Raw genomic sequence first — 110,910 nt, 5'->3', positions numbered from 1 at the left:
TATTAAGTAAGTAACTTCTTATATAATAATTTAACTATATTACTCTCTTTATTATAAAAACCTCTTTTATATACGCTTATTTCCCCTATATTTATATATTCTTGCTTTTATATGAATATTTACTTTTTATATTCTTTATAAGAATATCCCGCATTACCTCGTTAAAGCTATACGTACTAGAAATCCCTTAACGTAAGTAACGTTCTAAAGCTTTAGATTATAAGTTCTTTTTCCCTTAGGTCCGTTTAGAATACTTTTTATAATATAAGTACTACGTACGGTAATAAGTAGTATAGTAGTTCTTAATTTAATATAGTTTTTATTACTTAATAATACGTAACTCTTAAGTTTAAGTAGGCTCTTATTATTAATTAGATATATTATTTTATAATTATTTATTACCGTGCTTTAGAAAAGGGGGTAAGTACTATTTATAAAGGTACTAAAATTATATTTATTTTTAAGTCCTAACTCTTTATAAATATAGCGATTACGTAGCCTTTATCCTAGTTTATTAATAAGCTCGCTATAGGTTAATTAGAGGATCTTTTTAAAAACTTAGGTTTTTTAGGGGTTTTATTATTTTTTAGCTAATTAGCTTTTTTAAGCTTATTATAAAGTAATTTTTATTTATTTAATTTAATAGCGGCGAGGACTTCTTTTATATAGCTCTTTAGTATTTATATTAGTAACTTATTAGCGTTTAGCCTATAAGTACTTATTTTAATTTTTAGTATATTATAAAGTATTATAAGTATATACGATTATAAAAATATATAATATTATTTTTATTATTTACGTTATTAACTAAGTTAGAGTATTTAATAAAAGTAAAATAAGCCCCTTTTTAATTTAAAAGTCGTTTAGTATATACGTCCTAAGTTATTAAGCTAAATATATACGTAATTTCCTTAAGGGTCCTCGTATACGTTTTAAAAACTATTAATTTAATAAAGGTCTTATATATACGTTAGCCCTATATAAGGTTAAGTTTAGATTTAATTATAATTAAGAAGTTAAGTATAATAATCTTTTTATTAATTTTTAAAATATTATATATTTTAGCTTAGAAATAAGTAAATTATTATTTTTTATATTAGTATTAAGGGTTAATTCCGGTCCTTATTTTATTAAGGGCTTATTAATATTCCTCTTAAACTATATTCTTTATTACTAGTTCGGGGGGTATAAATTCCTATTTTAAATATTTAACGATTTATTATATACTAAACTTAGTACCGTTCTTAGTAGCTTTTTAAAATACGTATTTATATAATATAGCGTTAACTAATTTTATTAATTATTAAATAAGGATTTTAATATACATATTAATAATATTACGTTTATAAACTATAAGTTATTTATATTTAGTATTAAGCTCTTATTATTTCTAAATACTCTTAAGTATATAGATCTTTTTTATAAATACGGTATAAAAATAGATTTATTTACGTAAAGTAAGTAGTATAGCTAGCTTTATATAAAAAAACCTAGCTTAGTTCTATAAGTTATTTATATTTAAAAAAGTTAAAAAGTTTATATTAAGAGTTATATTTAGAAATTATTAATAAAGGATTTCTTAGTTTCTTTAGTCGTTTTCAAATACTTCATAATAGGCTTAGTAAGTTCGTAGTTCTTTTTTATTATAAGTTATAACTAATTATTTAAAGTCTAAGGGCGAAATAAGTATTATAAAGGGGTTAAGGAATATATTAAAATTTAAAGTATTTAAATTAACGTATTTCTAAACCCCGACGCTTTTATTTATAACATAAAGTATATTAAACTATTTAATTTAATTATTATAATTAGTTAGTTTAGCTTAGGTTAAAATAAGTATAAGTAAGTTAGTTATTTTAAAAAAACTCTAAAAATCGTATTAATAAGTACGTTATTATAATATAAAGTCTTAATTAAGAACTAAGTTTATAATTATTATAAGTTATAATACGTAGTAATAGGTATACGGAGTATAATAAAAGTAGCTTAACTATTAAAGTAGAAATAAATAAAAAGAAAAGGTCTATATATATAATATTTAAGATAGACACGTGATTTAGCACGTGACGGGTACTTCGTGAGATGCGATTACTATCCCTGTTACGTGACATACGTTGTCGCCGTCGCCATCACCATAACCGAGAATCACGATCATTTTCCTGATCGAGCAGCTACTAAGAATTAGACAGTGGAAACGACGCTCAGCGAAGGGCCTCGATAGCCACCGATTAACACAGACATCGTACATGGAACGAGGACAAGCCGTCAAGAGGGACGCTACGTGAGAACAACTTTTCCGTGATGAGCAGGAGTAACACGCCTCGGAAGTCTCGATCATACTCCGTCAATAACCCCTTTACTCCATACGTCCGGCGGCTCCTAAACTATGATTTGAGGGCCAAGAGGGGGATGGAGGATGAGAGTGGCGCGGTTATCAGAGAGCTCTGCCAAGTAAACCAACATCGTGCATCTTAATTGCTTTTCCGGTCTTATTCTAATCCTTTTGGAAGAGAATACGCATATTAAAGTTGAATTTATTCGTTTAGCTTTTTGGTTTAACGAAATGTTATCTTGGAATATTATTTTATCACTCAATAGCGAAGAGCTCTTCTGGAACACGAAAATGCCAACCTACCTAAATGGCGTCAGTGCGTGCAAACAAGGGCGGTCAATGGGTTTGGATTGGCTTCGGTCTAACTTCCATTGTACTTTTGCATCATAATTATATGGTTGAAATGATGCTGGAGAAGAATAAACGCTGCGATCGAGAGTCAGCTTCATCCCATTCGGACTCGCGGCTGAAAGGAACAGCCGACTGCTCTGCTTGATTCTCAATATCCACTTTGTGCCGTCCGGTGCCGTCCCTTGCCGACCAATGCCGACGAACGCGGCGACCCCCGCTATCCGGGCCGTCGCCAATAACACTTCCAAACAACGTTGAACTATCCGTATGTCTCAGTAAAATACCAGAGGAGCTTTAGATCAAGCCATCTGTCTTTCCTGCACTGTACTTATCATGACTCTTGGCACGGGGAAGAGGTCGTATCGCGCGTGTACGAGATGCCGAAGTCGAAAGACCAAGTGCAACTTGTAAGTATGCCCGCGATTCGCCCAACGACTCTGCTCTAATCAACGCATTTCAGTGAAGGGGTTGGAGAGCCTATGAAACCTCCCTGTGTTTCCTGTTACTATTCTGGAAGTGAATGCGTTGTGTCTTCATCGCGCAAGTCTCGTAAAGCAAGGCGGGATCACAACACCCAAGCGTCTCCTTCCTCAGTCGAACCATCACCCGGGCCAGCATCTCCTCGGTCTTCAGTCTTCGTCCCCTCAACGAACGAAGATAGTTGCAACGAAGATGAAGTTACGGGACCCGATGATCACAATGACATGGAGCTCAGAAATCCCTCTGATGCTTTGCAGATTCTTGCTCGTTCAAGGAATAAGGTATCTACTAGGGATTTAGTTACACATCGTCTAACATTCCACCATACAAATACCGTGCCCTCAGCCAAGCCCAGAGAGACTCTTGTAAGACTGGAGGAATTCAACGGCTCTGGCTTTCGGATAGAAACCTCAGGCCCTAAGTGCATGACAGATACGACGTCGGGACTAAACAACTTTGAGCTGATTCGACGAGGTGTTCTTCGCCTTGACAAGGCATCCGAGCTTCTGGATATGTAAGGCAAACCCCCCGACATGGCTGTAATATAAGACTCAACGGAATAGGTTTGCAAGCAACTATCATCCGTACTGCCCTGTCACTCCGACATACTTCTTCACACAGCCAGGCCAGCTACAGAAACGTGACTACTTTCTACTAGCAGTCTTGTTGACTATTGCATCAAGGGACTCTCCAGGGGACGCACATCTTCACAGCCAGTGTTGGAATTACGTGCAAAGTCTACTTCTTCAAGTGCTCCTAGCTCATTCATGGACTCAAACCCCGCGAACAGTCGAGGGTTTGCTACTCTTATCTGAGTGGTTGCCTCATATCGAATCAAAACGTTCCGCCTTGGCGGTCCACAAGGACCACTTCAGTGAAGGACAAACAGCTTGGTCAATTGTCGGTCTCGCCGTACGCTTGGGCTACTCGTTGAGACTAGACCGTGCCGCATTCCGGAGTCCTACATCGGGAGAGCCAGTAGACGATAAACAGGAGCAGAATCGTCTCATTTGGACGTGTGAGTTTAAGACTTTCAATTGGTAGAAGAAGTTTGCGCTGACCATGCTCTCAATTGCAGTCACCTACTTGGCAGACAGGCAGATCTCAGTTCGATTAGGGCAGTCTTTCTGGTCCCGTGGGCCGGCTCTATCTTCCAACTTCACGGCCAAAGACTTTCCGAGTCTAAAGCCTGTGGCTGGATGTAGTACCGACGACTACGCATCAGTTCTGCATGCGCACTTGGATTTGATGCAGATACTTCACAACGCTCACTCGATACTCTACTCGTCCAATGAGAGAACGCAGTCGATGATTAACGAGGGCGATTATCCGCGCTACTTGGATGACCTGATGGAAGCAGCAACGGCATGGAGTACCAACTGGGGAGGTCTCCAAGTTTCTCCGAAGCTGAAGTCTACGCTCCGTATTTCGCACGAATATCTCTGTTTGTATATTAACGCATTCTCTTTTCATGCCGTGGTGACGCGTGAGTCTCAACATCAAGGTCCTCGGGGGGACGACCGACGGCAATTACGCGGCAACAAGAGATCGGGGTTGGATCTTTTCTCCAATGGTCTTATGGCCTCACCTGACGCGAGATACATTGCAAGTGCTATTGCGGCAGCAAGAGAACTTCTTAGTCTTACAACGGAGTTGGATCCCCGAAGGGTTTTGTGTTACCTCCCTTCACGTTATCATCTGTAAGTTCTCTCCCTTGAAGGTTCTGACAGCCCAATACGGTTCGAGACTGACTGAAGCTGGAAGCTACGGACTCTATGCCGCAGTGTTTCTATACAAGGCTCTCAATGTAGGGGCTATACGGGGCCATGCACAACAGAAACAAGTGAGAGGCCTATCGCAAGCCTTCATCTTGACCTTGGACGAAGTGGCCTCAACTGAACCGCACATCTGCCATGGATACAGTGTCCTACTGAGAGATCTTTGGCAGCAAGACAAAGACCCGCAGACTGAATCAGGCCCAGAAGTCCAACGTGACCAAGGAACTCATAAAGATCATTCGAGTGCAGTGGAAGATACCATCCTCGGTGATCCATCGACGTGGGGCTCCGAGGGGGGTTCTCAGCCTATTGTGCAAGGTTTAGACCGAGTGAACCAGCCTCTCGCCGGATCGAGTTCCAGCTCGGCGGAGGCTGTTGTGGGCACTCAGGACCTCCTATCCTTTGAAAACTACTTATTCAAGTCTATGTGGCCCGAACTGGCTAGCCCAGAGCATCAAGGGGACTTCTATGACATGGAAGGAGAGCTCCTAGGTTTCGATATGGATCCTTTGAGCGAGTTCGAACCACTCTAGTCAGGTTCACTCAAAGAAATGACTTTGCGTCGATCGGTAAGTTGTCCCTTGAGCTCACTGAAGGCAGCTACGAAAGCCAACCGACTCTTCTAGACTCCTAGTGATCAAAACTTGAATCGTTGCAGTCAAATTCGTTCTATCATCAACCTAAAAATCTCCCTTTAATGGGCATAAAATAGCGTGGCTTCAGAATTGCTTGCCCGAATCCTCCTGTTCTCTCTCACAAGCATCCACTTCATCAACCATGCACCAGCGGCGCAGGCCACACAAAACGCCGCACTGCTGGCCATAGGGATCACATATCTTGGGGCATCTGACGTGGGCCACAAGTACTGGCGACGTAGTTAGAAAACAGTTTCTCTGAACATTTCAAGGGAAACAGGGGCAGCCGACTTACAGGTGTCCAGATAAAGCTGATACTAGCGCTGGTATTCACAATCGCCAGCGCCGAGGCCTTCTTCTCTCTCGTCTGTCCGCACGTACTTCCAACCCAGCCGAGCAAGCTGACCCCAAACAATGTCAGCTTTACTAGAATCACAACCATATCTCTGCGAACCTGGTTTGGGCGATTTTACTCACATCGAGTTTACACCATACGTGCCAATAGTAAACACCGTCATGGCGAAGTACCGAGCACCAGTGTTCATCGTCACGCAAGCCAAGATGAACCCGAAAGCAGCAACGGCTTTAGAAATGGTGATGTGCCACGTCCGCTCGTTGAAACGTCCGGAGCTCCACGCCCAGACGATGGATAGGATGCCAGCGATGAGGTATGGCGGACACGTCAGGACCAACGTAATCGTCGTGTTGAAATTTAGCGTTTGCACAATCGCTACATACAAGTTAGCTGGTGATAATCAAGAAGAACGATCTTCGGGATGAAAACTTACTGGGAAAGAAGTTCTTGAACCCATTCGTCGCAAGATGGCAATGCTGCATCCAGATAAACACCCACACCTTCGGATCGACAATCGCCTCGCGCAGACCACCCCAAGTACTACTCTGCATCTTCGCACCTACAGTATCCCTCTCAATCCTATCATGCGCAAGCTGTCGCTCCTCAGGCGTAAGCCACCTCGTCGTAAGAGGCTCATCGGGAAGCGTATAACAAGCCATCATAGCGATCACGAACGTCACCGCGCCCTGCAAAATGAATAACCACCGCCACCCCTTCAGACCATGCAACCCTTCCATCCCGTGGAACACACCCGCAGCAATCAACCCCGCAAACGCAGTCGCCAGAATATTCCCGGAATACAACACACTGATCCTCGTCGCGAGCTCCTTCCTGGTATAGAAGATGGACAGGATGTACAGAGCGCCGGGGTAATACGGCGCCTCGACGACACCTAGAAAGAAGCGCGTGAGCACTAGCCCTTTGTAATCCTTCACCACGGCCGTGAGGGCGGAGACCACGGCCCAGGCCATCATGAAGCCGCCCATGTACCAGGAAGGCCGTACGCGGGTGAGGATCATGTTGCTGGGGATCTGGCCGAGGATGTAGCCGACGAAGAGGATGGAGACGCTGGTGGAGTATTCGACGCTGCTGAGGCCAAGTTGCTTTTCGAGGCCGTTGAGTCGGGCTAGGGCAATTGCGTTGCGGTCGAGGTAGCTAGGTGGTATTGTTAGTCGATTGGTCCTCGGAGTCGACTTGGGGGTTCGGTGGAGGGAAGACTTACTTGAGCCAGTACATCAACCAAAGAGTTGGCTTCGTAGTTTAGAGTCAGATCATATTCGGACAAGTAGCTTGAGTCTTGAAGGTCATACCATCACCCAGAGATCCAACTTCCTCACGAGCTTGATCTCCGTAGGGTCAGTCTTGGCCGCAGCTCCAGAGTAATCGACCGCCACAGCAGGCCTCTTCTCGTCGTCCAGCACATGAGAATGCTCCTGATGAAGAACCTGCTGCTTCTCAATGTCGGTTGGCGATTGCGCCGGAAGGCCCTTGGCCACAGTTTCCGTCTGCGTCGCCATCTTCACAATAGCTTTGTCGTTGCTGCTAATCCTCAGCAAGAATAATAGAGGAGTTACAACAGACGATGGCAAGCAAGTTGAAGTGTTGAAGCAATGGATTAGGGGTCACATCCAGAAACCTGGCCAAGGGTAATTAAGACTGTATATGTACAGCGATCTGGTGCAACGAGACCTCAATCCCCCCTCGGTTCCTCTTCCCCGCAACAACCCCAGATTTGGCATCCTTGGCTCCGCGATATCTGGTGGGGGGCGCCGTAACGTGGTGGCAGGGTGATAGGTGATCCAAAGCTTTGGACCCAGAGTGACGCCGTTCCACAATGGTGCAGCCTGCAGGTAGCGGAAGCGTAAAGCGGCAAAAGCACATCTCGGCCAGCGGCGCCGAATGCCGACAAGACACCAGGAGGAGTAAGGAGAGCGGCCATATCCCCGCCCCGCCACAAAGGATTCACGGTCTCTCATTGCCCAGCCGCCGTCTCTCTCCAACTCCAGGTTTCCCCCTTGTCATTTTACTTCAGTTCCCCGCTGGATGGTGCTATTGGGGAATGGTTTAGGTGGGCCAGATATGACTCTGCTCAGTGTACTCACTTTTGCCTGTAGACACTAGACCAATCAGACAACACGTTCCTGAGACGTTGACATGTGCCGTGTTGGTTCTCGGTAAAGTGTTGAGAGGCTGGGAGAGAAGAGTTGCGGGGAGTTTTCGGCCTCGGCGGCCGCGCCGATGCTTCGGTCTGTGGTACCGCTCTCCTATGGTCGTACATCACCGTGATCAGCTACGAGACTCAAGTGAGTGCCGTGGCTTTCTTGCTGAGGAGTTGGTTTCACATCACTTTGATTGGATCCGTTGCACTCCCGATGGATCGGTAGGATGATGTAGACAGATGATATCCGTTTGAGGTCTTGGCTCGGTGCTGGGTCCGCTGGTGCTGAGTCCGCAATCGGCGGTTACTGATGTCTTTGGATCTAGAAGATGGATCATGGTTATGTCTGTTATTCCGAAGATATCCGTCGGCACATTCGAATCAGACAGCTTGAGAAATCTAGTTTGATAATACCGCGGACCGCGTTGAAGTCTAATATTACCATACTCTGATGCCTCGCACCTCTACTCCTCGCTTTGCTCCTCTTATTTCCTGTCTCTACCCTTCCCCCTTCCTTCAACAGCGGCAATTTCAACATGATCGATAAACCCTCCATCAGAATCGGAAACGTATCCGGCGCAACAGGCGACCACCCCCACGCCATGGCGCGCATGCTGCGCTCCGGCAACGTCCAAGTCATCACGGGCGACTGGCTCTCCGAGATGAACATCGCCTGGAACGCAATCACCAAGCGCGACGTCGACCCGAACCTCGGCTACGAGAACGGCTTCTACGAGCAGCTCGAAGAATGCATCGACGACATCATGGCCAAGGACGTGCGCGTCGTGACGAACGCGGGGGCGCTCAATACCGTTGCGTTGTTTGACAAAGTTAAAGAGTTGTGCAGGAGGAAGGGGTATCCTGAAAGTGTAGTTGCTGCGGTTTTGGGGGATGATGTCTCTGGATTACTCCAGGACCCTTCAAGGAGGGGGAGTTTGAAGTTCCCGCACTTGGATCATCCAGAGACCACCCTCGACGATTGGGGTTTCGAGCCCTGTTGTGGCAACGCGTACATTGGGTGCTGGGGCATCGTGGAGGCTCTCAAAGCAGGCGCGCGCATAGTAGTCTGCGGGCGATGCACCGACGCTTCGCCAGTGATGGGCGCCGCGGCGTGGTACTACGGCTGGAGAGAAGACCAGCACCAGGAGCTGGCCGGCGCCCTACTCGCGGCGCACCTGATTGAATGCGGGCCGTACGTCGTGGGTGCCAACTTCTCCGGCTTCAAAGACTTCCTCCCGGAGCTGGTCGATCTCGCGTTCCCTGTGGCGGAGATTTCTCGCGGCGGAGAGTGCGTTATCGGTAAGACTACCGAGGGCGGCGGCCATGTTACGCGGCACACCGTCAGGGCGCAGCTGTTGTACGAGCTGCAGGGCCATCTCTACCTCAACCCGGACGTAGTGGCCGACTTGTCAAGTGTCCGCGTCGAAGAGCAGAAAGATCCCGGGGAAGATCGTGTCAGAGTATGGGGTGCCAAAGGGCTTCCGCCACCGCCGACAACGAAGGTCATGTTCGCCGCCGAAGGCGGGTATCAGGCGGAGGCGACATTCTACATCAACGGACTTGACGTGGACGAGAAGGTGACGATGATGAAAAACCAGCTAGGATACCTCTTCAAGGACAGCAACTTCAGCAGGCTGAGCATCGAGCAGTACGGAACACAAGCCCGGAACCCTAGCTCTCAGCAGGCGGGCACCGTGCAGCTTCGTGTCTTTGCGCAGGCGCGAAAGAAGGAGGATATTGCGGCCGTCAACTTCAAGATTCCGATCTATGCTGTGAGAATGCAGAGTTACCCCGGCTACCACATGTCGCTAGATTTCCGAACGATGGACCCGAAGCCGTTCATGGAGATGTTCCCGGCATTGGTACCACAGTCAGCTATTGATCATCAAGTGCTTCTGGCCTCAGGCAAGCTGATCTCCGTTGCTCCGCCTCAGAACACTGCGATATATAAGATTGAGAGGCCATCCGCAGACACGGCAGATCCAATCGACATCATCTCCTTGGGCACGACAGATTTTGCGCCTTTGGGAACCATTGTCCACGCTCGTTCTGGAGACAAGGCCGACAACTCGAACGTGGGCTTCTTCGTTCGCAATGAGGATGAGTATCCCTGGCTGCGGACTATCTTGACCGTGAGTCGGCTCAAGCAGTTGTTGGGTGAAGACTGGTACAAGAATAATCCAAACCGGAGGGTCGAACGGGTTGAATTCCCCGGGATCAGTGCTGTGCATTTGTGAGTTGAGCTGCTTCTTTCAGTATGAACATTGACTAATGAATGTATTAGCCGAATCCTGGACAACTTGAATGGAGGAATTGCATCCTCGGATAGAATAGATGGCTTGGGCAAGGGGATCGCGGAGTACCTACGGAGTCGATACGTCGAGGTGCCGCGAAGATTCTTACAGCGGGGCAGGATTTGAGGTATAATGATAGCTTGTACGAATACTGGAAGAACGTATTTGCTTTCAATATCTTGTGACGCTAGAAGTAGCGACTCGGAGTTTCTCCCATTCCAAACAGCCAATCTTGGGAAAGTTGAGCAATAGCATCGCTGTGATACTGGTCATAGCAGATATTCTGCAGGTCCCCAAAACAGTCTCGTAAAGTCTCGTCGACTGTCATGTTAACAAAGTTCTGGCCAGGGCCTTGACCATACATGGCATCATTCAGGCTCATCTCCATAGCTTGAGATAGGTGCTCAGTCTCGCCTGTGGGTTGGTTGTTATAAGCCGGCTCATTCGATGATGAACCGTTTCCAGTTTGGGCTTCGACAATGTCTGCGACGACGGCGTCACTAAGACGGTCGAATACTTCGGAGCAGTTGCGCGCCATGGCCCATCTCTCGGACACAGCCACCAGCACCTTTGAGCAGGCTCGGGTATCGTTGACCACCTGGCTGATTGTGGGAGTTGTTCGCAGTGTGGCTCTGGGCGTGTTGGCATTCGCGGGGTTCCGGCTTTGCATATGCTGGAGATGATTTCTCAGTGCATAGATGTAGGAGAGTCCTGCGATGAAGATGGAGTGAAGTGTCACCCAAGAATAGTTAATCTTTCTGGAGCGGTGCAGGTTAGCGTACAGCTTGATGGCCTCTTGCGAAGAGTCAAACATGTGCTGTAGCACGATGCTATTTCCAGTGGCATCGCATAGGGTGGGAGATGGGCGGAACAGCATCAAGATTCCGTTGTGGTACAGGAGATTGTACCATTCTGCCGAGCGGAAACTGGACCTGCTGGCGGGCGAGGTGAGCGGCGCCTCTGGGGCAATCAGTGGAAGGTTATTTGTCCCCTCGCGCCATGACTGGAGCTCTTCGGCGAGGGCGTTTCGACTATCTTCGTAGGTGACTGGGTCTCGGGCTATGTTCGCGCTGCGATGGAGGACGTTGAGAATCTTGCCGCAAATCATTCGGTACCTGACAATTTGAACGAAGATTGCGGTTCCAAGATGCCACTCTGGGGTCCTGAAAGAGGCCGTCGATAGTGAATTGGAAAGTGGGACGGGGCTTCCAGGCACATCGAAGGGCGGAAGGTCGACGTCGATATCCTCAAGCTGGATAGCCAGCGGCCGTCCCAGGATGAGACTGGCAATCCGATCCATCGATACCACACTCCAGAAACACCTTCTCTTGATTTCAACGTCTTCATGTCTTCCCTCCACATCCGCCTCGTTACCGGGTCGTGATAAAGGGACGGTATACGTCGACCCCTTGTGCAAACCCAGCTCGAAGCATGTCCTCGCCGCAACCCCAATCAGGTGCCAGACGCTGGTGCTCGTGTCGTGTGAGGTTGTTCCCATCCTGTACTGACAGATCAGAAGCAAGGCCTGAAGAGCAGTGATACCTCCGCGAGAGAGAACATCGCCCAAGCGCGTCATGGCGCGTGTATAGTGAACCTCGGAATCCCAGAACCCGTTCCAGTTCAACTTGTAGACTTGTGCGGTCCCGATGGCAAGAGTCATGTCGACAAGAAAGCTGTCGATCGGATTCCCCTTCTCTGGGTTTCCTACGTCGTAGACAACGTCTAGGGCCCGGTCCAGTGCTTTCGGTGAGAGAAACGGATAGCAAAGCCGGTCGTGACTGGAGTATGCATCTAGTATCTCTACCGTCATGCTCCTTGGCGGCAGACTGGTAGCTCCACTGGTGGGCACAAGGCTTCCCGTACGTCCATGATGGCGGGATGTTGAGCTTGGGTATTGGCCGACGGTATGGCTAGGTGCCTCGGAAGACTGGCTATGAGACTGTAGCAGATTGGCGAGGAACAAACCGCTCGTCGAGCCGACAAAGTCTCGACCACCACCAGCGCTGAGTGATAGATGAATGACCTGGCTAGCAATCTCGCCGCCCCCAGCAGCTGGTGCTTCAGCCTCGTCAGTCTGCAGCCCCAGGCTCGACGTCGTAGTCGGAGTCGCAAGCCTCTCATCCGCGGTGTCTGCTTGGCGTTGATGCTCGGCTAGTCTCCCGGTCAGATTATCGTTCTCTGCCTGCAGGTCTCGTATATGCTGCTCAAGCCTCTCGACGTCCTGCCGGCGAAGTTGTATCTGGTGCTCCCTCGCAGCATAGGTACACTGGACGTTGATCCGGGAACAAGGGGCGCATGAAGGCCGGGTGCGGTCGCATTTGACCTTTCGGCGGTGACAGCGCTGGCATGCGCCGGTCCGGCTGACTGAACCAGAGGGCATTGGGTTCGATGTCAGGTCAGTGGTTCAAGGAACGGCCGACATTTCAAGTGTCGGCTTCAAACGGATTACCCATGGTATCGAAGTTGGATGTGAATGAGGGATGCCAAGAGCGTGGGATCCAGCGAGGTGGGAAATCTGGGGTAACTAGAACGTCTCCGCTCTCCGGGGGCTCCTCAACCAACCACCCCGCGCCTCCGCTTTCTACGCCGGTGGATCCCTGAGTTCTCCCTCGGTTTCTTCATAGTTACAGTCACGGTCGGATACACGTATAAAGAAATCACTGTGCACTTACACGAAGGCGGGCATCGTCGTTCAATGCGAAATCGTTGTCTATGAAGCATGTAATACTATGAATGAGCGCCAAGAAACCCCATCCTCCGCACCAACACCGAACACAAAACCTTGATACACTCCGGTCCTTGTATGCTAGATAGTGTACACTAATCCTTCATACCGTTGACAAAACTTGACTTCTTACACCTAAATGAAGAGCTTGCTGCCATGGTACTTGGCCTTCTTTGAGTAAGTGGAGGCGGCAGCCGCCTTGGTACGCTCAGGGAATCCCTTGAAGGAAACGGCGTAGGTGGCGACAGAGTGAGAAACCAACTAAATCACCTGTCAGAAACATACATAAAGGTCAGAATTTTGCGATACTCACCTTGGTATTGATCTCCCAAGCAGTCAAGTTAACGTTGCCGACATCGTCGCACAACTGGTGGTAGCACGGGTCGTACCAGTCGCCGGCCTTGCCGCCGAACAGCTTGGCCTCCTCCTTAGTCTTGATGCCCTCAGCACCGGTAGCAATACCACCGCCGGGGATGCCATTGCGGATGAAAGCGTCGTAATCACTGCGACCGTCGAACGGAATAAAAGTGTAAGCAAGGTCGTGAGCCTTGTACCAGTCCACGTAGAGGTCACGCAGCTCCTCGGAGCCAGTGGGGTTGACGGCGTTCGTGGCGTTGTAGACCTGGTACGCGTAGTTGGGGCTGCCAAGCATGTCGTAGTCCATGAAGAGACGAATCTTCTGGTTCTCCTCCTCAGGCAAGACGTCAACGTAGTAGTCAGAGCCGAGAAGACCCTCCTCCTCACCTGCCCACCAGGCGAAGCGAACGCAGTTGTTGACGCTAAACTTGGTCAGCTGAGTGGCGATCTCCAAGAGACTCAAGCTGCCAGAGCCGTCATCGTTGATGCCAGGTCCCTCGGCAACACTGTCACTGTGTCCACCGAGCATCACGCAGTTGTCCGGGTCGCCCTCGATAGTTTGGGCAAGGATGTTGGTGGTCTCAATGGTGTTGACAACCGCATCAATGTAGGCAATAGCGTCGACGGATTTGCCCTTGCCCAGCTTCTCGAGAATGGGCTTAGCATCGTCACCACCCAGACCAAACGTGGCAATGTGGTCGGGAGAAGGGGTTCCAAGGGTGCCGTGCACAGTCTCGGTCTCGTAGTTGTACACGACGGCCGCGATAGCACCAGCCTTGCCGGCCTGCTCGCTCTTGGCTCCAAACGCACAGGTGCCGCGGCGGATGAAGGCGATATTTCCCTTCACCTTGGAGGGGTAGTCGGAAGCGTCGCATCCATTGTTCTCGACAAAAATGAGGTCGCCGTATACGGGCTCCTTATCCTTCGTGGGTGGGGTCAGAGCCATGGGAGAGGCCGACTTTGGCACATCGTTCCCGATGACGAGGCGCGACTCGAAGACGTTGCCCGACACGGCAGGGAAGGTCTGGTTCCAGATCTTGTAGTAATCGCCCAGCTTCGCGAGCTCGAAGTAGATGTACTCCAGAGTTCCGAGGTGACCTATACGACTGGTAAGCACGAAAGATCGCGAGTTGCTGGGGAGACGGTCGTACCATCGCTGCCAATGACACGCGTGGGGTGGTTGTACTCCTCCTCTCCCAACTTGGCGATATCGTAGAGGTCCTTTGCGCGCGCGAGCAGATTGTCGGCCTTGATGGTATCCTGAAGAGCCTCAGTCTCGACCAAGGGCTTCTTGGAAGACGACGAGGACGCGGTGGACGGGGAGGTTGCGACGACAGGCGCATCGTCGGCAATCATCGGCGCTTGTTGCTCAGGTACCTGCATCTGCATCTGCAGGGCGGACACACCACCAAGCAGGGCCAAACCGGCCAATTGTAGTCGACGAGCTCCAGCCATGATGTTCGATACCTCAGTTCGGAACTTGAGTTGCAAAGGTGAGGTTGAGACGGGGTTGGGAAGCTGTGTGTCACAGACCTGGGGGGGTCAGAGCTGGGTCTCAGTCGGGGGACCTGGGGAGCTGTTGCGATAGACGACCGATATCGCGAATCGGTTAGTCATGTTGCCGAGGCCCACCATTCGTCATAGCTCTTATCTTATCGGACACAGCTGACATAATTTGTCTGACCGATAAGACATGAGCGCCCAGCCTTCACAGGGGGTGTCTTTTGATTCTGAAAACGGCCCCTCGCTTCACTGGGCGATTACGTTGTTAGCGCAGATTGCAGCTGTCAAGGTGGCCCCGAGACTCCGTCACCCCTGCTGAACAGCAAATCCAAGGGGTCAAACGGCCCCCGTGTGCGCATGTTTTCATAGGGGGGGACACGGGGTTGAAGATCAGGACACAGTGGACCGGGGGGGAAGCTCCATGCAGTTCAGGAGCTCCGCCCCCCTCCAAGCACCCCCAAAGGGCAAAGGGCCCGCCTTCCTGTTTCTCGGTGCTGCTCACCACCGGGCACTTTTACACTTCTTTCGGGTCCCGCGTTTCCCAGGGCGCACCTCAGACTTGGGACGAAGACGAGGCACGATCCGTCTCCCTTCTCTGTCCCTGTTTTTAGGTTCTGTCTCCTCGAACCATCTCGTCTGCATCTTTTCCCCGGTGCAGAGCCGCCATGGTATTGTGCCAGACATCATCAACGTCCGCTGTCCAGAATGGGTGATATAGGAGCCACGGGAGTTTGGCCGAGAGGTAGATACTATCCCGAGATATCCAGCGACGAGGGGGACAATTCCCCATGCGAACCTAGATATGTCGATGTGGCCTTTTTGCTAACACATGCCACGTCCCGAAGATGCCGCTTCCTGGGCCTCGATACCGACTGAATTCCTCCTCGCCGAGCTATCCAAGCGACATGGACCTCCAGTCACGAATGCCGAAGCTGCTGCGGCAGAAGCAACGAAGCCACAATGCGGTTCATCTAGAAAGGAGTCCTACGATACCGCGCTGCATATTGGCGCGCTGATCTTGATATTGGCGCTGAGTACAATCTGTAAGCGACACTTTTTTGGTTTCTACAGCTCGACGATACCTGGCGAGACCATGATGGCCTGCGACGGAACACTCGGGAGGAGTTCCCGCCCAAGCTCTTGGTTCAATGTCATTTGATGGAGCGCTTGCTAATGATTGATAGCATGCGGAATTCCACTACTCCCCAGAAGAACCTCCAAAGGCCGACCGCAGAGCATAATTCTCTTCTACTGCCAGCACTTCGGCACCGGCGTTCTCCTCGCAACGTCCTTCGTCCACCTCCTCCCGACCGCCTTCACCTCACTCACCGACCCGTGTCTCCCGTTCGTCTTCAACAAAGGCTACCCCCAGATGGCAGGCTTGATCGCTATGGTGGCAGCACTCTCCGTCGTCGCGCTCGAGTCCTACCTAGCCACCCGCGGGGCCGGTCACTCCCACTCCCATTCACACGAGTACGAGTACTGGGACGACGAAGAGGGCACCGGGCATTCTGCAGCAAACACGCATGCCGCAGGAAGCTTGGCGTCGCACAGACACGGCTCTCACCGGCCGGAAGACATCAGCCTCGATAACATGGATTCTACTCAGGGGCTCATGGCCGGCGCATCGCCTTTGCCGAGCTCGACGCCGACGCGTGCGAAAGCGAACGATAGCCTTGCCAACGGTCGAGATAGCTTTGACGACGACGAATCGGACATTGACCTCGACGTCGATGAGTTGGACCCAACCCCGGCCGACGAGCCCAGACGGCGGAGCTCACCCGGCATCCGTCCAAAGATTACAGTTACCCCCGGCGCACCCCAGATCGTCACGGAAGAGGAGCAGAGCAAGCTTCTCCGCCAATGTCTGCTACTAGAAGGAGGCATTCTCTTCCACAGCGTCTTCATCGGCATGGCCATTTCGGTCGCGACGGGCCCGACCTTCATCGTCTTCCTCATCGCCATCAGCTTCCACCAGACATTCGAGGGACTCGCACTCGGCAGCCGAATCGCCGCCATCCAACTACCCCGGTCCTCGGCGCGGCCATGGCTCATGGTTCTCGCGTTCGGAGGCACGACGCCGCTCGGTCAGCTCATTGGTCTCATTGTGCATAATCTGTACGACCCCATGAGCCAGACCGGGTTGCTGATGGTTGGATTCATGAACGCCATCTCGGCTGGGTTGCTCCTCTTTGCTGGACTGGTCCAGCTGCTAGCCGAAGATTTCCTCTCAGAGAAGAGCTACAAGATTCTACAGGGGCGGAAACGGCTGAATGCCTACATGGCTGTGGTTGGCGGAGCATCACTCATGGCCATTGTCGGAGCGTTTGCCTAGAAAAGATGGGCGTACCAGGGCGAGATATCATCACAGCAATACTGCTAATACACTGTTTTTGACCAACTTAACATGCCAAGGAAGGTTACGAGACTCGTTGTTGACTTACGTTTAGGTGGGCCACCACTATACAACATAACACATACCCAAAAGCAAGAAAGAGCAGACAATACCATCCTTCCACGACGAACAAAAAGCAAAAGATTAACCCGATGAGTGGCTTTGCCAATCGCGGTGAGGATTTGAGCCTCACGCGGGGGTCGAACCCGCAACCTTGAGATTAAGAGTCTCACGCTCTACCGATTGAGCTAGCAAGGCGGGTTATTGGAAGCTGATCCGATGGACCTGCTGGTTTGTTGGAAGCAGTCGGCAATTGAGTCATTAAGTAGGGTTGAAAGTTGCAATGTGAAGAGATTTTTACCAAATTTTCTTGCGATAAAGTGGGGCGGGCCCGGTGCTCCGGTTTTATGTGTGGTTTTTGTGGTCCGTGGGCCGGGACTGGCTCCGTACGTGACTCCCCCCCAGGGTTGTGCATGTGTACATGAGATGTGTTGATTGTCGGGGATATGTGCTGTGAAAATGACTTGAATCTTTCTCTCATCTTGGGTTTTGTCTTTCCTCAAAATTGAATCCCAGGTGTGACGCGTTGAAGCGATGAGTTGGGATGATTGAAGCTTACAAGGCCTTTCCAATGCTGTCCCCCATGACAGTGGCAATCGCGAGCCTTTTCAGAACACCCACAGGATTGCCCAATGTCTCAATACAAGAAGAAGAAGCAGGAGAGAGAGATCAAACTTCGACTGATCACCCCATGTACCCAGGCCAGCCATTGCAAGTTGAGTCAGACCAAAGATTTCAATATTTGTGTTGGCAGGTAAGTGTATATGAGAAGTATATCGACGTACCATGGACAAAGGCCGGTCCTTGATACTACTATTCAAGTTGAGTCTATCTTTTAGGAGCAATGTGTGATGTACTAGAACCATTACCATCCGGACTATGTAAAGCGAAACTTTACTCTCCATTAAAACGAGCCACAACTAAACCAACCAACTTCCTATGAAAGGCCTGGCCGATCCTTACAGCTGTCAAGGTCCTCGATAATAACAATGTGCCCAAGTTTTTGATTTCAGTTATGTTTCGAAATCTCAAATGAGTCATGAGAAGGTCACCCAAGGGATAAAAAGTATATTCAAACATTCTCACAATTATTGTTGAATAAGCCCAATCATAAACCGCCATGAAAATCAAAACCTCTTGCAACACAACACCAATAGTAGTGATGAAAGAGTAAGACTTAGCCTTTGGAATTGAAGTCTTAGAGACTGTTTGGAGATTAAACGACGAACCTCATGCTAAGAGGATACGCTCTCAATGACTTTTTCTACCAGTTTACGATGAATTTGCAGTGAGAACGCAGCTCCCATCAAATGAATTGCAATCCGTAAACCTCACAGGCACCATTTGATGAAATCAAGAATCAGGAAATATCTCGTCATAGTGACTTTGACTTCCAGGCTTGCTGTGCCACAGGATCATCCGAGGCACAGGCTGACATGTCGTCTCAACCTTGAGGATTCTTAGCAGTGACTCACTCGGAGAACAACCCAAGTAGAACAAGGCGCGATGGGATCACATATATTTTGGCCAAGACCTCAGTATCCCCTTGTGATTCATCGGAAAGATGAAGGAATTCGATTTGAAGTACAATCAAATTGTTCTTTCTTCAACAAGATACGTCAAGCTTGACCAAGAAAGAGACTCTTGTTCAACAAGGCGTCGACGATGCTCCACCATCACTAGCGGTACGTACCGTTCCTCAGCAGGCCATCCCAGCGCAATTACAGCCCACCCGCAGTTCATCCGGCACCAATGCGAGGCTGATTTGATGTGCCGCCAGGTGCGCAGGTCACTTTCACTCTGAGAGGCGGGGCAGTTACTTTTTTTTTTTTTCCTTGCCTGGGCTGCCCGCAGTGCTGATCGACCTCTGATGCAGCTCCAAAAACCAATCCCACCATCGTCGCCGACCCAAGTCAACCGCACCCACCTCACCGTGGGTGAAGCGCCTCTCTGGGCGTCTGCTCCGACCCGACGAATCTACCCTTTCCTATCGACACTCCCGACACGACACTTGCTGATGCGATTCAATTGACGACCTCAGACCTTGAGCTTTACTTTGCAACCAAGGTTCGATTCAATAGTCCGGCACTCTGTACTCTTTTGCCGGCGCAAAGCGACGACCCCTCGATCGCGCGAAACTCGACTACGACCCCAGACGACTTAAAAAAATCCCCCAGGCACAAACTCCCCCACCACCACCGACCGATCACACATCACCAACAAGTCCCCGCCACATCTACGACACAGCTGGGCTCGAACCGACTCCCTGACCCTTTCAGTTCACGTTGCGCGACCGCACCCTCCTACAAATAATCACAAGACCAAAGCGAGACAGGCCGCCGCCGCCGTCGTAGACAGGCGCAATGGCTCCCGCACCCCCAGCGGCGGACTCGCCCTCGGCGGCAACCACCTCGAGCACCGACTCTAAGCTAGAGGTGTGGAAGGACATGCTGTACGAGAAATTCCAAAAGGCCGGCGACGAGAACGAGCTCTTTACCCAATACGATCTCCTCGACTTTGACGTGATCCCGAACCGCGACACCGTTACCCTCCTGAAGTGCCTCCAGAGCCTCACAAACGACCGCCTCCTCATCGCCGTCTCCTCCCAGACCGGCCTCGCCTGGCGATGGCGCTCCGTCGAAGATGCAGAAAAGTAAGTCTCACTCTCCATGCTTGGACAGCATCAGCTCGCCAGCCATGCTGACGAACCTCCCCTGTAGATACAAGCTCTGCACGACAGACGAACAGCGCATGGTCTACGGCGCAATCGACGAAGCAGGCGGCGACGGAATCTGGTCCAAATCAATCCAGAACCGCCTCAACATGCACGACTCGGTCCTCAAGACGGCCCTCAAACAGCTGCAAGGAAAGGGCCTCATCGCCCCCTTCAAGAACGTCGAGCACCCCAACAAGCGCATGTTCATCAAGGCCTCCATGCGGCCCTCGGAACGCGCCACCGGCGGGCCCTGGTTCACCGACTCGACGTTCGACGAGGCCTTCATCGAGGAAATCCAGCGTGTCATCTTTGACTACGTCAAGCGCAAGAGCACCTACCACAGCACCGGCTCTTCCTCCTCTTCGTCAGCCGCCACCCGCACCGCTGTGCCCAAAAAGGGCGTCCTCAAGGGCGGTCTCCCGGATACCAAGGGCAAGAAGCGCAGCGCGGGAGAAATCTCGGGCGCCAGCGAAGCAGACACCAAACCCGCTCCGGCCGTCCAACCTCCCAAGCGAGAACCAACCTGCCTGCCCCTCCCCGCGGGATTCAAAGAATATCCCACCGTGCGGGAGATCGCGCGCTTCATCTCCCAGTCGGGCATTACGAGCGACACGATCCTCGGCGAGGAAGACATGCAGAAGCTCATTGACGTGCTCGTTTTCGACGGCCTCATCGAGTCGATCCGCGTCTCGGGCCGCGTCGGCTACAGAGTCTGCCGCGCCCCGCGACAGAGCAACACGGCCTGGGCGGGCCGCCAGGACGACGAGGGCGGGCCGGAGCCGTTTGTCAATGGGTACACGGAGGCTCCTTGCGGGCGGTGTCCCGTTTTTGAGCTCTGCGAGGAGGGCGGTCCCGTGAGCGCGAGCAATTGCGTTTACTTTCAGCGATGGCTGGGTCTGGAATGAGATCGGGGTTCTTCTGTCCTAGGGAGTAGCAAAAGGAGGTCTTTGTTTTGGGTTGGGTCTGTTTGATTCATTCAAATCATGGAAAGCATTGCATTGGCGTTGGCACGAATTATCAAAAAGAAGGACTTGGGCGGGACGGTTTGCCAGGGCCTGAAGGGTATAGTTTCCATCCTCCCCAAAGGGAATTTAGCTTCAATGGCGACCAGCCATTGGCTGTAATTATACCAACGACATGTTTGACCCCACCGCGCTCGTGGTGTTGAATGCATCCAAGTGATTCTACGCCTTGAATGTACGTTGGTTATGAACGGTAAATTTGTCATACGATGCCTCGGTACTCGGTCGACCAGCTCATTAGGGGTAAAGTGAGTCAAAGGCAAAATATCACGTAGCGGCAACATTAAGGTGGCAGTAACTTTTTGTCTTGGCAGACTATGTAGCAGCAATAAAGCTGATTGCCGCCAAGCTGCGTGATGGCGCAATACCCAAGTCTCTACCAACAACCGTCCTCCCTTTCGCGTCAAGGTGTCTCTCGCGACATTTCAGAAGCAGGACCTAACGTACAAAGAACCGAGCGAGAAGCACTTTACAACGCACCAGAGGCGACGATGGTGGGGCGCTTGCCGTACTTGACGGCACCGCTGGAGGAGCCGGTAGCCTCGAGAGCCTTGACGATGTTGAGGCCGTTCTGATCAGCAACCTCGCCGAAGACGACGTGGCGGCCGTTGAGCCACGAGGTGACGACGGTGGTAACGAAGAACTGGGAGCCGTTGCTGGGTGGAGGGTTAGCTGCCGCGTCTGGACAAAGGGACGGCTGGAGAGGAGAGCTTACGTGTTGGGGCCGGCGTTGGCCATGGAAAGCAGACCGGGCTTGTCGTGCTTCAACTGGAAGTTCTCGTCGGCGAACTTCTCGCCGTAGATGGACTTGCCACCGGTGCCGTTGCCACGGGTGAAGTCACCACCCTGAAGCATGAAGTCGGGGATGATGCGGTGGAAGGAAGAGCCCTGGTAGCCGAAGCCCTTCTCGCCGGTGCAGAGAGCGCGGAAGTTGGCGGCGGTCTTGGGGACAACGTCATCGAAAAGGTTGAAGACGATGCGGCCGTTTTGCTCTGTACGAGGGAAAGCTTGGTCAGCGAAGCTCTGGATGCGGTGAAGATGGCGGAGTCGGTAGAAAGACAGCTCGGACAGCCAAAGTTGGGCGAACAACAAAGTTTCAAGCCTTTTGGAGTCGAGGTGGGGTGATTTCCTTGCCGTCTAGAGCTATAGACGTAGGCATTGTGATGCTGGGAACATCGAAAACGACCATGGTGATGATTGTTTTGATGAAATTCAATGAATAAGCGGAAGAAAAAACTTACGCTGGACGGTAGAGGTGGGACGTCCGGAGCCGTCGAGGACGGGACCCTCCCACTCAATGTCGAAGTAACTGAACAGAGGGTTAGTTATTGCGTCATTGAGAGCATCGTCGTGATGGTGATGATGCTCTTGAGCAAGGCCGAGGGAAGGAGAGACTTACACTTGGGAAGGCATGATTTTGGATGCTGAGAAGAATCGAACGGATGGCTTGGTAGATGCAGGAATCACAGTTCGGAGAGGTTGAATGAAGGCAGAAGGTCGAGAAAAGGGCGAGGGTGAAACGGAGGAGCAGGCGAAGGTATGGCGGGGTAGGAGGGGTCGCAAAAGGGTTGGTCTCATTTTTTCAACAGCTGGGTGGAGGGGTTTATTGTTAGCGCAGGAGCTCCCCACTGCGGGTGCCGAAGGGGCGAATAAGAAGGTCAGAAAGTGAGAAAAGAGGGGTGAAAAGTCACGTGAAGTGAGCTGTTGCTGAGGTCACTGACGGACTGAGAATGTACCTGACCCAAGTACGTATTGCGTACTGGTACCTCCCAGGGTACCTTGGGGGGTACAAGGCGCAAGTACCGCCGAAGGTCAAGGTGACGGAAGGGAAGGAGGGGTTGGGTTGGGGCGTCGTGGGAGGGAAGGAAGGAAGGAGGCGATGCGGCGGGGAGGGGCAGGCGCAATGGAAAGTTGCAACAACTGGGAAGAGGGCAGGAAGGAAAAACGAGGGGCAAAGGGATCTTCTTCCCGGCTTGCTCTGCTTGGGTCTTTGCTTCGGTTCCGTCTCGCCTCAGCCCACCAGTTCAGTCCGGTCCAGCCCAGCTAGCACACCAGCCCAATTGCTTGTGCTGATGCTGGCTTGAACTTGCCGTCCAGTTCCAGTCGAACCAAAAGAGCGAGGCAAAAGTCAATGTCAAAGAGCTGCTGAGTGGGATGACTTCATGAACCATTCAACCCCGCCTTGCGCCTAGCTCGACAGGCAAACCGGATAAGCAGAGCAAAACAGCAAACGCAAGTTAAGCTCAACCCTTGCAGTTACCCGGCCAGCCGGCAACGTTGGGGACGAAAACGATTCTCAATCAGAAGCCGAGAAGAGAGAAACATCCCGCCGCGGCAATGTCTGGGCTGAAGACGGTGTGCCAGAGGATGACGGCTTGTACCTCCACCGGCCTGCCAGCTTGACACCGGTACCTGGATGAACTCTCTCACCCACAGCTCATAGAGAGGTAAATACCTCCGAGCAGGACAGCGAACAGGAGGGAGAGCCATTGGTAACCCACGGTGCGGTACGGGCAGGACAGACGAATGCACGTCAAAATCCCGAGGCCGCTGGCCATTGGAGCGACAAGGGAGGTACCCTGGGGAGGGGGGCAACGACAGCAAGCTGGTACAGCTGGATGGAGTCGTTTGTCTGGCTGTCGGCCACGGCCAAGTCACCGTCCCCCACTGGCCCACGTTGTCCCTTGACAACCCTTCGGAAGGTCGTGGAATCTTGCGTCCACTGGAAGCGGGGAGGTGGTAGCTTGGATGGACGAGTGGATGGTACAACAGCGGCGACGGCGGCGGACCGGCGGTGGACGAGTCGAGTGACGTGACGTGCAAGCCGGAAAGGAAAGGCAATGCATCGGCCATCGACGAGCATCAAAACATGCAACAGCCGAAGGCCAATGAAGCCGTCCAGTCTCCCCGGCATGAACTATGGCACCATCCGTAGCCGCAGCGTCACCGCGGGCTGGTGCTCTCGAGTCTCGACGCTGTTGCCAGTATGTTGCCATACAAGACAAGTCCAGGCCTGTGCTCGTGCGTGGAGCTATGCTTGAGATGCCAGGTAGGCTCAATGGCTCATGTGGCAGCATACCAAGCTGCAGAGGCTGGATGGCAAAGCTTTGCCGTCCCTTCTGACAGCCCAATTGGCTTGCACGAGAACCGCATTGGCCGCACAACCAGCTCTGGTAGCTCCGACGACTTTCATGTGGGAATGGGCGAGGTAGGTAAGGTAAGGTGGATGATGGGCTGCTTGGTAAGGGGAGAGGGAAGCTTGTGCTGGATGCAGAGGGAACAGATAGGAGTATGACGAAAGGAACTCGTTTTACACACCTCAAAGAGCAGGATTACACAGTCTAAGTGTTGGTACAGGTACAGAGTTAAAGAAGTGAGATGAAGTTTTGTTGATACACAGAGGTTGATGAAAGTCGCTGATGAGAGAAGAAATGGATCTTTGCTGTCTTCTCAGGAGAAAAAAGTTTTGGTGAGGTCAGGGACACTCACCCCAAAGGGGGCGGAAGGTCACGGCACGGCGCGAGAGCAACCTGAGGAACACACGCTCGGCAGGGTCGTCGTCCATTGAGAATTGGAGCACGGGCACCCACGTCTGTCAATTGGAGATGGACAGCTGTCGGAGCTCAAGGCCTTGAACTATTTCGTACCTAATTCTTCCAATTTGAGGATAAACGACGAACTATCTACAGCCAGGTGAGATACCTAGATCAGTCACACTTGAGGAACAAAATTAGCTGAAACTTGTACAGCTTCATTCAATTGGGGGTTTCTGAGAATATCTCATGGAGAAACAGTAGCTGTTCCGAGTCAAGCTGTGAGCTGATCGAGGCGCAGAGGTACATCACAATCAGTACGTACCGACCAGGGAAGCTCTTTTCTCCTTCCCGCTGCCCGCTGACGCTTTCCAAATTCCAGAGAGTTGCCAGAGGTACACCACGTGACTCGACACCTTCCCTCCCCACATCTCCTTTCCCTCAGACTGAGCCAATCTTATCTCATCCGCGCGGTACGTACCCCCTGCCGCCGCACTGCCCGAGACCGATTGACCTGACTGAGCCTGGGCCTGAAAGTTCCAGGGTGGCCAGGTCGCTGGATTGCGCTTCTGTTTGAAACGTCGACAAAGAATCACAAGGAGCATCGCGTCTTCGAGTTTACCACCTTCACCTGTGCCTTTGGGCTTCTTGCTTGCCGTTCATCGAATCCCTCCCCATCTCCACCTCGTTAAAACCGCCAAAATGGATTGGAACAATCTGAAAGACACGGTCTCCAACATGACCCTGTACGACGTCAAGGCTGGCGTCAGAAAGGTCCAAAATGGTAATCACGAACCGTCCAGTCCAACCCAATGTCGATCGCATGCTAATTGCGCATAGCCGTGATGAATTACACGGAAATGGAGTCCAAGGTTCGTCCATCTAATTATTCGTTTGATGTAGACTCCAGTCCGTCTAACAGGTTCTAGGTCCGAGAGGCAACAAACAACGAACCTTGGGGCGCGTCCTCATCACTGATGCAAGAGATTGCCAACGGCACCTTCAACTAGTAATCCCCCCCGAACCGGAACCTACAAAACAACAATACTGACGTACTACCAGTGCTACTCTTAACGAGATCATGCCCATGATTTACCGTCGGTTCACAGAAAAGTCCGCCGAAGAGTGGCGGCAAATCTACAAGGCTCTTCAGCTTCTCGAGTTCCTGATCAAGCACGGCTCCGAACGAGTCATCGACGATGCCCGCGGCCACATTACACTACTCAAGATGCTTCGCCAGTTCCACTATATCGATCAGAACGGGAAGGACCAAGGAATCAACGTTCGCAACCGTGCCAAGGAATTGGCCGAACTTCTCGGCGATGTCGAGCGCATCCGGACCGAGCGCAAGAAGGCGCGGGCCACCAAGAATAAGTACACCGGTGTTGAGGGTGGAATGAGCATGGGCGGTGGATTCTCAAGCGGGAGCGGCAGTCGCTATGGAGGCTTCGGAAGCGAGACCGGAGGCTACGGTGGCTACTCCGGAGGCGTCTACGGCGACGGCGGTGGGTTCGGCGGAGAAGAGAGCAACGATTACGGCAAAACACAGTCACACGGCGACAAGTTTGAGGAGTACGACGAGTTTGATGACACTCGCCCAGCTGCCAGCTCCTCGTCTTCTCGATCCAAGAGACCAGAGCGAGCTGCCGCTCCCGCTCCCAAGGCGGAGCCACCCAAGAAGAAGGAGCCCGAAGTCGATCTCTTCTCCTTTGACGACCCTGCGCCCTCTTCCATGCCAGCCCCTGTTGCCCCGGCTCCGTCCAACGGCTCCGGCTTTGCCTCCCTGTCTGCTGCTCCTGCGGCTGCCAACGACGACGATGACTTTGACGACTTCCAGTCCGCGCCCTCGGCTCCCGCAGCAGCAACCCCCATGTCCCCTCCCGTCATGACAGCCAACTCTGCCACGACCTTCGCCGCTCCCCAGCCCGTCTCTGCGCCTCAACAGGCCAACATCGGCAATATGGTCAGCATGTCTTCCATGTCACCCGCTCCGAGCGCCAACTACTCAGCTTTCAGCACCCCCGCTGTTGCTTCTCCTGCCGCACAAATCAAGCCTACTGGATACCAGCCTTCAGGGCCCAACTACTTTGGCTCAGTTCAGACTGCGGTCCCGCAGGCTACTGGTGGCTCTTTTGCATCTACTCCTGGTGCTTCGGCGGCGGCAAAGCCGGCTTCAGCTGCTGCTAAGCCGGCCGCTGCTGGTGGTGATGCTTTTGGTGCCCTGTGGTCACAGGCTAGCTCCGGCGTGAAGAAGACGAGCACACCAACTGCCGGCCCGGCTTTGGGCCAGCTTGCAAAGGAGAAGAGCAGTGCAGGAATTTGGGGTGCCCCTGCTGCGGCGTCGACACCGAAGCCTGCTGGAAACGCCTCCTCCGGCGGAAACCATGGCCTGGACGACTTGCTTGGTTAAGCCTACTATAATGATACAAAGACGCGGAGACGAAGAACTGGCGTGGAAAAGACGGAGCCTACCCAGCCTTACAGCATCACTGGCCACGCAATAACACAAGACAGAGGGCGCCGCGGTGATGGTAAGGCGAAAAGACGTGTGCTGATGGGCTTTTTTACCGAGGCGTATCGGCAGGCAAAAGAAGACTGCAACACATGAACCATATACTGAAATTTCAAGCGAACCACATTCAATACTTGTGTCCTCAGGGATCTTTCCACCTCGTGCAATGTGACATCATGCTCACAGGCTTGACAGCTGTCTTTGTGCATCTGGGCGTGTTGATGAGGCGACCTTGATGCCTACGCATGCCCTGATCGTCGGGGCATGATATTTGCAGGACTCACAGCCCTCTGCGGCCGATAGCGCGACCTACTCATGCGCCCACAATCCGAAGCAAGCCGTCTGTACTGTGAACTTGTGAAGGGACGATTGAACGGGGTCTAGATCGTGTCGAGCACTCTATCGCGAAATCTCAATTACAGGGACCCAACTGACGCCAAGTCGATCAATAGCGGACCGACCGCCCGCGGGCCAACCATCGTCGTCCCGCGGCTGTGGGGGGCTCAAGAGGTGCAAAAGGCTCAAGGATCAGTACAGAGCTCCTCGCGCATCCAGAACGCGTCAAACCAACAGAGGCCCAGGAACAAGACCTGTACGGACCTCAACAATAAAACATCATGGAGCCAAGATATGCGGCCTTGGCTAGCAACCGCCAGACCTGGTTTCAGGTTCGGTACCTGCATGTATTTGGGACCTGGGCTAGCTCGTATGAACAGGCGCCTCAGCCTCCGCCATCGTCGCCCCCAGCGTGGCCGCCTCTAGTGGTCTGTTCGATTGTCAGTTCAAGATGCAGAAAAGGCATGGAGGTCCACCAGGTCGAGGCCAAGGTGGAAGCTAGGTGAGTTCCCCGGGATCAAGCAGAACCAATCATATCCATCTAGCTCGACTTCAAAACAGGCGCGCAGCCATCCAATACGATCATCCACGGCCTGGCTCAATGACAACCAGCCATTGGACGCGCCTATTTTCTTCTCCACAGTTTTGATAAGAGATACTCGAAAAGAAAAAGAGTCTGGCGCTGCATGTCCAAGAGCCTCCAATTTCCCGGAGCCGTGTGGCCCCGTTGTAAATTTCGTACCCGCGTCGCTTGTCCAACCTCTCCGGAAATCCACCGCCGTTAAGCGCCGCACCGCAACCCCGGCCGTTGACGGTGATTGGCCCAGCCCAGCGGCTCATCATACCTAGCCGAACGTCGTGCCGTCCAGGGTGCGGGAGCCTCTAAGGGTCTAGGGCGAACCACTCACTCACTGCTTTGCACAGAGGTACGGCAACTGACGTATCTCATGCAGGAACCGTAAGGTACCTAGCCGTATCTTGATGTTCATGGGCTTGGGAGTCGATGTCTAGAGGCCCAGACCGCGAAAGCTCGAATTAGCAACACAACAACAATGCAGAGTAACCTCAGGTACCATTTGCAGGCCAGATGAACCACAGGACTGGTTACTAGGCTGGTTGAAGATGTTGCTTTTTGGTGATTGCATGATGTATAAAGACGATTGATCTCATCCATTTTCCAGTCCCGAGTTTCTTTCTGTTCTTCATCAACCTCACAAACACAAGTCTTTACAACAATCTTCCGTCTTTTCCTTTTCTCTCTCTCTTTTCCTTTTTTCCTAGGTCAATTTCCTTGGTCAAGTTTAGGTCTCATATCTCTCTCTCTCTCTCATCTATCTATCTCGGTCAACACTCGATTTTTCATTTCGCATCTTCCGAATTTCCTTTCTAGGTCACGACAAACGGAAACGAAACGAGAAACATACGATCTTGAACGAAGTTTACTTTCTCTATCGATTTATCGAGATTACCCTGAAACATTCAACTCTCTTTTCCACAGAGTCTCATTCTATCCACGCTTTACTTTACCTTTTCAGAAATCGTTGTAAAAGTCGCTACACCAGGCGACTTACGACACCCCGTCCAAAATTCCTTCCTCAACCTCCCTCCCGTCGCCCACCGCCAGCATCCCCTTCCCGCCCCGGAAGTTCCCCGTCCGCACGGCGCTCCACTTCCACGCCCCGCGCCCGAAGCTCACCCTCGTCACGCCCGTCTCCCTGGCCCGCGACTTCGCCGCCCGGAAGCACGACAGAATCATGGGTTCCGCTCCTCGCCTCGGCGCCCTCGGGCACACCTTCACCGCCATGCGCGCCATGCAGTTCGTCTCCTTGGTGTCCATCATCGGCATGGTTTCCAACTTTATTTCGGAGATTAACGGCGCTGATGCCGTTCCGCCCTCGGTCTTGATCGGCACGCTCGTTATTGTGAGTTCTGCACTCGTTGCACTGAGTCTTCCCGGAGAATGGTCATGAATGCGTAGATTGGAAGAATGATAGCTAACAAACCCCACCAGTCCTGCATCGCAACCCTCTACATCTCAATCACCTACATCCTCTACTACGACAACATGCTCCCCCTCCTCCTCGCCGCCGGCGCAGACACCTTCCTCCTCATCGCCGTCATCGTCGTCGCCTGCCTCCTAGGCAAACCCCTCTCCTACCTAGACTGCGCCGCCCTGCCCAAGTCCAGCGGTAGCACCGCCAACTTCATGGCGTCCGTGACGGCCAACATCAACACGGGCTCCGCGCTCAACTACTTCATCTGGGTCGGCGCCGACCAGGGCACGTGCTACGCCATCAAGGCCGTCTGGGGTCTGTCGATTGCGCTGTGCGTGCTGTTCGCGTTTAGCGCTGTGACGACTGTCTGCCTCTGGCGCAGGGTGAAGCTTGCGCCTGCGGCGGTGAAGGATATCGAGGGTTGAGGGTGCGCCCGTGGTAGGGTGGCAGTCGGTGGTGTTGGTGGTGGAAACGGTGGTGGTGGCTACGCTCCTTCTTTCCCGCCTCCTCCTACGAGGGAAGTACGGGGTTGCTATTTCAGCAACAACAAGAAGAGCCTCGGCACCGCCGCGGTGTTGGCGCGGGAGAAGCGGTGGGACAGCGACTATTCTTCGGGTTCGGACTCGGATGAAGCCCACCAAGTCGCTGTACCACCTCCCGCCTCCCAACACACCCGGACAACCGCGTGGTTTCCACCCCCGCCGCTGCCAGCGTCGACGCAACGACAGATGCAGATGCCCCCTACCACGGCCCAAGTGCAGCACAAGCGCGTGCAGATTGTCGAGCAGAGGCAGCCCGTTCACCCAATGCCCGTCTTGCCCGAGTTGATCGTCTCCCCCGCGCCGCCGCTTTCTCCGGCCCCGTCTTCTGCTCCGTCGCCGATGACGCCGGTGGAGCACCTCGTCCATGGCAAGGGTCTTGGCCGGGGGAAGTCGAAGCGCAAGACGATTATGGAGTTTATTGACGGGTGGTGGGATTTGGGATTGTTGGAGCAGCAGAAGCGGGCTGCTTCTCGGAGGAAGGCGTGAAATATGCTGAATAGCACTGCTTCTTGCTCCTGGTCTGGGTTTTCCTTGGAGGTTTGGTTTCTTGGCTCTGCTGGTAATAGAGATTGTGTTCCACGGCTTGGGTCTTTTGGACGGTTTTGCTGGAACGACGTCGCTTTGGTCGACGAGGGTAATGTCTACTGGATAGATTCGGTCTCTTTCTGCTGTTTTGGGGAAAAAAGCAAAACATGATGGCGTTTTCTTTCGGATTGGGACCACTGATAATAAAAGAAAAATAACTGGGAAATGTCAAGTTACTTTCTTTGGTGATATCGTGTGATCGAAAATCCATGGCAGTGAGGCCGGTTTACCCTGTAATTAGTCGTCCAAACACTGATATCCAAAAAGCGCGCACCGTTCCAGCAGAATCGTAAACCAAACCAAGAGTTTCAAGGTTTAAGAACATCCAGGCCTCTCAAGTCAAGAGCACAGCGTGCCCCAGCACCTTGAAGCAGGCTGTAATATCCCAACTCTCGTCGATAGTCTCCCTCTTTGCCCACACGTTCTCCATGACGCCCAGCGCAGCTTTAATCGACCCAAACACCTCGAGCGCACCCATCTTGCTCACCATTTCGCGGAACATGTGCTCCTGGCACGGGTCCGCCAGGCATCCGATGACGCAAAAGGGCCAGACGACAGTGCGCAGGCAGACGGGGCTGTGGAGCGAGTTGAGCAGGTCGATGGTGATGGCCACGCTGGAGGCTGTCTCGGGACAGGAGGGCTGCCACCCGGACACGACGGTCGAGAGGTAGGTTAGCGCTGCGTAGGCCCAGATTTTGGTGTGGATGCGGGCTGCGTCTGTCGCGTCGCGGTTTTGTTGAGACTGGTAGAGCGTCAGCGGGTCGGGCGGGAGTTTGGTGGTGTCGACGTGGGTAGGGTGCGGCGGTGGAGATGGTACACTGTCGGCGTCCATGGGGGAGCAGGAGCTCGCGCGGCAGGCCATTTCATCAGCGCAGTTGGGGGAGCCCATGAGCTGCGGGCAGGCGTTGTCGAGGCATGCTATTCCCTCGCGGAGGGCGAGCTCGAGACATCCGGCGCGGGAAACGAGGTGCGTCATGGAGAGGGATCCCGCGCGGCGATTTTCCTTTTTCCAGGCGTCGAGGGAGGCGATCTCGCCAATGATTTGGAGGACCCAGGATTGGCAGCCAAAATATTCCTCGAGGCGCAGCCGGGGCTCGACTTCGACGCAGGCGTTGGAGGCTTCTTTGCGCGGGGAGAGGAGGTGGCGGTGGTAGCGCTGGAGGCGAGGCGGGCGCTCGAGGGCGGTGGCGGAGATGATGTCAAAGTAGAGGAGGGACGCGGTGAAGAAGCGGAGGGCGGCTTGGTCGGAGGACCATGGCTTGTGGGAGCCCGGGGGGAAGTGGACGCCTTGGAGGAGGGGGATGACCATGGTGTTCATTGTCGGGTCCCAGCGATCTGGTTGGGGGAGGATCTGTTGGAAGATGATGGTTGCGGCGTCGAGGTGCATGTGCCAGTGGTCTGACGTGGCGAGGGTCACGTCGAAGATGAGGAGCTGGACGATGCTCTCGAGAACGCGGCAGCTTTGCTGTTGTTGGTCCTGGGGGTCGCGGGGCACGCCGTTGGGGCCGGGCTCGTTGATGCGGGTCATGTCGGCTCGGAGCTCGCGGAGGGCGAGATGCATCTGGTGGCGGAGGCTGTTGACGGACTTCATGCGGCAGGGGGCGTGCTCGACTTGGGCGCTGTCGAGGACGACGCCGAAGAAGTGGGAGGAGAGGCTGAGGGCGGTATGGTAGAGAGCCTTGTTGTGGTTGAGGACGTTGAGAAGCCACCCGCGGCCGCCTTCGAGCAGGGCCGGCTTGTAAAAGGGGAAGAGGAAGGGGAAGACGTAGTCGAGGTAGATCATGATGAAGCCTAGATTGGAGTCGTCGGCGAAGGGCGGGGATGAGTTTTGTTGGACAGAGGTGGAGGAGGAGGTGCCCATTCCGGTGCCGGCGGCGAAGTCGGGCTGGGGGTTTTGGTGTTGTTGTTGATGTTGATGTTGTTGATATTGTTGTTGTTGCTGATGTTGGTGATGTGCCGCGGATACTGGGCTGGAGTGGTTGATCCATTCCGGTGTGTGCTGCCGCATCTGATTTGGTGATGCGCCGGGTACGATTTCATGGATGGACGATTTTACCGAGTTCATCTGGAAGGGCGGACTAGAGGATGAGTCGCCGGGGGTGTCGTTCACGGTGGACGGGCTGTTAGAGTCGTTGGCCTTTGATGAGCCGTCGTCGGCACTCAGGGCCGGGACGGGAGGGACATGATTGCCATCCTCGGATCCGCGCCCGCCTCCTCCTCCTCCGCCGCTAACTCCGCCTTCCTCGACGTCGAGGCCCTGCAGATACTTTCGCTCGCGACGGTTGTTGGCCTGAATCTTGACCTGCTTCTTGAGCTGGTCGGCCATTTCCTTTTGTCGTTCGCCACCGTCCATCCAGTCGGGCTTCGTCTCGCTGTAGAAGCAGTTGATCTCGAGCTGGGCGCACCCCTCGCAGACGGGCCGAGCCTCGTCGCACTTTTTGCGGCGCAGGCGACAGGTCCAACAGCCCTCGGAACTGCGGATCTTGGCCGAGGACGACATGCTGTTTTTAAAGCGCGAGCGGATGTTGGAGAAGGAGGACATGTGGGAGAGGTCCTTGTTGCGTGAAAACATGATGGGCTACGGTGGTTGCTGCTTTCGCGCATGCAACAAGCGATGATTTGAAATGCTGAAAGGCTGAAAGGGATGACTTGACGGGGGGTATCAGATGGACGATCTCATTCAAAGATGGTGAGCTCGCGAGCGTCCTTTGGTGTCGGTCGCTGGCCCCGTCCAGTCAGTCAACTGCGCGTGCGCGTATTTCGTACGGATTACGAATAGTGATACAGAAACGGGAAAAAAGAAGCACCAGAGGTCGGAGGTCGGATGCGCAAGTGACCGATGGGCAGTGAGTTCAGACTTCATCCAGCGTGACTGAGTGAGTGGGTGAAAATGAGTGGTGAATTGCTGAGTGAGCTGTGGGTGTCGCTGGGCTGCAGCCAACAATCGATTTGTAATCCACTTAAAAGGCGATGCCGGCAGATTCCATCATCTTTTTTGGGCGTGCCATTGGTGGTGGCAGTGGTGGCAGTGAAAAGGTGTGGACTGACGGTGGTGGACGTGGTGGACGTGGGTGGTGGGTGTGTGTGGTGTGGAGGGGAAATTTAACCAAGGAACAAGGTGTGGAAGGGAAGGGTGAAAGGGTGAAAAGGTACGGAGTACGTACTCCGTAGAGGAGGGAAAATTAAGGTAAAGGATCAAGGGTCAGGGGAACCTCCCCGGGGGAGAGAGGAAGGCGGACCCGTGGCCGGTCTGCGGTCTGCGGTCTGCGGTCTGCGGCCTGCGCTCCTGCCCTTTTTTACGCAACATCCCGGTGAGGAAGGTGAAGGCGACTCTTCACTTGAGCTGACCTTCCACGCAGTGCCAAGTCCTGTCATTGGCGACTTTTTCCCTCTTTTGTCTTTTCTGTTCATCCAGATACTCCATACTGGTACGGATATTTACTACCAGTATGTACAGTATTAGTATGCAGAAATTAATTGCAAAAGGGGCCTCCCAGATGATACCGGGCCCACTTGCCTGCGGCGATCCAACATTCAAATCACCCCTTTTGCTCCTCTTTTCGGGACTACTCCTCTCGATTAACGAGTCGATCAATCATCAATAAATTCAATACCCATGGCTATACGCTGTTCCTATCAAGACATATCTGTACTCCATGAGTCCGTGGTGTAGGTACGAGCTAGTATCAGCTACAGCTAAGCATGGCGGACGCGTCACGTCAGGCACTAGGTAAACTCACTTTAGATTTCACCACACTCACACACGTCTCATCCAGCTCATAATTAACCCGGCCAAGAGTCCAGACCAAGAATGGCCTATCGTAACACCGCCATCCATTCCTTCATCGAGCCACGATAGTACTATCCAAATCGCCCTGCTAATTTCCCCTCCAACAAAAAACTCTCCTTAACCCATGAATATTAACTCCACTTCCCGACAGAGTTTTGACAGAGAATTATCAGATGACACCTTGCACGCCCCATCTGATAAACCACGAGAATGCCATCCAGTACCACCTCGCACCGCCCACCACCTTATCACCCAGTAACACCCACTACAACCCCGAACATCAGTTTCAGCCCTAGCAGTCAAACCAGCATGGACATAAGCAGACGCAGACGCGTAACGCCTATTTGACCTTAACAAGAACCTCTTATGGAAATCGCAAACACTAGGTTTCACGATTCATGATCTTCGGTCGCTTATGGCTAATCTGACGCTCAGAGGTGGGCTACGCTGCCAGTGCTACCAAAGCTAAACCGCCGCGTTACCGGTAAATCACAGCGTATCCTTGATCCGTGCACAAAACCCACATTATACTCTAAATACGCGCGCTGTGCTCTTTCTCTAACGACGACCCAAATCGCAAGGATGCCTCTGTTAGTCGTCCCAATCCCCGGTTTAGCTAAGCGGGATCAGAATGCTTCCCAAATGCTTCGCAGTTGAGAAGCACCTAAGCACCTCTTTCAGACTCCCAGTCAATTACAATGTTTAAGCCGTCTGAAGTTGTGACCTTCATATAAACAAAGACAACTCGGATCTTAACGAAAAGATTTTGATAATTCCTACCTCCAGCCTATCACTCCTCAAGCGTTTAGTTCTTTTTCAAAGAAGCTTTTCAAAGACGGTCTAGTTCTTGCTCTTACCTCGGCCATTACAAGATAATAAAACATAATACATGAAAATCAATCGTCGGGAGTGACTGCTGAACTTCATTTAAACGGCCATCCGAGACACAAGGCCTGTAGAATTGAGCGAATGTGCTAAGTCAAAGCACCCACTTATGCCCCCCCCCCCCCCCCTTTTAGGCCCCCTAATAAACATAGTATTAAAACATCGCTACTAATTATACTTAATTATTTAATTATCTTCTATTACTATAATAATATAGTTATTATTCTCCCTAAGTAATTCGATCTTTATAAGTTAATTAGGACTAACTATACGGTTATTAAAGTCTTCCTAAGCTCTTTAAATATTCTAAATATTAATAAATTTAGTATTTAAATTTATTAAAATAATTTTCTTTTTCCTAGGCCTTATCCACTCTATTTTTATTTTTAAAACTCGAACTTAGTATTAAAATATAGCTAAGTAATAGGCCTATTCTTTAAAAACCTTTTTTATTTTTTTAAATAGTAGTTATTAAGTATTATTATTTAGACTAAGCTTTATAAATAGTTTTAAGTAGTTATAAAGCTCGCTAGCCCTCTTAAGAGTTAATTAGTTAATAATAGACGTTATTAATACTTAATTAAGTACTTCTCTAGCCTTTTTAATTATTTATTTAGTATTTATACCCTTTTTAAATAATATAACTTAAGTAAATAGGACTATTAAGTTAATAAGTAACTTAGATATACTAAGTAACTATAGTTTAATTACTTTTTACTTATTTTATATATTTAATAGCGTTAGACTAATTAAACGAGCTTTTTAATAAATAGCTTAAGACGTATTACTTTTTAATAATAATAAAATTATTTATTATATCCTCTTTACTAAGCTCTTTTTTATAATAAGACTTAATAAGTTTAAAAATAGTTATATTTAATAGCTAGAGGATATAAGAAGTATATAATAATAAGAATAATAAATAGATATTATTTTTATAATACTCTTATATAAATTCTTTTATTATATAACTCTTATACCTATTTAGTATTAATAATTAAGGCTAGTTTAGCTTACTAAGCTCCTTAATAAAGGGGGTCTTAGTTTATAATAAAAATACTATTTTTAATTAATAAAAAGTAATATCGTTAGTTATTTAGCTATTATTTATTATTATAAACTTCTAATTAATATATAAGTTAAGTTTAAATAAAAACTACTATTATTAAACCGACTTTCCCTTATATATAACTAGTAATTTAATAGCTTTATTATTAATAAAGATATACTTAATAATTAATACTTAGGTATACGAACTAAGCTCTTTTTTTTATATTATTATAGCCTCTATTATACTTAAAACTAGCTTATTAGCTCCCTTACCCTCTATAATACTAATCTTATTTATATTATACTTATTAGCCTATTTAATATCCCTAATTTCTAATATATTAAGTAATTTAAATTATAATTTAATTATATTAATAATAGCTTTATTAATACGTTATAAATTAATTAAACGACTTTTTTAAACCCTTATTAATAAATTCTTTTTAATAAAAACGTTAATTTATTTTTTATTAAGTAGTTTATTATTCCCTTAGGATCTTAGAACTTATTTAGTAAATTCCCTAACTTATTTATAAATTAATATAATACCTAAGTAATACTAAATTTAAACTTATTATATTAGCTAGTTTTTTTATTATAAAAAAAGCCTTTAAAGCTTTATAAATACCCTCGCTCTTATTTAATAACCTCTTTTTTAATTCTAAAATATTACTTTAAGAATTCCGAACTTAACCGAGGCCTTCTTAATAAAGAGATTATTTTTAATAATATTAAGAGCTTATTAGAGCTTATTTTTAATATATAGAACTATTATATACTAATTAATAATTATGCTAAAAAGAAATATATTTAGACGATTTTTATAATTATTATAGTGGTTTATATATTAAGGGTAGAATTTTAATACGGTAGCTGGGCGGGATTTTGGGGGGGGCCCAAAAGGGGGGGGGGGGGGCCATAAGTGGGTGCTTCGACTTAATGGAAGACTATCCTAAGACGGAGATATGAAAGTGTAAGTGAGGAAACAAGGGAACATTCAGAAACCAGAGGAACAAGGATCCTGGTCAGGCGCTGGGCTTGAGAAAGAAAACAAACCACGGCATCCAAGCATCTAGAACCTCCCAGCTGACGGATTCCACATTTGCCCACTGCCTCCCTGATGATTATACTTGTCAAAGAAGACCAGCCAGTTGCTTGAGAGTATCAGGAACGACGCAGCGTTCGGCCTGATCACCTGCGGTAGTAAGGATAGTGGAATCCTCATTCTCCTCGCTGATTGCCAGTGCTTCCACCTTTATGTGTTCTTGTGGAACATTGTCGTTGTCGTTCGCCATCATTGCCCCAGTCAGAAGACCGTTGTCTTTGACCTTCCTGTCTTTTTTTCCAAAACCAAAGCGGCGGACACAGCGAAACTTGTTCACTCTGAAACCAATAACGATGTCACTCGCAACTGCAAACTCGAGACTGTGATCGTTCGCACCGCTGAAATTCGCAGCGATAGAAGTCTCAGCAACGACGTTATGCGCACCATCAATGGCGGCTTGGGTGCCGATTTGGCCTTGAATGTTGTTCGACCTGTTGTACTCCAGTCCTTTGGCCACCTTGATACCGGTGACCATGTACAAAGTAGCAGTCCAGTCCCGAGATCTTTCGAGGTGATGTCGAACAGGTTCGATGGCGAAACTTGCCTCCAAGAATGAATCGTCAGGGTCAAAATATGTCGTGACGATCTCCTCACAGGACACCGTATTCTCGGCATCGCGAGATTCTGCTATTGTGGCGGAGCCTCCAGTGCTTTCCGTACCAAGACAACCGAGGATCTTCACCCAGGCGTCGAAGCTACCTTCACGGATGCTCGCCCGTGTCTCTCGAAAGCCCCTATAAGAAACACTTGGGTAAAGTAAATCCTCAGGGATAGGCAAACGATGTATTTCACGGCGATTCATTGCCGGCTTCAGAATATTGAGATCTCGATAGACTCCCCCTAGGAACAATTGGCCGCCTTCGGCCGCAAGATCGAAGCGAGGCACAACGTGGTAGGTCCTGACTCTGCCGTTGGTCGGCGTCACCATTGGAAATTCAGAGTAGCCACCGTCAGTAATCGCGCGATGTCGCAAGGACCGATGCGAAGCTGTGATGAGTGGATCAACCTGACTTTTTCCCGTCCCACTCGCAGGGGTTTCTGACTCAGGAGAGTGACTGTCCTGTTGAGGCAAGTTCATATCCATACTGAGCATTTGAAAGCATAGCCATTTCAGATGTTGAGCGATATGACGAGACAAATGTGGGTCAGCTGGTTCAAGCAAACGCCTTCGGGGACGAGAACGATCTGGATTCGTTAAGTGGCCGGCCAAAGTCTGTTCCTGCTCTTTAGAGCGGACTGCAGGGGTACTTTCTATGTCTTCGAAGTCTAGAGGTCGGGCCTCATCTTTAGCGTTGCTAAGCATCTTATCTAAGAGAACATCGAGACACATGGGGCAAAAAGGTATGTCTTTGCCTCCTTTGGCATCTTCTAAAGCCCATCTGTATGCAGGCTCTTGAAGATCCACAATCCAATGAGGACCATGGGTATTATTCATATGTTGAAGCCAATTCTCGTGATTCCCAAATGTCATTGGCGGCTGCGAATATTCGTCCGAGACGCAGATATAGGGCTATTATCGGATTAGAAGTCCAATTCGACCGCGGCATATAGCCGACTGCGCAGGGGCTAATTAGGGGCCCTATTTACGATTATCGTAGCTAGCCTAACCTACGGTTAGAACCTCCTTTTTATACCTATTACGTAGATATTTATATAGTTTAATTAATCTCTTCGTTAACTACGGTTCGAACTAACTACCCTATTATAAGGATATTAATATTAATTAGTAATTAAATTCTATTATTATAAATTAGTAAAATATCTCGCTATATAAAAGAGACGACTTCTTAATATCGCACGGGATAGGAGATTTATACTAATTAACTTTATAAAAATAAATAAAAAAAGAAGTAAGTCTTAAATACTATATAAAATTAAGTAATTATAGCCCTTTAATACTTACGAGAGGTCGACGTTTATTATATTAAACTACGTTAATTAATAAAACTATTTAAATAACTAGCCTTTTACTATCGCCCCGAGTAGCTTTTTTATTAAATAACTTTTCTATAACCGGCCTATAATTAGAAATTAACTAATTAAATTAATAAAAGGAAATACTTATATAATAACTACCTACTTAATTAATTAGCATAATAAATAAGCTTAATAATATAATATAAAAGAGCACCGCGCGATTAAAAAAAAGAATCTCTAAACGTAAATATTTTTATTTAGTAGCGAAGGTAACCTTATAAAAGTTATTAAGCTAAGAGATTTATAGTATATAGAAAAGTTTATTATTACGAGGATCTTATAAATACGACTTTAAGCTTATAATTTAAATAACCTCTTTATAGCTCTTTTAACTACCCCCCGGGTATTACTTAGGAATATAATATAAGGGACGGTTTAATAAGGGAGGAGGGGATTTAGAGGTCCTAATAATATCGAGTTAAGAATATTACGGATCTTAGAAATTAACCTAAAAAAAAGGTAGCTATCCTAAAATAGTCTTACGACCTCCCGCTAAAGTTATTATTAGCCTAAAAAAAGCTAAAAAAACGAGGATTTAAAAAAGAAAAAAAGAAATCCTCTAGAGGGCTACTAAAGGGCTTTTTTTTATATTAGCTCCTGGCGCGAGATTACTAATTTTAAAAAATTAACTAAATAATAAAAAGGATCGCTAATAAGCGATAATTATTTAACCGTAATTAAGTTATAAAAAAGACTATTTAAAAAATATAAAATAGGGTACTAAGAGGCTATAAAAGATAAGATCTTTAAAATATTTAATCTTATTACGTATAAATAATAAGTAGGTATTTTTAATAAGTTTTTAAAATCTACGATTTTATAAAAAAGAGGGCTTAACTTCGTTAACTATACTTAATAGCCTATACGGTTCTTAATAGCTTATATAGCTCTTTTATAAGCCGCCTAGTATTTACTTTTAACTATTTTTATAAAATACTACTTGAGAAGAGGTAGGTTAAGGAAGGAAGCTATTTAGAAATTATAAAGAGCACGAGGCTTAGGAGGCTAAAAGTATACGGGATAGTAAAAATTAGTAACTAATAAAGATCCCGAGACTAATTATTATATTTTCTTATAATAATATAAACGTTTATTATTACTATTATAAAAAGGAACTATTAAAACCTACCCTTTTAAACTAAATAAAAAAGAGGATCTTAGTAAATACGATAGCTAGCGATCTAAAAAGGTAATAATAGTTATTAAAAATAATAAAAACGAGAGTAATAGTAAAACGGTAAAAAAAAGCGGGAATCTCTTAGACCTTAATAAATTTATTAAGTAGTAAAAGCACGGATTTATTACAATTAGCGCGCGGATTAAATATATTCTTATTAAAATTAAATACGCTAGCGATTATTAATACGGGCATAAGCTAGAGCACGACCCTTAGCGAGTTAAAAAAAAAAAAAAGAGGACAAAACCCGATCCTAAATAAAATCCTAATCCCTTATAAATAAGTAAATATTAACCCGGACTATTAAGGGACGTAGATATATAAAATCGCGAATTAGCTTAATAATAAGTAAATTAACGCGGTATTAATCTATTTAATTAAAGTTTACGAGAAAAAGGGGCTATAGGGGTAACCCCTATTTTATAAAATTATAAACGACTTTAATTATTAGCTAAACGAATAGTTCACGAGCGCAAGCCTAGGGATTATAAAAGTAGTTAATAAATTCCTCTATAAGCAAGGGATATTATTAGCGTAATTATAATTATAAAAGCTATATAAAATACTAATAATAATAATTATAAAAAAGGAATTCGTATTATAGAACTAAGTATAAGTCGATAGAGCGTATAATTACTTTAACGAATTTAAAAAAAGGGTAAACGACCTAGATTTCCTCCCTATAATTACTAATAAAAATCTATTATTATAAAAGGATATACTAGGGCAAAATATAATATTAAAAGTACGATAATCGATAATTCTGCCTATTTCGATCTATAACTCGTTACCGCTATTAATACGAAATTCGGCGCCGATCGGTTAATAAAAAAAAATAAACGACCTAAAGTTATTAATAATACGTAGCGACGTAAGGATCGTATATAAATACTAAAAATCTAATAATAAATACGAAGTAATTTATAAACCTTAAAAAGATCTTTTTAAAAAAGAAATTATACTTTAGGGAGAAGTATAAGGTCTTATAAAAAACCCTAACGATATTTTACGATTATTACGAAAAAGTTAAAATTAGGGAATACTAGTACTATTCGGTAATTAATATCGTACTCGTAAATAAAGCCTTTAATTACTATTATAAAGCGGTATATAATTTTAATTAAAACGACTTTTTTAATATAATTAACGTAATCCGAAGCCGCTTCGAGACCTATAATAAGAACCTAGAGCTCCTATTTAAACTATAAGCGATTTTTTTCGTATTTATAGCTAGGATAATAAAGGGTAAATTACGAGTAAAGATCCTTAAAGAACTTATTAATCGAATTAATAAACTAATAAAAACCTAACTAAATAAGAGGATAAACGAGCGAAAAGTTAGATATCTTTATATTATAGTTTAGCGTATATTAAAATTAAAAATAACCCTATACTAAGTACCTAAAGACTACGAGACGCTCTACTCGAGGCTAAGATCTAGCTTTAATATTAAAATAAGAATACCGTACTAAACTTATTTTTAAGCGTACGACGGCCCTTATTAATAATATTAAGTTAATCGAACGTATAATAAAAAAAGAAAAGAGGCTAAATATAGTAATCGCTAGTAAGGAGGCTTAGATTCGTTAAATAAGTAGAGATTTAACTTATAAGTAGGGTAACGAAAGAGGTAATACTATATTTATAAAAAGGATAGATATTAATTAAGTAACTACTCTAAAGAAGAGCGTACTAAATTATATAAATAATATAAAAAGTCGAGGGTAGTAAATAATAAAACTAGCCCTCGTTAGTTTAACTAATTCTTTATTATATATAAGGATAGATCTAGGGGTACGAAACCTAGTAACGGTAGTTAAAATAGTAGCTTAAAGTATATACCCCCTATAAGAGATTTAGAAAATAAGGAAGATCTTACCCCCTATACTAACGAATTAGATTACGATAAAATCGACGATATTAACTACTTTTTTTCGCCCCGTTAGCCTCTAGAGGATATATAAAGCTAAACGAATAGAAGGTAATAAAAGCTCTTAATACGTAGGTTTTTATTTACGGATAATAAGGGAAGGTCCCTTAAATAACGGATATAGAGGTAGCTAAAAGGGCGAATCTAATAGGGCTAAAGCCTATTCTTTTAATAATTAAAGAGAAAACGCTATCTTTTTTAATATTTAAAGAGAAAGAATATAATACTAAGTAAATCTAGGGGTAGCTAAAGGGGTCCTTTTTACACTACTTAGATCCCTTAAATACTAAGCTTATATAGGTATTTTATATAAGCGAAAGGTACGGCCTAGATAATTTCTATAGGATTATCCTAGATATTAAAGTATTATAATAATTAACTAGAAAAAAAGGGTAATTCTAGGCGCTATAGAAAATCGCGCTAGTAATACTTAATACGTTAATAGTAAGTATTACGAGGATTAGTTTTGGCCTAAGTAAGGAAATTATCGCCCTAAGTATAATAAAAGTAAAGACGTACTTCGGAACGATAACTTTTTATATTTTACCCGTTAATACCCCATTTCTCCTATATTTAAAAGATATAAATTAACTAAGTATTATATTTAATAATACGAGGAACAGAATCTCTAGCGGTAAGTACTTTAAAATAGTCGAACGATAATAGGGGTATATATTTATAAAGCTTAATAATAATATAAAGTTAATTAATTACTTAACGAAAAGTAAGCTTAGAAGACTATATTAGAGATTCGGGTACCCGTCGGTTATGAGGCTATATAACTTCCTAAAGTAATTAAGTAATAATAATATTAAAATAGGGGCGTTAGAGTAGTTAATAAAAGTATATTACTAATACTAAATAAATGCGCAAAGCCTACGCAAATTTAAATTTAAATTGCGTAATAAGCTTAACTTTAACTAAGAAATCGTTGTTAATATTTTCTACTTAAATAGTTAACTAGTACTATATATAATTGTTACGAAAGTAACTTTGTTTACCTTATTATTCGCCTTATTATCAATATTACGTAAGCAAACTATATACCATATTAATCTACGATTTCTGTAGATTATTATAGGTATTGATTATGTAAGCAATACTGCTTATATAAGCTTACGTGAGCAATGGAAAGTACTGGAAGGTAACTGAATAATCTGGAATTTACTCGAGGCGGAATTACGTACTACGATTACGCATTCACTTACGTATACGCTTATTAATTATATCATAATTAATAAGCAATGGAATATTCTAGTAGGAGGTTTTTATGCTTATATATAGGCGTGTATTTGCCTACCTAGACCTTTCGTTAAGCAAGCAACTTCTTATATAGTAATTCAACTATATTACTCTCTTTACTACAAAAACCTCTTTTATATACGCTTATATCCCCTATATTCATATATTCTTGCTTCTATATGAATATTTACTTTTCATATTCTTTATAAGAATATCCCGCATTACCTCGTTAAAGCTATACGTGCTAGAATAATCGACGTAGCTATATCCTTCTAAGTAGGGTAATTCTTCTAGGATTTATAAATAAAAATAGTATGGGCAGCCCTATAAAAAAGCTAGATTAATATATACTAAGAACCGCTAGATAGTATTAGAACCGACGCTAGTATTAGCTTTAAGTTAGTAAAATTTAGGGATAATACGACGGCTTACGGTATATAGCTAAAGGTCGTACTTATTAAAGCGTACTATAGTATTAAAAAGGTAAAAAGGGCACACTAGTAGTTAAAAAGGGCGTTTAGAATTATTAAAAAGGAAAATCCGGATTTTATTAATAACGAATGCCTCTAGATAGTACTTAAATACTATAACGATACTATAGGGCCTAACGGACTTATATTAACGCTATTAGTATTTAGAGTATATTTAAGAACGACCTTAGCCTTATTACCGTCGCTAAGTATAAACTAACGAGCCCGAGTAATTAAAAAAGTAATATAAGTATTACGTAAAGTAAGCGTAAGAAAGTAAGTTAATAAAGTAATTACTATGCGCAATAGGCCCAATATAAAGGGTAATCTAAATATATTACTAAATTCGGATATATAAGTATAGCGCGAAATTACTTAATAATAGGCTAGGCTATATAAGTTAATTTCCGTCAACGAGCGCTCTTATATAGTCGTAAAAGATCGTAACTAGTTACTTAAAGTATTAATTATAGTAGTTAAACCGTACTATATAGATCTTAATAAGGTAATTTCTAACTTATAAAAAAAAGAAGAGCTAGGGGAAACTATATAACTCGCGGTAGAGGTATAGGAAATTATCCTTAACGAAATCGTCGTAATAATACTAATAGACGATAAGGAAAAGAAAATTACTAAAAGGGTACTAATATTACTAGCAAGACGTTATAAAAAACTATAATAATAAGCCCTAACGTAGCAATTTATCACTAGTAACGAGGTAATTAATACCTTTTATATAATAAAAGAGAAAGCCGATTTCGAGCTAATAGTTAAACTACGTAAAAAAGGCATAATTATAACTACTAAAAAGCTATATAAGGGATTAGATCTTATTAAAGTAAATACTCTTTACGATCGAGGGGTCTATCGATTTATCTTATATAACCTAAAAAAATATATAAACCTCTATATATTTAAATTACGAATAGTTCGTAAGATTAAAAAGAAAAGAACACCCTAGCCGTACGAGAAGTCTAAATACGTAATTTAAGGGTATAGCGACGTTAAAAAGGTAACGCTACTTATATAATCGCCTACTATATAGCGCTATAACTAACGATTAATAATAGCACTAATAGTATTATTATAGAAAAAGGGATACGAGATTTAGAGCTATAATATTACCTAAGCCTATACCTAATCGGCTATAGGGCTTATAAAGAAAATCCTAGCCTATTTATTAAAGGAAATAGTTAGTAAGTACTTAAAAGGCACGATTATTAAAGTACTTAAGCTACTATATAGGCTCGCAAAATCGGGCACTTATTAATAGGCTACTTACTACGATTTTTATATTAATTAACTATTAATAGTTACCTCTACGTACGACCTATATTTATTAGTTATGGAGTACGAAAATAACTAATTTAGGATCGTTAGAATATAAACCGACGATATATTAGGCCTATCCGATATTAACTTTATAAAAAAAGAGGATAAAGAGCTTTAGAAAGCGGGCTTCGTAGCAAAGCTAAAAGAGGTCCTTATAATAAATACCCCCCTAGTATTTAACAGTAGGATTTTTATAATTAAAAAAGAAACTATTATTTTTTAATAAAAGGGGTAGGGCGAGAAGATTAACCTTATTAATCCGAATATAATTAACGTTAAAAAGCGGTATAAGGCTAAGCTCGCGCGAGGAGTATATATTATAAATATTTATTAACTTAAAATAACGTTTAACTACGCTAAAATAGCGTAGGCTATAGATCTAACCGAACGGGACGTCGAGGTACTTAATAAGCGGCTTAAGTAATAGTAAATAAATCTCGATCGAGGTCTCGTTTACTACCTAATTAACCTTGCGATTAGTAAGCTTTACGTCTTTATTAATAAGTTATTTATAAATAATAACGACCTTACTTCGTAATTAGGGTATATTATTATCCTAGCTAACGAGAGTATAGGCGAGAGCGAATTTACTATATACGGTAATATAATTTACTACTCGTTAATTAAAAATAAGTAAGTAATAAGAAGTATACTAGCATTAGAGGTCTATAGTATAGTTAACGATATTAACCTCTCTTACGCGATTTTAATAACGCTAAGGAAGATTATTAATCGAATTAGCCTTTTACTTATTCTAACGGTTATTTATACCGATTCTTACTCGCTATACGAATACCTTACTAAATTAGGAATAACGAAGGAAAAGAGGCTTATAATCGATATTATAGCCCTTAGGTAATTATATAAAAGGCGCGAAATACTCGAGATCCGTTAGATTAATAATAAAAACAACCTCGTAGACGCTTTTATAAAAGTAATACTAAATAAGGGATTAGAGCAATTCGTAAATAATAGAAAAGTTACTATATAAATAAAGGAATAGGTTATATAAAAAGACTAGAAAAAAGGGGGAAAAGGAGACGACTTAGTAAACGGGCCCGAGGTTAAATTATACCTCTAACTATAGCGGTTAAATCGATAAAAGAAAGAGAAAGTTAGTATCGGATTAGAAGTCTAATTCGACCGCGGCATATAGCTAACTATATAGGGGCTAATTAGGGGCCCTATTTACGATTATCGTAGCTAGCCTAACCTACGGTTAGAACCTCCTTTTTATACCTACTACGCAGATATTTATATAATTCAATTGATCTCTTCGTTAACTACGGTTCGAACTAACTACCCTGTAATAGGGATACTAACAGCCTTGCACACTTACCACGATTTGGGTAGGTCCCTGGACGGCCCGGAATTCTGCACACTCTGCGCTCGAAACAGACCCTTGATTATTTGAGAGGTGTTCATGGGAAGCAACCAGCTGACTTCTGTGCCTCCATATCAGCAACTTCTGATCCCCACAGTCTCACTGAGGCCGATGGTGATTCCACCGCTTCGGATGGAGTGGACCGTGCGCCATCGCCGTGGTCTGATATGAGCTCCGGCGGCGGGGAAGGTCCCGCCTCTGCCGTTGGCGACGGAGAAGAGGAGGACGAGGAAATAGAGGATGCCGAGGATCAGCATAAAGACGCGCATTTGCCCTTGTCCAGCGACGAGTACGCCGAGCAACGAGCTTACATTGAGAACAACTTGGTAGTCCTCATCCGCATTTATACCGCCATTAAGCTTTCTGGCCTGAAGCTCAGGAATAAGCGCGCCGACGATGCGCTGAAGCAAGCCGAGCAGGAGTACGAGCGACAGAAGCTCACAATAGGAGCGCACAAGGCCCTTGCAAGCCAGGACGGAGGGCATGAACGATTCCGACGCTACCTCACCAAGCTGGTGCTACGCAACGACTACAGGGAGGATCTGATACGGGGTTTGAGCTTCATGATTTACCAGTTAGGCGAGGCGAAGGAGGGCCAAAATGTCACAGAATCGCGAGACTTGGAAGACTCGCAAGACCCAGAATGTTCGCAGGATGCCCGAGAGTTGAATGAGGGCCAAATAGGAGAAAGTTACGAAGTGTTGCTCCAGAAGAAGCTCTTGGTCGTGCTTCGTGCATACTTATGCGACCCAGCCAGGCTGACCATCGTCCAGCGCCGGCTTATCGACGCCAACGTCGTACGGCGAAACCGCCTTGTCCATGCCGGAAGTGCGAGCATGGCATCACCCCATGCGTCAAAGGGGTTAACCCAACCCGCGCGACAGATCGAGTCCTTAAACCAGAGTATAGCCCTGCGGAGCTCTTTGATGGCGGGAAACGTCACCTCAAGTTCGTATAATCTCGTGTCATCTACGGCATCACGGCCTGTTACGCAGTCCAATCATGGCGCCCAGGCCACCAAGAGCTTTGTGGCGCAGGCTGCTACGGCTCTCGAATCGAGGTTCAGCATTACAGGCGCCCTGACACCCGCGGTCCGAAGCACGGCTAGGTCGGCGGGCACCAAGATGTCGGCTCGGGTGGGACATTTGGACTATCCAAGTTGCCCCATAGAGGGGGGCGATTCATTTCCCTGCAAATACTGCCCTATGATTCTGTCGCGAGACTACAGAACGAAAGAGAAGTGGCGGTAGGTGATACTTCCTTTTTCTTGTCTTTCTTCACTGACTCGTTGCCTCTACTAATCTCACTCATTCAACTATAACTTCCCCGCCTTTCTGTAGAATGCATGAACTTCCCATCTCTCTTGCAACTGTTTGGAATTTCTCACCAGGTTCTAACGCGTCTCAGTGGCCACATGGCGCAAGACCTTTGCGGATATGTCTGCGTCTTCGAAGACTGCGAGTCCCCCGAGGATATGTTTGCCTCCACGTATGCATGGATGTCGCACATGGCGCGGTCCCACTCCGAGGTCGAATGGGTGTGCCCCCTGTGCGCCAATCATCGCCTCCCTGCAGACGATATCCAGGCCGCGTCCTTCGCCGTGCCCTCAGAGCTTCGGGACCACATCTTGGCCTGCCATCCCGCCACTGATGCTCACGGGGGCCTGACGGAGCTGGAGCTAGTGGTCAGCGCAGGCCAACGGGTTGTGGGTATTCGTAAGGTCCGTTGCCCGCTCTGTCGGCCGGGCCTCGTGACCAGCGAGGAAGGTATCGACGGCTCCGTCCCGTCTTTCCTCCCGGTGGGCCAAGAGGCGGGGCTGGTGCAGTTGGAGGAAGACCAGCATATTGCCACTCACATTCACGAGTTCGCGCTGCACGCTTTCCCATCGGCGGACGGCGAGGAGCTATCAGAGGAAGCGACATGGAGGGATTCCGTTCCGTCCGAGCCAAGCACCAGTGTGGAAATCAACCTTGAACGGCTGCGTAGACCCGAAAGTTCGTTCCAGGGGCAAGCGTTCGCATATTACACCATAGAAAACATACAAGACGCGATAGAAGAGCTGAACGCCACATGTCTGCGGGTGCAAGCGCCTGACTGGATACAAGCAGATAGCTCTGTGCGGCTCGATGTCATGGCGGGAAGATTGAACGATCTGATTCTCAGTCTCCAACTGGCGCAGGGGGAAGTGGATCTTGACGACTTTGCGTGGAAGCTGAACAAATGCCAAGTCCTGTTTTCCCAGCTGAGCAACTTACCGGACTCGGTGTGGGAAGGGCCGCAGGTTAAAGAACTGCTGGAAGAGTTAGGCGAGGAAATGCAGCAGCTGGATTCCTTGTGCGAGACTGGTCGACAGCGTGAAGGACAGCAACTGTCTCCTTCGCCAGACTTGCCTTTCGACCGGAAGAAATTATCACCCAATATGAATCCCACACTGACCTCGATCGGCTCCTTTCAGTCAGCCTTAAGAGATGCGGAAGTGGAGATAACGAACCAAAGAGACGCCAAGAAGTACAAGTGGATACCCATTTCCTCAATTGACAAGATACTTGAGGGCCACAGCATCGATGTGGAGGATGAGGTGCACGGCTTTATATTCAAGAAGGCCAAGAGGCTTTTCTCTCTTCTTGTCCGCCAGAGTCACTTCGAGTGGCTACCTCTCTTTCATGCCAATGACTTCGGGGACGAGGATTTCCCCATCAACTTCAGTGTCGACACAAAATCTCAAGTATGGGCCTTGAAGTCGCGCAAAACTGGCAAGGCAATTAGCTTTGAGGTTACCGACAGAGAAGTCAATGGGATCAGCCGAAAGGACCAGGACTCACTCTACGACTTCTGCAACCACCACCAATGGCTCATATTTGTGCCAATCTTCTCTCCTGACGATCGAGCTCATGTGTTCGATCCACTCTGTCGTATGCCCTTCCTGAAGGAGTTCGAATCCCATGGGACCAACTTCAACATTGTCAGGCATTTTGTTATTCACCGAAGCCATCTCAACTTTCCCTGGGATGACCAGATTGTAAGATTATGTCAGAATCACTCGAAATCAACGTTAATCTCATGTACTCCAGGGGACAATAGTAGATAAGGATGACAACCCTCATGTTGCTGTGAAAGAAATACTGTCTGCGCAAGGTCTGACGGCAGACAATTTTCGAGATCTAGCCAAGAACGAAGCGACTATCCTTACGCGCTTACGAGACCAGAATCACCCACACTTTATTCGAGCAATTGCCAGCTACACCCAAGGAAATCGACACTTCTTCATTTTCCCTTGGGCTAGAGGTGGCAACCTGCGTAATTTCTGGAGACTTCAACCTAGCTTGAGCACCGCATCAGATGATACCAGCACCGAAGACTGGAACAACTACTTGAAATGGTTCTTTGAGCAGCTGCTCGGTCTTGCGAGCGCCATAAAGAACCTTCACCATCCGAGAGATGACTCAAATGAGTCTTGCAGGCACGGCGACCTGAAACCTGAGAACATTTTGTGCTTCAGCAAGAATGAGGATGAAATTGGCGAAGGTAGAATTCCGACAGGCGTTCGGCTCGTTGTTGATGCTGGACATGCCAAAGTACATGAGATGGCCACTGAGTTCCGAGGTTCCCCACCGGGTACACCAAAAGGCACGGTAATGTACTCGCCCCCAGAGGCGGACATTGAACAAGCTAGAGCCAGACGATACGATATCTGGTCCCTTGGCTGTCTGTATCTTGAGTCCCTTATCTGGATTATATATGGCTACGATGCGCTGAAGTTTTTTCATTCAGATGTCGGACCTGGAGAGCCGTACTTCGTTAAAGATTCGCCTGTCGATCTCAAAGATGCCGTGAAAGAATGGATCAAGGCAATCAAAATGGATCCTCGCTGCGCTCCTGTCGAGAAGACTGCCGTCGGACGTCTAGTCACTTTGATTGAAGAGAGAATGCTAGTCGTCCGAGTCACGAACCGCGGGGTGCCGGCCCGTGAAAACTTGGACACGGAGCATTCGACAGCTCCCATGCTCATTCTCAGACGAGCTACAGCGGACATGTCAGAGGAAGTTCCCGAAAGAGCCGATGCTAAGGAAGTCTACGAAGAGATGGAGAGAATATTCGATGCCGGCAAGCAGAATCAGGGTCTGGCATGGATGGTTCGGGATAGGGAAGCTTCTGCACGCGGGCCCCCTATCATCACAAGAGGTCTAGCTTCTGGCGACAACAGAAGACTTTAAAGAGCACGAGAATTTCTCAAAAACAGAAAAGATGTAAGCCAAAATGTGGGACTCGTCTTCGGTCAGCACTTGTTAACATTACGCAGATTAGGCATGTTAATCTGGAGAAGTAATGACATGGAATGGTATGTGATGCGAATGGCGCGGTTTTCTTTGAGAATGAATGGAGAGAAATCCCATAGAGCGTCATTCTCTCACGTAGCTGCCCTGATGAGAGGGAATCTTGCACAAATCCAACGCGTGTCCAAATTTTGCTCAGAAGAATTTGTTACGTCAGTGAGCCTTCCGAAGTAGCATCGTCACCATCAAGCTGACGAGCATCATGTGCGACGGACCAGACGGTATTGTATGATCAAATACTGCTTCAAAGTACGACTGGCGATGCTACGCTACAAGTGAATGACGGCCTAGAATTTGGCTTGAAGGTATTTCGCTAACCTACTTCGGCTCTGTAACTAGACTGTGAGTACTTACCTCAGCTCAACCTCAATATCTTGGCCTAGATATCGGCAGCAGACCTTTTGACGAGATAGAGCTGATCTGACATAACCTGTACGTCATCGAGAACATACCCTTGACAGCATCACTGGAAGGGTTAGATGGCGTTTCTCTGCCCAAGACATTTCAGGACGCAGCGATCAAGACCAGACAACCAGGATCGAAGCATTTCTGGATCGACTTCCTGTGCATCCTCCTGGATCGTGGTTGGAACATGATTCTGCCTCAAAGGCTGACTCGGAAGGAGTCTCAGGGCTCATGTAAGAAACATTCGGCTCCGCATATGCCATCATCGAAGTCTATTGGGAATTACGGAGTATTCCAGTAAAACCTCCACATGGATATTTTTGGCAGCGTCGAAATACTGCAACAATCCTGCAGCGAATCAATTTTCCTTCCGAAGAACGGGTTCGCTCTTGGTCATAGGTGGCCTTTGATGGAGAAAGGAGGTACATGCCAGTTGCTCTTGGCGACCTCGAGAGGACCAAGGATATCTCATCACCTTTCCAAAGGTCGTTGCAAGCCATATCGTATGTGGATCCGCCGGCCTCGGAGGAGTCATACTTTGAGTACCAGTCTGCATACCGATGAGAGACAATCCGGCGGGGATGATCTTGGACGAGCCAAATGGGGGTTTGCCTCGGCCGCTCTTGTGTGCCATTGTTGGTTCGAACAAGGAGCACGGGGGAGCCCGCTGCGACAATGCGCTCTCATTGTTACACCAGTCGAGGGATTAGAGGAGGAAAAGGTGGTTGAGAAGGTTGGAGTGGCCTATCTGCCTGCAAGGGATGTCTCGGTTGGAGATGGCGCCGAGTTCGTGAACTTTCAGTAGCTGTCTGTTGGTTCAACCTTGTACCTCGATACGACTGACTCGCTTACTTATTCAACAATTCCAGATGGTAACTTCGAGCATGCTCTGGTTATAGCCAGTAACAGAATAGGGGTAGTCATGTCGTGAGAAAGTCGTGTCTTGATCTTGGGTACAAGGTTATCATTGTTCTTCGTAGTTTGTTCGGCGTCTGTATCAGGACGAAAATAAGCATAGATTTGAAGTCATTGAAACATAATCATTTGGGCAATTGAATTTCGGGTTGCATGTCTTCGATCCAGTTGGGTATTGGTTCTCGCACGAATTTGCCGATATTCTAGCGGACGGCCCCGGATACCGGCCCCGCCCCAGAGCCGAATCATTTCCGGGCTCCGGGTGAAGAGCCGTATCCCCTCCGCTGCAATATTCGGAACGTTTACCTTGAGAATTGATTCTTTGACCATTATTCCACTGTGCTTCTGATTCGTTTTACGATTGTCTTTCTTACAAGACCATTGCCTCCTCTTGCTCCATCATCGCCCTGGCCTACTTGGAGTCGAGGGCTTCCAGGTTTCTCCACTGTCTCCAATGCGAAATGATCCTGTGACATCATATCGTATCTTCACATCCTGGATGCATTTTGCAGCAACCTTTTCTAGTGTAAGGTACAAGCGACTCGAGAGAAACTCTCCTCATTATCTTGTGCACTGCAAAATCGCAACCACCAAGCCGATTGGGCGATACACACCTGACCTCACGCGCACGCGCACGCGCACGCGCCTTGCCATTGAAACAACTTGCGGAGCAGAGCAACGAGCACGATTGCCATAAATGTAACCGCAACACGCATATACAAGATTCAAAATGAATAGACTGCAATACTTTGAGTCAAGAAAAATGCCATTACGATAAATCATTATCACACCAGAACAATAGCGCCCGCGAGCCATGCCGCTACTCGTACAAAACGCCTAGCCAATTCCACCTCCGTCGATGTCATGCACCATCCCACGGCCGTGAATCTTTGCATCAATCATTCCTATATTCGCCCACTTAAACAGTGCTCATGTGGTGGCAGCAGCATGTCCAGTCGCCACCAGGCTCCTGCTTCCAAACACTATTGCAAATCCCCTCCGTCGCGACAAGCTTCTTCCCCTCCTGACGCCACGCGGTGACCCGGTAGACCAGGCTGGAGCTCATCATGTCAATCTCGACAAACTCGGGGTCGTCGTGCATGCGGTACGCCGTCCAGGGCTCCCAGTCCTCCTCGAGGTACTCCTGGAGCGTCGGCTTGGATTTGGGCGAGAGGGGCTTCTGGCCCGGGTGGGCGAGGACGGCCTCCTTGTCGAGATATCTTTTCAGGTGCTTTGTCTTGCTGTCGCACATTGCGCGCCAGAGGAGGGTCTCGGCTTCGATTGTGTCTTCCTTGTTGCGGGAGTAGATGGTTCCCGATCCCTTGTTCTCGTCGTCGGACATTGTGGTGGTATTTTCGTGTGTTTCTTTTCTATGGTGTTTTCTGTGTATTCCAAGACTGTTTCAAGTTTCTTGTGCGTGTATTGTACCGGTCTATCGCGGAGTTTCCAATGATCAATGGTCAAAGTTCAGTAGAGTGAGGGGAACGGGAGCAAGTTAGAAAGTGCGCCAAAGAGCTTTATGATGTCGCTCAGAGCTCTGTCCTCCCTAAGCAGCGGCATTGCGTGTGACGGAGTCGTCCAAAAACCGGAAATCCTGGGTTTGCTTGCGTTGCGTTGCGCGTCTGATTGGGCGGGCAGGGAAATGCTCCTGTGTTGGCGGGCTTGACGTCACACTCCGGTGATGCGCAGCGGCGAAGAGGGGCCACCAGCGGCTCATTGCGGGGGAGCGTCAGTCGTGAGAGACAGGGGTTGGAACTTGGAAACAGGTTACTTCCACAAGGTCTAGACTCTCTTCTCTCCCTTCACACTCTCAGTCTCGGTGAGTGCTGTGAAAGTTTCGACAGGGCATGCGACCTCTGATGTAACGCGTGCACTGACGGGTCCGGGGGCAACCCGGCCGAGAAGGTTCATCCACACGTCGTGGTTTCGACGTCTTTGATGAGTTGAATATTGCGCTAACTAGCGTTGGTGGGCGCGGAACGTCAACGTTGTAGCCGGCTCCGCCCGTCAGATCGTGGGCCACGAGCAATGGCTTCGATCTATCGTTCAACGTCCCCATCGCGGCGCAAGGGCTAGACTGGCCTGTTTCTAAGGTCACTCTCTAGTGTCGCAAAGCTTTTGAACGTACAACAGGTGAATAGCGAGCGATGGTGAGTGAGATTCACGTCCACTGGCTTCAGTGGGCTGGTTCATTTCATCATGTTTCATTCAGACTGATGAGCACGCATTTCATGAGCTGCTCAATCAATCTCACCGAGCAGTCCATTTGTCAAGGCTCAAATGAGCTCCATGAACGCGGAGACTTGTCAAAATTTTTCTTCCCATTTGCATCTTTTATCCTTCTCCTGACGATCTCAGCATGGAATCCCTTCACTAGCTGTTATGTCAAGACATGATCTCAAAGCCGGGCGCTCGGGTCATTTGAGCTACTGAAGAAATGACGTCAAGACTCCCATTTTTGGACAGCAATTTGCGCCTTTGAGTGTAAATGCGCCAACGCAACTGAACACTCAATATGAGTACAAATGTCAAATACCTGAATCGATTGAAATACACCACCCACAATGGACGACTGGCAAGACGCAGCTTTTACATCAAGACATGTCCACAACAGAGCAAACAAGTCCAACAAAGGAGGCGGGCGAGGACGACGCGGTGGAGCCTTCGAGGTCAAGAGAGCATTTGGTAGATACGACATCAAGTGTCCGAGTGCGACCAAACTGAGAGGACAGAAATCAGAGGGAGGAAAGGGAAAATCTGCTGGTCCGTCAATGGATATCTTTCGGCTGTCGGAAGATGGCAGGGGGTTATTGGGACAGCTGGACCTGCCCCAGGTCCTCGATGCCAGGATCATTCTTACCGGAAGCAGAAAGGTTCTCGAAGACCTAATATCGCAGTTTGAAGGGAGCGACGAAGAGGCTGATATCTCCGACGACCCTAATGAGAAAGATGGCTCGGTCCCGAGACACCACGTTAGTGAGGATGAGACGAAGGCAGACAACAATCTAGGAACAGCAGGGGGCTATATTGACAAGGAAGGGGAGGAAGTCAACGAAGAATCGGAAGACGAAGAAGAGAGCGAAGCTGAGGAGCAGAAGCGGTTCAAGAATTTCGAGAAGAACAGCTTTCGCTCTCCCAAATTCTGGTTTCAATGGAACGGAGACGTTACGCCTACCGCGACACCCTCGCTAGATAACCCTACGCTACCAACACCTACCGGGGAGACTGGAAGAGGCTATATCGTGTTCTCTGGAAATGACTGCCGCTCTTTCAAAGGGACAATCAGCTGCGATTCTCTAGGCTGGAAGGATGTCTCAATCTCTGGGTGGAAGGAGGTGTCCATGAGCGAGAGGGACGTAAGCTTTGTCTGGAAGTAATAAATCAACTCAAGGCAAGAAAGGATCTCTGATTATTTTGATAATAATGTTGGTATCCCTATTATAGGGTAGTTGGTTCGAACCGTAGTTAACGAAGAGATTAATTGAACTATCTAGATATCTGCGTAGGTATAAAAAGGAGGTTCTAACTATAGGTTAGGCTGGCTATAATAATCGTAAATAGGGCCCCTAATTAGCCCCTACGCAGTTAGCTATATACCGCGGTCGAATTAGACTTCTAATCCGATACTAACTTTCTCTTTTTTTTATCGATTTAACCGCTATAGTTAGAAGTATAATTCGACCTCGGGCCCGTTTACTAAGTCGTCTCCTTTTCCCCCTTTTCTCTATTCTTTTTATATAACCTATCCCTCTATTCGTATAGTAACTTTTCCGCTACTTATAAATTACTCTAATCCCTTATTTAGTACTACTTTTGTAAAAGCGTCTACGAGGTTGTTTTTATTATTAATCTAACGGATCTCGAGTATTTTACGCCTTTCGTACGATTACCTAAGGGCTATAATATTAATTATAAGCCTCTTTTTTTTTATCGTTCCTAATTTAACGAGGTATTTATATAGCGAGTAAGAATCGGTATAGATAACTATTAAAATAGGTAGAAGGCTAATTCGATCGGTAATCTTTTTTAGCGTTATTAAAATCGCGTAGGAGAGGTTAACGCCGTTAACTATATTATAAACCTCTAACGCTAGTATATTTCTTATTACCTACTTACTTTTAGTTAACGAGTAGTAGATTATATTGCCGTATATAGTGAATTCGCTCTCGCTTATACTCTCGTTAGCTAGGATAATAATATACCCTAATTACAAAATAAGGTTATTATTATTTATAAATAACCTATTGACGAAGACGTAGAGCTTGCTAGTCGTAAGGTCGATCGGGTAGTAAACGAGACTTCGATCGAGATTCGTTTATTATTACTTAAGCTACTTATTAAGTACCTTAACGTCTCGTTCGGTTAGATCTATAGCTTATGCTACCTTAGCGTAGTTAAAAGTTACTTCGGGCTAATAAATACTTATAATATATACTCCTCGTATAAGCTTAGCTTTATACCGCTTTTTAATATTAATTACGTTCGGGTTAACGAGGTTAATCTTCTCGCCCTACCCCTTTTATAAAAAAACGACGGTTTCCCTTTTAATTATAAGAATCCCGCTATTAAATACTAGGGGGGTGTTTATTATAAGGACCTCTTTTAGCTTTACTACGAAGCCCGCTTTTTAGAGCTCCTTATCCTCTTTTTTTATAAAGTTAATATTAGATAGGCCTAATATATCGTCGGTTTATATTCTAACGATTCTAAATTAGTCGCCTTCGTGCTCTGCGACTAGTAAGTACGGGTCGTACGTAGAGGTAACTATTAATAGTTAATTAATATGAAAATCGTAGTAAGTAGCCCACTAATAGGTACCCGATTCTGCGAGCCTATATAGTGGCTTGAGTATTTTAATAATCGTGCTTTTTAAGTACTTACTAGCTATTTCTTTTGGTAGATGGGCTAGGATTTTCTTTATGAGCCCTGTGGCCGATTGGGTATATGCCTAGGTAATATTATAGCTCTAAATCTCGTATCCCTTTTTCCGTAGTAATGCTATTAGTGCTATTATTAATCGTTAGTTATAGCGCTATATAGTAGGTAATTGTATGAGTAGCGTCGCCTTTTCAACGTCGCTATACCCCTAAATTACGTATCTGGACTTCTCGTACGGTTAGGGTGTTCCTTTTTTTTTAATTTTACGAACTATTCGCAATTTAAATATATAGAGGTTTATATACTTTTTTAGATCGTAGAGGATAAATCGATAGACCCCTCGATCGCGCAGAGTGTTTGTTTTAATAAGATCTAATCCCTTATACGGCTTTTTAGTAGTTATAATTATGCCTTTTTTACGTAGTTTAACTACTAGCTCGAAATCGGCTTTCTTTTTTATTATATAAAAGGTGTTAATTACTTCGTCGCTAGTAATAAATTGCCGCGTTAGTGCTTGCCGTCGTGGTCTCCCGCGACGTATTAGTGCCCTTTTAGTAATTTCCTCTTCCTCGTTATTTATTAGTACTGCTACGACGATTTTGTTAAGGATGATTTTTTATGCCTCTACCGCGGGTTATATAGCTTCCCCTAGCTCTTTTTTTTTTTATAGGCTAGAAATTACCTCGATAGGATCTATATAATATGGTCTAACTACCGTAATTAATACCTCGAGTAGCTAGTTACGATCTCTCGTAACTACGTAAGAACGCTCGTTAACGGAAATTAATTTATATAGCCTAGCCTATTATTAAGTAATTTCGCGCTATACTCGTATATCCGAATTTAGGGGTATATTTAAATTAACCCCTATATCGGGCCTATTGCGCGTAGTAATTACCTTATTAACTTACTTTTTTACGCTTACCTCGCGCAATGCCCGCATTACTTTTTTAATTATTTAAGCTCGCTAGCTTACGTCTAGCGACGGTAGCGAGGCTAAGGTCGTTCTTAAATATACTCTAAATATTAGAAGCGTTAGTATGAGCCCGTTAGGCCCTATAGTATCGTTATAGTATTTAAGTGCCGTCTAGAGGCATTCGTTATTATCGGAATTAGGATTTTCTTTTTTAATAATTTTAAACGCTCTTTTTAACTACTAGTGCGCCCTTTTTACCTTTTTAATACTATAGTGCGCTTCGACGGGCACGATTTTTAATTATATACCGTAGGCCGTTATATTTTCTTTAAATTCTGCTAACTTAAAACTAGTACTAGCGTCGGTTCTAATACCGTTTAGCAATCCCTAGTATATATCGATCTAGCTTTTTCGTAGAGCTACTTATACTATTTTTGTTTATAGATCCCGCAGGAATTGCCTTACTTAGAATAATATAGCCTCGTTAATTATATATAGGACCGGTTAACTATTTAAGTAGAAAATATCGACGACGATCTCTTAATTAAAGTTAAGCTTATTACGCAATTTAAATTTAAATCTACGTAGGCTTTGCGTATTTATTTAGTATTAATAGTATACTTTCGTTAACTACTCTAGCGCCCCTATTTCGATATTACTATTACCTAAATGCTTTAGGAGGTTATATAGCCTCGCGACCGATAGGTAGCTAAATCTCTAGTATAGTTATCTAAGCTCACTTTCCGTTAGGTAATTAATCGACTTCGTATCGTTAGTAAGCCTTATAAACGCGTACTCCTATCGTCGTTCGACTATTTCGAAGTGCTTATAGCTAGAGATTCTGTTCCTCGTATTATTGAATATAATACCTAGTCGATCTATGTCTTTTAAATATAGGAGAAATGGGGTATTAACGGGTAGGATATAGAAAGTTATCGTTCCGAAGTACGTTTTTATTTTTATTATACCTAGGGCGACGATTTCCTTACCTAGGCCGAAGCTAATCCTCGTAATACCCGCTATTAACGTATTAAGTATTACTAGCGCGATTTTTTATAGCGCTTAGAATTGCCCTTTTCCTCCTATTAACTATTACGATGCCCTAGTATCTAGGATAATCCTATAGAAATTATCTAGGCCGTACCTTTCGTTCGCATAGAATGCTTATATGAGCTTAGTATTTAAGTAATCTAAGTAGTATAAAAAGGACCCCTCTAGCTGCCCTTAGAATTGCTTAGTACCCTATCTCTTTTCTTTAGATATTAAGAGAGTAGAATTCTGCGCTATTAGATTCGTCCTTTTACTTACCTCTATATCCGTTATTTAAAGGACCTTCCCTTACTATCCGTAGATAAAAGCCTGCTTATTAAGGGCTTCTACTACTTTTTATTTATTTAGCCTCGTATATCCTCCCGAGGCTAACGGGGTAAAGAAAGAGTAGTTAATATCGTCGACTTCGTCGTAATCTAATTCGTTAGTATAGGGGGTAAGATCTTCCTTATTTTCTAAATCTCTTATAGGGTGCGGGTACTTTAGGCCGCTAAATTAGCTACTTTTGCTAGGTTCCGTGCCCCCGGATCTGCCCTTATATATAACGAGGAATTAGTTAAATCGATGAGGGCTGGTTTTGCTATTTACTACCCTCGATTTTTTATATTATTCGTACGATTTAGCACGCTCTTTCTCGGAGTAGTTACTTAACTAATATCTATCCTTTTTATAAATAAAATACTGCTTTTTCCGTTACCCTGCTCGCGAGTTAAATCTCTACCTATTTAACGAATCTAGGATTCCTTACTAACGATTACCGTACTTAGCTTCTTTTTCTTTTTTATTATACGTTCGGTTAACTTAATATTACTAATAAGGGCCGTCGTATGCCTAGAGGTAGGTTTAGCGCGGTATTCTCGCTTTAATATTAAAGCTAGATCTTAGCCTCGAGCAGAGCGTCTCGTAGTCTTTGGGTACTTAGTATAGAGTTATTTTTGCCTCTAGAACGCGCTAGACTATAGTATAAAGATATCTAACTTTCCGCTCGTTAGTCCCCTTATTTAGCTAGGTTTTTACTAGCTTATTAATTCGATCGATAAGCTCTTTAAGGATTTCTACTCGCAATTTATCCTCTATTATCCTAGCTATAAATATAAAAAAAATCGCTCGTAGCTTAGATAGGAGCTCTAGGTTTTTATTATAGGTCTCGAAGCGGCTTCGGATTGCGTTAATTATATTAAGAAAGTCGTTTCGATCGAGATTACGCACCGCTTTATAGTAGTAATTAGAGGCTTTGCTTATAAGTACGATATTAACTACCGAATAGTATTAGTATTCCCTAATTCTAACTTTTTCGTAATAATCGTAAAATATCGTTAGGGTTTTTTATAAGACCTTATACTTCCCCCTAGAGTATAATTTCTCTTTTGGGAAGATCTTTTTAAGGTCTATAAATTACTTCGTATTTACCGCTAGATTTTTAGTATTTATATGCGATCCCTACGTCGCTACGTACTGTTAGTGACTTCGGGTAGTCTGCCTCCTTTCTTACTAGCCGATTAGTACCGAATTTTATATTAGTAATAGCAACGAGCTATAGATCGAAATAGGCGGAATTGTCGATTATCGTACTTTTAGTATTATATTTTGCCTCTATATATCCTTTTGTAACGATAGATTACTATTAGTAATTATAAGAAGGAAATCTGGGTCGTTTACCCTTTTTCTAAATTCGTTAAAGCGATTATACGCCCTGTCGACTTGTGCCTAGGTCTATGTTATAAATTTCTCTTCCGTAATCGTTACTACTAGGATTTCGTAAGGTTCTTATAATTATAATTGCGCTAGTAGTACCCCTTGCTTATAGAGGAATTTATTAACCGCTTTTACGATTCTTAGGCTTGCGCTTGCGAACTATTCGTCTAGCTAATAGCTAAGGTCGTTTACGATCTTATAGAATAGGGGTTACCCCTATAGCCCCTTTTTCTCATAGACCTTAGTTAAATAGATTAATACCGCGTTAATTTACTCGCTATTAGGCTAATCCGCAATTCTATATATCTACGTCCCCTAATAGTCCGGGTTAATATTTACTTACTTATAAGGGATTAGGATTCTATTTAGGATCGGGTTTCGTTCTCTTCTTCTTTACCCTAACTCGCTAAGGGTCGTGCTCTAGCTTATGCCTATATTAGCAGTTACTAATATATTTAATTTTAATAAGGATATATCTAATCCGCGCGCTAGTCGTAGTAAATCCGTGCTTTCGCTACCTAATGAATTTGTCAGGGTCTAGGAGATTCCTACTTCCTCTCGCTATCTCGCTACTACTCTCGTTTTTATTATTTTTAGTAATTATTATTACCCTTTTAGATCGCTAGCTATCGTACTTACTAAGATCCTCCTTTTTATTTAGTATAAAAGGGTAGGTTCTAGTAGTTCCTTTTAATAATAGTAGCGGTAGACGTTTATATTACTATAATAAGATATAGTAATTAGTCTTAGGATCTTTGCCGGTTACCGATTTCCGCTTTTTTATATACTTCTAGCCTCCTAAGCCTCGTGCTCTCTATAATCTCTAAATCCCCTCCTCCCTCGTTAGACCGTCCCCTATACTATATTCTTAAGTAATACTCGGGGGGTAATTAAGGGAGCTATGGGGAGGTCGTCTAGATCGCGGGCTTGAGGTCGTACCCGTAAGATCTTAGTAATAATAGACTTTTTTTATATACTATAGATCTCTTAGCTTAATAACTCCTATACGCTTCTTACTATACTAACTAAGAATATTTACGTTTAGAGATCCCTTTTTTTAATCGCGCGGTGCTTTTTTATACTATACTATCGAGCTTACCCGTCGCGCTAATTAACTAAGTAAGTAGTCGCTACGTAGGTATTTCTTTTTACTAATTTAACTAGTTAATTTCTAATCGCGGGCCGGCTATGGAAAAGTTATTTAATAAAAAGGCTACTTAAGGTAACGGCAAAAAACTAGTCGCTTAAGTAGTTCCGTTAATTAACGTAGTTTAACGTAGTAAACGTCGACCTCTCGTAAGTAGTAAAGGGCTACGATTACTTAATTCCGTACGGTATTTAAGAATCGCCCCCTTTTTTGTCTACTTTTATAAGGTTAATTAGTACGAATCTCCTATCCTATACGGTATTAAGAGGTCGTCTCTTTTACGTAGCGAGATACCTTGCCGATTTATAATAATAGAATTTAACTACTAATTAGTATTAGTATCCTTATTATAGGGTAGTTAGTTCGAACCGTAGTTAACGAAGAGATTAATTAAACTATTTAGATATTTGCGTAGGTATAAAAAGGAGGTTCTAACCGTAGGTTGGGCTGGCTACGATAATCGTAAATAGGGCCCCTAATTGGCCCCTGCGCAGTCGGCTGTATGCCGCGGTCGAATTGGACTTCCAATCCGATAGATAAAGGGTGGCGCGGCTTTGAGGTTAAACTCATTGATATCGGAAGGGAATGATTTAGAGAGTGTTCCGCGAGTCGTTTTGCCTTTAGGGGTCGACGCAATTACCGCCCTATCTAACTCCTTCCATTGCCAGTCTCACTCTCCATCATTCAAGTCTTGGCTTCATTCCTAGCCATCTTCGCCTGCAAAGCAGCGTACATCCTGTTCATGGCATTACGGTTGAACTCCTCCCCAGTAACCATCGGATACTTCTTCAGCGGGCCCTGTATGACAGCCTCCTTACACGGCTGGTTGAAGAAAGCCATGCTATATCTCTCACCGTAGTAATCCCCCTCTTCGCAGGGCGCCTTGACTCGATGGTAAGTGCTCTTGAACCGGTCGTCGCTCCAACTCATGAGCAAGTCGCCGATATTACATATGATGACTCCGGGCTTGATCTCGACCTTTGTCCATTGGTCACCCAGGGCATGCTCGCTGACAGCCTCACGACCAGGACAAACCTCGAGTCCCGATTGCCCTTCGCGTTGAAATAGCAGCGTCAGAAATCCCCAATCCGCATGGGCGCCTGCTCGATGATACACCTTTCCATCATTGACGCGCGGAGTTTCAAAGTAATGCAGAAGCCGGAGCACAGACTGCGCGCCGGGGTGGGTGGCATCGTGATACTTTATAAAGTAGTCGTCCTGGAAGCCAAGGCCCCGGGCTAGGCAGAGCATCAACCTTTCCGAGATGGCCTGCACACGATGCATGAAGGCCAGAGACCGTTCCTTGAAGCCGGGGAGGATCTCATCGCTGGCCCAGACGCCGTCCATGTTTTCCCCAAATTGGAGTTGATACGACTCCTTCTGGTCGGCTGCACCCGTGGACGGTCTGAGCTGTGACAGCTTCTCCCAGCCGACGTTTTTGGGACTCCATGGGACGGTGGCCTTTGCTTCATCTGGTAGGGCGAAGAAAGCCTCGGACACGGAGAACATCTCGTCGACTTCGGATTGGCTTAGGCCGTGGTCCTTGATGGAGAAGAAGCCGACGTTCTCAGCGGCGCCACATAGCTGAGAGGTGATTTCATCGATGCGGCTGTCGAAATCACGGAGGGAGATCTATGATGAGAAATATCTCTTTTAGTTCTCTCGCACGAACAGTCATCAGAGCAGGGCACGAGGACACACCTCGGGGATTACCCGTTCAACGTACTTCGTCTTTTCTGCCATGGCGATTCGATTGGCCTCTCACAGAGTACCTGTCTGGGATCTGGATACGTGCTAGAGAATGAATACACAACTCGAATGACGCAGTAAGCAGACTAATGGTTCATGAGCTTTGCGACGATCACGACGTTAAAGCAGTCAACCATGTCCCTGGTGAACCTCGCCGTCTACACATCTCACTCATGCTCCTGGCAGTCGAGATAAGATGATGATGAGTGAGATGCGACCGCATGCACGTTCCGCCCTTCAGAAAGCTGGGATTGGTGGACGACGCAAGCTTATCTTTAGGACCAGTTGCCCCCAAATGAAGATTGCAGCATATCTGATGAAGGACGTGCGATACCTGGTAGCATATCAGCGGAGACTACGGATACAGGTAACAACTTCTCTACCCTGAGACACCAAGTGCATTCATTGAGAAGCCTATCAAACCTGATCTTATTCCTGTAGTGCGTGGATGTTTTTATCCCAGTCGATGTTTACAAAGGCAGCATGCCCGAACACCATGTCATTGTTATAATGTTGAGTTGTGAAAGGAAGTTGTGAGACCTGCAGTGGAGCAGGCTTCAACGGGCTACAGGGCCTACAGTGGCCGGCCACCCGCTCGCCCGGGGCACCTAAGCCACCCCGGCAGCTCCCTCTGCAACCCCAACGTCCATTAGGCCCCATCACGAAGACGCCGAGGATGGGCTGTTGTTGATATCTTTGGGTTCTCTGACGATAGTAGTAATGTAGCACAAGTCATTTGCCTTCATTCTTAATCAGATCTATCAAGTCCCGTAAGCTATTGAGTTCTGTTCGAGTGATATCTCTTGCAGTGCTACCCATGGTGAAATCGTCATCCAAGCGCGTCCTCGCTGCGACAGCAATTCTAGCCGCGAGAACCCCAAGTGCCAGAACCTTGGACTCACTCACAAGTCCTGACCCAACTTATACAAAAGCGTAATCTTGAAAGACCCATCCTCGCTCCTCTCGCCAGTCCTGAAAGCAGCAGCCTGCTCCGGCGTAATCCTCACCACCGCCGTCTCGCTCCCAAACTCCAGATTAGCGTGGTTGAAATCAATGTGCGTGCCCCGCACCAGAAGCCGCACGTTGATCTCAGAGTGCGCGGGCAGGGTGTACCGCGTACCGACCGAGACGGTGACCAGAACGGCGCCCGTAGTCTGCGTCTCGGCGCGGAGGGTGACTTGGTTGTCCGGGGTATCAAAGTACTGCGGGCGGGCCGTCGACGCGGGCGGGCGGAAGTCGAAGCGGTTCGGGACGTTGGCGAGGCCGCGGTTGAAGGGGTTGCAGAAGGGCCAGCACCAGCCGCCGCCTGAGGCGCGGGCGGCGACGGAGGTGTCTTCTGTGGCCGGGGCGCGGGCGGCTAGATCCGCGTTGACGGCGACTGGGGAGGCCGTGGCGAAGTTGGCCCCGAGGAGGACGATGAGGAGGGCGCAAAGACCTCGGAAGAACTTTGAGGATAACATTTTAGGTATTAATAAGTGCGGTGGGACAAGAGAGAGTCTATATATAAACTAATAATAACCCCCCCTAGTTAAAGTAGGAGTCCTGTATATAGTAATAAGTACTTAGATATTAGTAAATCTTAGCTAAATTTAATTAATCGGACTTCGGTTTTTTTTTTTTTTAAATACTTAGGCTAGAAATATTTTAAAAATAAATTATAACTAATTAAGGTATTACTACTTAATTAATAAGAAATAATTCTAACTTATGCTTTTTTTTTATTCTAACTAAGTTACGTCCTTTTTTTAAAACTTTTTTTTTTTTTTTTTTAAACTTCTACCCTTTATTATAACTTTTATTAAAAAATCTTATTATAAAACTTATTATCGTACCTAAAATTTATTAATAATTAATTAAAAATATTTTTAAATTAATTTTATAATACTTTTTTATTATTATAAAAATAATAGTTTTAAATCTTATATTAATAATAAGAGGGGCCGGCTTAAGAATCTTTTTATATTTAAAACTAATAGTATAAGTTTTATCCTTATTATTATAATCAAATACGTAATTTATTTACTTATTTTTATAATAATAAGGTTAAGTAATTTTATTATGAAGAGAACTTTATTATTATTACTTAAAAGCTAATAGCCTTTACCTTAATAATTATTACTAATTATTTTTTAATACGTTTAAAAAGTATTTTAAAAAGGGTTATTATATTAACTTTATAATTTTTTATAAAAAGTCCCTCTTTTTTATTATTAACTTCGAGGTTATTTATAAATTACTTCCTATTTTATATTAATATTTTTAGCCTTATTAATAGTTTTTTATAAAATATTATATTAAAATAATATTATTCATAAAAAGCTAGGATACGCCCCTAAATACCCCCTGAAAGCTTAAGGCTATTATAAATAATAAGGCGTTATTTACTATCCTTTTTAAAGAGGACGGTATTATAAATAGAAATATTTTTAAAATATTTCTAATTTATAAAACTAATTATTTTTAATAAGATGTTATTATAATAAAAAAGAACGTCGAGCTCGGCCCTAAAAAGAGCTATAAAGTCTATAAATCGTAATATATTATTAATTATAATAAGTATAACTTATTTTTTAATTAATACTCCTCTTAATTAAATTTTATAACTTACTCACTTTTTAATATATACGAACTAACTTACTTAGTATTCTATGAGTATTATTACTTTATCCTCGGGCTAAGCGAGGATATTTTTAATAAGTTATTTTATTAATACTTATATATTATTATACTTAATATCAATTATTTTTAGAAAATCTTTAAGATTCTTAAATAAATAAGCTAAAATAATAAAATTATTAAAAATAGGCTAATCTAGCCTAACCCTACTAATAATTTTAATAATAATAAAACGGATTTTTAAATAAACCCCGCTACTTTTATTTAGATCTTTATTAAGGATATAAATAAGTAAAAAATATAATTAAGGGTTAAAAAGTAATAAGAAATAATTAATTTAGGGAAGTTTATAAATAAAAAGCTTATTAAAATAGAAGTATTTTACTTACCTTTTTAAAATAGTATTATATAAATTAAAAATACTATAATATTATAAATAAATATCTATAATAAATATATAAATATATATTAAGGCTATAAATACTAAGTAAATAATATATTAATCGTAAATATTTCTAAAGAAATTCTTAAAAGATTCCTCAAAGTTTCCTAAAAATTTCTTAAAAAGTTCTTAAAGATTTTTTAAAAGTTTCTTAGAAATTTCCTAAAGATTTCTTAAAGATTTCCTTAATATATATTAAGTATTTCCTAAATACGTCTTTGATATATATTAGATATTTCCTTAATATATTTTAAATATGTTTTAAATACTTTTATTTTTCTAATTTTTATAATATTTATATATATAAATTAATTAATAAATAATAAAGGGAATTAATATACGGGCATTATAAATTAATATACGAGCGTCGCTCTTATATAAGTATCGCTATTCTATTTTTTAATTAGTTTAAAAAAATAGTACTTCTTTATAAAAATAATAAGAATAATTATATTAATATAGCTATTCTTATTATTCTCTTTAACCTAAGCTCTAATTCAAAATCTTAAAAAATAAAAATATTATTATAATTTATATACTTATTTAGAACTACTATATTACTTATTTAAAATTTATAAATTTTAAATAAGTTGATAATCTAAGCTTTTATAAACTTTAAATAAATAAAGCTTTTTTTTATTATATACTTAAAATATATAAAAAGTAAATTATAATAATATCTACTTAATTACTTTTTTTAATATAATTATAATAATTTACTATTATAAACTACTTCTTATTAATTCCGTTTCTTTTAAATACTAAATTATATTAGCTATTTATTTATATAATTCCTTATTATCCTCCCTTTATTAAAAATACTAAACTAGCTCCTTATTTATTATTAAAATAAGTTTAATATTTAGCTTTAACTTAGCTAACTTATTTTCTTTATAAACTTAAATAGTATTAACTTATTTCTATTCCTAAATAAGTAGCCTTATTTTTTATTATTAATACTTTAATTATTATAAATAGTACGAGCTTAATTAGCTAACTAGCCTTTTTTAAATAAGGCTAGTTATAATAAAATAAGCTATACTATATTCTTTAGCTTATTATAAAAAAATATAGTAATTTTAAAATTAAGGATTTAATAGTATAAATTTTAAAAAAAACGTTTTTTAAAAACGCTATTAAAAATATACCTCTTACTTATTAAAAATAGCTAAACTTAATATTTTAAAATAAGTTTTATAATAACATAAAATACTTAGCTTAATTAAAATAGTATAATTTAAATTATAAAATCCGAGGGGTTTTAAAAATAGCCTCTTATTAAATAGTATTACTTTTTTTATAAGCCGGCCTTATATTTTAATTAAAATAAAATATTTTAAAAAAAGTATTATTTAAAGTTTACCTAAGTATTTAAAACGAGTACTTATATATTCTTAGTTTATAAATACCTTATTTTTTATATAAGCTTAATAAAAACGTAGCTCCTAATTACTAATTATATCCTATATAATATTAATAAATTAATATAAATAACTAAGACTATTTAAAAAATAACCTTTAATATTATTATTACTTAACTTAGTATTAAAAGTAATACGAGTATTAAAGTTCTAATATTTTTAAATAAAATAACGGGCTTATTATATTTTTAAAAATAAGTATATTATATAAAAATACTAAAAGATTAGGTATTAGTTATTAAACTCTTTATAGAGCTTAGTTTAGGCTTTTTTAAAAATATACTTAGTCTTAATAAAAATAATAAGCTTTTATATTATAAAGACCTTATAATATATATAAAAAAGGGGCTTATTAATAAGTATATTAATATAAGCCTTATCCTTATTACTTAATATAACTATTATTTATATTAATAACTAATATCCCTCGTTATTAAACTTATTATTATTATTATTATAACTATAGTCCTTAATTTACCTTTACTTAGTTTTAAGTATAATATTAAAATTAATATAATAAATATAAAGTTATTATTAAATATTTAAGAACTACTTATTTAATATAACTTTTATTTACTTATTATAATTTACAATAATAATAATAAAGTAACGGACTAAGTATTAGTTTATAAATTAGCGGATACGTATTAAAAAAAACTAAAAACCCTCTAATTCCTTATTATTAATAAGGCTAAATACGGCGTTATAAATAAATTTAAAGTAAGTTTATTTAGTAATTTAAAGAAGAGGGAGCTTAAAGCGATTAGTATTATAAGTATTATTAAAGTTAATTACTTTAGGGAATTACTTTTATGTTTAAAAATAATAAAAAAAGGTCTAAATAAGGCTAATAAAGCGGTTTAGCTTATTATTTACTTATTTTATTATATATAAGATATTTTATTTATTAAATAGCTTAATTAACGCTATAATTAGTAAGTATTTAGCTAGTCTTTTTTAATTTATATAAGCCTTAGTATTATAAATATCTCGTTAAGTAAATAAGGACTTTAAAAACTATTTCTAAATAATAATACGTATATTATAAGCCCGAATCCTAATTTATTAACTTATAATTTTAATAATATCCTTAACTATTTTAATAAGTTTATAATATAAAGGGTATATAAAAGTTTTAAAACTAGGGTTATAATTATACTAATTATACTAAAGGTCTAAATAATAATATAATAACTACTTATCCTCTTCTTAAGCCTTAGTAATAACTTATTATTTATAACCGTATTTATAAAACTTATATTATTAAATATTAATACTTTATATAAGCCTAGGTTCATTAAAATAACTATATTAAGAAATATATTAAATAATTCGGCCTCGAGCTTTATACTTATTTTATTTTATAATACTAAATTTATTAGCTTTTATAAAGTTATTAACTTAGTTTAAAAGGGTATGATAAGTTTGTTTTAAATTATTAAGAATCGGTAGGTTTAGGATTTTAATTATAAAGAAAAAGAGGATTAGTTATTTAAAATATAATAAGAAGCTATAGTTTAAAAAGACGTTTTATTTTAAATAAATAATAGCTATAAAAGTAAAGGGAATTAATAGGGACGTATAACAAATTAATACGGATACATAACTCTTAGGGACGTATAACATTCTCTACTTCTAATTAGTCTAAAATTTTATTATTAATATACTTAGATTCTACTACTTTTTTTAAAGTATCTATCCCTTTTTATAATCTCCTTTATTTAATTATATTTTAAAAGAGCTTTATTATAAAGTTATTATTAACTTAACGCGTTTTACGTCCTTTCTTTTAAAAATTATACTAGTTTATATATTATAAAATAGCTCTTTTAATAGATTATATACTAAGCCTACGTTACTAAGCTTAATTTAATAACTTAAATAATTAAAACTATTTTATAAAACGCTAATACTTTAATAATAATAATATACTATTGTTTTTTATTTTAAATAGAGATTATATTAATATTAATTAGTTTTATAAAGTTAGCAATCCTTATATATATAATAACTTAATAAACGATATTTTACCTAAGTTATTATAAAGAACGTAACTACTATTTTACTATTTATATTAATATATTAAAATAGAACTAACTTATTATTTTAATTAAAAGTTCCTTAATAAAACCAATACTTTTTAACTTTTTACTATTCTCTAATTCTTATTAATATATAGTCCTCCCCTTTTTAATAAAAAGTCTAAATAGCTTATATTTTATTTTATATACTATTTTCTAAGGGGGATATAAACTACTTAATATACTACTCTTTTTTAAATATTACTAAAGCCTAGTTCCTCTTTTTTTTTTAATAAATCTTAATAACTTACTTAGCTTATTATAAAATAGTTTAATAATATTCTTTAGCTTATTATATAAGTTATTAGGACTAATAAAAGGTTAATAACTAGCCTTATTTAATAATATAAGTAAAGCTATTTATAATAAAAAACATAGGGTTCTTAAATAAACTTACTACCCTATTTACTTCTATAATAAAACCCTTTTTTAAATTTATCGTTTTTTTAAACCGTAGCTTTTTATTATACTTAAAATAATAAATCCTCCTCCTCTTTTTTAAATAAAACCCTAAACTTACTAATTCCTAGTAGGTTAGAGTTAATAATAAATACTCTTTTTAATTAAATTAATACTTTTTCTAAAGCTAATAGCTTTAGTATTATAAAATATTATAGATATAAATAAACTAAAAAGAATATTTAGTATATATTTTAATATAACTAATATAAATATTTTAAGCCTAACTATAATATAGGTCTAAAGTAATAGAGATCCCGAAAATATAGTTATAAATAAAAGTTAATTATTAAAGCTAAAGTTAAGGAATAGTAGTTATTATAATAATATAAAAATCCTTGATATAGCTAATATAACTATAGGCCTAACTTTAAAATATTTATATACCTTTTTTATTATAAGCTTACCTAGCTAGTTAAAAATATTATTAAGATTATAAACTAATAGGTTAGGATTTAGGTATATAATATACGTATTATTATTTAAAAATAGTTCCTAAAATCCTTACTTATTTAATAAAATATTTATAACGCTAAGGCTTATATAAACTAAAAGAGATTAGCTAAATACTTACTAATTATAGCGTTAATTAAGCTATTTAACGAGCGAAATATCTTATATATAATAAAATAAGTAAATAACGAGCTAAACTACTTTATTAACCTTATTTAAACCTTTCCTTACTATTTCTAAATATAAAAGCGATTTTTTAAAATAATTAGCTTTAATAATACTTATAATACTAATCACTTTAAGCTCCCTCTTTTTTAAGTTACTAAGTAGACCTATTTTAAATCTATTTATAATACCGCGTTTAGTTTTATTAATAATAAAAAACTAAAGAGTTTCTGGTTTTTTTTAATAAGTATCCGCTAATTTATAAACTAATACTTAGTCCGTTACTTTATTATTATTATTATAAATTATAATAAATAAATAAAAGCTATATTAAATAAGTAGTTCTTAGACGTTTAATAATAACTTTATATTTACTATATTAACTCGAATATTATACTTAGGGCTAAGTAGAAATAGGTTAAGGACTATAGCTATAATAATAATAATAATAAGTTTAATAACGAGGGATATTAATTATTAATATAAGTAATAGTTATATTAAGTAATGAAAATAAGGCCTATATTAATATACTTATTAATAAGCCCCCCTTTTATATATATTATAAAGTCTTTATAATATAAAAGTTTATTATTTTTATTAAAACTAAGTATATTTTTAAAAAAGCCTAAACTAAGCTTTATAAAGAGTTTAATAATTAATATTTAATCCTCTAATATTTCTACGTAGTATACTTATTTTTAAAAGTATAATAAGCCCGTTATTTTATTTAAAAATATTAGAACTTTAGTACTTATATTACTTTTAATACTAAGTTAAGTAATAATAATATTAAGGGTTATTTCTTAAATAGTTTTAATTACTTATATCGGCTTATTAAAGTTATATAAAATATAATTAGTAATTAAGAACTATATGTTTACTAAGTTTATATAAAAAACGAGGTATTTATAAGCTAGGAGTATATAAATACTTATTTTAAGTACTTAAGTAAACTTCGAATAATACTTTTTTTAAAATATCTTACTTTAATTAGGACGTAAGGCCGGTTTATAAAAAAAAGTAATATTATTTGATAAGAGGCTATTCCTAGACCCCCTCGGATTTTATAGTTTAAACTATACTATTTTAATTAAACTAAGTGTTTTATATTACTATAAAATCTATTTTAAAATATTAAATTTAGTTATTTTTAATAAATAGGAAGTATATCCTTAATAATATTTTTAAGAAATATCTTTTTTAAATTTATATTATTAAATCCTAAACCCTAAGATTACTATATCCTTTTATAAGAAGCTAAAGAATATAGTATAGCCTATTTCATTCTAATTAGTTTTATTTGAAAAAAGCTAGTTAATTAGTTAAGCTTATACTATTTATAATAACTAAAGTACTAATAATAAAAAACGAGGCCGCTTATTTAAAAATAAAAATAAATTAATACTAGCTAAGCTTATGAAAAAAATAAGTTAGCTAAGTTAAAATTAAATATTAACCTTATTTTAATGATAAATAAGGAGCTAGTTTAGTATTTTCAATAAGAAAAAAATAATAGGGAATTATATAAATAAATAGCTAATATAGCTTAATATTTAAAAAAAATAAAATTAATAAAAAGTAGTTTATAATAATAATAAATTATTATAATTATATTAAAGAAAGTAGTTAGGTAGACGTTATTATAATTTATTTTCTATATATTTTAGATATATAATATAAAGAAGCTTTATTTATTTAAGATTTATGAAAGCTTAAATTATTAGTTTATTTAAAATTTATAAATTTTAAATAGGTAATATAATAATTTTAAACGAGTACGGGGGTTATAATAATATTCTTATTTTTGAAATTTTTAAATTAGAACTTAAGTTAGAGAGGATAATAAGAATAGTTATATTAATATAATTACTCTTATTATTTTTATAAAGAGGTACTATTTTTTTAAATTAATTAAAAATAAAAAATATTATATATCCCTAAGAGCTATACGTCCGTATTTATTTATTATACGTCCTTATTAATTCCTAAAGTAAATAGGGTAATAAGTTAACTTAAGGACCTTATATTTATTATTATTCACGAATATATTTTTATTATTAGAGTAGTATTATTATTAATTATTAATTAGTTTTAATAACCTATTTAAAAAGCTAGAAAATATTACTCAACTACTTTATTATAAAATAAAAGAGTTATTAGGACTATTTATTAAAAGAAGAGGGGTTATATTTTAAAAAAAGGTTATAAAAGGGTAGTTTATTGAGTTTTTATTATTCCCTTAGAAAAATAATAAATAAGGTATAATATAAGCTCTATATTAAAATAATTATTTATAAGAAGTTACGTATTTTAGAATATATGAATTAAGAGCTTAGTAATAAAGTCGCGCTATTTTTTAAAATTATTAATTTTATACAATTAGCTAATACTAAAATAGCTATTTTTTAAAAAGGGAGATAATAATATTTAGTTAGATAATAATAAGAGGCTATAATTAATTTATAACTATTTTTATAAAAAAGGAAGTTTTTTAATAGAAATATTACTTTAAAATTAGTTTTAAAAAACGTTTTTAATTTTAATTATAAAAGCTATTATAAGTAAATATTATAAGTTAAATTTCGAGGCTTAATAATATAACTTAAGTATAAAAGGAGCAAAAGAATAAAGGCTTAGGATATTTTATAAGTATTTAATAAAATCTAATTATATTAATAATTCTTTTTTAAACTAATTAAAAAGTAAAATAGCGACGCTAGTATAAGAGCGACGCTAATATATTAATTTATAACGCCGCTATATTAATTCCCTTTGATATATTAATATAAATAATAAGATAGTAGTTACGTTTTTTATCATAATTTAAATAAAATATTATTTATTAAGTTGTTATATATATAGGGATCGTTAATTTTATAAAACTAGCTAATGTTAATATAGCTTTTATTTAAAATAAAAAATAATAATATATTATTATTATCGGAGCGTTAGTATTTTATAAAATAGTTTTAATTATATAAGTTATTAAATTAAGCTTAGTAATATAAGCTCGGTACGTAAGCTATTAAAAAAGCTATTTTATAATATATAAATTAGTATAGTTTTAAATAAAAAAGAGAATATAAAACGTATTAAATTAATAATAGCTTCGTAATAAAGCTCTCTTAAAATATAATTATATAAAAAGATTATAAAAAGAGATAAGTATTTTAAAAAGAAGTAATAAAATCTAAGTATATTAATAATAAATTTTTAGACTTATTAAAAATTAAAAATATTATATATCCTTGAAAGCTATATATCCGTATTAATTCGTTATACGTCCTTATCAATTCCTATTATAAATATGGAAAATATATAAAGGGTTTCCTAATTTTTAATAAAAAGAAGTATATAATATAAGATTTAGCTACTTATATAAGCTAATATTAAGAGGTTTTATATATTTTAAAATAGGGATAACTCGCTTTTTAAATAAGTAATAAAAAGTTAGGAGTTGTTTTAATTAGTAATTAAGTATAAAACGTAATATATCTAGCTTTTTTTTAATACGTAATATATTAAAAACGTATAAAGTATAAGGGACTCTCGCGGTATAGTACTTTAAAAAAAACTACTAATACTTATAAAAGTAATATAAAATACTTCTTTTAATTAGGTTAATATGATCTCAATTAACGGAATTATAACTAAAGAAAAGAGGATAATATTAATTAAATTAGAAAAATAAACTTCTTAATTATCTTATATTATTATATATAAAAGTAAATTATTAAAAAAGCTCTAGTTTAAATTTAAAAAGTATATATATAATTAAAATTAAAGTCTACGCCCTTAAGCTTTTATTTTTAATTAGGGCCCTTTTGTTTTATATTCTTTTTTAATTAGCTCTCTTATAAATCCCTAAACTTAATTAGTTTTAAAAAGACTACTAGGACTAATCGCCCTATCCTATTTTAATTATTCCTTAATTTCTTTTTTTTTTAATTTTTTATAAAAAGAAATCATCTTAAATTAGTCTTAATTATTATATATAGTTAATCGCTTTAAGCCCTCTATTTACTTTTCCTTTTTATAATTACTTTTTTTATTTTTTTTATTTTCTTTATTTACTCTACTTTTTTTACTTAGTTCTTATCCTATTCCTTTTTAATAGTTTCCTAATCCTAACCTTTATTACCCTAATTCTTCTTAGCTTCTTTTATTAATAATAATATTTAAAACATATAAGCTAAAGTTATATATATAGCTTTTATAATTAAGTTATTATATTAATTAACCTATTATTCCTTTATATTTTTATTAATATTAGCTTTATTTATATATATATTATAACGTTATAAAAAGTCTTAATAGAATTTAGCTAGTCCTTAACGTTAGCGTTTATTATCTTTTTATATAATCTAATCGTAATTAAAAAGGATATATTTAATAGCTTCTTATTTTAATTAAACCCTCGGTATTTAAATTAAAATCTTTATAATAAGGCTATTCTTACCCCTAATCAAAATATTTAAAAAAACTATTTCTTTAATTACTTAGATTAGTTTTATTAAAAGCCGGGCTAAAGTATAATAATAACTTAAGTAATAATATATTTAATAAGGACTACGTAACTTAACGAGTCTTAGGAATATTAATTAAATATATAAGTTAATTATTAATAATAGTATTTAAATACTAATTAATAGCCTTTATTAATTTAATTATTTACAAAATCTAATTAGGGTCGTCACTTATTATAAATCCTTAGGTATTTTTAAATACTTTTAAAAATCGAGATAGTAGGGTTAACTCTTTAAAAATAATAAGTTCTTAATTAAAGCTTTTAATTATATCCTTAGTTTTTTTTAAAATACGTAAGGTTTATAAGAGTATAATAATTATAATTACGTAAGTTATAAATTCTTAGATCCTATTTAGTAAATCTAAAGCCAAGTAAATAAAAACCGGATTTTTAAAAAGTTAGTATTTTATAAGCGTTAGTTATAATATAATTAGAGTTATCTAAGTTAGTATAGGGCCTATTTCTAAAGTCCTAATTATATATTATACTTTTAAAAAACCTTCCTAAGGGAAGTCTTATTATATTAAAAAAGTAATAACCGTTATATTAAAACTTATAGCTAATTTATTAAATCTAAGCCGTATAGAGCTTATTATTAAATAGTTTAAAGTATTTATAAATTATTTAATACGTATTATAAATTAAGTTAAGTTAGCTATATTAAACCGCGTTACGAAACTATTTAAGTATATATAAACCGTATTCTTATTTACTTAGTTATTATATTATAAGGACTACGTAAGCGCTTATATTAATTAGTTATTAAATATAAAAAAGCGTATCGATTTAATTATAAAAGGCCTTTAGTACTTAAATATTGTTAATAAATATCCTCTTTAAATACTTAAGATCCTATTTCGGATTATACTAATAAACTATATTATTTTATTAATTTATAATTATTTTTATAAAATAGCCTAGATTATTAGTATAAAAAAGAAAAGTTATTAAGTATATTAAAGTCCTAATCTTTTATATAATCTCTTAAGTTTAAGGGATTAAAATAGGGGTCTTATTTAGTTTAAAAGTACTCTCTTATCCTTTTTTAATTATAATTATATTATATATTAAAGCAAGGTTTCGTATTATAACCTTTACTATAAATCCGATTTCGTATTTTTAAATTTAACTTTTACGTAATAAGCGTCCTTAAAAGTTATAATAATTAATTAGGACTTTTATTATCTTATAATAGCTCTATCCTATTTAAGTCTTTTCGTTTTTTTAACTTTTAAAAGCCTCGGGGTACTAATTAAAAAAGGGAAGTACGTTTTTATTATAGCTAGCTAGTCGTAATAAGTAAATAGTATTATAGTTATAAATAGCTTTTTTAAAACTATATTTATAAATCGTAAAATAAATAAGGCTTTAGTAATTAATTATAGTTTTATTAAAAAGGGTTCTTAATAAAAATAGCTAAAAATAATTATAAAATCTAATACTAAGTTAATTACTAAAAGAGTTATAAGAAGTTTATTCTTAAGCTTAGCTTAAGTTTATATTATATATAAGTCCGTTTATAAATATATCCTTTATTAATAATTACTTCTTATTTATACGTAACCTATCTATAGTTTTTTTATTTTATAAGGGGAGTTAATTTACGAGCGTTATAAATTAATACACGGGCGTCGCTCTTATATACGCATCGCTATTTTACTTTTTAATTAGTTTAAAAAAGAATTATTAATATAGTTAAATTCTATCAAATACTTATAAAGTATTCTAAGCCTTTATTCTTTTACTCCCTTTATGCTTAGGTTATATTATTAAGCCTCGAAGTCTAATTTATAATATTTATTTATAATAGCTTTTATAATTAAAATTAAAGACGTTCTCTAAAACTAATTTTAAAATAATACCCCTATTAAGAGACTTCCCTTTTTATAAAAACGATTATTAATAAATTATAGCCTCTTATTATTATCTAGCTAATTACTATTATCTCCTTTTTTAAAAGATAACTACCTTAGCGTTAGTTAATTTTATAAAGTTAGTAATCCTAAAGGGTAGCGTAACTTTATTACTAAGCTCCTAGCTAGTATATTATAAAATACGCAACTTTTGATAAATAATTATTTTAACATAGAGCTTATATTATACTTTATTTACTATTTCCCTAAAGAAATAACGAAAACTAGATTTACTAAAAGAAATTATTTTTAGTAAAAATAAACTATTTATTTTAAAATTTTAAAAATCCCTAATTTCGTAACTTAGTATAAATTATAAACTATTGATATTATTTCATTTATAAACCGATAGATAAATAAAAAGGATTAATTAGATCTTCGAGATATACTTTTATTATTATATGAATTATAATTAGGATAATAAGGTAGTACTTTTATTAATAGCCTAGTTCGTATATAATAATATAATTAATAAAAGTATAAAAGAATTTCCGTTTTATTTTAATTACGGATTCTAATTAATAGCGTGTAAAGAAGTATAATAAGGACTATAAGTTATAAAAACTGTAGTAAACGTAAGTAAACTTAAGGAAATTTATAAATAAGCCTTACGAAAGTAAATTAAAGTATTATAAATATATACGTCGTAATCGTTCTTACGATACGACTACTAATACTATATACGATTATAAGTTTCTTTTTTTTTATAAATATTCTCTATATTAATTATATTTATAATAGATCGTCTTTTATTTAAAACCGATAAGCTAAAATATAAAAAAGAAATAAAAAAGCTTTTTTTTAAAAAACGGGTAGAGGCCTTATATCGTACGTAGGCTAAAATAAATTAGTCTTTATTAAGATTAGATCGTTCTTTCTTTTAAAAAAAGAATAGTATTTCAAAAGGGAAAAGCGATCCTTAATTTTAATATTATTAATAAAAATAAGTTAACCGTTATGTAAGAGGCGTAGTTTAATAATGCTTTTAAAATAATTAATTAAAATACTATAATAACTAAAAGTTCTAATTTTGAATTTTAATTTTAATATTTTAAAAGGGATTCCTAAGAGTTCTAAAAGTTCGTAATAAGTTCTTATATATTTTTTCTATATAGTAGTTTTTTTCTGGCTTTATAAGTATAAAAGATCGACCTTAACGGGATTACGCTTTTAAAAAAAATCATACGATATAGTACACTTTTTAACTATATAATACGCGTAATATATCCTAAGTACGTACTTAATATAATATAGTAATTTTAATATAAAAACCGCTATTTAATTCGGGATAAGTAAATTACCCTTTATATAGCGGCGCTAGTTAAAAAGGTTAATAATAAAGGTCGGCTATAATAATTAATTATAATAGTTAATTATAATAGTTAAAAGCGGCCCTTAACCGCAGAGGTTCTAAACTTTAATAATAATATAGAGGTTTTTAAAAAAAAGGGCCAAATAAGCTAATATTTACTACTCGTACTAAAGCTCGTAAAGATTCTTTATATCCTTATTGCTTTTAATATTACTTAAAGCTACTCTTTATTTAAACTAAATAAATTTACTAAATAAATTTACTAAATAAATTTACTAAATAAATTTACTAAATAAATCTACTAAATAAATTTATTAAATAAACTTATTAATATATAAACTACTACTTAGATAGCTAGTTAGATAACTAGTTAAGAAGTTAGCTAGTTAAAATACTACCTTAACGAGAACCTCTTAGTATATAGTTAGTAATTAATAAGCTAAAAATACTTATTAATAAGTCTATCCCTCTCGGGCTAGGCGCCCTCTTTAGCTAGCTCGACGCTATAGCTATTATAACTAATATAAATATACCTAAAAATTAGTAAAATACTTTTTAATAATATAGAATTTAGCTAGATAATAGTGCGAACGCTATAAATAGCCGGGCTAATATAAATATTAAAATTTAGTATATTAATACTAGCTTAGTTATAATAATTATAATAAACGGGCTAGAGGTATATAGGGTTAAAATAATAAGCTAGCGCTTTAAATAGCTCCTATAAGACCCCCCGGGTAATAATAATACTTATATAAAAAAATAGATTATACTAAATTTAGCTATTTATATAAGCTAGTATTAAGAGGTCTTATACGTATTAAAATAAGTAAAGCTTATTTTATAAGTAGCTAGAAATAGTAAAAAGTTAAGAGCTATTAATAAAAAAGAGATAATAGTCGAGTTAGTTAACTACTATTTTAATTAGTAATTAGGTATAGAGCGTATTATACCCAGTTTTCCTTAATACGTAATACACGGTACGGCCCCGGCGGATTACTCCGTTAAGGGAATAATTTTTTTATTTATATCTATAGCCCTTTTATTTAATAAGGAATTCTTATATTTTATTCCTAACTTTATAATTAATAATTCGTTCGACTTCGTATTCTAATTAGTTTAGTTTTATAATAATATAATTGTCTATATATAATCCTCTTAGTATAGGTTCGAGTAATAAAATATAAAAAATAAGATAATATTATATTATATTTAGTAATCTTAATTTATAATTAACTAGTAAGAATTTCTTAATAATTTTAAAAAGTCTAAGTCTTTTATAATTTAATTTATTACTTAGTCATTTCGTTTTAATATTATAATAAAAGAGATAGGTACTATCCCCCTTTTTTAAAAACAGTCCTCTAATCCTTAATCTATTTACGTTCTTTTTTTTATATTATTATATAAACTCGAGGTTTCGTAAGGCTTATTTATAGATTTCCTTAAGTTTATTTATATTTATTATAGTTTTTATAACTTATAGTCCTTATTATACTTCTTTATATACTATTAATTAGAATCTATAATTAAAATAAAACGGAAATTCTTTTATATTTTTACTAATTATATTATTATATATAAACCAAGTTATTAATAAAAATACTACTTAATTATCCTAGTTATAATTTATATAATAATAAAAGTATATTTTAAAAATCTAATTAATCCTTTTTATCTTTCTATTAGTTTATAAATAAAGCAATATCAATAGTTTATAATTTATATTAAGTTACGAAATTAGGGGTTCCAAAATTCTAAAATAAATAGCTTATTTTTATTAAAAATAATTTCTTTTAGTAAACTATAGTTCGAAAGTATAACCTTAGTAAATACGTATACTAAGTCTTTTATAATACTTAATTTTGTATAAAAAATAAAATATACGAACTTAATAAGTTAACCGACTATAACTAAAATACTATCGTACTATACTTTAATAAATAGTTTTTTAAATTTTAATAGTTTAATAATAAAGTCCTATATAATTAATTACTATATTTTTATTAATAATTATAATAGTTATAGCTCGCTATAAGGCTTATACGGGCTATTTTTACTTTCTTTATAAATTACGTAATCCTTAATTATTTTTATAATTTTAGTACGTATAGTAGATTTATTATAATATTAACAAATCCGTTTTTATATTTTAGTAATTCTTTAGTAACTATATACCGGTATACTATAAATTTTTATAATAAATTCAAGGGTTAATTTTTTAATCAAGTTAGTAACAATCTTTTTAATTATTATAAAGAGCTTCGTAATTAGTATAGGGCTACTATCTTTTTCCTATTTAAAAATAACTTATATTTTTTTAAGGACTATAACTTCGTAATTAGGTCTTTTATTAAGAGCGTCTATTTTACTATTTTCTAAACCTTTTTAATAAATAATTTAGAAATTATACTTAAATAAGAATTCGCTCTATTTAACTTATCGTTTATTTAGTTTTTTGTTTATTATAAAGTTTACGAGGTTCTTATAATTTATATAAATTATAACTTCGTACCTAGTCCTAAATAACTATAGTTTCTATTTTTAAAATACTTTAATAATTACTATTAGTTCCTGATTATAAATTTACTAATTTAATTCTACTTTATAAAATATTTTGAAATAAAAATAATATAAATAAAGCTTTTTTTATTTATCTTATTATCTTAGGACCGCTCTTATAACGAAGTTTAAAATCTTAATCTCGATTTTAAAAGATTTTTAGGGGTTTAAAATTATAATAATTAGTTTAAAAATAACTATATTCTTAACTTTAATAAATACTTTTTTATATTTAAAATCCTAAATAAATAGGGTATTTCTTCGTATTAAGTTATTAAAAAGTTTAATTATATCAATATAGTTTTTAAAGAATTATTAATAAAAATTAATAAATCCTAAGAATCCTTATACGTCTTTAACGTTTTATAATATAAGCTAATCCCTAACTATTTCTATTTTTAATACTTATATATAAATTTATTTTAATATAATAGTATATTTAAAAAAGTTTACTTTTTATATATAGAACTCGTACTTAAAAAGTTCGGTATATAGCTTAGCGTTTTAGAGTTTTTAGAATTTATATCAATAGATTTCTTATATATTTTAAGGTTAGGGGAGAAAATAAGAATATTATTAATATAAATAATAATAAAAATATCGACGTACTTCTAGAGTACGTAGTTAATTATTATTTAAAAAGTTACCGGAGTATTAATAAGTTTAAAAAGTATAATAAAATATTCGAAAAGTCCTTTATAAGTTCGGAACATTATTCTTTACTTATTTCTTTTTTTAATTTAAATTTAGTTAAATACTTTTTTAAAGTTTATAATAATAAATAAGTTAGTTCTATAAAATAAATCTCTAAGCTTAGTAATAAGTAATAAAAAATAGCAATTTTTCTTTATAATTTCGTTAAGTCTCTTATAATTAATAATAAGTTTTAATTTTCCTCCCTTTTTTAATATAAAGAATAAGGGGAATTTTATGAGAGAATTTAATAATTAAATATATCTTTTTTCGAGTTTCTTATTAATATACTTATTAAAATACTCTTATTCTTTTTAATTTATTAAGTATATTAAAAAGAACTTAAGTTATATTCCTTTTTTAAGTTCGATTTTTATATCTTAGTTACTATATTTTAGTAATTTTATTTCTTTAAGTTTTATAAATAGTTTTGTATATATTTAGTACTTTTTAAGTATAATTTAAAGTTATTACGATCCTTAATTATTGATATTAATTATAAATTTCTTAGAGCTTTTTATTATTTTAATAAAAGCTATATATTATATTTATTCTCGTTTTTTAAAAATTCTTAAAAATCTATTTAAACACTTTTTCTTCTTAAGTTGTTTAGTAATTAAATTTTCTTAAAAGACCTAGTTAATAATCTAATTTATCCGTAAGTTATACTTTTATAATTACGAAATTCTTAAAATAACGTTAATATCTCCGATTTTTATAATATTATATTATAGTTATTCTTATTAATTATTAATATATATCGAGAAATATACGGTCTTTTGATTAATATATCCGTAATTATAATTAACTCGTTCTCTTTTTACTATTTATAATTAATATAAGTTATCTTTTTATATTTATAATAAATTAAGTTTATTTATTACTCTTAATAAAATATAGATTTTTTATATACTATTATTAATAATAGTATTTAATCCTCGTTTATAAATATCGAGGTTTATTTATAAATATACGTCGTTACGTTATTTAGTTATATATAAGAACTTTCTTTCTATTTTCGTTTTTCGTTATTCTTTTATAATTAGTTTTTTTAGTTTTTTATTATATACTTCTTTTACTAAGTGCCTTATTTACGTAATTCTTATTATTCTTTTTAAGCCTTAGCTTTTTTAAAATAATAAACTTAGTATCAGTTATATTTATAATTCTTTTATTTTATATATTTACTATTAAAGTACTTTATAAAGAAGTTAGGGTTTAGACTAAATATAGCTTTATTATTATTATTAAAGCTTAGTAACGTCTAGCTAAGTAGTTAATTTTCTATATAAATATCCTTAATTATTTTATTATTACGTTTTTATAAGTAGAAGCGACTATTTTATTTATATACGAGGTACTAAAAGTATTTATTATCCAAGTATTTTACTCAAAATAATTCCTTATAAAAAGGGTCTTTAGCGTTAAATAAAGAGTAGTTTTTATTTATATAGGGGGTTATTATAACCTTTTTACGTTCTTTAATTTTATAAAACTAAACGGTTTAGTTATTTTTAAATAAATTAATATATTTATATTATAGTTCGTTATTATCTTTTTTAGAGCTAGTATTATTAACGCTAAATAATACTTTATAATTAATTTCTATTTAAATACGTTTTTAAGTAACGTTACGAGGTTTATTTAAATTATAAAATAATTCTATTTTATTAAAATAGAAAGAACTAAGTCCTATTTCGATATTTTTTCCCTTAAAATTAAAGTTAATTTTTCTTTTTTTTATAACTCCGAAATTAAGAATCGGTCTCTTAATTATTTTAATCTTATTTTTATATAAGAGGTTTTTGAGCTACTCTTTAATTTTATAAATAAATTGTCTATTACTATTTACTTATTATATTATATAAATAGACTTAGTTAGGATTTTATTTAAATCGAGTTTTTCTTTAGACTTAATAGATTATTTTTAGTTTATATAGTTTTATTATACTATATAAACGAAGTTATTTATAATTTTTTTTATATTAGGTCCTTTTTTTTTAAGTTTAAAGAGCTATTTTTTTATATTAGCTAGGAGTCTTTATTTAATTTATCCTTTAAGAAAGTAAAGTATATCTTTTACAACGGGGTCTATTTTAGCTTTTTCTTTTATATTTTTATAAATTTAAAAGAGTATAATAATATATTTAATATTATTCTTTTTAAAAGTATAAGGTTGATAAGTAGGTATCTTTTCTTTTTTAGGTATTATTACTAAGGTCTTAATAAATAGTATAATATCGTATTTTAATTATCTTATATTCTTAAGTTACTTAGGGTACTACCTTATTTATTCTTTATTATTTTAATAAACGAGGTAATTATCGTCGTAGTAAGCTATTTATAAAAGTTATTTATAAAGGACTTTTTTATTTATAATATTAGCTCGCTTTTTTAAAATAGGTTAGTATTAAATATACTTAGGTTATTAATAATCTCTAGCTATATATCTTAGTTTATTATAATTATAGTACTTAAAGTCCTTTTTTTAGCGAGGTTATTCTTTTTTAATAACGCTAAGATCTATAGGTCTGCTATAATACCTAGTCGTAGTAATTATTAGTTTATATTTACGTTTATTATTAAGCTTAGATTAGTTATTCTAAGCGTTTTACCCTTTTTCTTTAAAGCGTCGTTCGTAAAGTTAATTATTAATTTTAATAATTATATTAATATAATTATAGAGTTTATTAGGCCGGTTTTATTAAAAAAGATCGTCCTTAACTTCTTTTTTTAAGCTATAATAAAAGGTTATTATAAGTACTTTATTATCCTAATCGAGCTTAGAAGTAATTTATTTAAATTCAAAAATATACTTATTAACTAACCCTTTTTATATAAGGGTTATAAGTTTTTATTTAGTAATTCGTTTTTTATTAAAGTCATTAAAGGTCTTTTTAAGTCTTTTTTTAAACTTATTATAATTATTAAAAATCTTTTTAATATCTTTATTTTAAATATTATATTTATTTTTAAAATAGTTTTTTATAGAGGGTTTAAACTAAGCGAGGGTATTTTTTGAAATAAAATAAAGCTACGTAATAAACCTTATTGATTTTAATAATAAAAGAGGTCTTATAATAGTATAAGTAGGCTTTAATTTAAGTAAGGAATCTTTAAAGAGTATTTAGGGACCCGTTATAAGGTTTTAGTTTAAAGTATTTAGTTCTAAGTATTAAAAAAAGTCGAAGTATTATAAACTAAACGTAAAGTTATTTATTTTTATTTTTAAATTTAAATATTATATTATATAATTATTGAATAATAAGTATAGCTATTCTAATAGGCTACGCTATACTATTATTATTAATAGTTAATATATTTATATTATTTAGTTAGTTTTTTAAAGAGTAAACTTATTAAATAAGAGTAATTAAAGTATTATAGCTAGTTAGTTATAATAAGTATATTAATAAAAGTTAAGGCTACGAGTACTAAGTAAATAATATTGTAATTAGAAATAGCTTTTTTAAAGCTATATTTATAAATTATAAAATAAGTAAGGCTCTAGTAATTAGTTATAATTTTATTAAAAAGGGTTCTTAATAAAAATAGCTAAAAGCGATCGTAAGATTTAATATTAAGTTAATTACTAAAAAAGCTATAAAAAGTCTATCCTTAGGCCTAGCTTAAGTTTATATTATATATAAATCCGCTTATAAATATATCCTTTATTAATAATTATTTTTTATTTATTAAATAATCGCTTAGTAAATACTAATAAGTAATTACTTAGAGTAATTATAATAATTACTTTATTATATAATTATTATTTCTTATTTATATATAACTTATTTATAGTTCTTTTATTTTATAAAAGTTACTTTATATTTTTATATTTTTATATATATAGTATACCGGAGCCGCTATAAGCTTATGGGGTAGGCCCTGGTCTTAGTTATATATATTAAGTCGTAATAGTCCCCTATACCGAGCTAAATAGAAAAGTCGAATTCACGAGGGGTTAAGATTACTTAGGAAAAACTAGTTCGTTTAGGTACTAAGCTTAGGTAATAGTTAGTATACGCTTTATATTAGTAGTTTATATTAAAATTAACGAACTAAGAGCTCTTAGTATTTATTATAATCTTAGGGTTAGTTTTATTAAAAGTAATATATCTATTTAAATTCTACTTTTTTAATTAGTATTTAATATTATTTTTAAAGTTCTTTATTGTAATCAGGCCCTAAATTCGCACTACGTCCTTTTTATTATCTAGTTTAAAAAAAGAAATAGGGGGAGAGGAGGCTATTATAAATAGCTAAGTTAGTATTTATATAGTAAATTAAAAAATAAAAATTAGAAGAGGTTTAATTAGTAATAGTTATAAAGAAGTAATAGCTTAGGTCTAAAAGTATAAAAGAAAGCTAAAGAATATTTAAGTTAAAAACGGCTATTCAATAATAATAATAGTAGTTAAGGAGGGAAAAAATAAAAATTAAGTAATTAAGTAAAAAGCTACTTTTTTATATTAATTACGAGGTAGCCTCCGTTAATTAAAAAAAAAAGTACTAAATTATGAATAATAAAAAGGCCCTAATTTTATAATTTACTCCTTCTTTTTTTTATATAGTAGTTATAATTTAGTATTAATTAGCTAAGAGGCCTATGATACTTTCTTTTTTAATACCCCGGATCTAAGGGGGGGTATATAGAGGCCTTCCCCCGATCCCTCTAATCCCTTTTTTTTTTAATAATATCTTCTTAATTATAATTATCCTTTTTTACTTAGTCTCTTTTTTCTTTTAGTAATATAATCTATTTACTTATTATATTTAATACTTCGGTTATTAATAATATATATTAGATTACTAAAACTACTTATTATAACGTCCGACTTTCCCCCCGATAGAGCAATTTACTAGGGCCGTACCGTATATTACGTATTAAGGAAAACTAGGTATAATACGCTCTATACCTAACTACTAACTAAAACAGTTAACTAACTCGACTATTATCTCCTTTTTATTAACTCCTAACTTTCTATTATATAAAGTCTTTTTAAGTTCTAATTACTTATAAAACGAGCTTTACTTATTTTAATATATATAAAACCTCTAAGTACTAGCCTACGTAAGTAACTAAGTTTAATATAATCTATTTTTTTATATAAGTATTATTATTACCTAGGGGGTCTTATAAGAGCTATTTAAAACGCTAACTTATTACCCTAACCCTATATACCTCCGGCGTATTTATTATAGTTATTATAACTAAGTTAATATTGATATACTAAATCTTAACGTTTATATTAACCTAGCTATTTATAATATTCGTACTATTATTTAACTAAATTCTATATTATTAAAAAGTACTTTACTAATCCTTAAGTATACTTACATTAATTATAATAATTATAATATTAAGCTAATTAAAAAGGGCGCCTAGCTTAAGAGGGGTAAACTGATTAACGGGTATTTTTAAGTTCTTATCAAAGTAATATTTTAACTAATTAACTTTTTAACTAGTTATTCAATTAGCTATTTAAGTAGTAGTTTATATATTAATAGGTTTATTTAATAAATTTATTTAATAAATCTATTTAGTAAATTTATTTAGTAAATTTATTTAGTAGATTTATTTAGTAAATTTATTTAGTTTAAATAGAGAGTAGCTTTAGGTAATATTAAAAATAATAAAAATAATAAAAATCTTTACGAGCTCTAAGTAATAAATATTAGCTTATTTAGCCCTTTCTTTAAAAACCTCTACGTCGCTATTAAAGTTTAGAACCTTTGTAGTTAAAAAAGGCCGCCTTTAACTATTACGGCTAACTATTATAACTAATTATTATAACTAACTTCTATTATTAACCTTTTTAACTAGCGCCGCCGTAGGGCAGCTTACTTATCCCAAATTGAATAGTAGTTTTCGTATTAAAATTATTATATTACGTTAAGCGCGTACTTAGGATATATTATACGTATTATATAGTTAAAAAATATATTATATTATATAATCTTTTTTAAAAGCGTCATCTTATTAAGGTCGATCTTTTATACTTATAAAGCCGAAAAAAAAACTACTATATAACGTCCGACTTTAATAATATTCCTCCTCTACTCTTAAAAAAGTTAACTTTTTAAAAACTTAGGGCTATAAGTTCTAAGAGGTTAATAAAAAGTAAACTATAATAAGTACTACTCTATTTAATCTTTTTAATTCTTATCCTAATTTAACGTTCTTTTTTTTTAAATCCTTAAGATTACTAATTAGTTAACTCTTCTTAAATTAGTTAAAAAGCTCTATACCGAATTTTATATTATAAATCCTTAGGTTAATAAGTATACTTAAAAATAAATAACTTAAATATTTTAGTAATTAATTACGAATTAGAACGTCGTTAAAAGATATATTTATAAACGGAGTATTATAAATAAATTGTTTTTATAAAGCCGTCGGGTTTTTATTAATTATAATTATATTAGTCTTTTTAGCCCTCTATTTTAGTAATTAAGCGAACGAACCCTTATTATTAATTCTTTACTTATTTAATTTTATAGCGTTCGGAATATTATACTTTATAATTATTACGCGCGGTCTTTTTAAAAATATATCGGTTTTAATATTAATAAACTAATTAAAAAGATAGTCCCTTATTTTAAGCACGTTTTTTTACTAAATTATTTCAACGATTAATATAATAATTATATATATTTTAAGGGTAAAAAATACTACTTTAAAAAGAGCTGAGATTAGTAAAATATTAAATAGTCCTGGGCCGACCTTAAATAAAGCTATTATTATTATTATATAATAAGTAATAATAAAGTAGCGTTTCTAATCCCAACTAATATTAAAAGAGTTAAGACTTCGGTTTATATAGTTTTTAATTATATTAATAATACTAAAGCTAAAGAGGATAAGTACAATTCCGTTTTTAAAAACGCCCCTCTAATATACCCTATTAAAAACTACGTATTTATAATTTATAAAAGTTATTAATATATTAAAATAAAGTCAGTAAAGTAAGAGGCTATATAAACTAAGCTAAATACTAAACGGGCTTAATTAAATAAGGAACTAAGCTTTAATATTTAAAAAAAAAAATAGGGTTTCTTAATATAATAGTATAATTAATAAATAAGGTCGTTGGGTTTTTAATTATAATAATTAAAAAATAATTCTTCTCTTCTTATCGTCCCCTTATATTTTTATTTTAGATCTAAGTAAAAAAATAACTAAAGAATTAATAAGATTCGGTAATATCCCTATAAAATAAATATTTCATAAATAAAACTCGTAGCTTATATTAAAAATTAGTAATAATAAGGGGTAATTTACCCTTCTTAAGAAGCTTTTATTTATAATTAGGTTTACTTAGTAAGTAGTTAAGTATCCTTATCCCTAAAGTTTATTATATTATTATTATAATTAAAAAATAGGGTTATAGCTTTAATTATATTATTTTATAAAAATAAAAAGTTAGCTAAGTTAAAAATAAAGTTATTATAGAAATTAGACTCGTTAGGTAATAAGTAGAGGCTTTTTAAAAACTTTAAAAACTTCTTAAGCTAATTATTAATATAAATAGCCCCTATAATTAAGTTATTAATAAGTATCTCTAGTTAATATAACGATCCGTTTAGAATAGCTAAGTAAATATAAAAAAGTCTTTATTAATAATAATTAAGCTTTTTAAAAGTTAATATATTAATTTCTTATTAAATATTAAAAACGAGAACTAGATCGCTAGGCTATAACTTTATTCATTAAAAAGAGTATAAAAAATTAAATTAGTTATAGGTTCGGGCTTAATATTAAACGACTTTATTAATTATAATTTCTTAGTTATTTATTAAAAAAATAAAAGCTCGTAATCGGGCCTAGACTTCTTAATTTGTTATATATATATTTTCCTAATTAAGTACTTTTTAAATTACCGTTCTCTTTTTAATTAGGGTTATTATATAACGACTATAAATAAAATAAAACGGTATATAACTTAATAATACTTTAATAATTATCCTATTTATAAAAAAAGCCGTAGTAAATATAGATTTAATATCTTTCTTCCCCTAATTTAATTAAATACGAAGTATATATATAATAAGTCAATAACCTTTTTTAAAAAGCTTATTAATACGAGGGTTATAAGCTAATATAACCTTTTATTAAGTACCGTATTATTAATTAAGCTAAGTAATAGTACCTATATTTTCTCATCCCTTATTAATAATTAAAATATTATAAATCTTATAGTAATAAATAATATCTTTTTAAATAAACTTCGTAATATTTTTTAACGTAGCGTTCGTTATAATCCGTATTTTTAAATACTTTATAAACTTATAACGTACCTCAACGACTTTTTATTTACTTATATATTAAACGTCTAAATAAACCTTAAAAAAGGGTTCGTAAATCAGGATTATAAATATATAAAGGTTATTAAAACGTCGTAATCTAGCTTTTTAATAAGCTTTATAAATTATAATTAGCTCCCGGGCTTAAGTATATATTCTTAGTTAATAATATCGTTTTATAAAATAAAAATAAGTAGCTTTTTATTTTTAATACTTAGAATTAATTACTTAAGTAAGTTAAAAACAAGTCTTTATCCCTTATTAAAATAGAAGTTTATTCTATATAATAAATTGCGTCGCTATTTATTTAAAACGTCTAAACTAATTAGAAAATATACCCACTAGCCTCTTTAAAATAAAATAAAAATAGGTAATTTATTTTAAAAAATCCGATTATTATTTATTTAGTACTAGTATATTAGCCGGAATATCTATTTCTTATACCTAATTAATAGTAGCGTTATTATAGCTATATACTATAAAAAAAAAGTTCTTTATAACGCGTATTTATAAAACTCGTATATTAATAAAGTCCTTAATATCTTTATTAAACTTTATTTTAACTAAGTTAAATTAGCTAGGGTTTTTTTTTAAAAAGCTATCCGCTATAGTATTTTTCTTCTTATTAATATACTTAATTTTAAAATTAAAAAGTCTAATTTAAAAGAGCTAGCGCGTTATTATCGCTAATAATAAGTTATTTATTATATTATTAATCTAAATAACTAAGACCTGGGTATTAGTCTTTAATAAGAAGTTAATTTTAAATAAATAATTATAAAAACGCTTTAAGCTTATTAAAACGCCTCGTATTTTAAGCTTATTAAAATTATAATTAAGTTTTAGCTTATACTATATCTTACTCTTATATTAGGTAATAATACGCTTATTATTAACGATGTAACTAAGTATATTACCTTATTTCTTAATATTGATATTTATTATAAAAATAATCCGCCTAGCCTTAGTATTATAGTTTAATAAAACTAAAATAGGGGTTATAATAATCGCCTCTTTAAACATCTTTATAACTTTAATTTATAGCGCTCTCTATTTAAAAAATTAGTTCTTACTAAGTAGGGAATATAACGGGGCTATTATAATAAAAGAATACTTAATCTAATAATAATAAAAAATAATAATATTAAAAAACGATCTAATTTCTAAAACGTTTAAGTATTTTATTTATTTAAAAATCTTAAGGACTTTAGCTTAATTAGGCCGTCTCCTTTTTATATTATAAAAATAGCTTATAATAATTATAAATAGCTAATATTATTATAACTTTACTCTAAAAATAATATAACTAACTAACTTAATATTACCTAAAACTTAATTAATATTCTAAAAGTACTTATAAACGAATTACCGGATCTTAGGATAGTTAGTTAAATATTTATTATTATAATAAGATTGCGGGCCTTTAATTACGATATTATTAATAAAAGTACTATAGTATTTCGGAATTAAGTTATAAAGAAAATAGGTTATAATCTAATAAAACTAAGCTATTAAATTCGTTACCCCCTATAAGAGGGTATAGTATTTATATAGCTTAAGTAGAGTTAAAAAGGTTATTAAATCGTAGCTCTTTTTATTTAAAAAGATCTAATCATAGTTAATGAAGAAATTTAAAAAAAAGATAAGCTAATTTATAGTAAATCCCTTTAAAAACTTGTTAATATTAAATAGTTACTTAGTATTTTAAAGAGTAATGGTATTAACTTTAGTTATTAAATTAATTAACTAAAAACCGCTATCCTTTTTTATTATTAAAAACTAAGGGTTTTAATATACAATATAACTTTCCTTAATAATACTTTAAGTAATACGTTTTTAAATTATTTTAAAAGCTTTTAATAATAGAGCTTTTAAAATAGGGATACCCTTTACTTATTAAGTTTTATAAAATATAATTTTAATTAATTATATAGTAGTTTCTTTTTCTAGCTTTAAAGGTATAAAGAATCGACCTTAATAAGATTACGCTGTTAAAAGAAATTATACGATATAATATACTTTTTAATTATATAATATATATAATATATCCTAAGTACGCGCTTAATATAATATAATAATTTTAATATAAAAACCGCTATTTAATTTAGAATAAGTAAGCTACCCTCTTCGTTATATAGCGGCGCCGGCTAAGAAAGTTAATAATAAAAGTTAGCTATAATAATTAGCTATAATAGTTAGTTATAATAGTTAGAAGCGGCCCTTAACTATAAAAGTTCTAAACTTTAATAGCGACGTAAAGGTTTTTAAAAAAAGGGCTAAATAGCCTAATATTTATTATTCTTTATACTAAAGCTCGTAAAGATTCTTTTTATCCTTATCGCTTCTAATATCACCTAAAACTACTCTCTATTTAAACTAAACAAATTTACTAAACAAATTTACTAAATAAATTTACTAAATAAATCTACTAAATAAATCTACTAAACAAAGTTACTAAATAAACCTATTAATATATAAACTACTACTTAAATAGTTAATTAAATAACTAGTTAAGAGGTTAGTTAGTTAGAATACTACTTTAATAAGAACCTAAAAATACCCGTTAATAAGTCTACCCCTCTCGGGCTAAGTACCCTCTTTAGCTAGCTTAATATTATAGCTATTATGGCTAATATATAGTATTTGTTTTTTAGCTTTATAAGCGCAAAAGATCGACCTTAACGGGATTACGCTTTTAAAAAGAATTATATAATATAATATACTTTTTAACTATATAATATACGTAATATACCCTAAGTACGCGCTTAATATAATATAATAATTTTAATATAAAAACCGCTATATAATTTAGGATAAGCAAGCTGCCCTTTTTATTACGTAATAATGCCGGCCAGAAAGGTCGATAGTAAAGGTTAGCTATAATAGTTAGCTATAATAATCGGCCGTAATAATTAAAAGCGGCCTTCTTTAACTATGGAGGTTCTAAACTTTAATAATAACGTAAAGGCTTTTTAAAAAAGGGCTAAATAGGCTAATATTTATTACTCTTTATACTAGAGCTTATAAAAATTCTTTTTATCCTTATCGTTTCTAATATCGCCCAAAGCTCTATTTAAACTAAATAAATTTACTAAATAAATCTACTAAATAAACTTATTAATATATAAACTACTACCTAAATAACTAGTTAAATAACTAGTTAAGAAGTTAGCTAATTAAAATATTACCTCAATAAGAACTTACTTTAAAAATACTTATTAATAAGTCTATCCCTCTTAGACTAGGCGCCCTCTTTAGCTAGCTTAACGCTATAACTATTATAACTAATATAAGTATACTTAAGAATTAATAAAATACTTTTTAATAATATAGAATTTAGCTAGGTAATAATACGAACGCTATAAATAGCCGGGTTAATACGGACGTTAAGATTTAATATATTAATATTAGCTTAGAAATTATATTTTATAAAGTTAGAAATCTTTTTAATACGGGCTATATTATAAATATAAGGGAATATATAAGGGGCCCCCTAACTTTTAATAAAAAGGAATATATAATATAAGATTTAGCTACTTATGCGGGCTAGTATTAGGAAGTCTTATATATATTAAAATAGGCATAGCTCGCCCTCTAAATAGCTAGAACTTAAAAGACTTTATATAGGGAAAGGTCGGGAGCTATTTTAATTAGTAGTTAGGTATAGAGCGTAATATACCTAGTTTTCTTTAATACGTAATATATAGTACGGCCCTAGCGGATTGCTCCGTCGGGGGGATTATAGCTAATATAAATATGCCTAAGAATTAATAAAATACTTTTTAATAATACGGAATTTAGCTAAGTAATAATACGAACGCCGTAAATAGCCAGGCTAATACGAACGTTAAGATTTAGTATATTAATATTAACTTAATTATAATAGCTATGATAAATAGGCTAGAAGTATATAGAGTTAGGGTAATAAGCTAGTACTTTAAATAGCTCTTATAAGACCCCCTAAGTAATAATAATACTTATATAAAAAAAGAAAATTATATTAAACTTAGCTACTTATATAGGCTAGTACTAAGAGGTTTTATATATATTAAAGTAAGTAAAGCTCGCCCTATAAGTAGCTAGAATTACGTAATAAAAGGTTAGGAGCTATTTTAGTTAGTAATTAAGTATAGAGCGTATTATACTTAGTTTTTTTTAATACGTAATATATAGTACGGCCCCGGTAGATTACTCCGTTAAGGGGTTTAATTAATTATAATAATGCGATTATAAAGTTAAAACGGCTATATTTAAAAAAGTCTTACGTTAGCGCTTTTTTCTTAATTAAAAAAGTATTTATTTAAAAAAATCTTATTCGTAAAGTAAAAAGTAGTTATAATCCTTAAAAATAACTTAGAATCGATCGTTTATTAATCTAGAGCTTAGTTCTATATCTAAGAACTTAGGTATAATAATATCTTTATAAGGGCCTAATTAGTTTTATAACTTATTTTTAACTTCTTCGAGCTTTTTAAGTTTTTAATAAAGATTGCTATTAAGTATTAATCCGTCAAAGGGCGTATTATTAACTAACTAGACTTTTTAGGTTTTTTTATATATATTATATTAGGTTTAGTAGCGCGGGGAGTTCTATAAAAAGCTTTTTTAATTACTTTATATAACTTTAATACCTCTTATCTCAGTTTTTTAATTTATTATTTAATATATAATTCCTTTTATTAAAAAATAAGTATTCTTATTAAAAGATATAAATCGTTTTAATTAGCCGATTTATTTAGCTTATTTCTAACCTTAATATAAGTAGTCGCTATTATTTTCTTAATTTATATAATCTAAAGCTAGATTATATAAAGCGTAATTATAATTATAATTTAATTAGCTTAATCTTAGTTTAAAACTACTATAATACGCTTATTCTTTTCTAATTTAGATTCTAAATAAGAGTTATTAAAACTAATAGCATTCTTAGTTATATTATTAATATTTAGTTTTTTAATTTAAAGACTTCTTTTATATATTACTTAAAATAAAATAAAATATTTTTTACGTTTTAAAAACCGTTCGTTCTAATTATCCTTATAGGGATCCTTAGCCTTATATTTTTAATATGAATTAAAACGGTAATTATTAACTTATTATATCTCAAAAATAGCTTAGTATTTTACATAAATAAAAAACTTAGTAATAATAGATTAGAGGTCTCTTGCTCGTCCTTAATAAAACAATAAGTAGTTATTTTAAACCTATTAATTTATATATTTATAAAATAAAAGCCGTTGAAAGTTATTTAACTAGCTAAATCGTACTTAAATATCTATATTTAGAGTTTCGTCGCTATATAAAAAATACCGGCTTTCTTAACATATTATTTTAAAAAAATATTAACTTATACCTTAGTATTTAAAATCGTAACGATCGTTAAACCCTTATTATTTTAATTTACGCTAAATATTTAAATTTTTAATTATAAATAAGTATTTAAAATTATAAAAATTAAAAACTTAGAAATTAGATTAGCGCCTCTAACTTTACTAATTTTAGCTATATAGCTTAATTTTAAAAAGAGGTTCTTATTATACTTATTAAGAAAATCCTTAATATCCTTTTATTATTATCTATTTTTTACTAAGTTAATTAAGGATTTTAGAGCTTTTAATAAGATTTTATTAATATTAGAATACCTTTGATTATATATCAAAATTATTATTATTATAATATATTCTAATACAATCTTTTATAAAACGTTTATAAAAAACGAGATCGGGGCCTCGAGCTTTTTTTTTTTTAACTTTTTAACTTTAACTTTAAAGTTAAAATTAAAGAGCTAATTTATAATTATCGTTTTTTAAGTTTTATAAAAAAGAGGCTCTTAGGTTTTTTAAGTATTAGTATCATAAATACTAATTAGGACTTCAATAAACTAGGGCCTAGAAATAGATCTAAGAATTACGTTCTTTATTATTTTAAAAACCTCGTTATTATTATTAATCTTTATAATTTCTTTTTTTTAATTAAAAAAAAAGCTTTTTTTTTTAAATTATAAAAGCTAGCTTAGGTTATTAATACCGTACATTTTTTTAAAATACGGTTTAGTTACTAAAATATAATTCTTAAAAGGTCTTTCCCTATAAACGGTATAAATATCCGCTTAGTTATAATAACTTAAATTAGGTCGTACTATATAAACATATTTAATTATACTTATAGGATTAGTAAAAGGGAGTATAAGTATAGTTTACTAAAGTAGTCCGATTTAGTAATTTAAAATCTATTTAACTAAAAGCTTAATATCTTTTTTAATTAATATATTCACTACGTAAAAAAGGAGGGTAACATAATTAGTAATTATATACTTTTTTCTGTTTTTAATTATAATAAAGGGGATGTCGTTTATAAGCTTATACCTATTACGCTTTTTATAATACTAAGCTCCCTAAACTAAAATAATAAAATAGGCGTCCTTATTAAAAATATACTAATTATAATTTTTAATAATTTAGTAATATTAACTTTAGTAGTATTAATAGCGATCCCTAGGTCTTATAATTAGGGGCTAATTAGGACGCGTAGCGCTTATATTAAATATATAAATAGGGCTTTAAAAATAAATACTATTTTAATAAATTTCTAGCTTATTTATCTTATTAACTAGGTTAAAATTAGTAATATTATTAGCGGCTACTTAAGTAACCTAGACTTTTATTATTAATTAGTAATATTACTAACGGTTTAGATACTAATACTAAGTATTATTATATACTTAAAAAGTAAGAGGTTATAGTAAGGGTTCGGGTTAATTCTAATCGTTTATAAAAAATAAGCTATATTTTTTTTTATACGTAATTACGTTAAAAAGTTCTTTTTTAAACCTCGTATATTTCGTTAATTTAATAAAGCTATTTAAAATAACCCTAACTTTTTTAATTATTTTTTTTATAATATTAGTATAAAACCGCTTATATACGGCCTTAATTAGGCTCTTATTAATTATAATATAAAGGTCTTATTACTTAATAAGAATAATTACGTTATTAATCTTAATAAATAGTACTTAAATAGAGTTTAAGTTAGAAAACGAAATAAGTAGCCCCTTAATAACTCTCTTAATCTACCTTTCTTTATTTAAAAAGCGGTTAATATCCTATTTTTTATACTTTTATAAAAAGAAATCCTTAGCTTAGGCCTAGGGTAGTTTTTTAATTATATTTTTAAGTAAAATTTGATAATCTCTTTTTATAATATACGTAATAAGCTTATCCCTAAATCAGTCCGGGACCTTACTAATTTTATACTAATCCTCGAACTTCTTTAAAAAGTTTATAATATTATTATTTTTAAAAACTATAGTCCTTTTTTAACTAGGGAACGGTATTTTATAAAAACCTATATTCTTTATTAAATTAGGCTAAAGAATTGTAAGAACTTTAGTTTAAGGTATAGTAGTTTAAATTTAGGTAGTAATAGCGCTTAAAAAGGTATTAATTAAAATATCTATCCCGACCTAAGCCGTAATTAGTTTTTTTAATTAGATTAATAAATAAATCTATCAAAAGGGGTAGCCTTTTTATTATTAAATAACTCCGTAATTTATAAGTTTTAATAAATTATAAAAGCTAGTTTAGTAAATAGTCTATTTAAAATAAAAGGGTTAGGTTCGTATAATTAAATATCCTAAGGGGCGCTAATAGTAGTAAAAATAACGTATTAATTATTTATATTTATAATCCGAAGTTATTAAAAATATAGTTTGTTAATTTTATTTATAATTTTAATAATCTTATATTAATTTATCTATTTTAAATAGAGCTTAAAAAAAAGGAAAAGAGCCGTCCTAATAATTAGAGCATAGCTATTATCCTAATTAACGTAATTTAGACCGTTCTTTTTAATCCTTATTATATATATAACTAAAGTTTTCCCTTTGGGGTCCGGTCCGCCTTATTAGGGGCCATCTTTGCCTTTATAAGTAAGCTGGTCCATTAGGGTTAATATCGAGTTTTTATTATATAATAAGCTTTATAACTAATAATAGCTAGCCGCAGCTATTAATACTAACTAAACTTAAGATATTAATAACTCCGCCGCCGTAGTATATTAATTATTCTCTTAATAACCGAATACTACCCCTTACTTTCTCCCTTTATTTTATTTAATAATAACCTCTCCTTATTAATATCCTTATTTAATACGCTTACTTATACTCTTTTTAAGCTATAAGTTATATTATTAAGTCTAGGCTTATTTATATTATTTTATTATATTAAAAGGGTATTAATAAGGGCGACGCTTATTATAATATATTTATTCGTTTTTTATAAGTTAATATTATTAATATAGTATTTATTAAGGCGGTCTTTTTATAGCTCGGGGTCGTTTAGTATAATATTTATAAAATCGAACTTCTAGTTATTAAAGAAGCCCTAAGGGTTGACGAGTTATTAATAGTGTCTTAGTATTTTAATAAAGTATATTTAAAATAGATAGTTAAATAGTAATAATAATAATAATAGTAATAATAAGGGAAGTAGCGTCTTTAAGTTTAACAAAAAAAACGAGGTAATAAATATATATATATATACGAGTTAAAGTTAAAAGTATTAGGGTAGATATCGTGGCTTATAGAGGTCGATATTATTTAATAACGGTAATAAGGGCATCTCTAATATTACTATTATAAGCTACTATTACCTAGCGGGCTATAAACTTAGCTAAGTAAGCGGCTTATAAAGTAGTAGCGTCGGGCGCTTAATATCGCTATTAATAATCCGTAGTTATAAACTTTATAAGAGGGAAAGTTAAGGAAAATTTAAAAAAATAGTCTAGCGAGATAGTATAAGTATTTATTGATACCGTATATGAATACTATATAAGTAATATCGAGAACTGCCCGAGTAGCTAGTAAAAGTAGAATATAAAAATAAATAACTAAAGTTTTAATCGGACGTTATATTAGGCCTATAGTAATATTAATCGAAATTATTAATAAGTCTAATTAAAAGCTAGTTTTATAAGCGCCCTTAGCCTAACGTATCCGTATTTTTAAATAGGTCTATTATTAAGTCTCTGGGCTATATTAATTAATAAAGAGAAGTTTAGTTAAATAACTAGTTATACTTATTAAAGTATTTTATTAATTCTAATTTTAACTCGCTATTTATTTTATTATACTATTATAGCGTTTTATACTTAGGCCTAATCCGGTCTTAAATATCCATATTTTCTTTTATTGATCTATTTCGTTTACCTCTCGGGGTCTATCGTATTCCCCGTTTTATTAAATAAAAAGCCCTTTTTTATATATTTTTATTTTTATATTTTAATTATTTAGTTACCTTTTTTTAGATTAAAGTCCTACTACTTATATTCGTCTTAATTATTACGCTATTTTTCTTAATTAATCGTTTAAAATATCTCTAATTAAGTCGGGCTTTCTCTTATTTATTCTCTTATTTAATAAAAAAAGGATTTTTAAAAGGGGAGACTATTAAAAACGTATAAAGTATAAAAAACTCTCGTAATACAGTACTTTAAAAAAACTACTAATATTTATAAAAGTAATATGAAATACCTCTTTTAATGAGATTAATACGGTCTTAATTAACGGAGCTATAATTAAAAAAAAAAGAATAATATTAACTAAATTAAAAAAATAAACTTCTTAATCGTTTTATATTATTATATATAAGAATAAATTATTAAAAAGGCTCTAGTTCGATTTTAAAAAGTATATGTATAATTGAAATTAAAATCCGTATTTCTAAGGTTTTATTTTTTATCGGGGCCCTTTTTTTTATATCTTACTCCGATTAGCTTTTTTATAAATCCCTAAACTTAATTAGTTTTAAAAAGACTATTAGGATTAATTGCCTCATCCTATTTTAATATAATACGGCCCTAACGGATTATTTTATTAAAAAGTAATTTCTCTTATTATTAATACTTAAAAAAACCTATAAAACATTCTTATTTATAATTTAATAAAATATTATAAATATTAATTTATACTTTATATTAATATTATAAAAGAAATATTTTAAATTACTTAAATAAAAATAAAGTTAAAAAAGAAATAAATATAAAAATATTTTAACCCCCCGACGGAGCAATCTATTAGGGCCGTACCGTATATTACGTATTAAGGAAAACTGGGTATAATTCGCTCTATACCTAATTACTAACTAAAATTAACTAACTCGACTATTATCTCCTTTTTATTAACTCCTAACCTTCCGCCGCCCGCTTATAAAATAAGCTTTACTTACTTTAATATATATAAAACCTCTTAATACTAGCTTATATAAGTAGCTAAGTTTAGTATAATCTATTTTTTTATATAAGTATTATTATTATTTAAAAGGTTTTATAAGAGCTATTTAAAGCGCTAGTTTATTATTTTAACCTTATATACTTCTAGCTTATTTATTATAATTATTATAACTAAGCTAATATTAATATACTAAATCTTAACGTCCGTATTAGCCCGGCTATTTATAGTATTTATATTATTACTTAGCCGAATTCCGTATTATTAAAAAGTACTTTACTAATCCTCGGGCGTACTTACGTTAGTTATAATAGCTATAGCGTCGAGCTAGCCGAGGGTACTTAGTTTAAAAAGGGTAGACTTATTAATAAGTGTTTTTAATAAAATAAGTTCTTATTAAAGTAGTATTTTAACTAATTAACCTCTTAACTAGTTATTTAACTAGCTATCTAAGTAATAGTTCATATATTAATAAGTTTATTTAGTAAATTTATTTAGTAGATTTATTTAGTAGATTTATTTAGTAGATTTATTTAGTAAATCTATTTAGTAAATTTGTTTAGTAAATTTATTTAGTTTTAAATAGAGAGTAGTTTTAAGTAATATTAAAAGCGATAAGGATAAAAAAAGCCTTTACGAGCTTTAATATAAGTAGTAAATATTAGCTTATTTAGCCTTTTTTTTTAAAAACCTCTATATTATTATTAAAGTTTAGACCTTCTACGGTTAAGGGCCGCTTTTAATTATTACGGCCGATTATTATAGCTAACTATTACGGCCGACCTCTATTATTAACCTTTTTAACTAGTACTACTATATAAGTATATTACTTAGCCTATTATTAATAAATAATAGGGCAGCTTACTTATTTTAAATTAAATAGCGGTTTTTATATTAAAATTATTATATTACGTTAAGCGCGTACTTAGGATATATTACGCGTATTATATAGTTAAAAAGTATATTATATTATATAATTTCCTTTAAAAGCGTAATCCCGTTAAGGTCGATCTTTTATACTTATAAAGCCGGAAAAAGAAAAACCACTATATAAAAATATTTTAAAAGCTTTTATTTTACTAACTTATTTCCTACTCCTATTTTTGTTAATTAAATACTATTTTTACTTTTATTACTCTATTTAAGTAATCTTATTTTATAATAAATTTTTATTTTTTATAGGCTTAGTTTATTAAACGCTTATACTCTTTACGTTCTTATTTAAGCTTAAACTCCTATTCTTTTTATTTTTTTTCTTCTTAAATCTTATTAACCTTTATTTATTATTTTTTAAATATAAAATAATTTACGCTTATTTATATTTATAATTAAATAACTTATTTGTATAAACTACTAAAAAGTACTAAAGAACTCGGGGGGTTTTAACTTCTATTTAATAAAAAAAGTACTTTAAAAAATAAAATACTTACTCCGTATTAAAACCGAGTATTATTAAGATTATTATAATTATTAAAACTAAAATTATTAAAGTTCTCGCTTTAAGAACTACTTTATTAATTAATAGCTACATCCTTACAAGTTGTTTATTAAATATAAAATAATTCTTTAATATTAATTTATAAACTCTTAGCCCGATCTCTTACCTTTTTTTTTAATTTAATAGTTAATAAATATTTATTAAATCGTATTTTAAATATACTCTAATATTATATTAAATATCAAAAACGGCTTATAATACTAATATCTTAATATAAAATTATAATATATTTATTATATATTACGAAATCCCGTAATATTAGATTCTAATCTTAGTTACGAGTACTATTAAAATTAGTTAATATTTATAATAGCTAATTATTAATACGTACTTATTAATTATAATAAATAAAGGGAAATACTAGCTAGTTTAAATATATAAAACTAAGTAAAGGATCTCGATTATATTTATATTGTTAAATATTAAAAATTAGTTTTTTAAAAAAAACCTTAGTTATTTTACTATAAACCCCGGTTATAATATATAGTTCTCGTTTATACTTTACTTAATTAATATATTACGGAAAGTTGTTTATAAAATAATAAGTTATTATTAATTAAGCGAGGTATTAATAAGAAATATTTTAAAAATATTTTAAAAACGTTTTCCCCTTTCGAAATATTTTTAAAATATTTTTATTATAAGCTATATATAGTAAAATATAATACTTATAATAAATTATATTATATAGCTCGTTATAATTAGGCACTATTTAATATTTTAAGAGAGATATTAATATATTATAAATAGAGTTTATACTATAAGAATAAATTTTATTTAGGAGTTTTTTAACATCTTTTTTAAAATATATATAATATAAGTATATATAGTTTTAGACTTATATAAGCTATATTTATAAAGAGTTAAACCTTTTAATAAAGTATTTACCTAAGCCCTTAATTACTATATTTACTTAATTTAAAATAACTCTAAAAAAGCCAGTTTTATAAACGTATTTTTATTAAACCTAAACTTAATACTTTTATTTTAAAATATTAAATTTAGCTCGAAATATATAGTAATATATATTTATAATTTTAGTATTTATATAAACCCGTATAAAAGCAGAGCTTTATAAATAATATATTAATAATTTTCAAATAAAGGTTAAGAAATATTTTAGAAATATTTCTAGTATTATAACGTACCTTTTTCGCTATTCTAACTATACTAGCCCTAAATAACTTCTTACTAACTTATACCCTTTATATATTTATAGTTTATATTAACTATAAACGACTTTATATTATCGAACTTCTATTATTCTACTTATTCTTAAAAAAAGTAGATAACTATATAATTAGTATTAAATTAGTATATATACTAAATATATTATATACTTATTATAATATTAAAATAATTATTTTTTTATATTTATAAAAAGACTTATATATATTCGCTTATTTACTTATTTTTACTACTATAATATTAGAGCTAAGGTTTAACTTCCCTCAAGAAATAGAAAAATCTATTATTTACGGATAATATATTATAAAAAGTCTATTTTTATAAAGCTTTAATGAATATTTATAATTATTTACCCCTTATTTTTAGCTAGGAATTCTTAGAGTTAAAAAAATCGAAAAAAGGCGTTTGGACTCGTATTTAGTTTATTAATCCTCTAAAGAACTTAAAAAATGCTTTAAATAATAGCTTTTAAAGTTTTATTTAGTAATAATAGAGGATAGTTATATTTATTATAAAACGTTAAGATAATAAATAGTATTATCTTAATATCCTTTAAAATAAAGTATTAATATTTAACGGAATACTTTACTACTTTAAGTTTAAATAATAATCTAAAATAAGTTTTATTTAGTTAGTAATAACTTAGCTTTATTCCTTAATAAAATATTTAATAAGCTTATTATAAATAGAACGTTTTTAACGATTCGATATAAATATATAGTATTCTTAACCCCTTTTCTTTATAAATTACGTATCCGTTTTATTTATAATTATTTTAATATATTATATATAATATTTCTAATTTAATAAGATTAGATAAAAGTAGTAATTTATAAGTCTTTATAGAAAATACGAATTTCAGTATAATAAGATCTATTACTAAAACCTAATAAGCTCTTATTAAGTTTTTTATAAGTTATTTACATTATTTTATTAAGTAATCTTATATATATACTATATTATATCTTCTTTAGTTTAAAAAAGTATATTATATTATTTTTAATAGGGAATTAATATACGGGCGTCGTAAATTAATATACGGGCGTCGCTCTTATACGGGCGTTACTATTCTACTTTTTAATTAGTTTAAACAAAGATTATTAGTATAATTAAATTTTACTAAATACTTATAAAATATCCTCAGCTTTTATTCTTTTACTTTTTTTATACTCAAGTTATATCATTAAGCCTCGAAATCTAATTTATAATATTTATTTATAATAGTTTTTATAATTAAAATTAAAAACGTTCCCTAAGATTAATTTTAAAATAATACCCTTATTAAAAGACTTCCCCCTTTATAAAAACGACTATTAATTAATTATGACCTCTTATTATTATCTAACTAACTATTATTATCTCCCTTTTTAAAAAATAGCCGCCCTAGTATTAACTAATTTTATAAAATTAATAATTTTAAAAAGTAGTACGACTTTATTATTAAGTTCTTAACTAATATATTATAAAATACGTAACCTTTTATAAACGATTATTTTAATATAAAACTTATATTATATTTTACTTATTATTTCTTTAAGAAAATAACGAAAACTTAGTAAACTACCCTCTTATAACTTTTTTTAAAATATAACCCCTCTCTCCCTAATAAGTAATCTTAATAACCTTCTTATTTTATAATAGAATAGTTTAATAATACTCTTTAGCTTATTAAATAGGTTATTAAAACTAATTAATAATTAATAATAGTACTACTTTAATAATAAGAATATATTTATTAATAATAATAAATATAAGGTCCCTAGATTAACTTATTATTCTATTTACCCCTATAACTATTTTCTATTTAAAATAAAGCGTTTTTTTAAATTATAACCTCTTATTATATTCTAAATAACCGATCCTCTTTTTTTTTTATAACTTAAATCCTAAACTTATTAATTTTTAATAATTTAAAATAGACTTATAATACCCTCTTTAACTAAGTTAATAACTTTATAAGAGCTAATAAATTTAGTATTATAAAATAAAATAAGTATAAGGCTCGAGGCTAAATTATTTAATATATTTTTAATATAATTAGTTTAGTAAGCCTAGGCTTATAAAAAGCGCTAATATTTAATAATATAAGTTTTAAAAATACGGTTATAAATAGTAAGTTATTACCGAGGTTTAAAAAGAGAATAAGTAGTTATTATATTATTATTTAAACCCTTAATATAAATAGTATAATTATAACCTTAGTTTTAAAACCTTTACGTACCCTTTATATTATAAGCTTATTAAAATAGTTAAAAATATTATTAAAACTATAAGTTAATAAGTTAAGATTTAGGCTTAGAATATATATATTATTATTTAAGAGTAGTTCTTAAAGTTTTTATTTATTTAATAAGATATTTATAACGCTAGGGCTTGTATAAACTAAGAAAAACTAACTAAATACTCGCTAATTATAATATTAATTAAACTATTTAATAAGTAAGATATTTTATATATAGTAAAATAAGTAAATAACGAGCTAAACTACCTTATTAGCCTTATTTAAACCTTTTTTTATTATTTCTAAATATAAAAACAATTCCCTAAGGTAATTAGCTTCAATAATACTTATAATACTAATTATTTTAAGCTCCCTCTTTTTTAAGTTATTAAATAAACCTATTTTAAATCTATTTATAACGCTACGTTTAGCTTTATTAATAACGAGAGACTAAAGGGTTTCCGGTTTTTCTTAATAAGTATTTATTAACTTATAAACTAATATTTAGTTTATTACTTTATTATTATTATTATAAACTATAATAAGTAAATAAAAGCTATATTAAACGAGTAGTTCTCGGACGTTTAGTAATAACTTTATATTTATTATATTAACTCTAATATTATACTTAGGGCTAAATAAAAATAGGTTAAAAACTATAATTATAATAATAATAATAATAAGTTCAATAACGAGGGATATTAGTTATTAATATAAGTAATAACTATACTAAGTAATGAAAATAAAGCTTATATTAATACGTTTATTAATAAGCCCCCCCCTTATATATATTATAAGGTTTTTATAATATAAAAGCTTATTATTTTTACTAAGACTAAGTATACTTTTAAAAAAGCTTAGACTAAGCTTTATAAAGAGTTTAATAATTAGTACCTAATTCTCTAATATTTTTATATAATATACTTATTTTTAAAAGTATAATAAGCTTATTATTTTATTTAAAAATACTAAAACTTTAGTACTCGCGTTATTTCTAATATTAAATTAAGTAATAATAATATTAAAAGTTATTTTTTAAATAGTTTTAGTTATTTATATCGGCTTATTAATATTATATAAGATATAATTAGTAATTAAGAACTATACTTTTATTAAGCTTATATAAAGGACGAGGTATTTATAAATTAGGAGTATATAAGTACTTATTTTAAATACTTAAATAAACTTTAAATAATACTTTTTTTAAAATATTTTACTTTAATTAGAATATAAAGCCGGTTTATAAAATAAATAATACTATTTAATAAAAAGCTATTCTTAGACCCCTTCGGATTTTATAATCTAAATTATACTATTTTAATTGAGCTAAGTATCTTATATTATTACAAAATCTATTTTAAAATATTAAATTTAGCTATTTTTGATAAATAAAAAGTATATTTTTAATAGCGTCTTTAAAAAACGTCTTTTTAAATTTTATATTACTAAATTTTAAATTTTAAAATTACTATATTTTTTTATAATAAGCTAAAGAATATAGTATAGCTTATTTTATTATAATTAGCTTTATTTAAAAAAAGCCGGTTAGGTAGTTAAGCCCGTATTATTTATAATAACTAAAGTATAAGTAATAAAAAACGAGGCCGCTTATTTAGGAATAAGAATAAATCGACGCTAGCTAGGCTTATAAAAAAAACAAGTTAGCTAAGTTAAAATTAAATATCGAGCTTATTTTAATAATAAATAAAGAGCTAGTTTAGCGTTCTTAGTAAGGGGAGAATAATAGGGAATTATATAAATAAATAGCTAATATAACTTAATATTTGAAAAAAACGGAGCTAATAAAAGATAGTTTATAATAATAATAAATTATTATAACTACGTTGAAAAAAGTAGTTAAATAAACGTTATTATAATTTACTTTTTATATATTTTAAGTATATAATAAAAAAAAGCCTTATTTATTTAAAATTTATAAAAGCTTATATTATTAACTAATTTAAAATTTATAAATCTTAAATAAGTAATATAGCGGTTCTAAATAAGTACGTAAGTTATAATAATATTCTTATTTTTAAAAATTTTAAACTAGAGCTTAAGTTAGAGAGAATAATAAGAATAGTTATATTAATATAATTACTTTTACTACTTTTATAGGGAGGTATTATTTTTTTAAATTAATTAAAAAGTAAAATAATAATACCTATATAAGAGTAATACTTATATATTAATTTATAACGCCCGTATATTAATTCCCTTTCAACATATAATATTTTTTTTAAATTTAGCGTATATAATATAAATAGTACTTTATTTAAAAAGAAAACGATTAGAAATATTTTTAAAACGTTTCTAAAACGTTTTTAAAATATTTTTTTAAATAACCGGACTTACTTAATAATCTTTTTTATAATATTAAATATCTTAACTCTATTTCGTAGTATATTATACTTCTTAACGAGGTCTTTTAAAACAATTATATAATAAAAGTCGTTATAGGGTATATATAAATAAGCTTTACTACTTTAATAACTATAATAGTATTGCGTTATAAGTATATTTCTTAAAATAATACTAGGTATTAAAAAACTAGTAATACCTTATTAAGTATTATATTAAATCTACCATTTTTTAATAATTCCTAATATTAAGAAATAAAAAGTTAAATATACTATATCCCATAGCCGCTTAATTTCTTTTATAAATAAGGCTTTAGTTAAGATAATAAGTATAACTTTATTATTAATAGTTAAAAAAAACTTAGGTATACTAGCTATATATTAAAGCTATTATATTATAATAATACCTCGGTTATTTTAAGTTTTAGTATAGATATTTAAGCTATTAAAAATAATAATGTAATTATTAGAACTATTATTTATAACCTAAGTATTATATTAATATTTAATATAGAAATTTAATTTATATAATACTTATTTATTTAATTAACTCTTTATAAATAAGAGCTCGATATTTATAAAAATTAAAATATAAAGTAAATGCGCTATCGTAATCTAAATTCTTTTAAATATTTTATAATAGATTAAATTCGCTTTACTAAAATAAAGGTATTAAAATAATATTATTATCATATATAATAAATAAGTCTTATAAGAATAATTTTATAGAGTTAGTTATAATAAGCGAATTTTAATATAATTAAAAAGAGATATAATTAAGAAATATTTTTAAAATAATTTAATAAAACGTAAAATAGTATATTCTCTTATTATATAAAACCTATAGTATTTAAATTAATAATAAAGCGATTATATAGTAAAATATTTCTAACCCCTAATTAACTAAAAATTTACCTAAGGATTTATTAATAGCTAAGTACTTATTATTATATACGGGACTCCTACTTTAACTAGGGGGGGTTATTATTAGTTTATTAAATCACTTATAAGAGAAGAGTGTTGCAATTCGAGATGTAGATCGATTACTAGTGCAAGTGAATAGTGTTAACAACCGAAAGCAGCATGAAGTAGCCTGCTTTAAATATCCTAAATTCAACAACACATGCTCAGAGTCTCAGATGCCTCTCACGATGTCCGGCCCTGCTTGTCAATCAGAGTGTGTAAGGTTAAACTGTATTAAAGCAGATCTCATAACGGACTTCTCCATACGAGAACTCAACCACCCGTTGTATAATAGTCTTCCGAGCTTGCGATGCATCAGGTAGTGAACTTTGAGAGCCATACGCTTCATTTGCTAACTTGGATTAGTGAAAAAGACTAGCGCAAAAATGTATGGTCGCATGACATTCGGTAAGAGCAATCTCTACTCACAGGGCATTCTCATGCCTGGGCGGCGCAATAGCTCTGGGCAGTGTGATTGCAAAGGGCAGATACCGGTACAATGTATTATTAGCACTATCCACGGCTAATACAACGTGACCTAAGCAAAAGACTCGGACTCACTCGGCTTCTCGAGTGATACCTCAATTGAACGAGCTATTCGCAGTCGTACTCGTACTCAATCTTTGCAAATTCGAAGGGTTTCCTATCAATTTGAGTTTGGCCCTAGCTTCGTTCGACATGGCCCCTGAGCGAACGCCGGAGTTCGGGCCCTGACGGACAAGCCGGGCGGGCGACGCGGGGAAAACTTTGAGGCCCCGGCCACACCCTCACCCGGCCCGGGTAGCAGCATCAGCCACAGCACGGAAGCAACCGGGCCACACCGGGCAGTCAGCCACAACTTTGAACGTCGTGACACGCAACACGCGACTCACCAAAAAGTAACTACGCACTTTCCAATGGCTTCACTCTAAACATGAGTTTGTCAGCTCCTCTCTTTCTCTTGATTCATGTCCGACTTCAGTTGTCACATTGGGAGAGTTAGATCATCTCGATTCTCTCGAAGGAAATAAGGAAAGTGTCAAATTACTTACTAACTAGACTTGATCATTGATGATTAAGTTGAATGAGAATGAGATCTTCAAGTTTGTTGTGACTACAGGTAAGTCAGCCAACCAGAGAGGTTGTTAAGTTGCGAGAAAGTTGCTGGAGTCAACACTAGCGAGATAATTCATTTACGAGTTAGTCAGATGGAATACGAGTGAAAAGAGGAATGAGGGCAAGAACCTACCTTAGTCACATGCTGCTCAGTCAGGGGATCTTGCCCAAGAAGCAAGTGCAGTCAGCCTGCCACATTAGCAACACCAAATCACAGCGGCATGAAGAAAGAAGTGAGTAGCCTAAAAGTAAGTGTATCAACCAAAAGGGAGAAGAAACAACTTACTAATGTGTGCGTCTCCAGTCCCGAAGG

The 110,910-nt window shown here is 36.2% G+C and overlaps 19 protein-coding genes and 1 non-coding gene across 20 annotated transcripts, besides 2 other annotated features; 7 read left to right on the top strand and 13 right to left on the bottom strand.

Annotated features, from left to right (window-relative positions):
- Positions 1-3,588: 3,588 nt before the first annotated feature.
- Positions 3,589-5,474, top strand: CLUP02_13311 (uncharacterized protein; the record flags this gene model as incomplete). The annotated part of the gene is made up of 4 exons (XM_049292252.1): positions 3,589-3,677; positions 3,727-4,181; positions 4,242-4,863; positions 4,928-5,474. The coding sequence occupies 4 exons, from the start codon at positions 3,589-3,591 to the stop codon at positions 5,472-5,474; spliced, it is 1,713 nt and encodes a 570-aa protein (XP_049149398.1).
- Positions 5,475-5,635: 161 nt separating this feature from the next.
- Positions 5,636-7,448, bottom strand: CLUP02_13310 (major facilitator superfamily transporter; the record flags this gene model as incomplete). The annotated part of the gene is made up of 6 exons (XM_049292251.1): positions 5,636-5,806; positions 5,872-5,899; positions 6,144-6,306; positions 6,365-7,086; positions 7,154-7,182; positions 7,242-7,448. The coding sequence occupies 6 exons, from the start codon at positions 7,446-7,448 to the stop codon at positions 5,636-5,638; spliced, it is 1,320 nt and encodes a 439-aa protein (XP_049149397.1).
- Positions 7,449-8,625: 1,177 nt separating this feature from the next.
- CLUP02_13309 (uncharacterized protein) lies at positions 8,626-10,509 on the top strand (the record flags this gene model as incomplete). Its single annotated transcript, XM_049292250.1, has 2 exons — positions 8,626-10,322; positions 10,374-10,509. The coding sequence occupies 2 exons, from the start codon at positions 8,626-8,628 to the stop codon at positions 10,507-10,509; spliced, it is 1,833 nt and encodes a 610-aa protein (XP_049149396.1).
- Positions 10,510-10,570: 61 nt separating this feature from the next.
- Positions 10,571-14,920, bottom strand: CLUP02_13308 (fungal specific transcription factor domain-containing protein; the record flags this gene model as incomplete). The annotated part of the gene is made up of 4 exons (XM_049292249.1): positions 10,571-12,649; positions 13,056-13,093; positions 13,571-14,563; positions 14,617-14,920. The coding sequence occupies 4 exons, from the start codon at positions 14,918-14,920 to the stop codon at positions 10,571-10,573; spliced, it is 3,414 nt and encodes a 1,137-aa protein (XP_049149395.1).
- Positions 14,921-15,673: 753 nt separating this feature from the next.
- Positions 15,674-17,303, top strand: CLUP02_13307 (ZIP Zinc transporter; the record flags this gene model as incomplete). The annotated part of the gene is made up of 3 exons (XM_049292248.1): positions 15,674-15,710; positions 15,814-16,011; positions 16,153-17,303. 3 exons carry the CDS (start codon positions 15,674-15,676, stop codon positions 17,301-17,303), a joined length of 1,386 nt encoding a protein of 461 aa, XP_049149394.1.
- Positions 17,304-17,548: 245 nt separating this feature from the next.
- CLUP02_tRNA245 lies at positions 17,549-17,621 on the bottom strand. Its single transcript has one exon. It is a non-coding gene; the product is annotated as a tRNA-Lys (tRNA).
- Positions 17,622-19,786: 2,165 nt separating this feature from the next.
- On the top strand, positions 19,787-21,044 carry CLUP02_13306 (RNA polymerase Rpc34 subunit; the record flags this gene model as incomplete). The annotated part of the gene is made up of 2 exons (XM_049292247.1): positions 19,787-20,076; positions 20,144-21,044. 2 exons carry the CDS (start codon positions 19,787-19,789, stop codon positions 21,042-21,044), a joined length of 1,191 nt encoding a protein of 396 aa, XP_049149393.1.
- A 586-nt stretch (positions 21,045-21,630) lies between these two features.
- CLUP02_13305 (cyclophilin type peptidyl-prolyl cis-trans isomerase/CLD) lies at positions 21,631-22,574 on the bottom strand (the record flags this gene model as incomplete). Its single annotated transcript, XM_049292246.1, has 4 exons — positions 21,631-21,817; positions 21,877-22,153; positions 22,403-22,470; positions 22,561-22,574. 4 exons carry the CDS (start codon positions 22,572-22,574, stop codon positions 21,631-21,633), a joined length of 546 nt encoding a protein of 181 aa, XP_049149392.1.
- A 317-nt stretch (positions 22,575-22,891) lies between these two features.
- CLUP02_13304 (epsin-3) lies at positions 22,892-30,564 on the top strand (the record flags this gene model as incomplete). Its single annotated transcript, XM_049292245.1, has 28 exons — positions 22,892-23,188; positions 23,259-23,310; positions 23,379-23,538; positions 23,605-23,973; positions 24,040-24,145; positions 24,211-24,369; positions 24,449-24,534; positions 24,591-24,720; positions 24,775-24,854; positions 24,911-24,997; positions 25,077-25,167; positions 25,232-25,478; positions 25,535-25,566; positions 25,624-25,703; positions 25,757-27,099; positions 27,156-27,219; positions 27,286-27,409; positions 27,484-27,563; positions 27,629-27,766; positions 27,835-28,044; positions 28,104-28,184; positions 28,238-28,356; positions 28,467-28,500; positions 28,601-28,666; positions 28,724-28,784; positions 29,093-29,464; positions 29,554-29,956; positions 29,987-30,564. The coding sequence occupies 28 exons, from the start codon at positions 22,892-22,894 to the stop codon at positions 30,562-30,564; spliced, it is 5,649 nt and encodes a 1,882-aa protein (XP_049149391.1).
- Positions 30,565-30,997: 433 nt separating this feature from the next.
- On the bottom strand, positions 30,998-33,235 carry CLUP02_13303 (uncharacterized protein; the record flags this gene model as incomplete). The annotated part of the gene is made up of 1 exon (XM_049292244.1): positions 30,998-33,235. One exon carries the CDS (start codon positions 33,233-33,235, stop codon positions 30,998-31,000), a length of 2,238 nt encoding a protein of 745 aa, XP_049149390.1.
- Positions 33,236-33,339: 104 nt separating this feature from the next.
- Positions 33,340-33,526, bottom strand: CLUP02_13302 (uncharacterized protein; the record flags this gene model as incomplete). The annotated part of the gene is made up of 2 exons (XM_049292243.1): positions 33,340-33,384; positions 33,449-33,526. 2 exons carry the CDS (start codon positions 33,524-33,526, stop codon positions 33,340-33,342), a joined length of 123 nt encoding a protein of 40 aa, XP_049149389.1.
- Positions 33,527-37,521: 3,995 nt separating this feature from the next.
- CLUP02_13301 (uncharacterized protein) lies at positions 37,522-38,421 on the bottom strand (the record flags this gene model as incomplete). The annotated part of the gene is made up of 2 exons (XM_049292242.1): positions 37,522-38,227; positions 38,342-38,421. The coding sequence occupies 2 exons, from the start codon at positions 38,419-38,421 to the stop codon at positions 37,522-37,524; spliced, it is 786 nt and encodes a 261-aa protein (XP_049149388.1).
- An 8,452-nt stretch (positions 38,422-46,873) lies between these two features.
- On the top strand, positions 46,874-51,219 carry CLUP02_13300 (protein kinase domain-containing protein; the record flags this gene model as incomplete). The annotated part of the gene is made up of 4 exons (XM_049292241.1): positions 46,874-46,970; positions 47,060-48,251; positions 48,413-50,024; positions 50,077-51,219. Coding segments are annotated over 4 exons (4,044 nt in total), but the record flags the coding sequence as incomplete, so codon positions are not given.
- Positions 51,220-51,539: 320 nt separating this feature from the next.
- On the bottom strand, positions 51,540-52,378 carry CLUP02_13299 (uncharacterized protein; the record flags this gene model as incomplete). The annotated part of the gene is made up of 3 exons (XM_049292240.1): positions 51,540-51,603; positions 51,694-51,769; positions 52,171-52,378. 3 exons carry the CDS (start codon positions 52,376-52,378, stop codon positions 51,540-51,542), a joined length of 348 nt encoding a protein of 115 aa, XP_049149386.1.
- Positions 52,379-53,578: 1,200 nt separating this feature from the next.
- On the bottom strand, positions 53,579-54,001 carry CLUP02_13298 (uncharacterized protein; the record flags this gene model as incomplete). The annotated part of the gene is made up of 1 exon (XM_049292239.1): positions 53,579-54,001. One exon carries the CDS (start codon positions 53,999-54,001, stop codon positions 53,579-53,581), a length of 423 nt encoding a protein of 140 aa, XP_049149385.1.
- A 1,222-nt stretch (positions 54,002-55,223) lies between these two features.
- CLUP02_13297 (catalase) lies at positions 55,224-56,036 on the top strand (the record flags this gene model as incomplete). Its single annotated transcript, XM_049292238.1, has 1 exon — positions 55,224-56,036. One exon carries the CDS (start codon positions 55,224-55,226, stop codon positions 56,034-56,036), a length of 813 nt encoding a protein of 270 aa, XP_049149384.1.
- A 3,215-nt stretch (positions 56,037-59,251) lies between these two features.
- CLUP02_13296 (uncharacterized protein) lies at positions 59,252-59,485 on the bottom strand (the record flags this gene model as incomplete). The annotated part of the gene is made up of 1 exon (XM_049292237.1): positions 59,252-59,485. A coding segment is annotated over one exon (234 nt), but the record flags the coding sequence as incomplete, so codon positions are not given.
- A 3,544-nt stretch (positions 59,486-63,029) lies between these two features.
- CLUP02_13295 (2OG-Fe(II)oxygenase superfamily protein) lies at positions 63,030-63,854 on the bottom strand (the record flags this gene model as incomplete). The annotated part of the gene is made up of 1 exon (XM_049292236.1): positions 63,030-63,854. One exon carries the CDS (start codon positions 63,852-63,854, stop codon positions 63,030-63,032), a length of 825 nt encoding a protein of 274 aa, XP_049149382.1.
- Positions 63,855-64,996: 1,142 nt separating this feature from the next.
- On the bottom strand, positions 64,997-65,554 carry CLUP02_13294 (uncharacterized protein; the record flags this gene model as incomplete). Its single annotated transcript, XM_049292235.1, has 1 exon — positions 64,997-65,554. One exon carries the CDS (start codon positions 65,552-65,554, stop codon positions 64,997-64,999), a length of 558 nt encoding a protein of 185 aa, XP_049149381.1.
- A 15,671-nt stretch (positions 65,555-81,225) lies between these two features.
- CLUP02_13293 (uncharacterized protein) lies at positions 81,226-81,384 on the bottom strand (the record flags this gene model as incomplete). The annotated part of the gene is made up of 1 exon (XM_049292234.1): positions 81,226-81,384. A coding segment is annotated over one exon (159 nt), but the record flags the coding sequence as incomplete, so codon positions are not given.
- Positions 81,385-106,491: 25,107 nt separating this feature from the next.
- Positions 106,492-106,563: a sequence feature (Short protein (CLUP02_13292, UQC87773.1) was converted to a misc_feature.).
- A 27-nt stretch (positions 106,564-106,590) lies between these two features.
- Positions 106,591-106,668: a sequence feature (Short protein (CLUP02_13291, UQC87772.1) was converted to a misc_feature.).
- Between the last annotated feature and the right edge of the window lie 4,242 nt (positions 106,669-110,910).

Source organism: Colletotrichum lupini, chromosome 7 (assembly GCF_023278565.1).
Source record: "Colletotrichum lupini chromosome 7, complete sequence".
Taxonomy (NCBI): domain Eukaryota; kingdom Fungi; phylum Ascomycota; class Sordariomycetes; order Glomerellales; family Glomerellaceae; genus Colletotrichum; species Colletotrichum lupini.
The sequence above is the reverse complement of the archived record's forward strand: the minus strand, read 5'-3'. Positions and strand labels throughout refer to the sequence as shown.